The sequence below is a fragment of the Podarcis pityusensis genome, assembly GCF_964106645.2.
Source record: "Podarcis pityusensis genome assembly, chromosome: 8".
Taxonomy (NCBI): domain Eukaryota; kingdom Metazoa; phylum Chordata; class Lepidosauria; order Squamata; family Lacertidae; genus Podarcis; species Podarcis pityusensis.
Window position 1 is genome coordinate 85,862,348 of NC_138033.1, and position 127,481 is coordinate 85,989,828.

Here is a 127,481-nt window from a genome sequence, read left to right on the forward strand (position 1 = left end):
AGGAGTGCAGTCTCCTCTGGCCACCTTGGTGGAGGAGCATAAGGGACTGGGGGTGGGTGCTGATAACAGATCCTTGCCAAGGGCGCTAGAGAGCCTAAGTATGCCTGTGATGCAAAGTCCAACGCCTGTTTTCCTCTGTGTCACATACACACAAACTGCCTTCCTCTTTCTCAAGTCAGGTGATAATTAGGGCTACCCCAGCAATCTCCCTCTGCCTTGGGCTTGGAGAGTGACTCTCTGGGCAGGGGCATAGTGTGGATTGCCAATGCCCAGGACAAGGCAAGCATTGCATCCCCAACCTGTGGACCGTTAGCACTTCCTGAGTCCCTTCCACCAGTCCAGTATTGAACCCCTTCTTACCCCCAAGCATATGCATTGTATTTTAAGAAAATACTGATGTAATTAAAGTAAGATGCATTTAATGATAGTATACTTAAATGTATTTAAAATCGCTTGGTTTAAATTTGTGCAACTTTTTCAATAACAGTCTTGAAATCTACATTGAAAGCTCTCTCCGTGGACAGTATTGCTAGGTTACGCAGTCTTTCTTGGCTCATTGTAGATCTTTTGATTAAAGTATTGCGATCGTCAAGATGGGATGCACTTTTTTCACAGTTGCTGCCATGCACTTGGGTGGCATCTTCACCACCTTGACCCCGAGGTCTTGTTTTGAAGTTGGTGCAGGGGGGAAATCATAGGAGGGTGCAGGGACTGCACAAAGACACAAGAGGGTGCTGTAGCCTAACAAATGAGGACCAAGGAAGCCTTAAAAGCAAAGCTAACATTCTCCTGTTGCCTCGATCAGCCAGGATGCCCGTTCCCTAAATGAAATAGGAAAATTTGGAGACTTCGCACATATACGGACACAAACTACCTAATGCATGCAGACTGCTGTGGGCTTGTGTTCTCAGGGCACAACAGCTCTCCCAGGATTTCATTCTGAACTTGGAAGAAATTGATCTTTTAGTGTTGCAGCAACCAGAGTTTGTTTATTTCACAAAATGTATACACTGGTTTATTTGGTTTTTTTAAATGGTTAAAGCAGTTTTGCTAAAAAGATACAAGAAAAATGATCAATAAGAAAGAATAATAACCATAATTTAAGACTTCAAAAAGTTTTAAACAACTGTAAATTGAAAACATTAAAACACGCACCAACTTTCCAAGCATCTGGGTAAAAAGGTAAAGGGACCCCTGACCATTGGGTCCAGTTGCGGACGACTCTGGGGTTGTGTTGCTCATCTCGCTTTACTGGCCAAGGGAGCTGGCGTACAGCTTCCGGGTCATGTGGCCAGCATGATTAAGCCGCTTCTGGCGAACCAGAGCAGCACACGGAAACGCCATTTACCTTCCTGCCGGAGTGGTACCTATTTATCTACTTGCACTTGGACGTACTTTCGAACTGCTAGGTGGGCAGGAGCAGGGACCGAGCAATGGGAGCTCACCCTGTCGCGGGGATTCGAACCACCGACCTTCTGATCTGCAAGTCCTAGGCTCTGTGGTTTAACCCCCAGCGCCACCCGCGTCCCAAGCATCTGGGTAGGCTTCTCTAAACAAAAATGTTTTTTAGCAGGCTCTGGCAAGCACCCTGTGAAGGCATCTGCCTGATGTCAAGAGGCGGGGAGTTCCAAAGTGCAGGTGTTGCCGCCCTCCAAGGTGGAGGTCCCACGTGGCACCAGCGGCAGAGCCAGTGCCGCCGACTGAGTAGATGGAGTAGGACCGCCTGGAAGGTGGTGGCCTCTCCTTCGGCGGAGGGGAGAGAACCTTCTGCTCCGAGCTTTCCCCTGTTAACTCTATGCTCTTGGGAGAGCCGGAAGAATGGGCGGCATTGCGACTCTGCACGTTTCCTAACTCTGTGCTCTTGAGAAGAGCCGAGAGGAGCAACCCGGCTGCACGGCGCACGCGCGGAACGTCATCTTCCAGCGCCTCCAAGGCGCGCTCCCCTCTGACGCAACGGCGCGATGGCTGCCGCCGTAGCGAGGATGGCCGCTTGTCGGGGGAAGGTCGGTGATCTGTGGGCGGAGAGCTGCGGCCTCCTTGGCGGCGCTCTTGGCCGGAGGCCCTGGAGCGGGGAGGCCCCGGGAAGCGCCGCCCAAGCCCGCTCCTCTGCCCCAGGCGCAGCCCCCGCGGTGTGGGGCCCCCGGCGCCCCCGGCTCTGGAGCAGCGCCGTCGCCCCAAGGACGAGGAGAGCGCCTCCTTTGCCTTCCCGCCCCCGGGCAATAAGGCGAGGCGCTCGGGGAGGCTGCTGCCTGACGCTGCGCATGGGTCCCCCCTTCCCCGCCCCCCGAGTTTCTGGTTTATTCTGCCTCGAGTTTCTGGTTTATTCTTGGTAGGGATCATAGCTGTCAACTTTCCACCTTTTTAAAGGGAAATTACATTATTCTGAAAAGGATTCCTCGCAAGAAAAGGGGAAAGTTGACAGCTATGGTAGAGATCCCAGTGCGGAATACTGTAACTTGTGGGAGAGCGAGAGCCAGGCATTTTATTTTATTGCGTGGGCCATTGTGATTTAGGGGATTGTCAGTGGTGGAGCATGCCCTTAGCATGCAGAAGGTCCCAGGTTTAGGCCCCAGCATTTCTAGGTAAGGTTGGGAAAGATTTGGGGCTGAAACGCTGGAGAACCACTGCCAGTCAGTGTGGGCAATACCGAGCCATGTGCAGTGTGACTCAGGTGGTGGCAGCTTTCCATGTTCCCATAGGGACGTTTGCATCCTTTGCCATTATTATAGTTGGCTTTATTCTGATGATATCCCAACTAACACAAACTCTTTCCATTTCTCATCAGATCCATTTTCTTCTGCGCAATATAGTGCGAACCTTTGCTTCACAGACGGAGGGAGAAATCAGGGTGGCACAAGTGCTTAAAGAAAAGTTCCCTCAGGCTGCTGCTATCAAAGTAGTAGATATATCAGGTAATTAGCAAAGCCTCAGGCTCTGTCTGAACAGTTGCCATTCTGCAGGCTTTCCTGTGATCTGAATCATTTCTGTAGATAAGATTTGGAGAAAGGCATTGCTTTGTGGTTACCGTATTTTTCGCTCTATAGGACGCACTTTTTCCCCTTCAAAAATGAAGAGGAAATGTGTGTGCGTCCTATGGAGCGAAGATGCCATAGCTAAAGCAGCCCCCCGCGACCCTCTCCCGGCTGGAGAGGTGACGCGCGGCTATGGCAGGAGCCTCTACAGCCCCGCGTCACCTCTGCAGCCGGGAGAGTGCGCGCGGGGCTAAAGAAGCCATAGCCCTGCGACCCTCTCCCGGCTGGAGAGGTGACGCGCGGCTATGGCAGGAGCCTCTCCACTGCGCCTTTCCGCTGCTCCCTGACCTGCTCTTTGGGGCTGGTGGTGGGCTTCCCCCCGCCAGCCCCAAAGAGCAGGTCGAAAGGAACCTGAAGCCTGGAGAGCGAGAGGGGTCAGTGCACACTGACCCCTCTCGCTCTCCAGGCTTCCAAGGTAGTCGCCTGAACGCACCTTAAACGGCACCTTGTTTTAGAGCGGGAAAACAAGAGGGGGAAAGTTCTCCCCCTCTCTGTGCAGCGCCTCCTGCTGCTTCACTGAAGGGGCGCTGGGCAGAGAGGGGGAATTTTTTTTTTTCTTGTTCTCCCCCCTCTAAAACAAAGTGCGTCCTATTGTCCGGTGTGTCCTATGGTGCGAAAAATACGGTAATTGTAATTTTGGGTTAAGATTAAGAGTTGGCATTGTGTGCCCCTTAGTCTACCTTGTGGGTTTACATTAGCCTAATGAGAAATACTGTTTTTCTCATTTTGCTCTTAGGATGCCTTTAATAAAGGTACTGTATATTGAAAAATGCAGTGGCAGTACTCTTAGAGAATCAACATGTAGAGAGAAATGAAAAGGCTAGATGAATTTCCCCCCAAATCTTGTAAATTCTAAGTCCAGCGAACAGGCAGTTGGTTGCCTTAGGTTTCCCATGTTGTTATTGTTGTTCTTTGGTGATCACTCGTAGCCAAATAAGATTGTTTTCCATGAATATGGTCTTAACAGTGTGTCCGTAAGTGACTGTGGAGGCCAATTCTGGAGCTGCAAATCTTTCCACAGTGAGGACATAGGTTTCTGGGCAGGAGTTGATCACGGTGAGGATTTGCCAAACGTGCCTTCCTCTTAGCTCATGCAGAATACAATGCAGTTTTCATTTGGTATCCACTGCAGTCATGAACATTTCATTTCATTATTTAATACTTTATACCATTGTCTTGGCTGCCAAAGTACAGCACAGAACACAAAATAAAAATCACCTCTGCAAAATTATAATCAATAATGAAATTGAATGAATCCTAAAACTTAAAAATAAAGTTAAATGTTAGAATGAAATAAATTTTATAAGCCAGGTTTGGGCCATCTATTAAAACAGGAAGAGCAAAGTGGCCCAGATATGCTCCTTACTGAAGTATATTCCAAAGTTCAGGCAACACCACAGAGAAGGGTTGACTTTGTTCTCCCACAAATCGCACTAGTGTGAAATCTGGGGCACAGAGCATTGCTTCCCTTGAGAGTGGGGTAGAACATATGGGAGGATCCTGAAAGTAGAGAGGACCTGCACTATGAAGGTAGTTGTCAGGATGTTGTATTGGGCCCTGGAGCACATTAGAGCAGAATAAGAGAGATATTGCACTGTGACATTCCATAGCTCCCAAACATGGTGAGCAGCACCTTCTGTTATCACCAGCTGAGAAACTTAACAGGAAAGTAGCACCAAAGAGAACCCCACTGTGTTCTGAAGAGCTGGAGAGCCAGCATGGTGTAGTGATTAAGAGCGGTGGACTCATAATCTGGTGAACCAGGTTTGCTTCCCCGCTCCTCCACATGCAGCTGCTGGGTGACCTTGGGCCAGTCACACTTCTCTGAAGTCTCTCAGCCTCACTCACCTCACAGAGTGTTTGTTGTGGGGGTGGAAGGGAAAGGAGATTGTTAGCCACTTTGAGACTCCTTAAGGGGAGTGAAAGGCAGGATATCAATTCCAAACTCTTCTTTGTCTTCGTCTTCTTCTGAAGGAAGTGTAACCTTATGCATAATGCCAAAACCGACAAGCTTCCCAACCTAGGCTCTGCCACCATCATGATCTTTGTCATTGAGTAAACAGCTTGCTTGCCCTCAACCATTCATCATCATAGGCTTATAGAACTGTAAAGTTGGAAGGGATCCCAAGCATCATCTAGTCCAACCCCTGCAGTGTAGCAGTCTCCACTAGATCATACATGACAGAAAGGCACAAATGATATATTGTAGAGTTAGTTATTATAAATTGTCATGTGGTTTCTGTTACCATGTAGATTTCTTTCCCTGGTTGATCGTGTGATGCCCCCCGCCAAAAGCCCCTATTTAAAAGTGATATCAAGTTAAAAGAGCATAGGGGATTGTTAAAATAAAATAGCTGAAAATATGGTAAAATGAAATCCATTTTGTCAAGGTGGCTGTGGAGCAATGTATGAAATCCATATAGAGTCTGAAGAGTTTAAGGAAAAGAGAATGGTACAGCAACACCAAATGGTCAATCAGGTAAGCAGGTTAACATATTCTGGGTGGTCTATCTCTGTGTGGGAAATTATATTACATTTTCAGTTTCATGGATGCTTTGGATCTTGAGTTTTTGAGTTTCAAGCATTTTGCAGGATAATCTGCTCTTTTCTGTTCAAGCTCCCCCAGACTGTTCCCTATTCCATTTTCTTTGAATTAACTTAATTGTTCAAGTCTTTGACCTTAGTTGGGATGAGCTAATACAAGCAGTAGAATAAATTTTTGTATGGCCAGATGTTTAGAGCATGCTTATAAGTTGTTTTGGGTTGCCTTGGACAAGATAAACTGACCAACAGTTATAATAAATAATAACAACAACAACAACAACAGAGATGGAATACTCTGAAGGTCGGTAACAATTCACCTGCTGCTCAGTGCATTGCAGTAAACATCATCCATACCTTGACACAAATAGCATCATTTTTTAACTAGTTGGGTTTTAAAATTCCACAAGCAGATGGCCAGAAGCACCTTTCCCCACTTTGAAAGCAAAATACATTGGATCAAATAGAAACTGCTATTTTGAAATCTGTCTGTGCTTGGGGGGGTGTCTTGAACCATGCTTGGGTGTTGCCTTCTGGTCTTTGAGGTTGTTTCACCCCACTTTTTGTGTAGCTGCTTGCAATGCTTTCTTCCTCCAGGCTTTAAGTGATGAAATTAAATCAATGCATGGACTACGGATATTTACTTCTGTTCCCAAGCATGGAAGCTAGGAGTGGCTGACAACGTGCAAGATTTTCATATTCCAGAAACTGGTGAGGCTCTGAGAGAATGCTGCCTAGCACATGATACAGCCAGATGCCTTTATTTCCACCCTCCCATGCTTCTCCATCTCCCTCTGATCTACAAACTACAAATAAAATCACTGTGCTGATGTGCTGTAAAATAAGGGTACCTAAGGCTCGTTTCAAAAGCAGTATTTATTTTAGATGCAGAGGTCAGGTCTCTTAATTGCATTGATTAACCTCTTTCCCCCAAGAAGACTCGTGTCAGAATATCGTGTGAGTCTCTTGCCAACAGCTCTAGAGAAAGAATGAAGAATATTGTAGACAGGAAGAAGTACTCCTTGATATCCACCTCTCTTTATGCAAAAGTATGCCAAAGTTCAAGGGAAAATTATAGATGAAATGTGCTGCACTTGTTTCTGGGGTTTATGGCAATTGAGGAGCTGAAAAGGAATTTCAGAACAACAACTTTAGAGAGATTACTGAAAGAAGAATGCAGATGCCTTGTACACAGAGTGCCTTCCTTGTAATAAGGTTGCTTTAAACCAGCTGTTACAAACAGCGCAGTTTTCTAGGGTTAAATGATCCTAGCAACATTGTTTTATTAGCTGTGATGAGCAGGGCTGCCTGTCATGACCTTTCTAGGAATGTTACTGCAGTTAGTTTCTTGAAATGTTAAATGAGGTGTGATCTTTGGTGAAGAGTCATTTGCCATTTTAGCATGAGCAGCAGTGTTGAATTCTGAAAATCTAAAATAAAAATGCTACTTAAGTTTTCTTCCAGTCTAACTGCAAAGCGCTCTGTACTCTAATAGTATTGTATAGTGGCTGCACTGGAATACAAAAGGGACTTGTTGGACTGCAACTACAATTAGCCATATATCACACTGTGGTCTCTGGAAACTGCCAGTACCATTGCAATGCAACCTACTGTAATATTGGTATAGGATCCTTTGCACGCCCTGCAGCAAAGTTGAAAGGGCAACAGCATCACTTCAAGCCACAGAGAATGCAGCAACAGCATTAGATAAACCTCAGCAACCATGGCAATGTTGCTGGCATCCACCAATTACACTGCAGCATTAGGATGTCTTCACGTTAACCTTGCGTGCCAGGAACCACGCCATGCATAGTGACAGGGTACCCCTGTAACGCCATACTGCTCATCACACAGATGAGACAAACTGGCAGATACTACAGCACTTTCACCATTGTTTGAACCACTGTGGTGTCCTCAACACAAGGCAAGTTTTTTTTTAATTACCACTTTAATAGGTTATCTTCCTGTGTGTTTAGTTCTCTGTAAATCTCACTGGAATCAAGAACTGAAGGGAAGATATATGCATGTTTTCATTACATAAACAGTCCAGCACTCACTGCAGCTGGGGGATTGAATCCCCTTTTTCCACATACAGAGCTTGCCAACAACTGCCTGTGTTGAAAGGGAAGCAGAATAAGGTGCAGAGGAGAAGGAAGATGGAAGCCCCTAAGAGCCGCCATTCATACTCAACAGTTCTGAGCACTTAGCCTGGCAGAACACAGTATGGAATGTGAGCATTGGATACCACCTGCTAAGTGATTAATGTTACAAAATGGCTGTGGAACGTGATGGAGCAGATCGTACATCTGTGCCTCAACACACTTTTGTCTGTTTTTTAGTCATGTTAATAGAGAGAATCGTATCACCTTATCGTCTCTTGGCACTATAAAACACCCACTGTGATCCTAAAACATAGCTTGTGCTACAACCTTTATCACAGAAATGAGAGTGTTTCTTCAAATAAAACATAACCTCACTGTATCGCTGAAGTCTCAAGACTTGTTTTGGAGCTGTTTCACCAGAGTTCTAGTCAATTATTAATTCATTTTCTTGACTGCTTTCCACAAGAGTCTTAAAGCAACTTACAAACACTATAAAAATAAGAGTATTTAAAATTGGCAATTAACACACTAAAATCCACTAATATAATCCCCTAATATTTAATAAACAAATGAAACGATGGATAAACTTGGTCACCATAAAAGAATGCCTGCGGGAGCCGTAATGACCCATTCAAAAGCTTGGGAGAAGAGAAACTTTCATTTTGCACCAGAAAGATGTTAATGTCCCTGTTCACTTGCACAACAGAAACTATGGATGGACTTGGGGGACTGGCCTGCAAACAGACTGGCTTCACATTGTAATGAGAACTGAAAATATTGGTGTAAAACCAGTCTCCACAAGGGGGAGAGTGGAGCCGTCCTTGCTTCGTGGTGCAAGCAGGAAGAAAGCAAGATGAGCTTACCTGCCTCTTATTATTTCTCCTCCTCCTCAGCACATTACAAACGTTTGAGGCTAGCTTGAAACTTGCAGGGGTCTTACTGGCAGATGAGATGGTCCTGCTGTCACCTCCCATCTCTGGGAGTGGCCCTCTGGCAAAAAACGTGTGTGTGAAATACCAGGTGTTAGACCTGCTTTTCACATTTAGTGGGCAGTATTTGACTCACTACTAGAGATGTATGTTTTTGTGGCAAGAATAAGGCAATGAGTGGTTGTGTTGTGGGGGTGGAGAGTATTGAGAAATACAAAGCACATATCTTTCTAATCACACCTTAGCACACTTTGCTGATTAAGAGCATGGTAATTTGTTTTGCAAACAGGCATGTTCAGCAAATATAATCTCTGCATGGCATAGAGCACCCTTCCCCAAATTTGTGCCCTCAGGCTGGTTGGGCCTGATTGAAGTTGTAGTCCAAACCATCTGAAGATCACCAGGTTAGGGAAGGTTTGCATAGAAGTCCATGCTAAAGAAAGTAGAACCCAGCACAAATTTCTCACATCTCCGTCGCTGACCTTATTTAACACCAGCTACTGTGTGGGAAAAGCCACTGGGAATTGTGTTACATATTATAGTGGGCTCTTTGCCAAACCTTCCAGAGATTTTTTTCTCCCTGCTTGCCTGGGAGACTAAAAGCAGCAGGGGAGCTTCCATCAAGCAGGTCGTCTGAGGCTAAGCATCCATATGCACACTGAGTACAGTTGCCTAGCAGGCTTTGATAAAATCAAAGAATTGTAGAGTTGGAAGGGATTCCAACCCCTGCAAAGCAGGAGTCTTATCTAAGGCATTCATGATGGCTGGCCGTCCAATCTTCAAACCTCCAAGGAAGGAGAGTCCACCACCTTCTAAGGAAGTGCATTCCTGATGTTTAGTTGGAATTTCCTTTCTTGTAACTTGAAGCCATTGGTTTGAGTCCTACCCTCCAGAGCAGGAGAAAACAAGCTTGCTCTATATTCCATGCGACAGCCATTGAGATATTTGAAGATGGCTATCATATCTCTTCTCAGTCTCTCTTCCAGGCTAAACATACTCAGGTCCTTCAACCATTCCTCATAAGGCTTGGAATTGTTATAAAATGTAGAGTCCACACACATAGCAGACACATACTTCACAGAAAACCAATCCTTCACCCTTCAAAATATAGGAAATATTTTCTGAGAAAATTACACATTAGTTTAGCACACAGAACAATCCCCAAAAGCCATCCTGACTCTCCTAAATATTTCCTCTGCAGAAGAGAAACCTTTCCCAATAGTTCTTTCACTTTCAAATCCTGTCTTAAGGGCATATTTTGTGTATGAATAGCGTGGGCCTGGCACCTGGATGAGAACCAAAGTATTTTCCATCTCAAAAGAATGGCCAGACTGCCCAGGTAAAGCTATCAGTAAAACCTTATCAGATATCCTGGCAGAAAGAGAAGCCACACAATCAAATTTCTGTTGTAGACTGCCTCTTTCTGTGATTTATATTTGATGCTTTTAGTGCATAGTCTTTGGCTAATGGGTTGGGCAAAGTCTATAAAGGGGCTTGCACTCCTTTGTTCTGGGTCTCTCGCCTCCCTGCAAGGAGGTGGGGAACCCTGTTGCAATAGAAAAATAAAATATGCCTTGCTTTCAGTAGATCCTGCCTCCAAACATCCTTGTCTGACCGATCATGGACTTATGGGACTCAAGAGTCCCTTGGGGAATTGGGCAGCAAAAGCCAACCCCCCATTTTTCTACAACAGTTTCCAGACCCTTGATTATATTGGTTGCTCTCCTCTGCACATGTTCCAGCTTGTCAATATCCTTACTAAATTGTGGTGCCCAGAATTGGACACAGTACATGCTAGCAAGGTTATGCTTAAAATTCTACACGGTAGGCTTAAGCAGTATGTGGACGGAGAACTCCCAGAAGTGCAAGCTGGATTCAGAAGAGGCAGAGGAACCAGAGACCAAATTGCAAACATGTGCTGGATTATGGAGAAAGCTAGAGAGTTCCAGAAAAACATCTGCTTCTGCTTCATTGACTACGCAAAAGCATTTGACTGTGTAGACCACAGCAAACCGGCAAGTTCTTAAAGAAATGGGAGTGCCTGATCACGTCATCTGTCTCCTGAGAAATCTATGTGGGACAAGAAGCTACAGTTAGAACTGGATATGGAATAACTGATTGATTCAAAATTGGGAAAGGAGTACGACAAGGCTGTATATTGTCTCCTTGCTTTTTAAACTTATATTTAATTCATCATGCGAAAGGCTGAACTGGATGAATCCCAAACTGGAATTAAGATTGCCGGAAGAAATATCAACAACCTCAGATATGCAGATGACACAACCTTGATGGCAGGAAGTGAGGAGGAATTAACCTTTTAATGAGGGTGAAAGAGAGCACAAAATATGGTCTGAAGCTCAACATCAAAAAAACTAAAATCATGGCCACTGGTCTCATCACTTCCTGGCAAATAGAAGGGGAAGAAATGGAGGCAGTGAGAGATTCTACTTTCTTGGGCTCCACGATCACTGCAGATGGGGACAGCATCCACGGAATTAAAAGACGCCTGCTTCTTGGGAGAAAAGCAATGACCAACCTAGATAGCATCTTAAAAAGCAGAGACATCACCTTGCCAACAAAGGTCCGTCCAGTTAAAGCTATGGTTTTCCCAGTAGTGATGTATGGAAGTGAGAGCTGGACCATAAAGAAGGCTGATCGCCGAAGAATTGATGCTTTTGAATTATGGTGCTGGAGGAGACTCTTGAGAGTCCCATGGACTGCAAGAAGATCAAACCGATCCATTCTTCAGGAAATCAGCCCTGAGTGCTCCCTGGAAGGACAGATCCTGAAGCTGAGGCTCCAAGACTTTGGCCACCTCATGAGAAGAGAAGACTCCCTGGAAAAGACCCTGATGTTGGGAAAGATGGAGGGCACAAGGAGAAGGGGACGACAGAGGACGAGATGGTTGGACAGTGTTCTCGAAGCTACAAACATGAGTCTGACCAAACTGCGGGAGGCAGTGGAAGACAGGAGTGCCTGGCGTGCTCTGGTCCAGGGGGTCACGAGGAGGCGGACACGACTAAACGACAAATGCCTTTCCTTGACCTGGACCCTCGACTTCTGTTGAGGCAGCTTAGAATACCGGTAGCATTAGCTATTTTTGTACCGAGAACTAAACACACAGGAAGATACGCTACTAAAGCCGTGATAAAAAACCCGTCCCGTGTCTTGGACCCCGCAGTGGAAACTTCCCCCTTTCAGAGCAAAAGAAAAGAGAAGGAAGCGCCGCCCGCGGGGTTTCCTGCCTGCACAAGCCACGGCCACGCCCCTTCCCTCAGATTGCTTTATTTCAGGACCTGTAAACTCGCTCTTTTTCCTGCGGTTGACCAATCAGGACTTTCGATGGGCGTTTCAGCCCGCCCCCCGGGTTGCATCAGCCTTTCCCTCCGCCGCTTACAGTAGAAGCCACGGAGCGCTCCTCGGAAGCCCCCCGCCCTGCATTGGCGTCATTCCCGGCCCTCGCCCAATCGGGACAGCCGCGACTCTCCCCTCGCCGGATCGCGTCATTCCCCCTTGCGGCCAATGGCGGCGAGGCCGGCTTGGGAAAGGGGGCGGGGCGGAGCCTTTATAAGGCCTTGCCCTGGCGCCGCGGCCGCTTTCTCGCCCCTCGCTCTTCGCCCGCCTCGCCGAGCCCCGTCGCCATGGCAACCGCCTCCGCGCTCCCGCTCTTCCGGATCCTGGCCCGAGCCGCCTCGGCCGGCCCCGCCGCCCCTTGCTGCTGCCCGCGCCTGCCCGGCCCGCGGGGGACTCGCCGGCTGCACCTCACGGCGCCCAGGTAGGCGGGGGGGGGGTCGTCTGTCGGGCGGTGGAGCCTCCCTGGCCGGGCGCAGACTACCTGAGGAGGAGGAGGAGGGTGATAATGGCCAGTTCGAGGGTCCCCTCTCTTTCGCTGCTCCCCCCCCCCCCCGCTGGCCCTGGCTTCGCCCGGCCGCCGCTTTGGGAGAGGAAAGGGGGCAGGAGGGGCTGGCGGCGACCCCCCCCCCGCGACCCCCGGCCCATCTCTGCCCCGCTGCTTCCCTCGGGGAGCCCCTCCCGGCCGGGCGGGCGGGCGTCGTGGCGCCACTCCCCCTGGCGGCGGCGCGGAGGGCGGCAGGCTGATGAAATCGCCCCGGCCGCTTGCATGGCTCGGCCCCGAGCTGCTGCTGCTGCTGCTGCTGGCGCGGAGTTTCGCGCCGCCAGCCCGGGGTTGCTTCCGCGCCTCTGATGGGACGGGTCCCGGGAATGCTTCAGTATGATGGGCATCGGAGGCGCAGGGGCGCCCCAAGGCTTCCAGGAGCAAAGAGGTGGAGGTGCAGTGTGTGGTGTAATGGTTAGTGTTGGGCCAGCAGCCCCCTCGGAGACCCGAGTTCACTGTCTCTCAGCCCACCCTACCTCGCAGGGTTGTTGTGGGAGATTATACGAGGAGGGGGAGAACCACATGCGCTGCCTTGAGCGCTTTGGAGAAAAAAAGGTGGGCTATTAAATAAATACATAAATAGTCGTTGCTTGAAAAGGAGTACGGAATCCTGTCCCTAGAAACCTGCTGAAGTGGAGGGTGCGGGTCCCAAGACTTTCAAGGGCAAAGTGTGGAGCCGTAATTGGGAAAGGGGCACCTGTCATCTTTCTCTCTCCCTGGTGCTCTTATCGCTTGAGGAAGCCTGGTCTGCTTGCATGCAAGATAATATTCCGCAAAGTGCAGTTGCACCTTCCCCACTTCATGAAAAACAGCTTTGAGAACTTGGTTGGTGTTGGGAAAACAAGTTTCCCAGGCACTTTTTGAGATTCTGTTAGTTTGAAGAGTGTGAAAAAGGAATGTGTGAGAAAGATAATCTCTTTCCACAGCAGATTTGCCCTGTGGGTATCAGTGTACCTGATTCACCAAGACCCATTGCATGCTAGCCAAAACCCCAGCATGGTTGGCTCACAGTAGCGGCAAGGGGGTTTCCTGCCTCACTGCAGCAAGAAGTGAAACTTGCTTCGGAGGCTGCACCAAAATATCCTCCATTGTTTGCACAGAGATAGTAGCTTGATTAAAATGCTTTTGCCTGAATATATTTAAATGTTCTTCCAAATGGGCTCTGTGAAGTCATTCTACTGATACTGCAGTGGCAATTGCATGTAGAATTGGGCATTTTCTATTTTTTAGAGCAAGAGAAGGCCTGATCTTGTTCTGGAGCTCATCCTTCTCTTACTCTTCATAGTGCCTATGAAGTTATGTAATGCCTTTGTGGCAGTTGTTCGTGTGAAGTTTTTAGCTCCCTTGCATTCTTGCTCCATTTTGCCAACTGTTGGCTGTAGAGCGCATGCATTCGGCTGCCCCCCCCCCCATGTCCCTGTCCTTTTGTTAGGCTTCTGCCTCCCATGAGATCTGTGAACCTTTAAGTGTTGGGTCAGATAGCCTGGGAATAAGTGTAAGCTGCTCTGTGGGAAAGTAATGAATTTCCAACAAGACACTACTAAGCTTTTTGGGGATCAAATGCTTTAAAAACTCTCTGCTTGCAGGAATGAAGCAGTTGTCATTTCTGGGAGGAAGCTGGCCCGGCAGATCAGGCAAGAAGCCCGTCATGAAGTGGAGCAGTGGGTTGCAGATGGAAACAAAAGGCCCCATCTCAGTGTGGTTCTAGTTGGTGAAAACCCTGCCAGCCACTCCTATGTCCTGAACAAAACCAAGGCTGCGGCTGATGTAGGTAAGTCTTTCCTGGCCAGCGTCTTCTGCAGTATTAGTCATTGCACTATTGCTGGCAGAAAAAGGGTCTCAGATGAGTGTTGGTCCCCATAACTCAGTTTGGTTTGTCTCTCCTCCTGACCATCTCCTGGAGCCTGTCTCAGCTGCTGCTTCCTCAGCTGCCCTTCGTTTTGAGCAGTGTAACCTCGCCTTACCTCAGGAATACTGGCTGCAAGTGGTTCCTGGCCCTACCTGGACACACCCAAGACTGAACCTGGGATCTTTTGTATGCAAAGCAAGTGCTCAGCTGCTGAGCTACAGGCCTCCTCTAAATTTTGGGCAGTGAAGGGGCTGGGGTGCAGACGGGTGTGCCTTTCAGCTATATGGCAGACTGCAGCAGGGTTTGGCCAATACACTCTCTCCCCCACCACAGTCCACTTAATTTTGTTTTCTCTGGTTTCTGCCATCTCATCCCTAATGCTGCTGCTCTAATAATCCTACTTCACTTTTGTGTCAGTAATTGTTTCAAAGCTTGAGGTGGGAAATTGAAATAGGACTTGAAAAGTTTCAAGCAGAAAAATGCAGCAGGTGTTGCCTCTAGTACTTCCTGCTACTATGGTGGTATTAGTAGCAACAGCAGAGATCTAAACGCTTTAAAACAATATTTTGGGTTGCTGAGCTTTGTCAGAACTCTGTCTAGGCAGCAGTTGCTTTTGGGGCTTTACTCTAGATGTGACTTTTGAGTGGAAAATGTAAAAGGAGAAAGACCCCAGGGCTTGGCAGCCACTTGAGGTTTTTATTTCACTGGTCAGATTGCAGTTACTGGATCTTCACTGCCTCATCCACTCTTGCACTCCTGCTGTAGTTTGACATGAGGACAGTGGGCCTCATGTATCCTAAAGAATGTACACAACATTTTTGCACTGTTAAGCAACTCTGGTATTCATAGCTTCGTTTAGCTGGCTCCAGCAGTTCCCTTGCATAGTTTGCAAGCCTGCTAAGTGTTTTGGGAGGGGAAATGCTAACCAGGGGCAAAAGGCACAGGCTCACTGTCCAGATGTAGGATCATATATAAAGACACTTGTGCTTCACCAACTCATGGACAATGTCACAATTAAAAGCCCTTCCCCATAGTCCAGGACACTTTTCACTAGAAAAGCCGAAATGGGGTGTTGCTCACTGCATCTATTATTTCTTTTGCTTCTTCAGAATACTTTTCTAACAAACACTGCAAAATCTATTGTATTCTGCATTTCCATCTGGATCTGTTCTGTATCTTAATTTTGTGTGTGCTGCTGTTTGCCTATTGTGTTCCTTCTCTCCTGTATTTTTCCTCCATAATGACTTTTTAAAAAATTGTAAATGGCTTTGGACCAGGATTCTATTTGATTTCTCCCCTCCTGCCCCCCAAATAAAACAGAATAAAGTTTACACTGGAGCCATTCCTTGACTTATACTCATGAAGTATGGTTTACCAACTTCAATCGTCTTTTGACCCTCTTTCATCACTTTTGGTACTTGTAGGAATCAGCAGCGAAACGATCCTGAAGCCAGCCTCCATCACTGAAGAGGAGTTGCTTGATTTAATCAGCAAGCTAAACAATGACAGAAATGTAGATGGCCTCCTGGTTCAGCTCCCTTTGCCTGGTGAGTGCCGTGCTTTAGGAGAAGCTCTTCATCCAGCATCCCTAGACACAGACCCATAAGTGTCAGCTTCTGATTTCCCCCTCTGCTCATCCTGTTCCTGGGATTACATGCATCTGACTCCTTGCACTAAAATCTCTCTCTCTCTCCCCCCCCCCCCACTTTCCCCTCCAGAGCATATCGATGAGAGGAAGGTCTGCAATGCTGTGAACCCCGAGAAAGATGTGGATGGCTTCCATGTGGTGAATGTGGGCCGGATGTGCCTTGACCAATACTCCATGCTGCCAGCGACACCTTGGGGCGTGTGGGAAATCATCAAGAGAACGGGTAGGTGTTGGTGTGCAAATACTGCTGACCTTGAGTCGCTTGAAAGAAGGCAGAGCCTGACTTGGGTGTGCTGTGTTGCAGGGATTCCGACCCTTGGCAAGAATGTGGTTGTGGCTGGACGGTCAAAGAACGTGGGGATGCCCATTGCCATGCTGCTTCATACGGATGGGCGGCACGAGCGCCCTGGAGGTGAGGGTCTGGGGGGCCTTCAAGTGGGAGCTGCTTTTCCCAGGGATTCTTTTCCTCTTGGTCCACTTTCCTGGTGAGACGAAGGCTTTTATGATCTTTGCAGGAGGCAGCAAGTCATGTTTGCTGCGAGTTCTTGTCGCTGTGTGGCCCCAGACTGACAGGTCCACTGCGATACTGCCTCTTGCTTGCCTGGATAGAAAAGGGTGGAGGGTGTTGCAGGGGTGGGGGCTGCATGTGCAAAACTGGCTTTTACAGTACAAAGTTAAGAACCACACTGGTCGCTCCACCCACTGCCTGCCTGTTGCCCATATAACCCTTGCGTTATATGGAAGGTGTGCCTGCCCCACATTTTCCCCTCAGCTGAAGCCTTTAACTCCGAATCGTTAAACTGTTGTTGTTTTTAATGCGCTTTTTCTTGAGGTGCTGGGAGGTCTTAGTGGGAGTATACAAAGTAATCAAACCCAAACTGTTTCATGAGGTGGGTGCGAGGAGTGCAGACTCTGTGGGTGGTAGGAGCATATGGCGAATTGCCAGATGAGACGCAGCCCCATTCCACCTCCCTAGCTGCCACTTGCCCTTCCGAAGGCCGTTGGAGGCTTCTGCCAGGAGGTCCAGTGTGTCCTGTTCTCACTGTAACTTTTCTTTTCAGGGGATGCAACAGTAACCATCTCTCACCGCTACACTCCAAAGGAACAGCTCAAGCAGCACACGATTCTTGCTGACATTGTGGTTGCAGCTGCAGGTAAGATTCTGGGTGTCTTCTTTAAGAAAAAGAGCCTGAAAGCAGAAGCCCTTGAAGAACACGGCTGCCATTCCTGTAGTGGCCATGCTAAGAATAACTAGGAAGGATTCCGCTAGGAGTCTGAATGCCGACGCTTCTGCCTGTGGAATTTCACATGCTGCTTCAAGCAGGTGGCTGTTGGCTTGCAATGGCTGCCCTATGTTATGATTGATGACAGGCACCCTTTGTCAAGCTCTTGGGCTTTGTCCTGTGGACGTCTGCCTGTGGCCGCATTAAATGAAGATCGGTAGCTGCCTTAGACGTTACATGCCGAAATGAAAGTGAATGAATTAAAATGTTAACCCCTGAAATGTTGCATTGCAGGCATCCCTAATCTGATTACAGCCGATATGATCAAAGAGGGAGCTGCGGTTATTGACGTTGGCATAAACCGAGTCCGGGACCCTGTTACTGCAAAACCAAAACTTGTTGGAGATGTGGATTTTGAAGGTAAGCAGGGTGCTTTGTATTTGGACCTCCAGTCCTCACAGTGTCTGATCTTGCCTTGCCTTAGGCCACCTGAGGCCATGCAGCTGTTTTGGTGTACGCCTCTGATCCATCTTGTTCTGACTGGGGCTGATAGGAATTGTAGTTCAAAACATATTGAGAGCGGCGGGTTGGGGAAGGCTGGGTTAGGCAGATAGGCTCCTGCTGTCTCAGCTATCCTTGGGAGGGTTGCAGTTTTGAACGAGCTGCATAGCTTCTCCTATAAGGCAGTGGGCTAGCATGATGCAGAATATATCCGGTTACTTGATATCTTACATAAAAAAAGATTGTAATTCTTCCTTGTAACTTCATCCTGCAACTTCTGGATGGAGCAGCTGGTGGGCTGCGAATTTTGAATCTGGTGCGTGCTCTTGGCAGCACGGAGTGGACTCTTGCGTGTGACCTTGTTTCAGCGAGTAATGGCAGGAGTTCAAATTTCTGAAAGCTTTAGCACATGCAGCTCTTGATACTGTAAATATCAGCTTAGCTAACGTATTAAGACAGTTTGCCCGGCAGAGAAACACCTAGATCTGGCCAGTTTTGTTGTAATGTAAGGATGGGCAGCTGCCCAGAACTCCTGCTGAATGTACACCACTGTGTGGTTTGGGGCTTCTGGCAAAAGGGCCTGACTCCCTTTCCACTGTTGCCCTCGCAGGACTTCTCCTACCAGTTACTCTGGCTGATAATATGGAAATACTCTTAACTATGGAAGGCATATAGAATGGAGAATATGAGGGGTGCAGGCAGTGGACTTTGAAGGACACTGTAGCTCCTTAGGGTGTTTTTTTTTTTTTGTTTTTTTTTTGTAAAGGTTAATAAGGATTCTGAACCTCTTATAGGACAAGGATACAAATTATGGGTATGTTATCTCACAATGCTAAGTTTTAGATATTTTGTTTTTGTTTTATTTGGCAACTAGCATGGAGACAAAAGCTCAGAGGTCTCTGAATCTGGGAGAGGTCTATGGTGGCTTTCCAGTGGTCAGGGGAAGTGGCAGTAGTGCTGTCAGCAGCACCTGTGGCTCTTACTTTGCCCTGCTTGGTCCCCCTGCCTCAACATTCACACTGTTGTTGTCACCACAGCCTTTCCCAGCCCAGATTTCAGGATTAGCTTCTTTGGGGCAGCCTCCCTCTGCACCCCCCATCTTCTGTGATGGCTCTCTGCCTGTGGAATACTCTCCCCATGGAGACTTGCCTGATGCCTTTGTTACATATCTTTAAGAGCCAGGCGAAAGCATTCCTCTTCTCCCAGGCCTTTGGCTAATTAAACAATCTATGGCCTTTTAAACTGTGTGTGTGGGATTGTTTTTGTTTGTTACTATGGTATACATTTTTATGTTATATTGTAAACTGCCCTTTGATCCTTGGGTGAAGGGCAGTATAGAAATACAGCAACAATTTTGTCCTTGATTCGCCTCTGTCCTGCTTGCAGCCTCCTCCTCGGGCTTTTGACACTTGTTTTCCTTCTGTGCTCCATCATCTCCTTTCCTCCTTTTCTCCAGGTGTGAAGCAGAAAGCCAGCTACATCACTCCAGTCCCTGGTGGGGTTGGGCCCATGACAGTTGCCATGCTGATGAAGAACACCATCATTGCTGCAAAAAAATTGTGGCGGCCTCAGGAGCTGGAAGCCCTAAGTGCCTAATGCTGGACTTCCTAGGGGCAAGCAGCAGCAGCATTCCAAATCTCTTCCCAAACACAGCCTAAGGGACAATGCAATATTTATTTATTGGCTGAAAGGGCATCAGAGAGTCTCGCTCTGGAGTATTTATTCTAAAGCAATTTTTTTCCAAGGCAAAAGGGTCCAACATGATACATGATTCCGATCATTTAAGCGTCTGCGTTTATGTGCAGGAACCAAGCTTGAGGTTAGGATAGAGGGGAGTGATTGTGCTATCTCTCAAACCCAGTAGGAAGCTGTAACTGAGGGCCAAGTGTGTGTGTTCATTGTACAAAATGTCTTAGTGTGTACAGTGGTACCTCGCAAGACGAATGCCTCGCAAGACGAAAGAGTTTTCCATTTTTTGAGTCGTTCCGCAAGACGAATTTCCCTATGGGATTGCTTCGCAAGACGAAACGTCTTGCGAGTTCTTGCGAATTTGTTTCCTTTTTCTTAAAGCCGCTAAGCCGCTAATAGCCGTGCTTCGCAAGACGAAAAAACCGCAAGACGAAGAGACTCGTGGAACGGATTAATTTCGTCTTGCGAGGCACCACTGTACATGGTGCAATTTCAATTCACCAACCTCTGCTGAACCCAGGAGATACTATGTTATCTGCTAGGATTATACCACAGCTATTCTGGAGTCAGATGTTGCTATTTTCTACAAAGCCTTATTTGTATGACCTTTCGAAGCTCTTGTAACAAAAGTTCTCAGTTCCTAAACATTTTTTTTGAAGATGGAATGGACCCAAAAGCTAGACAGTATTTTGAGATATAGTGTTGTGTTAGCCTGCAAAAACTTGGGTGAAGTTCGCTGTGCCTGTTCAAGCTTGCTTGCTATTTACATGGGCTGTTACTGGAGCTTGGAGGTTGCATCTGAATAAAAGCGATTCACATAGCACATTCAAACGTTTGCATTCCAATGTGTGCACTGACAAGGGGGATCTTAATTGTGCAGCAGCCGAAGAAGAATAGTAACTCGGTGGTAAAGCGTATGTGTTGTGTGCCAAAGGTCCCAAGTAGTATCCCTGGTATTTGTGTCCCCAGGTTTTTTTGAATACCAAATCTCCGTGTGACCCATGTGGTTTTTTTGCAGTCTGGTAAGAGTCCCATTTTTTGTGACACTTGACATTTCCAATATGTGACTACATCTGATAACACACTATTACTCTCTCTCTCCAACCTGGTGCCTTCTAGATATGTGGTCAACAGTGCCCATCAACCCCAGCATCATCCAGCTATGCTGGCCATGAGTCATGGGAATTGTAGTCTAAAGCATCTACAGGGGCACCATGGTGTGGAATCCTGACTTACAGCACCCAAGTCATTTTAGATGGTATAAATCTGAGAATCCTTAGCAAAATACTGAATTGCCTCTTGAAGATGAACATGATTTTCATGAGCACAACACAAATGGAAGAGGTTCAAAAATTTATTAGACTATAAATGTTACTATAGTAGCAATGTAATAGCTCTGGGGCTGAAAATCTTTTGCTTTTGAAATTGTGTGTGTGTGTGTGTTTGTAGTGGCACTGAGCACTGCGGTGCTAAGTAGCTGATGGTGGGAGTAATAGATTTCACAAGCACAGGTGCATGAAACACTTGGCTTCCACAAACAGCCTTTTGATTTACAAATCCTGCTAAAACTTTATAACAGTATTGTTAAAGCAGCCTCTACTAAGCAGTACACAGTAGTGGTACAAAATAAGTAAGGAAAATATACAAGGCTATGTTCAAGTTCAAGTTGTTCTTGCAGCCTTCACTGGCTTGGCACCTTCCAATGGTTTAGGAATCCAAATCCTACAAACCTCCGCTAGCCTGGCCTCGCTACAACGGACTGATGGGGCACAAGTTTCAGGGAGGCTAAGTTAATTCTATTTAGAAGTTGTTGCCCAGGCATAAAACACTGTTTTGTTGAATTTTGTCCAACAGTTAATGGGTACTTGATTGACATAATATGATAAATAGGATGCTAAATTCAAGTTTTTCTTTTGTTTTGACTTCAATATTTACAAAGTTACAAGGAAATCACCATTAAGTTCACACAGGTTCAAACCAGGTGCAATATTTAGCAGGCCAGAATATTCTGTACATAAGAGTCCTGCTTTAGAAGTAAAGTATCCTTTCCAAAGAAAATATCAAGTCTTTGAAACTGCACAATAGGGAAGAAATGGTAACTGAATTTTTTTTGATTCCAAGATGTTTTTTTCTGACAAGTAGAAGGAATGATCTTTAAGCCAGTTAAGGCCAACAGCAATCAGCAAACTATCAGATAGCTTGACAGCCAGGTGACAAGCCACACACTCACATTTCTGTTGTAGATCACCTTTTTCTGTGACACGTGTGTGATGCTGTTTGGGTGGTCCTTGGCTAAGGGACAATTTCTAAAGCCTTTAAAAGTTCTTGTGCTCCTTTTATCTGGGTCCTCACCTCCTACTGAGCAGAGTGGGGGGGGGGACTTCTGTTGCAACAGAATAATAAAGATCTGCCTTGCTTTCACTGGATCCAGCCTCAGCTCATTCTTCTCTTGACCAATAATAGCTCAGTTGGTTAGAGCAATAGTGCAGATAATGCAAAGATTGCAGGTTCAGTCCCTGTATGGAGCAGCTGCATATTCCTACACTGCAGGGGGTTGGTCCATTCCAACTCTATGATAACAAACCTGGGGGACTTAAGTCCCTTAAAAGGGATGTTAGGCTGTTAAAGCCCACCCTCCAATTTCTTGGGGACAGTGGTATTGGCACACACTGAAGGAGGTATCTCATGGCACTATGGTTGGCCAGGGATGCCATGCTGGGAACCCCCAGCTCTTAACAGAAAACACTCATTCACTAAGGGCTTACCCACATTTCCTCATGTTCAGATGGCGAAGGTGACCATTCTCTTGGAACCAGCTTGGGGCCTTCATGGTAAATGCACAAACAACCAGCATTTCTCATGAAGGAATTCCACAGGAGGTGTCTCCTTGGGCAAATTGTTGAGAGTCATCAGAAGTCCAAATCTGCTTTGCTGCAACTGGATTCTGTTGCTCCTCCGCCTTCGTCAACAAGCATGTGCAGCATTCAGATAAATGATACGTCATTTGAAGATGGCAGTAATCCGGCTCCTCCTGCCTCTGCAATACTATGGTTGATAGTGAGAGAGAGGCTTTTTCTACAGGAGTGGAAGGTTTTATATGCTTAGCTACCAAGTGAATAAAAAAGCTACTGGCTCCACTGAGAGATGTCCTACTGAAATCCATGAGCCTTCAGAGGAAAAGACCAGCAGGTCCAATTGGAAGGAACTGCTGCAGACCACAGGGAAGAGCTGACTGAAGACATCCAAGTCCAAAAATGATACTGTTCCTCCAGCCAAGGAGCTCAAGTTCCTTTGTTCCCACAGACTTTTAAAGTCCTATTTCCATGTTGCTTGGATGGATCTTAAGCTGGAGATCTAGGGTCATCATGGCACGTGACCAAGCAGGATGGAATGTCACAAACTCTCTAATTTTCTGGTGCTAAATGTGTGTATATATATATCTACATACAAAGGACCCCCCATTCCTGGGACTATAGAGTGGTCTCGCTGCCCATGTCCCGGGGGTGCTTCTCTGTGTCAGTGTCTTCATAATCTGACTCCATCTCTATCTTCACCTGGGGCACAGCACAGATGGGATTTCGAGAGTAATTAAATGCAGGAGAAGACGGGCAGGAAATCTTCAGGTGAAGTGTAATACTGGAAGAAAAGCAGAAAAGGGGGTTAGTTGGTCAGACCATTGCAGCCAAGGAATTCTATTCTATTCTACTCAGGCCTTGCTGTCCCTCTGCCTGTCAGCTCATCATGCGGCACATCTGAACAAACCCCCTTTCCACCCCTCTCTTGTGGACCCTGAAGGCTCATGAAGCAGCTGCAACCCGGTGCCCTCTTGGCTCCCTGGCCCACAGTTCCAATCCTTTCTCATCTTGCCACTTCCTCCTAGGCTGACCATGGTGGTGGTGGTGGTGGCAGAGTTGGGTCCAGCCCTGCTTTTTGGCTTGGCCAAAGCTGCCCTTTGTTTCACTGGGTGCTGCTCTTCAGTCCATTGCTTGCTTTGCTCCACTTCCTCCGGCCATCCTGTGCCTTGGCCAGTCTCTCTGCATCTCTCTCTGACTTGTTGCACAGGCTCTCTCCTGACTCTGAGGACAGTGGGCTTCCTTCCAGTTGCCTCACTGTCATTGTCCTTTTCCTCATTCCTTCTCCTTCACTTAACATTCCTCATACCTCCGTTGGCTTGACCTCAGCTGCCTTGCCAATTATTTAATTTATTTACTTATTTACAGCCCACCTTTTCCTTCAAGGAGCTCAAGGTGGTATACATGGTTCTCCTCCCCCCTTTTCATTTAATCCCCACAACAACTGTGAGGGAGGTTAGGCCGAGAGGCAGTGACTGGCCCAAGGTCACAAGCAGTGAGCTTAATGGCCAAGTGGCAATTTGAACCCTGGTCTCCAGGTCCTAGTCCAACACTCTAACCTGCACTGCAATAGCCCTCCCTCCCTCCCTCCCAAGATGTCTTCCCAGCTGTCAGTTGGTGCAGTAACACCATTTGTGCCCTTGATTTGACTCAGAGCTAAATGGACCAGTTTTTATGTCATGTCACTGAACTTGACTTGAAAACATTAGTTGTTACATGAAATGCTCACATTCCATATTTTTATTATGCCAATCTGTGCTGCAAGACTAGAAGATAGAGGGTTGGGGGCCCTCAGGAAATCTCCACTTGGACATGTTCACCTGGATGAGTTGCTCTCCAATTTGTGTGCTGTTTCAAAGTGCCAAATAAACATTTCATTGTGTAAATCAGTGCCATGACTGCTTAACATTGTAGGGCGTAGAAGTAAGAGATGAAAGAACCCTTTGCAAATTGAAAAGGGATATAGCAATGAGGCATTTAATTGCTAACCCCTTTATAATTGTTAATAATCTTCCTATTCTTAATTCTCCTTTATCAGGACTTCCCCCCCACCAGAACTCAGCCACTGCCATTATAAGAGAACAAGGGTGGTGTTCATACTGAGTTACAGCACCTCTTTTTCTAGAAAAATAGCACTGCCCCTTATAAACCCAGATTCTTCTGCTTTCTGCCCCCCAGATCTGGAGGATTCTCTATTTGCATTTCTTTACGTTAAAGTAGGAAGGCTGTCAGCTGACCAGGTGTGTTGTTTACCTGCGATCCAGGTCTGACCCGTTAGGAGATGCATCAGAACGCAAAGCTGCAGCTGGAAGACCTCTTTCCTGCAGAGAAACAGAGATGGCTATGAAACTGTTTCAAGGCAGGGGAGGAGGAAAGCATGAAATGAATAAGAGAGAGGAAGAGCTGCAGAAGGAAAGGCCCAGCTTGTTTCCAACCAAGTTCTCATCACCCATTCCCAAGGTGCCTCCATCCATCACTGACCACTTTCTTGGAAGGAACTGTTTAGTGAAAAAGGATTTTGGATTTAATGAAATTTGCATGCCCTGCCCTTCCCTGCCCTCAACCAATTTTAGTAGAACTACGTTCTTCCAATAGTCTTTTAAAAGCAATGGCTTGAAGCCCCCCCCCCCCCAAATGCAAAAGCCCCACCCCACCCCACCCCTCTGGACCTGGGAGTGCTTTAGGGCGGGGAGTGTCGGCTCAGTGAGAACATGGCACACCATGAGATTTCTGGGAGCTCATGACCTCTGGTCCCCTGTTGGCACCCCCACTTCCAGAAATTAACATGGGGCACAAGCAATCCATCTGTGCAAGCCCAACTGAAGTGAGTGTCACCCCTGCTGCTCTGCCCCAGCTCCCACCCCTCTCAACAGGACTCCTGGCAGCTGGTGAACTGTTGGGCAGACTTTGCCCTCAAAGCACCACACTGGTTTGACTCCCACTCTGCTGCCACCGGTAACAGCATCCAAAATCTGCTGCCTCTCACCTTGCTCATGGTAGGGCGGCCTCTGATGACTCCACTGAACTGGAGCCTTCTTGCAGGAAAAAAGTGAAGTGTGTATATCAGACATAGGCATAGTACGGAAGACAGGCATTTACGAGTCCTGAATAACCCAGAACACTGTTCACCTTGGCTCTTCTGAATGCTCTTCAGCTCATCTCAGAGAGGCAGCACGTCGGTTTTTGCATTGGGTTTATCAACTTGCCCTTTCCAGAAAGGTTCACAGGGCGGCTGGTGGGTGATTACTGGCCACAGCTCAGGATCCTTCCCCAAATCCTTTCAAGTGCATAAGGGCCTAACACTATGCATTCCACCCAAGAGCAGGATGAGAGCAGGAAAGGCTGTTCCGCGCGGAGTGCAGAGGCGTGATTAACCCTTTCTCCACCACCCACTGCATCTCCCACCCCCATGCTTTCCCTCCCACTGGGTTTCAAACACCTCTTTGCCTCCCCAGGAGAAATACAACTCTGCCCAGGTGATGGATTTACTGCTGAGGAACTGGACAATGGTCTTCTGAGAAGTGTTTTAGTGCAGAACTTCATTTCCTGCAACTAGAAACAAAGGACTCGGCCATCAGTATTACCCAGGATATGCTGCAAAATGCACCTATGAAGTCCTCGTGAGATAAGGCCACAAAACTCATTTGCATTACAGCCCACACAGGAGTTTAGTGTGCGATTGGTGCTGCTCATCCATACAAGCAGCCTACAGGTTCCACATTACATTGCTGGCATCATAATGTCACAGCCTGTATTTCATATGAATTTACTCTTTTCATGGAAAATCTGATAGGTTTTTACCCTTCTAATTTTAAACTGTTCCTAAGTACCCATTTGTGATATTCAAATGACCTCATTTGCAATATCCTCTGCCTGGAGGCAGCCCAGGATAGTTTTGCGGCAAGTGTCAGCAGCAGAAGAGATCTAAGGTTGTTCTTGAAATCCTGAACATCCCTAGGATCACTGTGAGCCAGCTAAATGCTCATGATATCTCCAAACTGCAAGCTCTAAATGGCAACCTGGAGTATCACTGGGTGTGCCAGAGGCCTTAAAGTGGTGCCTCTGCAGAACCCTGCTGCACCATCATGTGAGCTGGGTATGTTTAGCCTGGAGAAGAGGAGACTGAGAGATGAAAGGACAGCCATCTTCAGATAACAAAAGGAAGATGGAACAAACTTGTTTTCTGCTGCTCCAGAGTGCAAACCTCAAACCAAAGGATTTGAGTGACAAGAAAGGAGATTCTGACTAAACATTAGGAAAGACTTTGTGATGGCAAGAGCTGTTTGACAGTGGAATTTATCTGAAGAACTGGAGGCAGAGAATATCCTAAAAGCACCCAAATGCTCTGTCTGTCTCCTTATCCCCACCCTGCAAACCTGTACACATCACTTCATGCTGCAACGTGAAGTCAAGTTATGTCTCATTCTCTCCATGGGTTAGTGTGATTAGTAACCAACAAAAGATAAAGCCCCACTGAAATGAAGGGGAAATATGCAAGAAGGCATGCCCCCTCCTCTTCTTGGCCAGTTCCAGTTCAGTTCAGTGGCTCTTGTGTTTCTGGTCAAGCATGTCCAAAGGTTTTAAAGTTGCTGAGTTAGCTGTTAATTAAACATCTGACAGCGCGTGAGCATGTTACTTACTGGAAATGCAATGCATACTGTTTTGGGGTTCAGATGGGACAGGGTCCAGTGGGATGGTTATGACAGAGGGAGTGGGGAGCTTGGGCTGGGAGAAAAGGGGAAAGAGAGACAGTGAACAACTCCAGTGGTGCCAATGGGTTCAGGTTTATCATGGCAGGGCAGACGCAACACTCAACCCAAAGGAAAACACATACAATCTGAGTATTTGGAATACATCGCACCCTCAGATTCATATTAGAAGCTGGGCAGAAAATCAGCCAAGTTACCATGACTTTTCCAAAGCACTTCTCATAATAAATTAAAACTCTTTCACAGGGACTGTAGTAATGTTGTTTCAGTTTGAAAATTTTGGTCACTCAAAAACAAAGTAAAAAACCCCTCAGTTTCACCACCAAAGGAACACAAGTGAACAACACAAGCAACGCTGACACCAAACTCTACATACATTAAACATAATAGAAACACCGCCACCCAACCCCACCCCCATCCATCTTCCCTCTCTCCACCCCCCTTTCTTTTTTCTTTTTTTTTTCTTCTCCCCCTAATGCCTCAACAAATGAAACGGATTTGTAAAAATGTTCCATGAAAAAAAAAATACGAGGCACTACACTTCTGTAAAACAAGAAAATCCTTAATAAAATATTAAAAAAAAAAAAACCCTCAATTTAAAAATAAGAACAAACTTGATAAGAAATTCATTGCTGGGGCACTGAATTGTCATAATGTGTATTATGTTGTTGAATTGTTTATATTGTTGAATTGTTTATATATTTAAATAAACAAACCATTATTTTTGAGAGAAAGGCATTTTCATGAATGCAACGGGCTGGTGAATTATTCTTTCTTTAAAAAAAAGTTAAATTGCATACATTGAAACATACTAGATCTACATCAGGTCTTTGACCTTCCATTGCTTTGGTTTCTGGTGCTTAAGAGCATAAGGAGAGCCGGCTGGATCAGGCCAAACTGGGCCCATCTAGTCCAGCATCCTGTTCTCACAGCAGCCAGCCACATACTTGTGGGAAACCCGGAAGCAGGACCTGAGCACAAGAGCAACTCTCCCCTAATGTGGTTTCCTGCAACTGCCGCCAGTTGTGGAGGCAGAGCAGAGCCATCCTGGCTAGTAACCACTGATAGCCCTTTCCTCCTCCAGGAATTTGTCTAATCTTCTTTTAAAGCCATCCAAGTCGGTGGCCATCCCTGCCTCCTGTAGGAGCAAGTTCCATGATTTAGCTCTGCACTGAGTGAAGAAGCACTTTCTTATGTGGAAACACTATATATGTGGCAATGGATCTCAAATGGTCCAAAGAGGTAGGCGCTCCGTAATGCTTCTTTTCAGAGAAGAACTGCTCCTTGCGTTGACTCTAATGAGTGCCAATGCAGACCATTTAATGCAGGGGTCAGCAACCTTTTTCAGCCGTGGGCCGGTCCACTGTCCCTCAGACCTTGTGGGGGACTACATTTTGAAGAAAAATATGAATGAATTCCTATGCCCCACAAATAACCCAGAGAAGCATTTTAAATAAAAGCACACATTCTACTCATGTAAAAACATGCTGATTCCTGGACCGTCTGCGGGCCGGATTTAGAAGGCAGTTGGGCCAGATCCAACCCCCAGGCCTTAGTTTGCCTACCCATGATTTAATGGGTCTGGCTGGCAAGAAAGAAACACGTGTCCCACCACACTGCCCCCAAGCGTCACGGACACACCTCGTCACTGCTATCATCCTCCCCTTTGTTGCCTTTCTTCTTTTTCTTCTTCTTGTCATCCTCCTTCTTCTTATCCTTTTCAGGGATGATGTTATCAATCCATGCGAGGTCATGTTGGGAAAAGACAATGTCTAGCATCTTCCGGACTAAAATCAAGGCTAAAATCTAAAAAGGAGAGGGAGAAAGAGAAAGAGAGAGAAAGGAAAACAAAAACCCACCAAGACAAGGCTCAAATAATCTAGCATGAAGACTATGAGTTGTTTAGAATTCAAGTGCCCAAAGTGCAATGAATGAGATCAAATTTCAGTGGGTTACAGGTTGATTCCTTGCGGGGGCTGATTCTGTGGCAGACCTGGGTTGGTGTAGAAGCAGCAGCAAGAGGAGAACTCCTGGCCATGATACTGGCAGGCCAAATTCTTAGGAGGGGATGCAATTTGGAGTGGGAGTTCATTCATGTTTCTTACTCCTTGCCCAAAATTTCACATGCGGAAGGCACAGAAAGGCTGGTTTTGGGCCTGGCACTTTCCAACTCTTAGGTGGAACTGTTTTTCTTTTGCACCCTGACTCAGACAAAGAGATGGTCTACAGATTAACTGCTTCCCATCCCACAGAAACAGAGATATATTTCTCTCTCTGGACAGAAGCTGGCATTCACTGCTTAATTTCATCCAACAACCTGGAGCCCTGCTTTGGTCTACAACTCCCACCAGTGATGGCTGGGGCTGCTGGGAGTTGTAGTCCAAAACATCTGAAGGGCAATAATTTTTATTGGTTTTATAAATGAACACAAACTGTAATAAAACAAATCTATATAAAGAGATTCTCCGAATCTCAAGACTTCCCCCCATCCCCTCCATGGGGTCTCATTTTAGACATCTACAACTGCATATTCAGCCGTACTCCAATTTTTATATCAAACCATATTGTCCATAATATTTTTACGCTACAAGTGAGTCAAAATCCTGGGAAAGTTGCTTTCTTTAGTAACAAAAGAACTCTGAATAAGACACATTTTGGGCAACAGATCATTGGCTTTGTGGGTGGATGTGCACTTCTCAGAACCTTCTCCCATTGGGCCCTAGAACAGGAGACAACAGTGACCATAGCTGCCTACCATCACAGGGAAGATTATGGCTGCCACAGTGGATTTCAGGATCCAGAGGACAGCCAGACAGACAATCTGAACCACGGTGAACAGGTGGATTCGCCGCAGAGGGACATGCCTGAGGTAGACGTAGTCAGGCTGGTGTTTGGCTGGCATCAGGAAGAGCTTGCAGCGATCCCAAAACTGTTGGAGGGAAATGGAAGGATTAGTTCTGGGGAGGTGGCCAGTGATGAGGAGTGGCAAAGATATTGAAGCAATCATTGAAGGTTTTGTAAAATGTTAACAATGTACAGTGGAACCTCGGGTTACGTACCATCCTCCTTCAGGTAATGAGCTCCACTAACCCAGAAGTAGATGCCCCTAGTTGCAAACTTTGCCCTGGGATGTGAGCGGAAGTCATGCGCCAGCGGTGTGGCAGCAGTGGGAGGCCCCATTAGCGAAAGTGCGCCTCATGTTAAGAATGGTTTCAGCTTAAGAACGGACCTCCGGAATGAATTAAGTTCGTAATCGGAGGTACCACTGTACAAGGATCTGTGCTACGTACAGAATTTTATAAAGTCCATTTTCTGTGGGCTGCTGTCAGGGCTGGCTCAGATGCAGGCCAGCATTCAAATGCAGAAATGAGCAGGAAGTTTAATTCTTTATTCAAGGAAACAGTAAAGAACGCAGGGAACCCTCAAGGCAAAACCAGCCTCCATAGCACAGTTGCCAGGACTGATGGTTCCTGCTTCCCGCTTCCCCCTAAAACCACTCTTCCTCCAGAGGCCACCAACACAGACGTACGCTATGGTGGGAGGGAACTTTGCCCACTTGGCTTTTTCAGGAATAGGCAGAAGCTGCGCACTGTGATGCTAATCATCTCCATGGCTGGCAACTGCCTTCTTCCTCTCCGCCTCCTTTCCGACATTGTAATATACCACCATATCACAAAGTTTAGCTGGCTGTATATTACTGTGTTGGAAAGCAGATATTGCCCAGCCCTAATGCATAGCTCTTCGTGTTCTTGGAGGTAACAGGGGGTGGGGGGAGCCTAATACAGCAAGACAGGCAAGCTCCTGGGAAGCTTCCTGTGCAGAGTCTGAACCACTGTCTGCCCTTGACTCTTCCCTCTCGCTCACGCCTGTTGCTTCTTCAGCAGCCCACCATCCCTCCCCTCCTTTGTCTTCTGACTGTCCTCAGTGTCCCACCACCATCCCCAGAGCTTGTACCTTTGTCCTCTGAGGCTTCCCTAGGGCATTCGCCAGCTGGTGCCTCCCCCCACTCCTCAGCATCCAGCCGGTCCCTGACAGCTTGGTAGTGGGGCTGGCATCAATAGATGGAGCAACCAGGCACCTGCACCTCAGCAGCAGCCCCACGGACAAGGATCCCCTGGGCTTGGTGCAGTAAGGAGATGGGTTCCCTGAAACAGGTGGGCCTGTGGATGGTGCCTTGCCCATGGGACCTCCAAAAACCCTGCGGAAATGTAGCCTACACTTTTCTGAGCAAACTATTCCATTGCTAAGTAGAAACCTGGCCACTTATGCAATAACCTGAGTGGGTAGATAAAGGTGGTGATTGCCAAAATCATTATGAAGTTGCCAGAACAATTCATGTTCTTACCTGGATGCCATTAAGCGAGGCCACTCCCATGTAGAGGAAGACTCCATACAGCACAGGCATTGGAATGTACTATGGAGAGAGAGAGAGAGAGAGAGAGAGAGAGAGAGAAGGCAGGTGAGGCCTCCTCTTTATCAGACATTTCCACAAATGCTTTTGCAAGGGCTGCTAAGGCATGTTCCCTTGATTAATCTGCCTTTAAAATGATGAATCACTGAAGGCTGAAACAATATGAATGCTCACTTGTGAGTAAGATCTTTTGAACACAGCAGGATTTATATCTGAGTAAATATATATAGGGCTGAACTGAAATTAATCTGATGTAGATGCTGAGATTGGACCAAAGCTTTGGATAAAAATAAGAAACCACATGCTAAACCTATGCTGAAGATGATGACAAAAATCTCTGGAATGTGTTACCTTTAGAATAGGAGCCAGGAAGACAGATATCCCAGTCAGAACAAAGACAATGATTCCCGTGATTCTCTGCTCCCTGAAAAAGAACAGAAGCAGTAAAATTGTGGATTCAACTGTTACCACATTCTCTGTTTGTGGTTCACCATAATCTACAGCACAGCCCCATGAATGTTGATTTGGACAGCATTCAGTGGAGCTTACCTCCAGGTAAGTGTGCACAGGATACAGCCTAAAATTATTGTGATGCTCTACTAGAGGTCATTACTGTGCATGGATTGTTTTCTCCCATGCCTAGCATAAGTACTGTTAAGAGTGTCTGTTGGTGTATGCCTGAGAAATGATCTACAAATTTAGTAACAAACAAACAAACAAACAAACAAACAAACAAACAAACAAACATTGTTGTACTGTTGACTCGAATGGCAGAACTGCATAGGATTCTGATTACATTATGCTGATGGCAGGCCAGTTTTAGTGGACCACTGCATAACAGGACCACTGAACTAAGATCTAAGCAAGGTGAACAGGAGGCAGCCAGAAACACAGTCTGGTGAACTGCAAGATGTGTAACAGGCCTGCTATAATAATATGCCCCCCAAAACCCTCATGGTCAAGGAGGAACTAATGTAGAGCACTGTTACATTGCGCTTCTATTCACAACTGCCCTTTACAGGTGAGTTCAAGGAACCCTCACCTCACTCCCAGGAACTGAGGCTGCTCTCCTGGTGCACTGGTCTCTGTCTCCATCTTTAAGCTGTCAATATGTGCGATGGAAATGACTGTGGCGGCTACATACCATGGTAGCCCCATGAATGAACAGACCGCCATAAGGATGCCCACCCAAAAGAGGTCCAGATGATAGCCTGCAGCTTTCTGAAACAAAAGGACACACTGTTTTCATAGAAGGAAATGGATTCTACCCCTTTAGCCAAATAAGCTCTCAATATACCCAACACATTAAAACTAGGATTTGTGGGGGATGCTGGGACCCTAAGGCTAAGCATTAGTAACAACTTATCTGTTTGAAAAACTAGAGAAATCGAAGATTAAGGCACAGCCAGAAGTATGGTCAGGTATAACAATGGGCCGGTGGAAAAAAGAGCTGTGATAACTCCTGTCTGCTTCAAAGGGGCAGAGAATCTGTTTTGAATACAGAAGGTTTAATCTCCAGCATCTCCAGGTAAAGCTGAGAACAATACACAGGACACATAAAAGGGAATGCCAGACCCAACCTCTAAAGGGTCAACTATGCCACAAAATTGGGCTGGAGCAAAAGAAAATGTATGGATTGCTATTAAAATTTATATAAAACAGAATTCAAGTTTAATCTTCCCCAAAATTTAAAGATACATAAACAATGAATGAAATTTCTAAAATGCAATAATTATAAGGTAAAACATAAAGCTAAAGGACCCTTGGACAGTTAAGTTCAGTCAAAGGCGACTATGGGGTTGAAGCGCTCATCTCGCTTTCAGGCCGAGGGAGCCGGCGTTTGTCCACAGACAGTTTTCCGGGTCATGTGGCCTGCAAGACTAAACCACTTCTGGCGCAACTGAACACCGTGATGGAAACCAGAGCGCATGGAAACGCCATTTACCTTCCCACCACAGCAACATCTACTTGCACTGGCATGCTTTCGAACTGCTAGGTTGGCAGAAGCTGGGACAGAACAACGAGAGCTCACTCTGTCACAGGGATTTGAACCACCGACCTAATTGGCAAGTCCAAGAGGCTCAGTAGTTTAGACCACAGCGCCACCCATGTCCCTAATAATTATAAACACAGCAATGATAAAATGAATGCTGCTGGCCACGGGCACTTCAACCCACAAGGGGTCTTCCTCAGCAGCCAATAAATAAAGAAATTACAGAGTTGTTGCCAGAAGTAAACATTTGACTGATCTAAACAGATACGGTGAGCTGACCAATTGTTCCACCAAATAATTCTGCATGCATGGGAAGCCTGGAGATGAATGGATTGATAGAGAACAGGAGTTTTTCTATTGCCCAATCATGTATATTTCGAGGGTATTCTCCAGGGTTCTAAATATCAATTGTCACCCACCCACAAGTATTCATCATGGGTTGTATTTTAGAAATTTCATTCATTTTTTAAATGTATGTTTATATTTTCAGATTAACTTTCAGATTAAAGTTGAATTCTATGCTATATAAATCTTAGCAGCATTCCATACACATCCCTTTGCTCACACCCAGTTTTCTGTCAGATTGTTGTTGTTGTTCCTGTGTCAAACCTGGGGAGCATGGAATGTTTATGCAAACTTGTGGATAAATGATCAAAGAGATTAATAGAAGGGGAAATGTTTCCCTGGGGCCAATGGGATTATTGAGAGGGGCGTTAAGAGCCAAGGGGTGCTGGAGGTCTAATGACTATCAGACTTTGAAAAATTGGAATCACTGGATCAATCCATCAATGTTGTTGCATAGTTTTAATTGGATTTTGCATAACTTCACAATTAATTGTAATGGAAGATTATTCATTGCATTTATATCTCACCTTTTCTCCAATGAGCTCAAGGTGGTACACATGGTTTTGTTAGGAGCGTCCTACTCACGTGTAGGACCCTGGCAGAGACACATGCCCAACTGGCATGTTCTCTCTCTCCTGGTCGATCATTTGGGAGCTTCAAAAGCTTCTTCCAACCTGAACATCACAGCGACTGATGCCAAAAGGCATTAGCACACTTAGGGATCCACAGAGTATTCACAGTTTGCATAACAGAACCAATAGCACAGCATTTTGGCTAATCTACTTTATTTACATATAATACACTTGGAGCATTCTGCTTTAGCTCCTTCCTCTTTCTCATCAGCAAAGAGAGAAAGAACAAAGGACAATAGTCCCACTTCAGGGAACACAGTGATACCAAAACATCCTGCCTCTGTCACTTCCCACACTGTGGAATGAAAACATACACCGTCATGTGATAGACAACAATCCCATGACTGCAGACATGGGGAATGTATCTCCAACAGGTTTCCCCCCCGCCCATTTAGTCCCCCTGACAACCCTGTGAGGTAGGTTAGGCTGAGAGGCAGTGACTGGCCTCGAAGGTTACCCAGTGATTTATAGGATGGCCGAGTGGGAATTCAAACCCTGGTCTGGCACTCTTAACACCACACTGACAACTTCTACTTCTAGACTCCACAAAGATTCCTGGGATAGTGAGACTCTTAATCCCAGGGCCAGAGGTTCAAGGCTCACATTGGGCAAAAGAATCCTGCATTGCAGGGGGTTGGACAAGATGACCCTTTGGGTCCCTTCCAGCTCTACAGTTCTTTGAATCTATGAATTGTATTATCTTTCTTAGTTGGTTGTGCAAACTGCTGTTCTGAATAATGCTTTTTATAGGGAAGGAGGGAGTGGAGATGAGTTTATGGAACCAAGGGGGTAGTGGCCCCCCAATATTTGAGAGCCACTGGTATAGACAACACTGAGCCAGATGGAGAAATGGTCTGACTTTGGATAAGGCAAAGTTCTATGTTCCTGGCGTTGTATACTGATCCTATCCCTTTCCTTTTCCAAATGAGTGGGCCTTTGAACTCCATGCCCACCAGGGCTCCATCATCAACGCCTTCTTCCAGGTTTCACAGAAGACAGTTTTCTCTCTCTCAGTGGGTTCAGTACTGGTGAACACCCAAGTTGCAAGGCAGGGAAAGGAAAGCATACCCGGAGCTTGTGCTCCTTCCTGTTCACTATGACGGCCGTAATTTGCTGGTCCATGAAGATCAGGATGGTGACCAAGAGAGCGGGGAGCGCGCTGGCCAAGTAGATCCACCAGGGATTCTTGCCAAATGGGAACACAAACCATCCACGGTCTAAGCGAGTGGGCTGTAAATGCAGTTCAAGGGTAGAAGGTTACCTATTACATTATGAGTATGGAACACAAGACTGGCGCCAGGAGCCCTACACTTCTTGTATGCTGCCTCACAGCACAGGTCTGCCTTGTGTGGGAGGGCGATTTCTCTCTCACTTCGGATTTCAGCATCAAAAGTGCTCAAATGGAAAGCAGAAATGAAGCTGGACAGGGGAAGCCATACAGCCTGGGAGCCCAAGAGCAGTACACATGATATGGTGGTGGGATGGAGGGGCTGTTAGATGGCCCATGCAGGCCTATACAGTATCTTAAGACATATTGAAACAAACAATAAGAAAGGTTGAAATGAATAGATTACTTCAGAGCAAATTTATCAGGGGTAAGGTGGAGGCACCGGGGCTATGGGCGTGGGCAAGAAAATACTTGATTTGCACAAATTAAGTGAACCAAAAACACAGCTACCCCTGGAAATTATTCTTTTTCTGAATTCACCCGTGCAGTTCTCCAACCAAATAACATGCACAGAAATATACATATTAGGGGAAAGTGTGGACAGAAAGGCAGGCAGCCGAGAAAACAGAATAAAGGTATGTATTATGCTAGGGGAATGTGTATACTGGGCAAGATTGCATTAAAATGTGCGTATGAAATGAAATAGGAATGCAGACAATTTTTAATGAGGACTTCTTCAAAAATGGAAATTGATGTGGAAATGTGAAGAACTAAATTTAACATTAGAAAAATGGAACCACAAAGAAACAAAATTGACTAATTCATCCAGTTCTAGTTGGGGCAAGTTGGCGTTTTGATCCAATCTACCTCTATGATGGTCTCATTCATTGATTTTACCTTAAAATCTGTAGGCACTTGTAGTTTTGGAGTATTCAGTCCAAAAAGACAATCAAGACCAACAAACATTAGTATGGACATGAAGATAGAGAAATCACTAATAAGCTTTCGGAGCTAGAAAAGGAGCAAAGGGAGAGAACACATACCAGAAAGAAAGCAGAAAGTGGCCATGTTAGAACATTCAATAAGAGAGAAAGAAAAGATTTCAGTTAAGAAATTGTTTTAAAGCAAACAAAAAAATTCTTATTCTACTTTGAAGGGAGAGAGAACCATCATTTATGGATATTCGTTACAATACATTTTTCAGCATACTGGGGTCCAGATCATTCTGCCCTCCCCCATCCCTTTCAAGCACAACTTGCTTTGCAGGCTCCGAGTTCAGCATTCTCTGAGACACTGAAAATCCTACATGCAACTCTCAGTCCTTGATCTTTTAAATCTGACACCGCTGCCCTCTTGCCTTCTGTTCTGCATGTACACTATCATCATGGTTGTGGCGCCCAGTGGTGTCCCTCTTGGCTTGGTGCCATGTGTGTGGAACTGGTCGCGTTGCCCTTAATCTGCCTCTGGCTTGAGGTTACCCCATTCCTGAGATATACCAGTTCACTTTGACCGTTGGTTGTTGTTCAAGTAACTGGGCCGGCCAACCACAAAGCAGTAACGAAACCTTGAGGCTACACAGAGAAGTTTTTGGAAGCAAGCAAGCAAGCAAAGAGGTGGAGCATTAGGAGATAAGAGCACATTAAAACCCACAAGGGAATCCTAACCTTAATTATACTGGGCACATGCAATTTGGGAGTATCCAGTCCCAGACAGGCATCTATTCCACAGAAGAACAGGATGGAGAAGACAATGGAAAAATCAGCAACCAGGGCCCTGACCTAAAAAAAGAGGAGACAGGGTTTGGAAGGAAAAGGCAAATGAAGTGGGGTGATGACACAGAGGGACCCTTGGCATCATTTTTGCTGCCACGCAGGTAAGCAGGAAGGGGAGCCATCTGAAGGTTTGCAGCTTCTGAGAGCTAGATGAGCAGACACACAGAGGTTTCAAGCTCAGGCTGGTTAAAGCAACTGGTTCACACCTCATTTTATTTCAGTTTCACACCCCATTGGCTCAGAAGAAATCATTGCCTTTTTTTCTGTATAAATGTGCCTTCTCTTAGAGTTGGAAGTGCTTTTTCTTACTAAATTTGTGCAACTGTTTTAAACTGTAACCCTGCTTAGGGTCAAGGGCAGGCAAATAAAAATAAAAATAAAAAAAAATAAAAATAAAAATAAAAATAAAAATGCAATTGTACCCACCTTGATCTAGTTGGGGGGAGTGTTGGATAGAACTGATTAACATGTAGCCTATAGATCTTTGGGGGACCCAAAATGTTTTCTTCCTAACGAGACTCTTAATCTCTGGGTCATGGGTTTGAGCCCCATGTTGGGCAAAAGGATTCCTGCACTAGACCCTCGGGATCCCTTCCAACTCTACATTTCTATAATCAATTGCCCCCCCCCCCGTCTGTGCCCCCTTGCAGAGCTCACTGCTGGATTCAGGCTTGGATGCATGTCACTTTTCTGATAGTACTTCCAGCGGATCAACTTGTATTTTGTGATTGAAAAGTTTTGCTTTTGGAGTATAGAGCTGTCTTCACCAACTTGTTGCCCTCCAGATGTTTTGGGTTACTATTCCCATCAGCCTCCAGCCATCTTATCAGTGCTAGCTGGGGCTGATGGAAGTTGTAGTCCAATACACTGGAGGGCACCAGGTTGGGGAAGGCTACTTGAGAGGATTTGTGGTTTTACTTACCTTTGTAGGAAAGTAGCGACTGAACTTGAATTTTTTCAGAGTCAATGTCATGGAATAAGTCCCAAAGAAGAGAATGAAAGACATGAGGGCCAGGTCAGGGACGAATTTGCAGGACTTCCCCACCAGACTTCCTCCATATTTCAGACATTCCTTTTTGCTCAGCTGGGTCCAGTCCAGAGCTGTTACATTAATAGGATTGTACTTGAAAGAGGGAAGAAAACAAACCACAGTATTTTTAGGATGCTAAACAATAATTTGTTTTCATTGTCAAGTAAAATGCTGTTGGTCTTAAAAGCCACAAATTTCTTGAATTCAGAAGATTAACAATGTTCCTAATCACTGTCCTGTCTGAAAAGCATCAGAGGGAAGTGTAGAGTATATACTAGAAAATGAAATATTAGTAGTAGCAGAATCGACTGGTAATGCAGTTTTTCAAGGTTGCACAAAGTTCTTTTGAAACTTTTGTTTTGCTTTGTACAGTGTTTAAATTCTTATTTATTTTATTTTACATTTCTTACTGGATTATTTTAACTTCATAATAAAGTCTTGAAAATTGAAGAAAAGTTATTTTGAAGATTATCACAATTAACATTCACACCCTCTTCAACAAGTTTAACCTATCTAAAAACATTTTGGATTGCTCTGATTTATATGAGCAATCATACTCCACTCCTTTGCCATTTGTAATCAATGAAATAACACTACCAAATCCCATGGAAAAAAGCAGCTGCAGGGTTTGAAGGCAGATAAAGAGTGAAGAATCCGCTCAACAATGCAAAATACCCACTGGGTGGCAGCAGTCATCGTTGTTCAACTAGGTACCTGGAAATGTTGGTTGATTCATAGCACAGTTCTATGATTTAAACAACTTCTCAGGTGTGCTCAAGGGAGTTTGCTCCTGTGCTTGCCTCTGGCTACCTGATGTGTTTGTAGTTGGTAGGAAATTTTAATTTTGCCATCCTAGCTGGGGCTGATGAGCATTGTAGTCTAAAACATCTGGGGAGTGGGGACTTTATCAAATCTTTTTTCCTCAGCTTAATCTACATGCTTTGTAGATTCACCTTGATATAAAAAAGGTAAAGGATCCCTGACAGTTAAGTCCAGTTGCAGACGACTCTGGGGTTGTGGAGCTCATCTCACTTTACAGGCCGAAGGAGCTGGCGTTTGTCCACAGACAGTTTTTCCTGGTCATGTGGCCAGCATGACTAAGCCGCTTCTGGCGCAACGGAATGCCAAAATCAGAGCAGCGCACAGAAACACCGTTTACCTTACCCTTCCCTATTTATCTACTTGCACTTTGATGTGCTTTCAAAATGCTAGGTTGGCAGGAGCCGGGATAGAACAACGGGAGCTCACCTCGTCGCAGGGATTCGAACTGCTGACCTTCTGATCGGCAAACCCAAGAGGCTCAGTGGTTTAGACCACAGCGCCACTCACATCCCTCACCCTGATATAGGGAGCATTTAATCTGATATAGAATATGCATGTTTGTTTTGCTGTGTCAGGGCTGTTCCCAATGTCTTGCTTGTCCTTTGAAAACACTGGTCAGAAAGTGAAAAAGAAATGGCTGAATTCTCCCTTCTTTTATTCGTTTACTTCTTAATAGATTTCTTTACTGCCCTTCACCAAAAATGGCTGCAGGGGCCATAAATAAGATTTTTTTAAAAAGACAATAAGCAAAACATTAACATGGTTCTCATAAATTAATTAAAATGTAATTAGCATCATCATTCAAATGACAAACCATCAGCCTCTGAAAGCCTGACTAAAAAAGGTATGTCTTCACTTGGCCTTCAGAAGAATTATAGAATCATAGTATCGTAAAGTTGGAAGGGACCTGAAGGGTCATCTAGTCCAACCCCCTGCAATCTCAGCTAAAGCATCCATGGCAGAATATAAACATGAGAGGGAGGCCATTCAATGGGCACAGAGCCACCACGGAAAAGGCTCTTCTGCTCCACCCCGCACTAGAGCACCTCCTTTGACACAGAGACCACCGGAGAGCCTGCTCCTCTGATCTTAGTGCCTGAGCAGTTCAATGCAAGACTTGAATGTCAACAGAAACACGCTGAACTTGGCCTGGTTATTGTTGAGATGTCAGAAAATAAAGTTTTATAAATGCAAGCTATCTTCTATCTTCATGGAAGTAGCCCTGATTACACTGGCTTTATCTAATTTTGCCTACTCTATGGAGTTAGGTAAAACATGTAAACAAATATGCAAGCAGCAGTTGGGAGGGGAGGCAGAGTAGAAAATAAATCCCAGCTACTTACCACAGAAATGTTAGTGTTGTTTGGGGCCAGTGGAACTGAAGCATTGAACAATGTTGTATTCACTGCAGAAAAGGAGTTAGTTAAGATTTTAAAAATATATATATTAAAGAAAAAGTCTCACTCCAGATATGAAATCTTGCTTAACAAGCCACTGTTCTCTCCACTGGCTTGAACTGTTTCGAATAATCACTATTTTATAGGCAAAGCAGAAGCACAATCCGTATTCAGTTACAAATTCCAGGGTGGGATCCAGAATCTCCAGTCAGTTGCATGATGAGGCATGAAGCTTGAAACATTGACAAAACTCTGACCAAATTTGGGGATGCAATTACAGATTCTTGTTGGTGGGTTAACAAGGAAATGCCTTTCTGCCTGAATGAGGTTTGGCAAGTTGGAGGACAAATGCCCTGGTTCTAACTCCAGCAGAAACTTCTCCCTGATTAACATAATGTGTGGCCTTCCAATTTGGCTTCAGGGGTGACTTCAAAAAGCCAAATTAGATGCCTCCCAGATACCCAAGGTGTCTTTTGGCGCATATTGAAACAGTTGACCTTATATAATAGCTACAGGGTATGAAGGCTGCTCAAGAGACTGCATGGCTGAGATGTAATGGTCCAATTCAGATCAACCCGGAGGATAGGATCTACAACTGCACGGAAAACTCTCCATCTTGGAAGAGGCAGTGACTGATCCTTATTTGATCCCATATTTGTTTCCAGACATCCTGGCTGTCAAGCAAGGCTGGCTACAAAAACGCAACTATCTCAAAAATAAAGAGCCATTTACAAGAGAGAGCCAGTGTAATGTGATGGTGATATTGCTGAGCCTTCATCTACCTGGTGCCATGCTAGCTGCAGCTGCTGGGAATTATAGCCTAAAACATCTGGAGGGAACCAGACTGTTTAGTTCAAATCCCAACTCAACCAAGATGATCACTGGATAATCTTGGGCCAGTCTTGATTTCCCAGTAAGCTACTAAGTCGAGGTGTGGGGTGCCACGCATGTTGGCAAACTATTTGAAGCCTAGCCCATTAGAACACACACAATCACATTTTGAGAAGTTGTAGTTCAAAACAGACAAGATACTCACCTGTTATGAGAAGGGAGAAAGTGGCAGGAAGAACTGACCAGATGACTTGCTCATAATCAAGACTTACAACTTTTTTAAAAAATTTAAAAAACCCCCACATAAATATGACTTTTGTACTTTGCTAGGTTGCGTTCTTTGGTACAAACCTTTTATATTCTGCAATTATTGTCCCAAGACAAGAGATGGAGTAGAAATTTGTTTTTGTTTACATTCTGACGCAAACTCACCTAACTCACACTCCCCAAACTAGCTTGCGAACTGAAACAGTTCACAATGCAAATTTTGGAATGCAGCTTGCAAAAAAAAAAAAAAAAAAGGGCATAAAAAGCTTATGTTAACAGAAGGTGCATGTACACATTAGTGAAAGGAACAAAAGAAAAAGAAAAAAAATTGGGCAAAATTGTGTACAAAAATGTCTATGTTTAGGAGAAAAGTGCATGAAAATGCATATAACTTTCCTCTGTAGTTTTTTATTGTAAAATGATGCAGAAATAGGAACTGAAGTTAAGACTGGAAAGCAGGAGAAACTGAATTTAACAGATCCCTCAATCCCTACTGAAGGCCACCACTGTGGCAAATACAAATAGAAAACACCCCCCCCTCCAAAATTTGTGGTCAGTGGGTAGCAGCTTCTTCAGGAAGCGTTCTTCATCTGCCATCCTGGATTCTCACTGCAAGAAAGAGGATTCTCTGGATCCTTTCCCACCCACCTTTTCCAGAAGAAAACAGAGAAAAAGCAGGCCACCTTTCAGGGAAAATATGAAGAGAAATTCCAAATAAGCAGCACTGAAACCAAAACAATCTTTATAATACTACTCCAGAATTTCATACTAAGGGATCTCAAAAGATGTGCTTTTGCAAATAGTAGCGAAGTCCAGAACAAGTCAGCATCATCCTTACAGATTTACAGATGTGGTGTATCTGCTTCAGCTTGGTCAGGTAAATGGGTGGCTTGAAGGAGCTGCGTGGCCAATAAAGGCAGCAGGTTGACTCACCTACGTCTCCTTCATTGGACTCTCTCACCCCCACTGAGCTTATAGAGATCAGACCTCAAGCAGCCAGGATCTCTTCTTGGAAAGCCTCCTTGCTTTGGGGATTCATCTCTGCTCAGGATTCCAGAATGATAATAGTGGGGGAAAGGAAAACATGTGGCTGAAAATAAGGCTCTTATCAGCCTGAACGAGCCCCAACATGAGCAATTTTGTGCAGAAATGTGTGTTTGGTTTTGATCACTGGGTCACAAAGCCAAGCTGTGGTACTGCATTATCTCAGTGATAATGAATCTTCCCAGTGGAGGACAACATTAAAGGAGTTAATGAAGGAGAAGTGATTGCTGGGTTAGAATCAGAGTTTTTGGTACTATTGGGTCATAACACTCCACTGCTGAAGAAAAGCAAAATAAGACCAAGCAGAGAACAGAGAAAATCACTGTTATTCATTCCAGATTCCTTTATGGGGTTACAACAAAGTTTCTCTCCACAACTGTCAGTTTTTTCCAGGACCAGACATATTTTGTGATTTCCAGTAGCTTAAAAAGTGATTGTTTCATTACCCAACTTAAAAGAATTCTGTAGCATTGGCTGTATTATTCTAATTCTTATTTAAATGGTTTGGATGAGAAGGCTTTATGTAAGCTGTGTATATTCAGAACTAGTGATGAAAGTAATAATTAAAAACAAAAAAGGAACGAGTATCAAATATTAAATAATTTTAATATTTATAAAATGATACTCACTTGAGATTGAAAGCAGCCAAATAGATGTGTGCAGCAGAGACAAATATGGTACAAATCAGTTACAGTAATAAAAAATCATAACTAATGAAAAGAGAAAACAAAAAAAAAAGCACCAGAGGGCGATTATAGCAAGCACTCTCAGTATAAAGAGGAGAGAGATGTTTAATTCTGATACCATTTATGTAAAAACATAAAATAACAAAATTAAGCTGATCTGTGGAAGGACCATCAACAACATGCAAAATGCTAAAAAGAGAATGTACCAAATTATCCTACGGTGCAGACAAGACAATGTCAGGGACCAAAAAGCTGGTCTCAACACGGTTCAGCATCCATTTCTGGTTTGCCCACAAGCTAACACAGAACTGAATCCCATCCATGGTTTCTGAATGACTGGAAATGGATCTGGGCTTCCCACAGCTACTCTGTTGTTGCTGTTGTTGTTATGTTTACGGATAACAGTACTACCCAGTTATCTGCAAACATCACCCCCGTTGTTGTTGTTGTTATGTTTGCAGATAACATTATTACCCAGTTATCTGCAAACATCATCCTGTGTCCAATTCTGGGCACTACAATTTAAGAAGGATGTTGACAAGCTAGAACATGTGCAGAGGAATCTGGAAACTAAGCCTTACGAGGACCTTTTGAAGGAGCTGGGTGTGTTTAGCCTAGAAAAGAGGCGACTGAGAGGAGATATGATAGCCATCTTCAAATATCTTAAGGGCTGTCACATGGAGGAGGGAGCATGCTTGTTTTCTCCTGCTATGGAGGGGAGGAATTGATCCAGTGGCTTCAAGTTACAAGAAAGGAGATTCCAACTAAACATTCGGAAAAACTTTCTGACAGCAAGAGTTGTTTGACAGTGGAATGGTCTCCCTCGGGAGGCTGTGGACTCTCCTTCCTTGGAGGTTTTTAAGTAGGGGTTGGGTGGCCATCTGTCATGGATGCTTTGGTGTGATTACTACATTGCAGGGGGTTGGAGTAATTGGCCCTTGGAGTCCCTTCCAACTGCATGATTCTATTTGGTACCTGGTAATGCAGTCTGCATCAGGTTGCTTTGGCTCAGAAAAAAGCTTAGCTCTGCTCTGGTGCACACACAAACCTCTCGTGGATGTGGACTGCCCAACTCACCTCAATGGAAAAAGCAACAGTGCGCACACAGAGGAACACCCATTAAGACCTGCTTCCCCCAACGGAAATGTTTGGGGAAGTCCCTGGGCTCAGGTCAGAGCAGTCTCTGCCCACATCAGAAGCCCCTCTCCTAAGGAAACACTGAACTTACTGGAGACCTTGGCAGTAAAGTGGGAATTTTACCTTCACCTTCAGTCAGGCATGGAAAGGAGACTGGCCAGTGTAGCTTTGGGTTTGTTTGTGGGAGAAGCAGGTCCAAATCTTAGTCATGAAGCTGACAAGGGAACCTCAGACAAGCTCTCAGTTGGTTGCAGTAAGGGGAAATTGCAATAAGAATGAATAATAAAGTGCTTTGTGCACTGTTAATGCAACCTTCCCCAACCCAGTGCCCTCCAGATGCTTTGAACTGCATCAGCCTCAGCATCCAATGGCTGTCCTGGTTGGAGCTAAGGGGCACAGGAGTCAACTCCTAGGGGCTGAAGTCCCTTTGCCGCCATAAAATATCTGAGCCCCCCCCCCCCCAGTTGATGGACATTGCCATTCAAATGGTATGTGTGCACCACTTTATGTGACTGATTATGCAGGATGGGGCTTCCTTGCCCCCCCCCCATTTTATTCATGTTGACATCCCTGCTAAGGGTAGTTGTAATCCATATCATCTGGAGGCCACCAGGGTAAGGAAGGCTGGCTTAGTGATACACAGAGGAAGTAGTTGAGGTTGCTTCTGTGTATGGGGCTTAGGATCAGTAATACCTCTAGTGGCCAGAATGAACCTTGAGCATAAGGCTCTCTCCTTAGATGCTCAGGAGATGTTGACTGCCAGGAGCAGCTTTGATCAGCTGCCGTTGATTCACCAGCCACAGGTCCTGCTCAGAGTAATGGATCTAAGCTCCTGTGCTGGTGACATCCAGACTGTATTGCTCTCTGTGTGGGGCTACCCTGAAAGGGTGACAGTTGGGAAACTTCGATAGCTGCAAAAAGCAGTCGCTAGAGTACTAGTAGGACAAAGTCAAGCTCACAGTACACCTACCCTACAGCAGTTAACACTGGTTGACCATTTGTTCCTGGGTTCAATTTAAGGTGCAACCATTGACCTGTAAAGCCCTAAGCACCCTGCGACCCAGATACGTGGAGGTCCCCCTTCACCCTTAAGAATCCAGGTGAGTCGCTTTAAGATGATAATCTCAGCAGAGCAGAATTATGCTAAGTGCTAAGGGATAGGCTTCCTCCGAGAACATGCTCAGCCCAAGGATTTTTGATGAGTAGCAGAACCAAGCTCACAAGTCCTTCAGTACAAAAATCCATGCCTGGTTTCCCCCACACGCAGTATTTTTCAGCAATCTAAAGTGGGAAAGCTTTTAAATAATTGCTATAGACAACTGACAGTCAGAAATCCTTTTCTCATCTATGACAGATCACCAAGAGATCTGCCAGTAGCTCCCAGTCTTCCTGATTTAGAGAGCAATCATAGGTACGGTTACTCAGTCAGAATCAAGTCACACTGAATTCAACAAGCCTTACTTCCTTCCTCCCAAGTAAGTGTGTATTGGATTGCAGTTTTACTGAACCCTGGGGTAATATCGATAGATTTCACAGCCACCCAAGAGCCACCACAAACAGTTCCAACAACAAAGTAAAGTTTGTATCTAAAGTTCAAAAAAATAACACAGATGGTGGGGGTAGCTGCGTTGCCCATGACCTATGATGGCTCAGTTAAGTGTCCATAATATCTGAACACATTCTATAGAGAATTTAGAACAGCAATGAACACTATCAGGCTAGGGAATGCGGAGGCCATGTGTCCTTCAGTGGGGGGTGAAGGAAAGGAGATAAACCAGCAGCAGAAGAGTGACCCCAACAGAATAGGAGTAACTAACTGCAAACTCATTGCATGAAAATAATGTAGAGAGGAGAGTGTGACCTGACACCCCCCCCCCCAATGAATGTCTTTTCCTCCAGCTCAGGATGGAGACAAGTAACCGAGAAGTCCAAGTTGGAGCTAGAGAACATATGAGGAAGCAATAACTTCAACAGTTTTTTTTTAAACTGCAGAATTTCCATGTATTTTGTTCCAAATACCACTTCTTCTGAGAGTTAACGTTTTCTGCTGATTTATTATTATGCAGAGAACTCTGTTGCCCTTCAATATAATGAAGGTAAGTTTTGCACTTTTTGAGCAAATATATACTTGAGAAATGGCAAGTTTTGGTGTGGCTCAAATGGGCAGGTGCCCCCCAGGAGTGGGGATGAGGGAAAAACTCAATTCAGCTGAATCTATCAAATTTGCACTTTCCAAAACAATATGAGAACTGAAACATAGCTGTCCGTCAAAATTCACACTTACATGAATTTTGCAAGACAGGTCTCCAACTAGACAGTGTTTACAAAAATGCACATAACAGGGGGATATGTGGATAAAAATGAATATATTAGTGAGAATTACAAAAGTGCATTTTATCAGGAGAAGCTGTTTGCAAAAAATGTGTTTGTTAGTCAAAAGTGCAGACAAAAGTGTGTTTATTAGGAGAAAAGTTACACTAAAATGCTGAAGAATTTCCATGCTGTTTTTTAAATCTGCATCCTGGGAGTTCATGCTGATGGTCTGTTAACAAATTGACTGACTAGATAGATAGATAGGTAGATAGATAAATAAATAAATAAATAAATAAATAAATAAGCCTTCTACAATACAGCCACTGTCAGAGAAGAGTACATCATGGCTCTGGAAAAAAAGAATTTGGTTTCTTTTCCCCTGATGAGATATTAAATTGTCTTGTAAGTCCGCTCACCCCTCTTGGTGTGGTGGCATTGCAGGACAGTGGAGGCTTCACTGGGGCCCCAACGAGGGAACTGGAACCTGCAGTGCCCTTCCTGATAGGCGGTGGGGGCATAAGCCCCCGCCACCTATCAAGGACAGGGTCCTAGCTCCAGACGGCAGTCCCTGCGGGGGTCACCCTATTTGATGTAAATCTTAGGAACCCCCGCCTGGATTGACCACACATCACTTCCAGCAGGTGGGCCAGAAGTATTTAGATTGCCCCGTGCCCAAGCCAAACCTCTTTCATCTGTATTCAATAAGGTTGTGGCCTGTTTTGACCTAAAGCCAGTCTTATTGGTCTCTTATTTGCATGGGTTGGGGTATGGGGAGCCCGACGCCTGGTCCTGCAACTAAGATGCTCTCTTCTTGCAGTTGTAGTATCAAATACTTTATAGACGTTCAGGAAAACTTTTCAAATGTCAATATTATAAGTGGAGATATATCTAGATCATGGGTGCCACATCAAATTTTTAAATTTCAGTAGAACCCCAAGACCAACCAATGAGAGACTGGTGGTGTTCTTTTAAGAGGAATGGTTTGGGGTGGACACAGGGTGGGACCTAAGGGGATTTCTTCTTCTGTAACTCTCACTGAGTATTACAAAATGAAAGTAACTGGGTTTTCATCTTTTATTCATCATTTGTAGAAGTGGAGTTCTTTGGTCATTAGTTAAGTTTGTCAGTTTAAAATAAAAGTAATCAGTGTTAAAGAAGCGCATGAATTCATCTACCACATAAATCAGAGATGGGTTACAATAACATGAACTCAATTTTTGTTTTGTTTCAATCTGCTTATATAAAAAATAAGAGCTCTTCTCCTTGGGAGTATCTTAGAGAGAGCTTGCTAACTGAATGTGCAAATAAACCCAGACTAAACTCTGTGTGAAGGTATCTCAAATTCAGCACCAAAGAAACAACAACTTATGCATCTCAGATGAATTAGGCAAATTTGCTGATATTTTCCTATTTTTTGTAATATCTTTTGCTGGGGTATACTTTTACTGAGGGGCAACTACTCTGCTGGATGTCACTGCTCTTTCCCTTTCTGGAACTTCACACATTTTGAAGCTCAACTTCACAGCCATAAGGACTCCAAGCTTACATTACAAAAACCCAGAAAGCTGGAAAAACCCCAGGAATTTGAATTCTTATACAACACCATATACCATGCATGTGCCTTGCTCTTTCAGTATGCATGCAAGCCTCTTTGTGATCCATCAGCTTTAAAATCTCACATGGAAGAAACATTGATAATGTTGAAGTAAGATTCAGTTGCCAGTCCAGTCAGCTTCTGTGCATGGCCTCTGCCTCAGGCAGCAAAATGACTTGGGCTGGCCTTGACTATGACTGACAGACCCCGGGGTCATTGGCTCTTAAATAGCATTTTGTTAAAATGCTGGTGAAATTATTTAGTACACCAACCACCGATTTAACTTGAACACATGGAGACTTCTTGCATGCCAGTTTTCACCCGCTTGCCTCAACATACGATGCCTCCCACACGGTGCACCCTGATGCCACCTCTATGCACAATGCTCCTGGTCACTGGCCTGAGCACATTAACAACATCATGCAGAACAAGCCCCAATGAAGAGGGGCAGCCAGAGATGCCTCTGCTATCTCAAACCAGTCTTTGCAAGGATACATCAGAAACCTTTTGCAGGTCTCATTTCCTTCAGGCACAGGGTATCAACACAGAACTGTGGTTCAAACAATGGATGGCAGCAAGGAACGCACACCAGGATTGCATCAGGAGGATGCAAGACTTGTACTCACCTGGGTCTGGAGCAATGCACTCGCACTTATACATTGTCACGTAGTCTGGCTTGAAGCCTGCATTGATGGGGTAGTACTTGAAGGCTCCAATCATCTTCTTGATGGCGTCGTAGATGAAGATGAAGCTAATGAGAGTGGAGAACCCTTCCTCAGTGAACCGTGTGATGTATTTTATAATGAAGCTGGCATCTGTAGCCACCAGGATAAGGCACTGGAGAGCAGAGTGCAAGCCGATCCAGAGGCGAAACTCCATGTAGTCAATGCCATTGCCTCTGAAATTGGAAATGAAATGAAGTCATGGGTTGTTTTAAGTAATACTCATAAGACATTTGATCCTTATAAGGAAATGCAAGAAGAACACGTGAATGATGTTGCCAGAATTCATCTAGTATTTTATTTATTTAGGGTCCTGCGAGGCTGCTCGTCCACTAGCCCAGGAGGCTCCCACTGGTACAATGGAGCCTTCCTTCCTCTCTGCAGCCCCCTCAACTGCTGATGCAAAGAAACATATAGAAAGGAGAATTCCTGCATGACAAGACCCAAGTCTGGGGCAGTACTCTTTGGTGAGGCAACCCCAGCAGAGATTTAATAAAATCACAAAATCTGCAGCAAAGCAAAATGCAGAAATATAGGCTGTTAGACCTTTAAAATATGTGCCCCTCCAAGTGAGTTCCAAAATGTCCCCTTAAAAAGTTTCTTTCAAAATGTTTTCTTAAAAGGTTTATTTCTTTCCCTCTCTGCCCAGTACACAGTTGGGAAGTTAAAAATTGTTTTACTTACAAACTCTCCAATGGTCAGGTTTATGTGCTTTTCCATACATCAGTCAGAAGAGATGCACAGGAAAACTTATTTACAAAGTGGTAAAAGTCCCTAAACTATCTATACAGGAAGTCAAGAGAGGCTTGTGAAAACTGTGCAACAGCTCAGACCTCTTCACATGCTGAGCTTCTTAGGTGGACTGGGGGAGAACAAAGGCTTACTCTATGGTATCAAACCCTTCGTGCATTAATTAGACTGAAGCATGTTGGATATATGAGGCTGGTTATCCCACAAACACCCTGAGGGAGTTCGATGAACATCTGGAGCAGATTTTGAGAGTGCCCAGGGAGTGAAACTCTGCATCTGTCATGTTGGATGCAACCCTTGTTTATTCATACATTTTGCAGAGCCCTTTTCACTGCAGTCATTTCCAACACAAATCAAAACACAGCACTTAAAACAAAATGACAGTTAAAACATAAATTAGCAGCAGAACAGAATCGAACAATCCTAAACTCCAGAGTAGGGTTAGCCAAATGCAATAGAACGAAGCAAGCTTACTTCTGTAAATTAATCCTGTTAGGAATGATTCCACTTACTTGCTGAAATCGTAGAGAAGTTTTTCAAAGATCAGGATGGGCCCTGTGCTGCTCAGGATAATGAGGGGCTGCCCAGCAAAGAAGCAGAACACGGCCCCTGCCATTGCTGTGCCAAGAAAGCTCTCCATGACTCCCTGGTGGGAGGAAAACAGCTAAACGTCAATAGGTGCCATTTTAAGTGCTGTCAAAAATGACACTCTTTGGGTGCAAAACAACATCACAACAATCATTGCCACATGTTCAAGAGTGCCTGGGTTCCAGGTACCTGCGGATAACAGGGTGGGGCTCTGGGACCACGGGCAGCATGCAGACTCATGTCTGTGCTGATGGTTCTTCACTCACCTGCAATGCTTTGTTCTACATGCCCACATTTGGAGATGGAAGATGAGCCCAGGTGCACTCAGAAGCACACCCACCTAAATATGGACAGCTTCGGTCCCACAAATATGCATTTAAGCATTTGTTTATGTATTTTCGTACAGGATGGAATGGTTTCTAAGAACAAACACATTCATAACTAGCCTGGACCATGAATCGGCTTATCTGCCCATTCCTAGGGAGCACTGCCTGTTCCTGAAGCCTCCGTTTTGGCCCAGACTTGCCTGGTAGTTTTCTGTCGCATCCCCCAGCAGCCCGCCAAACGTGATGGCATTTGTGATGCAGCCAAGGTAGATGAAAAGGATGGCAGAGATGGACTGGATGTGAAAGCCCTCATAGAAGTCACTGGGAAACCAGGGCAGCTTCCTCTTGATATCCAAAAATAGGCCACCACAGAACCTGGAAAGGGAACAGGAGAAGCTGGGCGCACTCTGCACCAGAGGAAAGCACACAAGAGCCACTGAGGGAGAGCGGGGTTGGAATCCCCCCTCAGCCATGAAGCTCACTGGGTGCGACCTTGGGCCAGTCACGCCCTCTCAGCCTAGCCTACCTCACAGGGGTGTTGTGGGGATTTGATAAGGAAGGGGAAAACAATATACGCCACCTTGAGCTCCTTGGAGGAAAAGTGGGCTACAAATACTACTACTACTACTACTACTACTACTACTAATAACAACTGAATAAATAAATAAACAATAAATAATTTTTTTAAAAAATACGTTTCCACAAAAGTCAACTTCTGTGACTAGAACATATTCTGCAAATCAAATAACTCTGGCTAGATTTTCGGTGTTGCCCTGTGTATTCTACTACTGCTGGCCATAGGGGGAAGACACTAGCCAGCACAACACTGTGACTGCCTTCACACAACAGTTCATTCTGTTTCCCCAACGGTTAATTTCCACATTATATTTGAGCTTTCACACGACGTAAAAGCCATTTCCAGAAATCTAGCAGAATACTGTGGAAGTTTAGTGCTCTTTTTCATGTTAATTGCTTCCAGAAAAAACAAAACAAAAACAAAGCTGTTTATAACTCCATTAACTCTGAAAATCGAGGGAGTAAAGTGATGAAATTTGGGGTGGTATCCTGCCATACAGTTTTCAGGGGGGAATTTAGTGCAACTTGTCAGTACATCGGTCCAAAAGCTACAGGTATAAAACACAACAGGTACTGCAGTGTGAAAGGAATATTAGAAAATGGAAAAGCTAGCATTATAATCAGGAAAACTAACATAACATTCCCCCTGTTGGAATGCCCTCTATCATGATCCCTACCCATCCCCTGGGAGTCCTGCTGTGCTCGTTCTCCATCAGCAGGGCAGTTTGCCTTTTGCATGCTTCTCCCACGTACACAAATCCCAGGTGATGCAAAAGAACAAGAGGCTAGCTTCACATGGCTGTTAGAATTTTTGAGTGTAGGTTATGCAGCATTGAAACATAAGGTGTTTTCTGGAGCAACACAAGGCCTGACTAGACATAATAGCTACAGGAGTGGTTGGTGGGGCACGAATGATGACCTGGCTTCCCAATGCTGTGATTCGCTGCTTGTACCAGAGAGGCACAGGCCAGGCAACCAATCTGAAGCTCCCGCCACTGCGCTTGGGTTGAGCTTCCTATTCTCTTGCCTTTCCCCCTCTTGGTACCAAATAGCTCCACACCGTCACACAACCCTTGCCGCACCACCACCCCACCAGCCGCTACTGGATGGCAGTGAGTTCATACATTTAAACCTCTATCTATCTATCTATCTATCTATCATCTATCTATCTATCTATCTATCTATCTATCTATCTATCTCTATCAATCATCTATCATCTATCATCTATCATCTATCTATCATCTATCTATCTATCTATATCTATCTATCTATCATCTATCTATCTATCTATCATCTATCTATCTATCTATCTATCTATCTATCTATATATATATATATATCATCTATCTATCTATCATCTATCTATCTATCATCTATCTATCATCTATCTATCTATCTATCATCATCTATCATCTATCTATCTATCATCGTCATCATCACAGAGTGGTTCACAACATAAAAGTACAAAATGAGAACACAAAATACTTAAAAAACAAAAACAAACAAGTAGCCCTTATGGAGAGAGGTGGTCCTTGAGGTATTGTGGTCTTGAGCTGTTTGAGGTTTTATAAGTCAAAGCCAGCACTTTGAATTGGGCCCAAAATGTATTTGGCAGCCAGTGCTGTCAGGCCAGGACTGGTGTAATATATTCAAACCGTCTTGTCCCAGTCAGCAACCTAGATGAAGTTTCTGAACCATCTTCAGAAGCAGCCTCATGTAGAACGCATTGCAATAATCTAACCTTGAGGTTACCAGAGCACAGACAACAGAAGTTAGGCTATCCCTGTCCAGACACGGGTGCAGCTGGGCCTCCAGCTGAAGCCCAATCATATAGAAAGCAGGGGGTTGGAGGGCAGCCTGCTCCTGAAGGCTCCTACTCTGGTTAGGCTGTGATGATGGAGGTGAACCTGGCTAGGGACTAAGAGTTGAGAGCCCAGCTTAGATGGCAGATTGCAGAAAGGACTATTATTATTTTTTTTGGGGGGGGGGGAAACACCCTGTTCTACACATTTGCAGTAGGTCTGGGTTTAAATACATATATTTGCTGCCACATTATCTAGTTTGGTCCATGATCTCAGGAGCTCTGTACCACGGGTGAAAATATCTCCAGCTTTATGATTGTGTTTAGCGCTTTCCCTCAGTCCCTAAACAGATTCTCTTTCTGCTCACGGAGTCCAGAATGTTTTGCTTACCTTCCAGTCCAGATAAGCTCCTCCCCAATCTCATGCACAGCTGGCATCTCGTCATCTTCACTGCCTCCCCCACCACCGCCCCCTCCGCCCCCTCCGCCTCCGGCTCCTCCGGCCGTGCCATTCATTTGTCCAGCCTCACTCAGGGAAAACACAGATTTTCTGGTGGAAGAGAGAAATAGCAAAGTGTTAGGAAACCTGGTGCCTGAAGCGCAACACCGCTTAGCCCAGCCTGCAAGCCTTTGTTCCTCTGAGGTTCTTCTGCTGAAAAGAGTCCTCCCTTTACCTCTTCTCGGCAGATGGCACTTTCTTGGGTGGCTCTATTCTAATGTTTGGGTCCCACTCTCCAGGTGGCAGAACGATGACCTCGTCCAGAAACTCATCTATTCCAGCTATCAGGTCATCTCTGTCTCTAGCTTTGTAGGCGACATCGCTGAACAGCTGGAAGTAAAAGTGAAAACAGGAATTATCTGGACAAGTCACTACCCGAGAAAATGCAGTGGAATACAATGGAGAGTGTTAAGTTGTGGGTGAACATATCAGACGACACAGCAATTCTTCAAACAGCTCTTGTTTATTCACAGGCCAGAACAGAACTGAACTGAAGGGTTCAGCCAGCCTGCTCATATAGAGCTCCAGTACCACATAACTGTAACAACTTTCTGTAACTATCCAATCACTGAACGTCACTTTCGATCCCTTATTTGCATATGCGGACCTGAGTAAAAACTATCTACAGTATCCCCCTGCTGGACCAGGGTGAGAACTTCAGTACATAACACTGAGCCTCATTTCTTATGTGTTAACCAGTCTCCACTTGCGTAAGGGAACTCTCCCCCCCTCTACCTGTGTGCTCTCCAGATCTGTGCTGGGGTTCCCCCCCAACCTTCTGGAGCAGATCTGGGAAGGGCACTGGAGGAGGGAGGTGTCATGCAAGCAGAAATCCTTCACTGACTTAGTTGAACCCTTTGGTTCAGTTCCATTGCAGAGTTGGCTACGTGTTTACCACCTTTCTGCACAAGGTACAGAATATGCCTTTTGTAATGCTGACCCCGGGTTATGCCATTGCATGACATCCTCAATAAAATATCAGAGCAGCATGGGTGTAGCCAGGATTTTGTTACGGGGGCAGGCTTAATGTTTCTTTCTAGGGGGGCAGAACCTCAGTTAGTTAAGTATTTTTATTGATTTACTTGATGAGGGGGCAGCTGCCCCCCTTGGCTCTGCCCATGTAGGGGAGGCATCTACGAAGACATTGAAAACGCACTTACATCATCTACCATGAGGGTGGCGATGGCTCTGCCAATTTCATTGTAGGATTTTGCCTTTCCAGTGGGACCCAGGAGGATAAAGAGGAATCTGGTTTAAAGAGGGGGAAAAGAAGCAAACTCATGAAGCATGAATGATGATACGCAAGCCATCTCACTGTGCTGCTCCCAGCTTAAATGACAGTTAGGCTACTTCAGTGTCTCCCAACATGCTGTTTAGGACTGGGGCTGATCAGCTGCGGCTGATGAGAATTGGAGGGCACCAAATCAGGGAAGGCTGTACTAGGCAAAACAGTTTCTATCTATTGCTCCCTTTTGAGGCTTCTATCCCAGACTTCTCCTAATGAATTAAAACATCTTGAACTCCTTGGGTGTTATTTTCCTTTCAATAGTTAACATGCAAGTTGTATTGTTCAGACAGATTTGCTCTGCCAAAATGGGACTATAATGCCTGCTAATTTCACTATTGCTGTCTAGATGTACTTAGAAACATTACCTTGATGTTTTGTACATACAATGGGCCAGTTACAGTCACATCATGCAGAAATTACGATTGCTTGTAGCTGCATCAATTACCTGAGATTTAATTCAATAGCACAGAAAAAATTATCTGTGCCTATAGTTTTGGGAAATAAAACCAGTAGCTCCTGATGGGTCGTTTTTCTGCTAAATGCAAATATTTGGCAGGTCTGGGCTTGGTCAGTGTACAGTTGGATGGCTGCCTGCAAACTGTGTATTTGCTGCTTTGGGTGCAGTGATGACAGAAAGCGGAGATAAATATACATGTAGCAAAATAAAATTAAGAAAAATGGAAGCAGAGTTGAGAATGCTCATCAAAACGAATCCCAGCAAAAGGGTGTACTTTCATGGGATGGTGTCCAAATGGCAGACATATTCAGGGGCAGAAGGCGTTCCTTCTGAAGGCCTTGCTTTCAGCCACCCTCTCCCCCAGCCTTTGATTTTTTGTAGGGCTGGGCGGGGGCAGGGCCACAATCCTCCTTTTAATCATCTACCTACCTCGTTGGGACAGGCACTTCTGTCACTCCACCCAGCATGGTCGACTGAATGAGCCGGACAAACGCTACAAACGGCTTGTCCAGGAAGTCCACTTCTCCCACAAGGACATTGGAGGCCTCAGCATCTTTGGGGATCTTCTTAATGAATTTGTTTTTGAGCTGGGAGAAAAACAAAAGCATTTCTCTAAAGATCAGTGTTAAGTTGTGGGCGAACATATTAGACGACACAGCGATTCTTCCAAAGCAGCTCTTTATTTGTAAGCTGGAACAGAACTAACTGAGGAGCTCAGGCAGCCTGCTTATATAGAGCTCCAGAACAATTGTAACTGTTGCAACTTTCTAAAACTAGCCAATCACAGAACGTCACTTTTCGATCCTTCATTTGCATACAAACTATCCATTCACTGAATGTCACTTTCGATCCTTCATTTGCATAACTATCTACAGTATCTCCCTGCTGGCCCAGGGTGAGAACATCAGTACATAACAATCAGTGATGCCCTTCTTTCGGTTTGTCTCTTTCTGCCTGAGTCAAAGCAAGAGCAAACTCCTTGCCAGCTGGGGAAACACGTCACTTAGAATCTGCCTGGGACTCTTAACACTCACAATGTGGCTGCAGTTGGATCTGTGGTAATTTCCATTTGAGTGGACAGGCGGAGACCCCCCTGACCCTGGGCGACACATGCGTGGAATAATGACTCAAGGCAACGTGTTATGGGATTAAAATTTGGCCACTTAATTAAAACTTCAGATGTAGGGGGACCTTAGCTCAGGCATTGGGCGTTTATCCCTCCCAGTCCCCGGCCAGGGATCTGGGGAACATCAGGGTTATTCAGAATGTGTGGGGATTGGGTTGGCTCTGGAGAACGTCTGTTCAAGCAGAGAGCCCACCCCTCATGACAACTTAACAGCGTATGGCCAATGCCTCCCCTCAAAACAACCCCTTTAATGGGGAACTCTGAGATCACCGCCATCCCCAATTTAGGGAAGATAGACTAAAGGATTCTGCCCAAGGCCTGAAACCGCCAAAGTTGTGAGGTTTTGCTATGGGGAAGGCAAAACCTGTCAATGCAGGAAAATTCATTTCTGGCCCTTCAACAGCAACCGTAACGTAGCAGCGCCTGCGCACCTGTGGAGAAGAGGTCAACCTGCAAAAGAAGGCTTAACTGAGGGAGGGCAGGGTGGGAGAAGCTCTGAAGCCGACTGAGAACTCCCAGGTAAGTTTCGCCCACTGTTGTGTGGGCTCGTCGATCTCTCCCCTTACCTGGCCAACTCTCTCCTGGCTACGCCCCCCCCCCCAGCTGGGACTGGGTAACTGGCAGAGGTAGGCGGCTACCTCCAGGTTTACCCAGTTCCATATTATTCACCCCTCAGATTCTACAGCAGTAAATGCTGCCCTCAACAAATGCTAAAGTCGCTCAGTGATGTGGTTAGTACATCCTCTATTGAGAGTATTTTTATTTATTAGCCATTATGCCAATTTACTTAATTTTAATCTGTTTGGTAGCTGTACCTCTTGAAAGCCTAGCTTTGTACTTATTTAATGTTGCTGGAGACTGGGTTCCAGCCATCTTAGTTTTGATTCTTGGTAGTTTTACCGAATGTTGGGGATGGAGAAGAAATTTGATTCAGCATGAATTTAAAGCTGAACCTATCAAATCCACACCTTCTGAAACAATGTGTAAACTGAAAAACAGCTGTCATTTGAAATTCACACTTATCAAAACTGTGCAATTCAGTTCTCCAACCAAAAAATGTTTACAAAAATGCACATATTTTGATTTTGCATGTTAAATTGGCTTAACACCAAATTGGTTACTGTGTATGTACTATGTTACTACTATGGGAAATCCAGTTTTGGTGTTTACAGTTTCTGTTTGTTGTTCTTATTGTTAAAATTGTTAATAAAAATATTTTTTTTAAAGGAAAACAAAAAAGAAACTATAAATATTGTCAAATGAAATCATATTTAACAGAGACAAATGCACATATTATGGGAAAGTATGCACAAACATGGATATCGTGAAAATAACATACAAAAATGCGTTATATTAGGAAAATTGCTTGCAAAAATGCATATTTTAGTCAAAACTGCATATGAAACTGTTTATTAGAAGACATTTGCAGTAAAATGCTGATCAATTGTCATGAGTGTTTAAAAATAAATAAATTCACAAATTGCTGCAAAATGTGGAGAACTGAATTTAAGATTGGAAAACTGGGAAACAGAACAGTGACACTGACAGATCCATCCTTACTGAAGGTAGACCGTGTGGCTGTAGTGTCATTGCAATAATTATCCTAAATTGGCCTGACCTGACTACAACTCCCATCAGCCCCAGCCAGCAAAATCATAAGATGTGGGTGCTTAGGGGAGCACAGCTGTACTGGCTAGGGCTGATGGGAGTTGTAGTTCAAAATTCTGGAGGCTGCCATATTGGTACAGTGGTGCCTCGCAAGATGAAATTAATCCGTTCCGTGAGTCTCTTCGTCTAGCAGTTTTTTCGTCTTGCGAAGCAACCCTATTAGCGGCTTAGCGGATTAGCGCTATTAGCGGTTTAGCGGCTATTAAAGGCTTAGCGGCTTAGCTGCTAAAAGGCTATTAGCGTCTTAGCAGCTTAGAAAAAGGGGGGGGGAGCGAAAAAAAATCTCAAGACTCGCAAGACATTTTCGTCTTGCGAAGCAAGCCCATAGGGAAATTCGTCCTGCGAAGCGCATCGAAAAACGGAAAACCCTTTCGTCTAGCGGGTTTTCCGTCTTGCGAGGCATTCGTCTTGCGGGGCACCACTGTATAGGCAGACTTAAATCAATTTTAGTGGTTCATTGGGAAGTTCTACTGTGCTGTCATTAAATCCAGTGGGGCTTCAGTGGTAGAACATCCCTGTGGACTGTGCCTGAAGAGTATGAAATTAATCCAGAGTGCCAGAACTTGACAGTATAAGCACCCACCACTTCCCTTGCTAAGTCCTCCCCATATGCCCACCACAGAACATCACAGTATATTCATGTTTTAGGAACAAGGAAACGGCCTTATATTGATCCATCTAACTCAGCACTGCCAACACTGACTGACAGCAGCTCACCAGGATTCCAGACAAGGGTCTCTTCCAGCCAGCAGCGGGTGGTGTGTTGGGGACATCCATTCAAACAGATGAGTCACTGCTGCTTACTAAGAACAAGAGGAGGAAGTGCAAAGGCATTGGCAGGAGTGCTGGATTGACTCTGATGGTGCCAGCCTCCCAGCCATCTCCCACTTCCTCTTCTCCTTCCCTGTAAGCAGCAGCAACTCACAGTCAGGAGGTCAGATGTGATAAGTGAGAACTGGCATCTTAAGTAGGGCTACTAAGTGAGCTCATAGCTGAGTAACATGATTCAGTGTCTTACAAGTTCTCATAGCTCGTACTCTAAACCGCAATGCTATGCTAAGTTCATCATCTTGATCACATATCCCAGAAGTAAACATAAAATTTGTGGGATAAGCAGCATCATATAACCAACATGCTTAAGTCTAATTAATGCCTGAAGGGGTTAATACCATAGAGTAAGCTGTCCTGCCAGGCTTAGCTATGTCCACTTCCCCTTATCTTGGGAGGAACTAGGTAATCAAGCCTTTGTTCTCACAGTATACATGTGAACTTTGGTGTGTGAGGAGTTCTGAGCTGCTCCTGCTAGCTACATGGCTTTAACCAGCCTCTCTTGAGTTCCTATACCAATTGTTTAAGAACTTTTACCACTTTCTAAGCAAGCTAAGTTTTACTGCCTGTGCAACTTTTTCTGAATGCTGTATGGAAAAGCACATAAACCTGACCTTTGGAGAGTTAGTAAGTAAACCATTTTAAATTTACCATACATGTGATCTTTTTCATATGCTGGGGAAACAGGGAAACTTTGGTAGGAACTTGAAGGAGCATATTTTAAAGGTCTAACAGCCTAGATTTCCACACTTGGATGCATATTTTGTGATTTTAAAGCTCCACTGGGGTTCTCTCCCAGCTTGGATCTTGCTCCCAACTTGGATCTTGGGATCCAGGAATTCCCCCCCCCCCCCCAATGAAGGGTGCTGAGATACAAAGAAGGAGAGCACTTCTTTGATCTTATTACTTCTGTAGGAAGGAGAATTCAGCTTTTGATAAAACACCTTTGTGGAATTCTTTCTTCTTTGCAAACATTGAAGCCATTGAGGCAGAAGAGTGAGATATGGATGTAGTGGAGGATAGAAACCTCATTTAACAGATCCATGCCCAAGACTCTTCTTGTCCTTTTCTGGCTGTTTCATTATTATTAACCGAGAAAGGCTCAATAAACTTCAGGCTGAGGTTTATTATAATCTATATGCTGGCATGAGGAGAGGCATGTGAGTAAGGCAGAAAGCTCTCCCTCCTACCCACTGCTGCCACCCCCCTTTTTACTAATCTTTTAAATCCATAATGGAAAAAAAGCCAACAAAGCTTTTGGAATAAGCAGAGAGCAGGAGTTAGGAGCAACCTCTAAGCTTCATGTAAAACTTCATGTAAAAGTCCCTTTGTAGTGGCCCTACTAGGCTGATTAAGACCAGTGTTCTTTTGGGAGCAAAATACTTTGCATGCCTTCAGGTTAACCCTCCCCACACCCACTTTTCAAGCAGGAGACATGAACTTGCATTCAGAAGCTGCCAGATACCAAGTCAGATCAATCGTCTGGAGTTCACTGGAAGAGGCTCTCCAGGATTTCTGATGGATCTCTCTCAGCCATACCTAGAGATGCCATGGACGGAATTTAGGACCTTCTGCATCATGCAAAACAGGTGCTCTGCTACAGCCCTTCCCTTTGTATCAAAACAACTCCTTACTATGGAGAACTATGGAGGTGACCCCAAAGCAGTACTTCTAGGGCTGCCACAATTCTGCCCCCTGCCACCAGTGCCAGTGCCTTTGACAGAATTTGGCATTAGTTGTGTGGGATAGCTCAGTTGGTAGAACATGAGACTCTTAATTCATGGTTGTGGGTTCAAGCCCCATGTTGGGCAAACATAATCCGGCATTGCAGGGTGTTGGAGTAGATGACCCTCGTGGTCCCTTCCAATTCTAAAATTCTATGATTCTCAGGCAAAGCTTTTTCATGCTGCCCCTATTGTTGTTTATGTCAACACTTCCCAGAACCCTTGGGGGGGAAGCCTTGACTGTTTAAAACGTTGTGATATTGCTTTAAATATGTACTGCAGATGGGACCTAACTGATTGAAAAGCCCTCAGAGCATCACCTATATGTGTAGGCCAGAATCATAAACTGGCCAAGTGTCCCTATTTTCCAGGGATGTCCATGATTTACAGAAGCCGTCCTGGTTTCTGATTTGATCCTGGAATGTCCCACTTTTCCTTAGGACACCCCTATTTTCATTGGAGAAATGCTGGAGGGTATGGAGTCATCCAACCTCCGAGACTTGTGAAGGCAGTCCTGTGTAGGGAGGTGTTTTAACGCTTAGTTTTTTAAAATGTTTTTATATATGTTGGAAGCTGCCCAGAGTGGCTGGAGGAACCCAATCAGAAGGGTTGGGTATTATAATAATAATAATAATAATAATAATAATAATAATAGAACAAGACGTCCCTATTTTCATCGGAGAAATGTTGGAGGTAGCTTCTGAAAGAAATGTCATTTGAATTTACATTCCTCAGAACATCCATTCCTTTCACGAACTCCTGTCACTAGCCCTTCCTACTGAATGCTCCAGCTGCCACCGCCACCACTCCCAATGCAATGGACATGGCTGCTCAAAAGGGGACTCCAAATCCCCCCTCCCCATTAGGATGGAAAGGGATGGGGGGGGGATCGGTCAATTCTGGTTCTCTCAGTTCCTATTTTTCCAAATCATAAATTAAGTTCTCCAGATTTCTGCAGCAACTTGTGATTATTATTATTATTATTATTATTATTATTTAATTTTTCATGAAAATTCACTAGCATTTTGGTGCACATTTATCCCCCAAAATTTTTTTTGGGCAGTTTTGACTACTATGCATTTTTGCAAGCAATTTTCTTAATATGATGCATTTTTGTAAATTATTTTTGCTAATATTTTAACTTTCATGCACACATTCCCCTAATATATTCATTTATGAATAGACCGATTGATTGGAGAATTGCACTGCAAATTTTGAAGGATGACTGCGTTTTGGTTTTCACAGCATTTCAGAAAGTGCAAATTTCACAGATTCATCTTTAAATTCGAACTTGTTTTGTTGCACCTTTCAGAAAGCAGTTCCTGCTTTAATCTTTTCCCTCCTCCTGCCATCCTTCTGATGCTGCTGAAAGCAGGCCACTTGACCCTGCTGCTGCTGCTGCACGGTGGAGCCGGTCCTTACCATGGACAACAAGACACCTCTACTTTGGAAACAAATGGATTCACATATTTTAAGACATGTGAAGACCACTGTAATGAATCCTTCACAAGAGGTACATCCTGCACAGCAATGAGAAGTTCTGAAAACAATTTCAAGTTTGTTTTATTGTGACAAAGAACACACATGCAGGAAAACTGCAACTGGTTCTCGTTTTGGGAAGCCAATGACTACATTTGTGGCTGACATTTGGTCCTGGGGGTTGGAAACCTAAAAGAAAAGATTTTAGTGTTTGGGATTTCTTACCTGATCTGTGCTTGGTGTATCTGTGATGTCGTTCATGCTTCTGCTTTGTGCATGGCCTAAAGGAGTAAACACATTATGCACCCATATATGATGAAATATCATTTATTTATTTTTTAAAAAATTGAGAGCTGAGATTCTGGAAATTCTGTCTAGAGATCCAGGATTTTATGTTGTCTGTCCTTGATGTGATTTCTTCACCGAGAAGCCGCTACAACCCAACCCTGAGTATACCACCACATAGTTTCTCAAACTAGATAGAATCGGGGCAGGCTACAAATGAAGATTTGGGGAGCTGAGTATATTCATACAATTCCTTCATAGCCCAAGAAGACCTCCAACCACATTTTCTGCAACACATTCATTGTTACCACCAATTTGCATATGTGGCAGAAAATGTATATATAGATAGCTTACAATATACAGGCATTAAAAAGAAAGTGTGGGGAGGGGATATTGAAAGAAAGAGGAAAAGGAGCCAAGTGGTCTTTGAAGATGTGTGAAGGAATTTGCTGATGAGTTTTATGGTCCTGCTCTTCCTCTCTGCACCTGAGATACTACTTTTGCTCTGCCTGATAAGGCCTAGTTATCTAACTGTAACCTCTGCTAGTTACGTGACTTAATTTCTATGTACTAGTAAAGCTCAGTCAAGGAAATGCCTCCATATAAGCCTGTGCAATTTACTAGCCTGTGGACTCCTCTTTTGTGGTTCCCCAGCAGCTGCTGTTATTCTGACCAAGTGAAAGGTGTTTCAAACATCACAACAGGTGTGGTTAATTGAAGGAAATTCACTGCACCTGGTATCATGCTCAGCACCAGAAATCATGGCTTTCCTCCATCATCCCGCTATCCTGGTACCACAGTGACATGCACCTGTGCAGAAGTGTATCAGGACAAGGATGCCAGGGCCTTCCTCCAAGTGCCAGGACATGGGGTTGCCACAGTAACTTGTTCCCTGCCTGCTGAGTTCTCTCCCGCCATTCTGTGACAGGAAGAACTGGAAAGAAACTCACGTAATCGCCCATAACTTGCGCTCTGCCTCATTCTGAGATCTTCTGACGAACGATGAAAGCTGGCCCCTGCAGCTGGACTCCGGACAGGGCTACGATCTGCAAACACGAAGAAAGAAGATTGGAAATGAGAGGATCAGCTTGACACCTTGGAAAGGTTACACTTTGCATTTTTCTTTTTGAGATAATGAACAAAACAAATTGCTCATCACTGCCTCAATGCCTCTGTTTTCGGATGGGCATGCAACTCCATGAAAACCATTTTCCTGGCTGAGGTGAAGGACAAGATGGCACCTCTCCCTATTCCATAGACCAAAAAGCTGATTGGACGGGCACCATTGACAGGGCAGTGTCCTCCCCCGAGTGCAGCAGGCTTGCTTAAGGGAGCGTAGGGTGGTTGGGCATTTGGCATGGACATCTCTGTCTTCTGACACCTCATGGCCACCCCCCAGCATCTGCCACCTGAGGCAGCTGCCTCACTCTACCTAATTTGTGGCATGTTTCTATACATTGCCTACATTATGATTCTGGATATGAAGCAGCCAGTGTGGAGCAGTGGTTAGAGTGTCAGAATCGAACCTGGGAGGGCAGGGTTCAAATCCCCACTCGGCCACGGGGCTCACTGGGTGACCTTGGGCCAGTTACTTCCTCTCAGCCCAACCTCCCTCATAGGATGGACATAACCTGGGGTCCTTTACCTTTACCTGTGGAGATTAAATGAGGAGAAAGGAGAACCATGTATGCCACCTTGGGGGGAAAGGTGGGATACAAATGCAACAACAACAACAGAACTATGTGTGGGAATGCACCCAGGGTGAACCTCTGTCTATACTACCACTGCAAATGTGTCTCTTCCACCTTGCCTGGGCAGAATGGCAAGCTGGGCAACCTGCACTCACTTGTGTTTGAGACGGATTTGCCAATATCTGCCAGGGATCGGTGGATGGGTTTCTTGGTCTGATGACGGTGTTTTCTCAGGAGCACATAGCTTATTTTCTCGCGCAGTTCTGGTTTCAGCAGGCCGTCTTCTATCTGCTTCTCAATGACATCATCTGGGAGGGAGACATCATACATGTTACTGGTCTGCAGGGCCACCCCACCCCAGGTCGTGCACTTAACGGTGACAATCCTTGATGCCGCAGGAGGAGGGGGAAAGTCACTGCCATAAGCCTCGTTAGTGCCAAATAAGGCTCTATCCATCCATCTAGCCATCTATATCTATATCATCTATCTATCTATCTATCTATCTATCTATCTATCTATCTGTCTATCTATCTATCTATCTATCATCATCTATCATCATCTATCTATCTATCTATCTATCTATCTATCTATCTATCTATCATCTATCTATCTATCATCTATCTCTATCTATCATCTATCATCTATCATCTATCATCTCTATCTATCTATCTATCTATCTATCTATCTATCATCTAGCTAAAGGTAAAGGGACCCCTGACCATTAGGTCCAGTTGTGGCCGACTCTGGGGTTGTGGCGCTCATCTCGCTTTATTGGCCGAGGGAGCAGGCATACAGCTTCCGGGTCATGTTGCCAGCATGACTAAGCCGCTTCTGGCGAACCAGAGCAGTGCACGGAAACGCCGTTTACCTTCCCGCTGGAGCAGTACCTATTTATCTACTTGCACTCTGAGGTGCTTTCGAACTGCTAGGTTGGCAGGAGCTGGGACCGAACCACAGGAGCTCACGGGGATTGCGGGGATTTGAACCGGCGACCTTCTGATCAGGAAGCCCTAGGCTCTGTGGTTTAACCCACAGCACCACCTGCGTCCCTTATCATTCAGCTAGCTATCAGCTATTTGGGATGAACAGCATGTCAAGAGACTAAGAAATGTGTGTGTGTTTTTGTACTTTCACAGTCACACTTAGAATGGATTCCTGAGTGCTAGTATGGTTGGTAAAGATATTTGACCACGCAGTTCCTAGAAATACAGGCTGATAACTCAGGATTTTGCTACTTTGATAGTGATTTCACTAACCCACTGACCCGTGACAGGGACTTATTTGCGGCAGTGGTGGTTCCCCATCTGTGGAGTATCCTGGTTGAGGTGTGCTTGCCCGCCTCACTATTAACATGCAGGAGGGATATAAAAACATTCCCATTCACCCAGAAATCTGATGACTGAAAAACGCCTAGCAACCTAGAAATTATTAGCTGTGACAGTATGTGACTGGTTTGAGTTTGTTTTTTTAACTTAGATGTTCCTAACGTTTTAATTTTTAAAAGTATATTCTTTGTTATTTTAAATTTTTTAAAGTAGTTTTTGTTTTATTTTTAATTGCACTGTTTTATTACTTTGTTGTTTGCTGCCCATGGCTGCTTCCGGAGGACAAAGGGTTGCAGCCATGCAAACAATAAAATCCTCTTTTCAGAAAAAATAAAATACTCAGTGCCCCCCTCGAAATCTCCTTTAAGCAAACAAAGTGATAAATTAGTGTTCTTTTATGTATCTCTAGTTTCTCCCTATGTCCTACAACATAGTAAAGAAAGATGTTGTTGTAAATAAGGCACCTTGAAGCTTGAAATTATAAAATTATTTATTAAAACCCATGGGGCAGACTGGAGTGAAGCCTGCCGGCTCAGTCCAATCCGCCTGCCATTGGCCAAATAGGCAGGCAAGCTGCAATCCACTTCCCAGGCCTGAGGGAAGCCAAAAAGGGTTCCCCCAAGCCTGGCCAAACCCCACGCCTCCAACAGGACCGATGGATCCAGGAGAGGCGTTTTTTGCCATCCTGCAACAGCACCCGATCTGGTGGTAAGCGTCATTACACAATAGATGAAACATGTATGAACGGTTTTTCAAAATTTTCTTCTCTTGTTTCTTTATGCTTCCTCCCCCTCTGTATTTTTATTCAGTGCCCCCCAGTTGCACCCAGGCTACTAGCCCCTTGGATTGTCCCAGCACCCCCAGGGGGAAGTATTGCCCACTTCGGGAAGCACTGGACTAGTCATGGCATTGGTCACCAACCTGGATAGCTTTAAAAGAGGATTAGACAAATTAAATGGATGATAAAGCTATCAATAGCTACTGCTTGTTGTGAGTCACTTTGAGTTGCTTTTGTAAAAATAGAGACGAGTAAGCTTAATAAATAATAATAGCCACAATTATGTTCTAGCTCCACTGTCTGAGTCAGAATGTCTCTGAAAATCAGCTGCTGGGAATGACAAGTGGGGAGAGGACCACTGTTCTCAGGCCCCACCTGCAGGATTCCCATTGGCGCACCTGGTTGGCCACGGTGAGAATAGGATGGTTCTGACACCACCCCTCATTATTGGCTGAATCACAGAATCATAGAGTTGGAAGGCACCCAGGGTCATCTAGTCAAACCTCCTGCTATGCAGGAACCTCAGCAGTAACTTCCTAATGCCTCATTGATTTGCTCAGCAGCTTCTGAGTGGATTGTGCTTATAGTTGCATGTTTGAGGTTCATACCTATTATTTGCGGCAAGGAGTAGCCATCTAGATCGAGCATCACGGTACCCGTCTGCAGGCAAGTGCGTAGCTCAAAGAGGCTATGCAAAGATAAGGTTGACACGTGTGGTTTGCTCCATCTCTCCCCTCCTTCTTCTACCTTCTCTTCAAACTTAATCCACCTGAAACAAAGATGAAGGAGATGAGACATGACTAGTGCTCAGCATAAATGATACACATGTGGTATGACCAACATGTCTTATTAATGCATGAAGGGGTTAATGCCATAGAGAATGCCAGGCATAGCTAGGGCACTCCCTCTCCCCTTGGGAGTAAGCTAATCAAGCCTATTGTTGTATTTCAGTCTACCAGATAAGCTCAGTGTGTGAGGTCTGAGCTGGTTGCCATCAACAATATAGATGTCTGCAATCTGTGTGTGCAATCACACAGTAAGTGTCTCTTGGAACAGCATGCTTAAGTTCTGTTAAGAGGCAAGGCAGCTGTTGGGGAAATTTTCACTTTTGGCAGCATTCAGGATAAAACTGCAAAAACATACAGTGTATTTTAAGAGTATTTGCTATAGTTGTTGTTGTTGCCAATAGTAATAACCAAATAATCAATGCAAGGCAGTCATCTTTTTGTTAAACAAAATGAAATGTCTGTTGCATTGCTGGTACTAGTGCCATTTAACGATTTATGGCCACTTCCAGACTGTCACTAATTTGCAGATACGTATAATTAAATTGTACACCAGCCAATTTAGGCTGTGCAATTAAAGTGGATTTGGAGCCCCTGTGCAACAAGTCCACTCTCAAAAATGAAACAACTCCCCAATGCTTTTATGTTATGAAAAGTAACAGGAAAATGCACCAGAACGTCTGGGATGATGGTGAAACTGGGCGATGAATATAACCTCCATGCAAACAAATCCAAGTAATCCAAGTTTATTGAGTGCTGCTCAATAAACAGCCACGTCATATAACTATACATAACCACGTTGGGCTATATATAAGGATGAACACTTAATAAACAGGTCATGTGGAAGAGCCCCATACAACTGTCATTCAGTTATAAACTACTGCTTTAAAGAAGTCATTACAAGTGATCCTACATAAGGGAGGGGGTACTTTTAAAAACAGTATGTTCAAAAGTCTGGACTAAAGTTTTATTTATTTCTAGATTGCCTATTGACCAAAATCTTCAGGGTGGTGTACAAGAATCAATAAAACAGCAGAAGAGCTCCATTTTGGTAGGCCCAAAATTTTACTTTCAAACTCCTTCTTGCTTAAGGGTGTGTGCATTTAGTCACTTAGCTCCCTGTGTAAATTGAGAATCTGACATCTTTCCATCTTTAGTGAGCATTCATTCTGATTTCTTTGTGGGGAAGTGATATGGTATGATTTGATCCTGACCCTCATGCCACTTGGCCACAGCCATGGCTTTCCTCAAAGAATCAAGGGAACTGTCATTTGTTAAGGGTTCTGAGAGTTGATAGGAGACCCCTATTCACCTCAAGAGATGCACTTCCCTGAGTTCTCTGGGAAGAGGGGTTGATCGTTAAACCTTCTGGACATTGGGGGGTGGGATATGGGTCTCCTAAAAGCCCTCACCACCCTGGACAGATTACAGTTCCCATGATTCTTTGGGGGAAGCCATGACAGTTCAAAGTGGTACATATGACCCTGCTTTAAATGTATACGGCAGAGGGGGCCATAGGCTGTAACCACCTTGTAGCAGGGACCTTCCTTTTCATAATTTGTAAAGGATCATGAACACAGATTGTGCTATACAACCAATTAACATCAAGTCTTCCTTTGCAAATTCTCCTCAGAACACACGAGCCAGGCGTGTGCACAGAAATGGGGAAATCAGAATGACTGCACAACAAAGGCTGAATAACTTCCCTGCAAACTTTGTACAAACAGTGCAGGATGAATGCCCAAAAAACAGTTTGTCTGGAAGTGACCAGTGTCACAGAAGTACATAATGAGTTGTGATCCAAAGCATCTGTGGAAGAAGGCACCGCAAGTCAAAGGCAACACATTTTAAACATGGCTGTTATTATCTTTCTGTGTGCAATACAAGTATAACAATTAAAAGTGGGATGTGTAGACATGAATATTCTCTTTTTACTCCCCCACCCCTACCCCCTTAGCATTGCAGTACTGTATATAACCAGGAAAGTAGGACCATTACAGTGAGCTGTAATGTTTCTTGCCTGTTGATGTGCCATTTTTAGGCAAAGGAGGGCAGAGAAGTCATTCCCTCTTCCCCCCCCCCAGCACACACATTTCAAAGCACATGTACTTCAGGAATGCTTTGATATGTGGCCAACTCACTGGTTCTACGCTCCTCTGTACCAGGTATGCATGCCAAAGGTGCAAATCCCTTTATTCAAAGAGGCAAATGTTTAGCCTATCTTGATAATATTGCTTCAGAATTATTAGAGCAAAACAAAATAACCCTAATAAATGCTCATAAAATACTCTCCTGCTTTGCAATTTAATCCAGAACAAAGAGCAGGCTGTGAAAGTTTCTCAGCTTTCAACTAGCTGGAGAACTACAGAGTTCAATGGCTGCCTTGCCTGTGGGCAAGTGGTGGCTGGGACCACCAGCAGGTGGAGTCAGAACCAATGACAGGTAGAGTCGCTCGGCTGCACTGGATATAAGGAAACAGGCAGGTGGGTAGGGGCTGGCTGAAATTTGGTGGCCAGTGCCTCATTTGTCCTAATGGACCAGCCTCCATGACTGTGGGTCCTAACACAGCTGACAGAAATATCTTTAGGTGCCATTTACCATCTCTCTGAAGCCACTGGGAGCTGTTCTCAAGTGTGATGAAGCAGCAAAAAAGGCTAATGCTATTCTAGGCTGCATCAACAGAAGTCTAGTGTCCACATCGAGGGAAGTCATAGTCCCACTCTATTCTGCCTTGGTCAGATGCCACCTGGAGTCCTGTGTCTAGTTCTGGGCATCACAATTTATGAAGGATACTGACAAACTGGAACGTGTGCAGAGGAGGGCGACCAAGATGATCAATGGTCTGGAAACCAAGCCTTATTTGGGCTTTCCATAGAATGCTGTTTGCTCCAATTCAGTTTTAAATAGTGGGTTTTTGCAGGGAAAGCTCCAGAGCAAAAAAAGACACTCAGACACGGAGCTTTAAAACACAGAACATGCCTGAAAAGTGCAGAGGGAAGTGTGGCAGGCCTTGGCACCCCAAATTTCAGTGGCTCCTAGATCTGCCTTTGGTATAGCTAAGCCCCAAGTTATGTTGTCTAGGATGGGAGCTTTCTATTTAAAGCAACTGTGCCATTTTGATTGGTGCCGGGCTCTGAGGATGAAAATTCCTATTTTGACTTGCCAAAGGTTCATTTGCAAAGTACCAGCCTTTTACTATGTGAAGCGAAGCCTAGGCACCCTGCAGCTAAATTCCTGATCTGGATTCCTAAGTCAAGGAGAGCGGAAATCCTGAGCTGGCAATGCTAAAATGCTGACAAAAAGAGGCAAGCAGATATCCTCGTGGACTGTGGCAGCAGTACAGAAATTCAAACAGTTTCAGCCACTGGCATTTTGTTTGTAGAACAGGAAATGCACAGTGCTCTCACCCTGGAAACAGTAACGTATGAGTGTTTGATGGGTTAATCTCCACATGTTAAATGGACAGTATCCTGCCCTGTCATGATAGATCCATGATAGGGGACATGTGATTTTAAAGAACGTAATAATGTAAGAAGAGTCTCACTGCAGTAACAAGCCAAGGACTCATCCAGTGTTGCATCCTGTTCTCATATTCTCCAGGAAGTCTGTGAGTGGAACTTGAATGCAAAGAGGGTTTGGGGCTAGCACAACCTTCTGGGACTCACTGAAATCTAGCACGGCTGTGACAGGACGGCCCTGCCTTCTGGAGATCACCTCAAGCAGCGTTACGCTGGGAGGCCGCAGTAACAGGCCCTTAGCTTCTCTCCCACAATATTCTCCTCTGTTAGAACAGAGCTATGTCTCTCTCTCTCAAGAATATAGGGAGAGCGTGCTGGATCAAGCCAAGAGCCCACCTGGTCCAGCACTCTGTTCTCAAAGCGGCCACCCAAGTGTCTATATAGGAAAGCCCCCCAAGAAGCACAACAATGTTCTCTTGCCTTTTGCCTAACTCAGCAAATTTTCTTGGACGGGCTCTGCTTAGAAACCAGGGATTAAGATGTTTCTGTTATGTAGGGCTCACTCAAGCTGTGCTTATCCAGAGGATGGCTGTTGCCTTTTCTGGGGGCTTTTCAGTATCGCCCAACAGAGTCTCTGCATTGTTAACCCATGTGCTAGGAAAAAAACTCCATGCTTTTGAAAATCTCCTCCTCCTCCTTGATAACCATACTGGACATTCTTCTTAACCAATCATTATCACAGCTACCTAGAATGCGGACGGTCACCCTTTGCACTCTCAGGGACCACCCCTCTTCTCGGTTCTCTGGAGCAGCCTTTTCCCCTTCCGATATATTGGCTGCATTCGTATGGCAGTTTGTTCTGTTTTTCTGACATTTCCCTAGTTTTAATTTCTGCATTATATTTCTTGCTTTCACACAACAGGGAAGCAGCTTTTGGCAGCTCTGATATACAGTATGAAGGTTCTGCCTGCCCCGTCTCTCCTGGCACTGAGGGAGCACATTAGACAAGGTCATTATGTGGCGCAAGCTTGGAGCCACTGCGGGGCATGTGGGGCAGAGGGAGACAGAGTTAATCAAAATCTATCTTATTAACTGCCTGACCTCACGGCATTGATCCCATTTAAACATGGCATAAACACCCACAAATCCCTTTGTTCTTCACCACTGAGAGACTCAGCGAGGCTCAAACCTGCTATTCGAGTCCCCGACTCTTCCCCTCCCTGCTGCTCAAACTCAGGATGTGAAATTTAGTAAATAATAATAATAATAATGAAAAAACGACTGGTTATAAAGCCTCAGCTGGAAAGGAAATTCCATGTGGATTTCGTTTGTGTGAAAAAGTTAGTAAGCTGGTAATTCAATAAAGTAAGGACATCTTGCATTCTCTTTAATACTTTGATAAAAGTTATGGGGCTTTTAAAAGGTTTACTTTATTGGTTTGCAATAAAAGAGCAAAGTTAACTCTTTAACTGCTGGCTGCAAATAAGGCTCATAGCAAGGTGGCTTTTTCTTGTGACTTATTCACATAGTTCAGATTTATGCTACCAGTTCAGCATGGGGCTGGCCTAAGGGAACTGACTTGCACACTGCCAAGATAATGTTTAATTCAGACTCAACAGCCTATTTCCTTGAAAGCAAACCCCACTGTGGCTTGCTTCTTAGTAAATGTGCTTAGGATCTCACTCTGAGAGCTCTAAGTTTGCGGGGGCGGGAGATGGCCAGAGGAGATTGGGTGCCAACTGGGGAAACTGGAGGAAACAGTGTGTGTATGTAGTGGCAGGGGAAAGTCACTGAAGTTGGCTGCAGCCTCCATGCAGGAGCAGGAATGCAGGGAGGAAATGGTAAAGGAAACTCTTGATCGGAGTTGGCCAATCTGCAGCCCTCAAAATCAGCTCCAAGCCTGAGCCCAGTAGCAGCAGAATGGATTTAAGAACATAAGAAGAGCCTTCTAGATCAGGCCAATGGCCCATCGAGTTCAGTAGCATGATCTTACAGTGGATGACCAGATGCCTTTGGGAAACCAGCAGGCAGGACCCGCCCCCCCGCCCCCCCCCAGTCTCCAGCAGTTGGTCTTCAGAAGCATTGCTGCCTCCAGCTGTGAAGGCAGAGCAGGACCGTCCTGGCTGGTAGCCTTCAATAGCCCTCCCCTCCATGAAGGATCCATGCTGGTCCAACAAAATCTGACCATGGCTTCCTGTTACGCGTGAACCAGCTTTCGGGGTGTTAATTTCTGTTCTGGTTGCAAAACAGAAAGCAATGAGCATATGAAACAGGCTAGGACTGAAGGCTTTCAATAGCTTTCTCCACCCCCCCCCCAAACACTCACTTTGGATCACTGGACAAGGTAATAATCCTTTTACCCCTGATAAATAATATTTTGCAGCTTTTAGTTTGCCCAGAAGTGACAGCGTGGCAAAGATGATTGTGAATCAAGGCATCTCTCAAACCAGGTTCTACTCTCTTAAAAATTATGGTCTGCCTCCAGCAAAGGCCTTCTTCCTTCAAGAGCACATACCTCAGGAGGAAAATGTGTGAGTCACCCAAGAGAAGCAGCTGCTTACAACCCTCCCGCTTTTTCCATACCTGGCTGATTCCTTCCACTCCATTTCTTCTCCATCATGCTGGAGCGTGTCCATCTCAGTGAACAGGGTGGGGTTGGGGGGATCGTCATCTTCACCCAGGATATACCGGAGGCGTTCAGCAGCTGGAGACACTGAGGTTGGAAGATTGGAAAAGATAATCAGTGACAGGCAGGTGCTATTCACATGTTCCAAACTTTCAGTTCAGTTGCTCTAGAAAACCATCTAGAAGAGATGGTGATGATATTTTATTTATACCCTGCCCATCTGGCTGGGTTGCCCCAGTCACTCTGGGCAGCTTCCAACACACATAAAAATAATAAAAATAAAATCAAACATTAATAGTAACAATCTGATCCAATATAAAAAGTCACAATAACTTTAAAATAAACAACTTATATCAAATAAAGCCATATTCAGTATTATTATTATTATTATTATTATTATTATTAATTCAACTTATACGCTGCCCTATACCCGGAGGTCTCAGGGCGGTTCCAACAAGACTACAACATATAATGTTGTATATGAAAACAAATTTTAAACAATTAAAAACACTAGCAGGATAGACATAAACATGAGCAGTAAGAAATAACTTAAGGGAGCAAAAATGTTACATTTGTAAATAGGTTTGAACTGGTTATGCAATAAGATTACAATATAAAATGAGGAACCACACAGAGGGGAGGAGGGAAGTAAAAGAAAAAGCAGGTTCAATTTGTTTATATTTATATTTTGTTGTTAAAATATTGTAGAATGGAAAAATAAAATATTATAAAAAAGCAATATTCAATAATCCATTAGAATCCAATAGAAACAGTAAAATTAAACATCAGCAAATACCAGTAATAATTAATCAGTTTACACTTATCAATTACAATAAAGAATTACTAATCTATAATCAATAAAAACCACAGCAAATCACAATGCATAAAATACCACAAAACATATAAAACCATTTAAAAGGATCAAAATGAGAAACAAGGACACACAACTTATAATTTATTTATTTTCAACTATCCCTGAGCTACTCTCTTTCCAGTTGCTTCTGCTATTCTCAAAGTCATGGTCTGGGAAAGGCTCCTAGGGCTGGAGGGCCGGGCAAGGCAGGTGCCTGATGTCCAGCAGAAAGTCTTCAATTAAAGATCAAGTAAGAGAGTAGGGTTTGTTGCAAGGAATGTAGCTATGGTGAAATGCTAATATACGCTTTGGAGGTCCCACCTTGAACCTTGTCAGTGGGGCTGAGCTAACCCAAACCTAATCTGCTTTTGGTGGTAGTGAGAGCCTTTCCTAGCTTGGTGCCTCCAGCTGTTTTTGACTACAACTCCCATATTTAAGGCAGGATTGACTGCAATACCTTCCCTCCAATTACAGTACAGTCATACCTCGGGTTACAGATGCTTTGGGTTGCACAATTTTGGGTTGTGCACCGCGCTGAACCTGAAAGTACCGGAATGGGTTACTTCTGGGTTTCGGCGCTTGTGCAGAAGCGCTGAATCGCAACCCGTGTGTGCGCAGACGTGGGTCTGCAGGTTGCAAGCGTGCTTCCTGCACAGATCACGTTCGCAACCCGAGCGTCCACTGTAATCTTTGTAAGTTGTGGTGTAGGTTTAACTGTTATACTGTCCTTCCAACAATAGGTGGTACTGTGTCCAGCTGAGGCCATGAGCCATACTGTTGTTCTGGACCAGAGCTTTCCAAACTGTGTGTCATGATACATTAGTGTATCGGCTGCAGTGTGTAGGTGCGCCACACAAATGCTCTCCATGTCCCACCCAGGACTGGAAAGGGAGTGGGCAGCCCGCCGGTTTACTAGTAAAACTGAATTAGTGTGTCGCGAAATGATGCATAAAAGGTGTGTCACCAACATGAAAAGTTTGGAAAGTTCTGTTCTAGACTGTTCTTTTTGCAATAAGGCTGTTACATGACCAACAAAGTGCATCACATAATCCCATACATCCTGGAAGACGAAATGAAACAATGGGTGCACATGAAGATAGATAAAACTGGAAACACCCACCCTCTACAGTGAATCCATTCCTCCAAAACAAACTAAGGAAAATTCCCACAACGCTAAACAGATCCACACAATAAATGCTTAAAGCATGGAAGGAAAAAGCAAGAAAACTGGTGCCATTCCCATCGCCACTAATTCCCCTGGCCCAATACCCACTATTCCACCAAGAATCCCAAAGCAGCCAAATAAAAACCTGTCAAACTAAAGGCCTATATTGCCCACCGACTTTTACAAATATCACAACCCCATATCAACATGGGAAATACAAGATAAACTAGGGGACACTCCAATACTCTGGCTGACCCTAGCACCAACTACAAGCCTTCCTAAACAACCCAGCTACAAAAACAGCAGCCACCAGGCCACTGACTAGCTTTGAGAAGCTCCTCCTAACAATGGAGGGACAGAGTAAAGGGGTGGCCTCTACAATATATAAAATACTACTCCAAGACTCTACAAACCTCCTTACCACGATTAAAAACCAAGGAAGCATGACATAGGATATGAATTAAACCCTACCCAATGGTCTATAGACCACCATTTAAATCCATCTCAGCCAATAGTAGCAGTAGTAGTAAAGGGAGATGGGAAAAGGTTTCTCTCAATATTTTCTGTGCTTAGAACTCTGTACCTAAGAAAGGTTGCTCTCAAATACTATCTGCAGTAAATTCCTGTGCTAATCCTGTGCTAATCTTACTTCTGCAAATTTTGGCCAGACAGTTAGCACACCGCCAGTGACTGCTTGCAAAATTTGGCTGACAGGTCAAAAGTTCGTTTCCTGCCTAGCCAGCTAGCAAGAAACCGCTGCTGTTAGCAATAACTAACCAGACCTACTAAATTTGGCTGGCGGGTCAAAAGTGCAGATTTAACCAGGCCTGCTAAAGAGGCCCCTTTTCCTGTCTTATGCTTACTAATGCAAAGATGAGAAAAGACACGTGTACAAAGGAGAGGGGAGGAATGTTTAGCAAGCAATAAAATGTGTTTAGCAAGCAAAATAGAAAGACAGGAATGTTTAGCAAGCAATAAAATGTGTTTAGCAAGCAATATAGATGTGCCACGTAAGGGAATAATTTGAGAAGGTATGGGAGGGGGGGAGAGTGCTCAGAGAGTATAAGAAAGTTTGCTGAAGTGTCTTGCTTTACAGCCAGTATATTTTCAGGAGCTATCCAGCTGGTTGTCTCTGTGTACAGATATTGTCTCTGTGCACAGATTTCAATAAACTTTTTCTCCAAAGAAGATTTTGCTTTCCTGGTACTTTTGTTCCCTCCAAGGTCCGGGGATGGCGTGGCTGATGGATCCCTAGGTAAATAAGGCTTCATTTCTTTGGGGGCTCGTCCGGGATAAGCCCTCTCCCCAATACGGACCGGAGGGCCAGGCTCAACCAAGGTGAACAGCTCAGCAGCGTTTGCAGGCTCCCGTGCGCACCCCACCTGTTTCGTGGGGGGAGCCAGCCACACTGTCCTGCAGTGGAGACATCTTGTTGAGGGAGAAAAACAAAGAGGACGGCGCCGAGGGGACAGGTCCGCAGCGGAAAAAGGTAAGCCCAAGGGAAAGGGCGTGGGCCCCCAAGGAAAAGGGGGGCGAGGTCTGATCAGCCTCACCTGGTTGGGCAGTAGAGTGCCAGCCACCAGGAATAAGGGGATTGGTTGCGCAGTAGAGTGCCAGCCACCAGGAATAAGGGGATTGGTTGTGCAGGAGAGTGCCACCAGCAAAAATTTGGAACAGAAGAAGGAGGGAAAATTATTTTGGTGTGTTTTGTGTATTGCATGCTGAAATTATTTTGGTGTGTTTAGTGTGTTACATGTTGAAATTATATTGATGTGTTTTGTATGTTGTATGTTGCATGTCAAGATACTCTAGTGGCTGAATTGTCAAGTGTGGGCCAGGGCTTAGTGTCCCCTTGGCCGAGCGATTGTAGGTCTGTTGTGTGTGAAGTATCTGGAAGAAATGGGTTCTGGCCAAAGTAAAAGTACCCCTTTGAAATGCTTTTGGGGATTCAAGCTGATGAGAGGGGAGGATGAGGACATTGTGTAAATTAGATTGGCCCACCCCAAAATAACAAATTGGCCGTCCATCAGGACCCTTGATTTGCAACTCATTAATCCATTATATCAGAACATTTTGAATGTCCACCCTGATCAAATCCCCTACATTTCCACATGGAAGACCAATGTGGAACAGAACCCCCCCCCCTCCTGGCTGAAGTCATGCTGCCAAAAAGTCTCAGGCAGCCGTATCTGCTCAGTCAGGAAGACAGGAGGACAACCCCCCAGTCCTCCAGGATTCAGAGAGGGAAGAAGATAAAAGTTTTGATGCCCCACCACCTCATGCCCCGGCAACAGCCCTGGCACCACCCCCGCCACAGGGAACAGATGGCCCAGCCCCCAATCCCGTGGACAATGCATTGGTAGACCTGGGCGAGGATGGAGAAAGGGAGGAACGAGAAGAGGATGGTGAGGATGAGGAATTTGTAAAAAGATTAGTTAAGTTGATAGGTGATAATAAGAACAGGCAGAACGTTTGAGAAAGTATGTGGAACCTTATGCAGGAGAAGTGGACGTCAGTCCCCATATGTTAAAAACAGCGGGATGTGTAGGGGAACAGAGAAGAAAGTGGCAGAAAGAGTGGGGAAGGCAGTGAAAAGAGTGACCCTCCATAGGGCACATAAAACACAGGAGGAGGGCGCGGCCAGAGTGATGCCTCTCCATAGAGTGTATGACCCTCCGGCCCCCACGGGACCTAACGGGGTGGTGCCCAATAGAACTTATACAGTTCAACATGTCCCCTTCTCTAGTGCAGATGTTTGTAATTGGAAGAACCAAAACCCTTCATTTGAAGAAAACCCTGCCAAAATCATTAAGCTGTTTGAGGGAATTTTTTAAAACATACAACCCCACTTTTTATGATGTGCAATATTTGATGGATGCCCTGCTAGCTACAGAGGAGGATAGGCGAATTCATGCTGAAGCCCGAGCACACATGAGAGCGCAGGGGGCAGGAGATCAAGCTGTTGCAACAGGATATCCTGAAACTACACTGAATTGGGATTATCAGACCATTGAAGGGCAAAATACCCTCACCACTTATCGCCAGAATGTCTTAAGTGGCATGAGGAGGGCAGCCAGAAAACTCACCAACTTTGTGGAGGCCAGAGAAATAGTGCAAGGAACAGAGGAGGCCCCTGGAGCCTACTTAAAGAAGCTGAAGGAAGCCTACCGCCAGTATATCCATGCCCCTATCATAAAAACTGCCTTTGTAGCCCAAGCAGCGCCCGATATTTGCCGAAAAATCCAGATGGGCCACACCCTGAAATGGATGTTAGAAAATAGCCCAAACCACTTATAATCAGAGAGAGGAAGAGGCCCAGAAGAAAAAAGGAGAAGTACCAGGCAAAGAAGTTGATGGCCCTGAAGACGGGAGGTCCACCGTTAGAAGAAGAAGAGGAGGGCGAGGCTGCTTAGGAAAGAGTCAGCGTGCCATCTGCCGAAAGGCACCTATTTCCTCTCCCAGGCTAAAATGAGGAAATGTCAGATGCTACTACATCCGCGTTAGAAATTCCAAGTCACCACAACCCTCAACCCAGCTGCCCTATTACCGGTAGGAGAAGGTGAGGAGCCCACGCATGATTGCATTGAAGTAATGGATGAGGTGTATTCTAGCAGGCCTGACCTTAAAGATGAAGCAGACCCCCAGTGGCCATCATGGTTTATGGATGGAAGCAGCTTCATTGAGGCTGGACACTGGAAGGCAGGTTATGCAGTGGTAGCCCTGGAAGACCAGGTGATCGAAGCAAAGTCACTCCCGCCTGGAACATCGGCCCAGCTGGCAGAGCTAACTGCGCTTACCAGAGCCCTGAGCCTGGCAAAGGGACAGAAGATAAACATTTATACAGATTCTAAGTATGCATTCCTGACTTTACATGCCCATGGAGCCTTATGGAAAGAAAGAGGTTTGCTTACCTCCAGAGGAAGCCAGGTGGCCCACCCACAAGCCTTGTTGAACCTTCTGGATGCTGTATGGGAGCCCGAGGCAGTGGCAGTTATCCATTGTTATGGACACAAGACTGGACCAGGAGAAGTGGCCAGAGGAAACCGATTGGCAGACAGAGTGGCCAAGGAAGCAGCCCAAGAACTGGCCCCCGCCTCGGTTATTGGAGCACTGGTCCCAGAAGAGATTTTAAGCACCACTGACAAGCCAGCTTATACGAAGCAGGAAAGGGACACTGCAGACGCTCAGGAGCTGACATTGTCCAAAGAAGGATGGTACCTTACCCCTGATGACAGGATATGGATTCCAGAGTCCCTTTCTCGGCAGGTTACTCAGAGATACCATGATTCAACCCACATAGGACCAGATGCTACAACCAAGTAGCTGGAGAAATGCTTCTATATAGCCCACCTCTACCAACTGGCAGCCCAGATTTCCAGGAAATGCCTGCTGTGTCAAAAGAATAATCCCAGAGCCGGACCACTGGCTCCCCCAGGGATTCAGCATAGTGGAACTGCACCTATGGAAGATCTTGTCGTGGACTTTACTGAATTACCCCATTGTGGACTACACCGCTACCTGCTGGTGGCAGTGTGCACCTACACCGGATGGGCCGAAGCATGGCCAACAAAGACTGAAAAGGCATTTGAAGTAACCAGGTGCCTGCTTAGGGAAATCATCCCTCGCTATGGATTGCCAAGGTCCATAGGATCTGACAATGGACCAGCATTTGTTCATGCAGTCCTACAGGGACTGGCAAAAGCGCTCCAGATCAACTGGAAGCTGCATACTGCTTATAGACCCCAGAGTTCTGGAAAGGTAGAGAGAATGAACAGGACTCTAAAGAATCAGCTGTCCAAGCTGACACAGGAAACCGGGTCTAATTGGGTGACCATGTTGCCCTTGGCATTACTCAGGGTCCGCAGTCTCCCGTCAAAGCGAACCCACCTGTCACCCTTTGAAATTGTGCTTGGGAGACCGGTCCCATATGTCAGAATGTTGTCCCCACATGCTGGTCAGGATATGCAATTGAATAATTAAGTCCAGATATTCTTCCGAGTTTTCTTTTGTCTCGACAGGTGGACCCAGGCTCGCAACCCCTGTGTGTTGGCTGCATCAGTTCGAGCCAGGTGATGAAGTGTGGGTAAACGATTGGGCACGGACGCAGCTACGACCGTGCTGGAACCTTATACCGTCCTGCTCTCCACACCCACCGCCGTGAAATTCGCCGGCATCACCCCTTGGGTCCACCACACCAGAGTGACCACTATAGATTGAACTGTGCAGTTAAATCCTGATTAACCCCTTCGGCTGACCATCTCCAGACCCTCCGCTGATGACCGCTCTGCTGATATATCTCAACGCACAGCTGAAGAAATGGATGGGAGGGACGCCCGCGGGCAGCGTCCCCAACGTGAAAACCCGTGCCGGGACTGATCCAGGAAGTCCACCAGGACATTTAATACTTTCATAAGGACTTTCTCTTTTCCTTTTTTCTCTGTTATATTCTGTATTGATTTGCTCTATGCCCCACAGCCCTGACCCTACCGAGCCATACCGCCCTTACTGGCCTGCTGGCCTCTGCTACGACTGGTTCGTCTTGCCGGTGGTAAGAGATGGCGTGCTCATTGACTACTGGAAACAGGGGTTTGATGAGGTTACTATACCAACCTCATCTGATGGACCAGGTTCTAATCTTAATCCAGGCGTTAGATGGGATGGAACCTATCTTAATGCAAGTATTGCAGGGGTGGGAGCCTTAACCAGGTGTGCATTGAAATTGCTAAACAAGTGCCAGTAAGAATTGCCACCCCAGGATTTCAGCTTCCATATGCTCTGGTCAGTAGGGAGGCAGCACGAGAGTTCAATCCACCCAACAGGGTTAGTATGGTGATAGGCCCAATAATGCTTCTATTGCTTTTTTGCTTTTGTATTCCCTGCTTGATGCAATGCTTGCAGAATATGATGGGAAAGATGATGTCTCGCATGATGGGACCTCGCGTGATTGCTGTAATGAGAGAATATAGACCCCTACCCCAGAACGAATCTAAGTAATAGATTGTTCAAAAGAAGAGGAGGGAGTAAAGGGAGATGGGAAAAGGTTTCTCTCAATATTTTCTGTGCTTAGAACTCTGTACCTAAGAAAGGTTGCTCTCAAATACTATCTGCAGTAAATTCCTGTGCTAATCCTGTGCTAATCTTACTTCTGCAAATTTTGGCCAGACAGTTAGCACACCGCCAGTGACTGCTTGCAAAATTTGGCTGACAGGTCAAAAGTTCGTTTCCTGCCTAGCCAGCTAGCAAGAAACCGCTGCTGTTAGCAATAACTAACCAGACCTACTAAATTTGGCTGGCGGGTCAAAAGTGCAGATTTAACCAGGCCTGCTAAAGAGGCCCCTTTTCCTGTCTTATGCTTACTAATGCAAAGATGAGAAAAGACACGTGTACAAAGGAGAGGGGAGGAATGTTTAGCAAGCAATAAAATGTGTTTAGCAAGCAAAATAGAAAGACAGGAATGTTTAGCAAGCAATAAAATGTGTTTAGCAAGCAATATAGATGTGCCACGTAAGGGAATAATTTGAGAAGGTATGGGAGGGGGGGAGAGTGCTCAGAGAGTATAAGAAAGTTTGCTGAAGTGTCTTGCTTTACAGCCAGTATATTTTCAGGAGCTATCCAGCTGGTTGTCTCTGTGTACAGATATTGTCTCTGTGCACAGATTTCAATAAACTTTTTCTCCAAAGAAGATTTTGCTTTCCTGGTACTTTTGTTCCCTCCAAGGTCCGGGGATGGCGTGGCTGATGGATCCCTAGGTAAATAAGGCTTCAGTAGTAGTAGTAGTAGTAATAATAATAATAATAATAATAATAATAATAATAATTTATTACTTACATTACTTAGGGAGAGAACTCACCCTAAAACTTATACATAGATGGTACATAGCAACATGGAAGATGGCACTCATACACCCAGGAACCTCCTCTAAATGTTGGAGAGACTGCACTTCCATAGACACACACGTCCACATGTGGTGGAAATGCCACAAAGTTCAATCTTTCTGGATATCAGGGCTGCAGGAAATTTCCAAAATAACAAAACAGGTAATAGAAGCAACTCCAGGACAGCACACATACACACACACACACACACACACACACACACGACAAGGAACTCATAAGTTACTTGCAGCAGCTAGAAATATCATAACTAGACACTGGAAGGAGCTATGAGGAGTGAACATAGACCACTGGTACCAAAATGTATGGAAAACCGCCCTGCTAGAGAAGTAAACCAACAAACACAAAATACCATGGGGATAAGCAAAGGAGGACACCTTCATCTCAGTATGGCTTCCCTTTATCGCATACACCACACAAAAAGACAGCACGACCTCTCCTCCCCAACAGCATATGACTCAGTATGGCTAACTTCATCCAACAACCCCCCCCCCACGCACACAAACAAGCCACACTGCAATCAACAGAGCACAACCAAACAAATCTGGGACCCCCAACCTCTTGCAGTATCAATGAAAAGAAATAAAGACAGTCATACCTCGGGTTGCAAATGTGATCCATGCGCGAGGCACGTTTGCAACCCGCAGTGCCGTGTTTGTGTCTGCGCGTGACGTGATTCGGCACTTCTGTGCATGCGCGTGACATCATTTTGCACTTCTGCACATGTGCAAGCACCAAAACCCGGAAGTAACCCGTTCCAGTACTGTGCAACCCACAGCGTTCGCAACCCAAGGTATGACTGTACATAAACGAAGGACTACCCATGTGATGCTGACACAAATCCCAACACTAGCAACAGACAATAGAACAATACTCTCTCTTTCCTCCTCCCTTTTCCCTCATGCAAGATGTATACGACAAAATAGATAAATGTAAATCACTAAATGCAATCAAACTCTGAAAAGCATACAAACTGAAAGTGGAGACAACAAATGTACCTTTCCGTGTTTATCTATTTTTATTGTAACAAAACAAAACAAAAAACAAAACAAAACAAAACAAAACTTTAATAAAAACTAAAAAGAAGAAGCTGTTCCTTGGCTAAGCAACCAATTTGGCTTGGCACCGTCTCTGAAATAACCTGACAGAGCCTTGTGTGACTGCTGAAAGGCAGGTTCCCAGCACCTTTATTAAATAAACAACAGTCCCCAGATTTCCTTGAGAGTTTGGTGGATTAAACCACTTGTAAACTGCCCTGAGATCTTTTTATGAAGGGCATATATAAATTTCAACAACAACAACAACAACAACTTGCTCTAAGATTTTACTGTTGATAGGCCCTCAGTTTTTTCTCTCCTCGGCACCCCCATCTCCCTCCGCTCTCTCTCTCCTTTCCTTCTTCAATTTCCTTGTAACAAGTGACAAAGAGAAATGAGTACCTGAGAAGTTTTTAATACTTGGGCTGTTTGTACACCATGCCTTTAAAGCTCATTCAAAACACATTCCTTTCCCTCCAATAATTTCTGGGCATGATAGCTTAGCCCTCATAGAGTTGCAGTTCCCCCAAACCCTTAACAAACCATCGGGCTCAGAACTCTCTGAGGAAAAGAATGTGCTTTAAAGGTATATTGCAGGTGTGGAGAAACTTTGGCCCCCTTGATGTTGCTAAATTACAATTCCAAACTAGAACAATCAGGGATGGAGGAAGTTAGAAGCACAGAATTGCAGAGTTGGAAGGGACCTCAAGAGTCACCTAGTCCAACCCCCAGCCTCCATTCCAGCTTGTCAACATCCTTCTTAAACTGTGGCACCTAGAACTGGACACAGTATTCCAGGTGGGCTCTGATAGGGCAGAAGAGAGCAGGACTATTACTTCCGTTGATCAGGACACTACTTCTGTTCATGCAACCTAGAATTGCATTAGCCTTTTTTGCTGCTGTCTCATGTTGTTGACTCACATTAAGTCGTAGCATATCCCGCAACATTTTGGAAGAACAAATGAGGGTATACCCCCACCCCCAACCCGCTGCCTCTGTTGCTCACCCCCTCATCACAACCACCACCCCCTCACACATTTGCTGCCCACCCCCTCACCCTCTCCCTCCCGGCTCATAGCTTTTCCACGGCCTCCACCTCCTCCTTCGTCGCAGCCTGAGCCATTTTTTGGTCCTGCGCTCTGGTGTGAGCCAATTGACTCGCAGCACAGGGCAGGATGGGAAAATGCTTGCCTTTTGGTCCTGCATTCTGGCGCAGTCAGAGCATGGGAGGCAAAAGGGAACATGCAGGATGGGATCAGAAGTCGAACCGGCTTCTATGAATCCAGATGTCCCGCTTTAAATGGAACAGTTGGGTGGTATATCTTAGTTCAGCAGCTTCTGGAGGGCCAAAGGTTCCCCACATCATATATAGTCCAAGCAGCAAACAGAGCCAAGCACTGGGGGTGGTTTAAAGGCCTTCCAGCCCAGCCCCTCTCCTCCACGCTCTGGTGCAAGGCAGACTATCAGCCCCCACAGATCACCCTATTGCAATCCAGGCCAGAGGCTGCCACGCGCAGGGAGCAAACATCAAGTGCCTTGGGCAGATTCCCTGCAGAGAAATCATATGGCAAAAATAACCCCTGAACCAGAGGTGCCAGCTTGTGAGGGCCGACATTGTGTGCAGGACATCAGGAGGTCAGGAGGAGCCACGGCAGAACCAAATGCAGTAGCAGCGCGGCTTCAATGGCTGGTAGCTCCTCCTGCTGCCGCATTTTGGCCGAAAGGGCTGGGCCCCAGGAGTTGGTGCCCCTGCCCTGAATTGCACACAGTTACAGTGGTACAGTGGTTCGCCAGAAGCGGCTTAGTCCTGCTGGCCACATGACCCGGAAGCTGTACGCCGGCTCCCTCAGCCAGTAAAGTGAGATAAGCGCCGCAACCCCAGAGTCGGCCATGACTGGACCTAATGGTCAGGGGTCCCTTTACCTTTACAGTGGTACCTCGGGTTACAAATGCTTTAGGTTACAAACGCTTCAGGTTACAGACTCCGCTAACCCGGAAGTAGTACCTCAGGTTAAGAACTTTACCTCAGGATGAGAACAGAAATCGTGCGGCGGCAGTGGGAGGCCCCATTAGCTAAAGTGGTACCTCAGGTTAAGAACAGTTTCAGGTTAAGAACGGACCTCCAGAATGAATTAAGTTCTTAACCGGAGGTACCATTGTACTAACTAATGTGGAGATTGGCCGGATGCAGGCAGAGACCACCTGCCAAACCACTTGTACTTAAGTGAATCTCTCCACTCATTAATGGCAGAAAAAGTGACTTCGGAATCTTCAAATATCAAACGGGTGTCAAATGGAAGATGGAGGCAGCTTGTTTTCTGCTGCTCTGGAGGGTAGGATTCAAATAGCAAGAAAAGAGATTCTGACTAAACGTTAGGAAGAACTTTCTGACAGTAAAAACTGTTTGACAGCAGAATGGACTCCTCAGAAGGTTGTGGACTCTCCTTCATTGGAGTTTTTTTTTAAAAAAACAGGTTGGATGACCATCTGCCATGGATTCTTTAGTTTTGTCCTGGATCTTAGACAAGTCAACCAAAGAACTGCAAACCTAGATTATTATTCTATTAAGCCAGAAAACCCTTTGGCACAACAAAATCCTTGCGCATTTTTCAGTGGCCCAGGCCCCTCAGATTCACAATTTCAGAATTTGGCAAATAGCCGTCAGTAGTCCCAGCACCTCAGATGAAAAGACCGTTTGAATAATAATAATAAGCTGTTTGAGGTAACAACTCATTAAAAAACAATATGCCCATTCAGGACCCATCAGTATGAAGATAATTAGCAATTCATGCCTAACTCCTTTCACAAAGAGGGCTTGAAATATGGAACGATTGGCAAAATAGAAAACAATGGTGAAACAGAGCACTGTTGGCTTGAAGAGATCATTTTTATTTGGAGCTTGATGAGATTGGGACCTGATAGTCCAAGCAAACTGTGAAGCTGAGCTGGCTCTTGGGTTTCTGTGCTGCCCTCCTAAATGTTGGGATGGGAGAGGGGTTTGTTTGGTGTGTGCTTTAAACTGAATTGACCCAGGGTTGTCTCCAACTAAGCTCTACTCAGAGTAGACCCAACTGAAATTAATGAACCTTAGTCATGTCCATTAACTTCAGTGGGTCTACTCTGAGTAGGGCTATGCATTGGATACAAGCATTTATTAACACTTCTTGGATTAATAAAATGATTGGAAAGTAGTAACCTTTCAGATTTCACACTTCTCCAAATTATTCAATATTATTCTTAATTTAGAAATTGTACCAAAATGCATAAAAATTATATATTTTAGGATAAAGTAAAAATCCACACATTATGATAAAATACATATGTAAACACATAATTATGATGAAAAGTGTTTTAAAGTACATATCTAAATAGGAATATTTTGTACAGATATTTTAAAATTGCAGACTGATGCAAAAATGGGACAGAAAAGACATATATTTACATTATATTTGCCATTAATTGATATGTTTCAATTATTAGTTTGTTTTACAATGACTTTAAAATGTTATAAAGTTCACATATTCTAACCAATCTGTTTGTTGGACTGTCATGTTACGTTTCAAAATGATTTAGTATTCGTTTGTTCTTGTATTGCTTGTATTTTTTGTTGTTGTGATTTGCTTCGAGCATACCTGTATGGAAAAGCAGCACACAAATTTAAATAATGAATAAATTTAAATGACAAACGCATGCAAAACAGGTAGACCTGTGAGGGTTGAAGGGCAGTTCCCAGGACTCTTTGTGCTTTAAATGCATGGTGTGCAATTGGCCTCCCTGTGAAGGAACTGGAAGGGTGAAGGAAGCTCCTGGCTGCTCGACTGCCCCACTCAGCGCTGCTTGCGGAGAACAAGCTTGGCAGATTTTCTTCTAAATCTCCACGCTCACATGGTTTTTAGATCTTTGGCAGCATGCAAGGCAGCAGGCAGGACGGCCTTATCCCATTAGCTAGTGTGTGTTCATAGACTGCATGTGTGTATGGGCATAAAAACAAATTCAGAAAATAAAGGAACTGCGAATATTGATGTTGGAAGACAGGCTTGAGTTCTAACATCACCAGCATTTCAAGTGGGAGGCTAATGCACCCATTACCCACAAGTTTCTTCAGCAAACCATGAGTTGTCCCACAGACAAGCAAAGATGATGTGGATTATTTCTCCAAAGCTCATTCCCCCACACCCCCAGCTGCTCTTGTGACTAGGCAGTAGTTGTTACAAACCCCAGGGTCCAGGGGTGGGGGCTTTTTTCCGGAGTGGGTGCATTACTGCCTTTTTAAGGGAAGCAGGTGCTGTTCCATTGCAGTGGGTGCCGATCACCACACCCTGGACCCACCTGGTCAACCTGCTCAGACTGGGTTTCACCAGGCAGGATGGACAAGGATCAAGTGAGAAAGCTGGTTACATCATTGCAGGTGTCTTCTTGGCACCATCAGGCTATATATACTGAAACAGACCCCATAAAATATGGGAAGGCACAGTACTGGAACCTTGACTGAATTTGCAAGTTTTGCAAGGCACTATGGAGCTGAGCAACTTTTTAATCCACTGAGTGCCATGCAAACTGGTGCTGAGTGCTCCAGAAGGTCACTCATCACTTCTGCTATGGCTAGCCTTTGGACCACCTGGAACAACTCTACTGGATTGCTCATCGAGGATGCAATACAGGTGGACTCTCAGGAGAGAGTGGGTCAATAGCTCTCCTCACCTCACCTCCCCACAGCGAAACAGAGTCTCTCTGGAACACCCCCGCCCCGCCCCGAGTATTCAGAGATGTAACATGAGACTCCAGGGGCAGACCAACTGACTCAGTTCCCCATCACAGCAAGGTGGGTCTGCTGCACACAGTCCAAACTTCACCAGGAAGTGGCCTGATCGTGCCTGAATGCCGTGGTGCCATGTGGTGGATCTCAGGTGAGCACTATCTGCTTACAATAAAGTTAGCTTTAATGTGTTAGAAGTTAATCTGGTTATAAAAATGTCTGTGCTCAAAATCCTCCAGCTTGTTCTTTCACACTGGGTACAAACAGCGAGCATTTTTGTGTTTCAGCGTGTATATATGTATATATATGTGTGTGTGGTCATAAGATGAAATCCTAATGCGGCAAATGTGTGCTAAGTGCAACTTGCTTTCCCTCCTGGAGAATGTTCCTATTTTTCTGCCAAAAGAATCACAATGGCCCCAAAAGAATAGGATGTTCGCTATTACTATAGATTAGCCTGATTTACTTGCTAAGAACCTTGAAGCCAAACTACTGGAATGAAGGTGATATCGTCAAGTGCTTAGTGGACTTCAAAGCCTTGGCAAATTTATTTCTGGTTTAGGGTTTCCATCACAAAAGCACCCAAGGGTCTTTGGGGTTAAGATGTTGATGTTAACAAAACAACCCAAAGCTTGGTGTTAGGAGAAGAGTTGCTTGTGGCACCCGCTTGGCATGCAAAGGTCGCAGGTTCAATCAGCAGCGTCTCTCAGTAGAGCTGGGAGAGGTCCTTAGAAGCCGTGTTGATAAAGCCAAGCTAGGTGAATCAAGGGTCTGCCTTATAAGGCAGCTTCCTTCCTCTGCAGCAACAATTCTGGGTCTGAGTTTGCTCAGTTCACAGCTTGCTAATGATCTGGAAATGTCACTACAAATGTTACCACTGTAAGAACATGAAAAGGTCCCACATAGTTTTTAAAGTTGGAGAGCCTGTCTGCTTCACGTGGGCGGTAGTGCCCACGGCAGTCTCAAGTGGCTGCCCCAGATTATGCAAGCAATTCTGCAATTATGCAGAGGCTGGTGGGGCAAAACTCTGGGAGTGCAAGCAGTTGAGGAGTTATACCTTGGCATCTCCAGCGATATGGCAAGGGGTCCTGAATGGAAACCTCTTGGGATGTGCACTTTCCCAATAGTACCTGATATTACCTGTGGAACTCACTCCCACAGGAGGCAGTGATGGCCACCAACTCGGATGGCTATAGAAGAAGATTAGACAAATTCATGGAGAAGAGGGGTACGTTTCCAAGCACAATTTAAAGTGTTGGTGCTGACCTTTAAAGCCCTAAACGGCCTCAGTCCAGTATACCTGAAGGAGCATCTTCACCCCCATCATTCAGCCAAGACACTAAGGTCCAACACCGGGGGCCTTCTGGCGGTTCCCTCACTGCGAGAAGTGAGGTTGCAGGGAACCAGGCAGAGGGCCTTCTCGCTAGTCGTGCCCGCCCTGTGGAACGCCCTCCCATCAGATGTGAAGGAAATAAGCAGCTATCTTATCTTTAAAAGACATCTGAAGGCAATCCCTGTTTAGGGAAGTTTTTAATATTTAATGCTGTATTGCTTTTAACACTCAATTGGGAGCCGCCCAGAGTGGCTGGGGAAACTGAGACAGATGGGCAGGGTATAAATAATAAATTATTATTATTATTATTATTATTATTATTATTATTATTATTATCTACTAGCCATAACAGTTATGCTGTGCCTCCACAGCATCAATTGCTGGAAACCACAGGAAGGGAGAATGCACTTGAGCACAGATCCTGTTTACTGGCTCCCCATAAGAGGCATCTCGTTGGCCACAAGTGGTTAGTCCAGAACAGGATGCTGGACGAGATGGGCCATGGGCATGATCCAGGAGGCTCCTTCTTATGCACTTTCGAGTTATGAGTGTGCCAATCGGGGGGGGGGGGGAGACTATAGTCATTAATCATAAATGTTTAGATAAATTAAACCTATATAATATAAGTGTGAATATGAATCAAACCATAGTTTGGGAGAAAAGCACTGGTTTCCGATTCTGTATGCCAGTATTACACTGCAAGAGAAGGGAATGCCTGCAATTTTTAGCTTTTGTGAGTTCTTGTATTACAAGAAAGAAGATTCCACCTAAACATTAGGAAGAACTTCCTGACAGTGAGAGCTGTTCGACAGTGGAATTTGCTGCCAAGGAGTGTGGTGGAGTCTCCTTCTTTGGAGGTCTTTAAGCAGAGGCTTGACAACCATATGTCAGGAGTGCTCTGATGGTGTTTCCTGCTTGGCAGGGAGTTGGACTCGATGGCCCTTGTGGTCTCTTCCAACTCTATGATTCTATGATTCTAACTGATGACTTAAAAAAAAGAAGTGATGGAAATATATTTAAGCAAAAGCAATTGATTCATCAAACTGATTATCATAGAACCACAGAGCCGGAAGCAACTTCAAAGTTCATCTAGTTCAGGGGTTTACAAGCTAGGGGGCCTAATTTTTTGCCATCACCGATTTTGATGACAGTGGCAAACGGTGGTGGGGGGTGGGGGGATAATTTGAAGAAGACACATGTTGCTGTGGGTAACAAATCATCTCCTAGTCACTCATCAGATTGAACATTTGATGAGCAGAAAGAGGGGGTGATACAGCCCCGTGCTCATTCAATCTGCATGGATCATCAGACGAGAGGGTGCCTGGGTGTGTGGTAGTGTTTGGGGGAGAGTGTGGGATGATCACGCCCACTTGTTACCTCCGTACAGTAGACTAGTTTGCACACACACTTGCTATTCAGGAAACAAAGAGGAATTAATAGAGTTCTATCCAGGCAAAAACACTCAAGAAGGATGTGAAGCAGGGCAGGTGAGGGGCGTGGCCTGAGGAGCGGGGATAAGGTTGTGGAGGGCGGATGGTTTGGGGATAGTCCAATGAGCTGGACAGAGAGGCTTGGAAGGCTGCATTTGGCCTATAGCAGCATCACAGGGCTTGCCCACACTTCCACTTGTACTGCTGCTTTCCCACTTCATCCTCGAATCGGTGCAAATGCCCATTGTGTTTTCCACAGACTGATGTTTGCTCCAAGTCAGCAGTAAAGAGCAGGTTTTCCCAGGGAAAGGAGTGGAGCAAACAGAAAACCATTTGAATCCATGACTAGAAAGCATGAGACAAGTGGAAAACCTCTCTAGCACAGGAAAGCAGAAGTGTGGATGAGCCCACAGTGAATAAAAACAGTGAAAATATTACCGTCTGTTCCACAGGCATGCTGGCAAGAGGTTTTGGTGCAGGACTTAAAGTTCCCAATAGCAGAAAATGTGTGGAATGCTATATGGAGTGAAGCTCCTTTAAGAAACATATATTCCCAAACTAGAGAAGTGGTGCTGAAATTAACCTACCAATGGCACTTTAACCAACTAAGGGCTCACCCACAGTTCTGTTTGTCCCATGTCTAGAAAGCACGGGGCTGAGTCGTTTTCCCTTGATGCTGCCTCTTTCCCAGGGAAAACCTGCTCTTTATCTCTAAATCAGAGCAAACACCAGTCCTGCCCAAACTCGAATGGCTGTTTGCTCTGACTGAGCGCTAAAGAGCAGTTTCCCCTGGGAGAAAGGAGTGGGGGAAAGGAGCCCCTGGGAGAAAGGGCACCGTCACAGAGGAGCCCCATCCCACTTGAGAAGGATCTCTCCTGCAGAATGTGAGGCCCAAGCCGGCATATATAGGTGGAGGGGCTCCTTCAAGAATCTGGCTCCTAAACTGTTCAGGGCTTTCCATGGAAAGGAAAACCCATTGAATTGATTTCAGTATTGAATTGGCAGCCAGAACAGTTCATACCAGATAGGGATTATATGATCTGTCTATAGTATACTGTTCCCCTCAAATCTGTTGCAGCTGCATTCTGCACATTTTTAAAACGTGTATCCCATTTTAGAGTATGTGACAATAATCACTTATGGAGAATTGCGATTCTGATTCTTTGCATCCAAGACTTCCTCCAAACCTTCCTGTGCAGAATTTTACTTATTGGATTCCCTTCCAAAGGAGAGCCACATGACTGGCTCATGGAGAACAGCCATGCAAATGTCCATGTCAAATGTTTGGTGGCACATTCATTTTTGATTAAGGTGTTCTCATTTAAAGTGATGCTTTCTTGAGGTGAGAGAAAGAGAAAGAGAAAGAGAAAGAGAAAGAGAAAGGGAGAAAGAGTAAAGGCTGGATATAAAAGTAATCAGTCAATCAATCTGAATGTTTCTGGTACAGCACAAGCAAATGATAATAAAAAAGTTTTCCCTTTTTAATGGTTCATTAAGATATCCCAGGAGACCAGCAGATCTTTCCTGGGAATGAGAGATTCTTGGATTTGCAAAATTATCTCCCTGTACAATTGATTTCTTATTCATTTATTCATTTATTTAAAATTTAGAAATCATGTTTCCATGGTGCCAAAGGGTGCACAATAAGCAGCCATTATTAAATACTAAAACAACGAGGCTGTGGGGATGGGAGGGGGATTAAGATCCCAAGGACAGCTCTGCCCCCCCATCTGGCTTCCCACAGTGGCCCCCTGGGAGCCACAGAGCAGGAGCGCATGAGGGCAGCAGCTCTTTCCTGCTACTGTTCCCCAGCAACTGGCATTCAAAGGGTTACTGTTTCTGACTCTGGAGGAAGCACAGAGTCACCAGGACCTAGAACCTTCCAACTCTACAATTCTATGTGTCTGCTTTAAAAAAAGAAAAAAATGAAGGCCCCCCCCCCCCCCACTTTGCATCCGCTCCAGAAGCTTAACCAGTTAACTGGCCTATTAGCTGCTTGTTCATTTCAACTGTGTGCTACTGCATTAGAAAAACAAAACCCAAAATAATAATTAAAAAACATCACAGCAAAACTACCAGTCACAGAAACAAACAGAAAACAAAGGAGGACATTTAAATAGAAAATAAGGGTTTTTTTCTTTCCTTTCCCATTTCCCCAGCTTAAGGCCTAAGCCGATCTGTCTATGGGCAACACGTAACCTCGGCTGCATTCAGCTTTTGCTGGGATCCATGAGGCATTCTATCCGCCTGGAGGAAACTCCATCATTCAATATTGTGTGAATGGATGATCTTAGGGTCGTTTTACAGGTCTTTCCTCTCTCTAAACCTGCTTGTGTTGGGTTTCTGATTGGGGTCACTGGTGCAGACAAAGAGTCATTTGCGAAAGCGGAGAGAGTGGCTGTGGAGGGCAGGAAACAGAACAGCCAGGGCAAATTCTTAGTGCTCATTCACCTACGAGACCTTTCTTTCTTTGCAGTCAAACCAACAAAGGCACTGAAGCCTAGCTGTGTTTGCCAAGTATAAAACACACCTGGAAGACGGCGGGGGGGGGGGAGGGAGAAGCTTTAAACTCTATCACTGAAGGAACCAGAAGGTCTGCAAAACACAATCCATTTTTGATTGCTCCAGTTGGGCGATGGGGGTGTCTTCCATCTTAAAAGGAGGATTCCAAAAGAAGCAGGTTAAATCTTTTGAAGCTCTGATTCAATAGAACAACTATGGATTGGTGGGTTAAAAAAAAAAACCTTAAACATTGATTATGCTTATATCTAAAGACATTATATTTCAAAAGTGCCTCAGATGCTCACATATTTAAGGCAGCGGGGGCTAGTATTTTGGGGCCTAAGGGTTACATTCTTCTCTGGGGGCCACAATCTCTCATGTGCACTCTCACATGTACATGGGACATGTACGCACAGAGGCAGATACCTACACACAGACCCCCCTCTCACTCCTCTGCTGATCCGTGGAGGTGTCCCCCCCCCTTTCTGCTCATCAGGTGCTCAATCTGAGGAATGAGGAGGGGTGATTTGCTCACCTCAGCACTGTGGTGTTTTTCAATATTTCTCCTCATATTGCCATTGCCAGAAAAACTGGTGGGGGCTCTGTGGGCCAGTGAAATTGTCCCAGAGGGCTAGGAGCTAGTAGTCACCCCTGCTTTACAGCTACAGTGGTGCCTCGGGCTACATACGCTTCAGGTTACAGACTCCGCTAACCCAGAAATATTACCTTGGGTTAAGAACTTTGCTTCAGGATGAGAACAGAAATCGTGTAGCGGCGGCGCGGCAGCAGCAGGAGGCCCCATTAGCTAAAGTGGTGCTTCAGGTTAAGAACAATTTCAGGTTAAGAACAGACCTCCAGAATGAATTAAGTTCTTAACCCGAGGTACCTCTGTACTCTCTTGCATGATTAAGAAGATACCGTATATTTGTTGGAGTGGCACACGGGTACTCACGCCCCAAGACAGCCTGGTATGAGCAGCAAGCAGTACCTCAGTCTCAGATACAGACCCCACAGTGATTTGGATGCATATTTTGGGGAGGATGGAAGTTATAGGAAGGCTGTATGCATTACCATTGCTTCTGCAAATGGAGAGATCTTGTAACTGCTATGTTCATTTAGACTTTATGTTAGGGAAGGCTGGTTGAAAGAAAGAGAGCATGCAGAAAGCAGTCTGGTCTACTGGGAGACTCTGAGGGCCTTTGATACTTCAACACAAAAGATGCCAGGGGAATTTGGGAGGGAGATGCTTTGGTCCTGGAATTCAGTAACACTCTATTTCATGGTGCAAATGTACAAGGCTCACACTACACCCCCCCCAGTTGTCCTTCATTTGATGTTATCAGAACTGCTTCTTGGGTATTTTGAAGTTCCAGCACACATGCATGGCTTACATGTCTCATACCTCTAGTATCAGATCACAGTTTATTTATTTTTTACTTGCTTTTCCTTACCCTGTATCTCAGCTCATGCATTTATATAGCCACTACCTTTTCTGCCAGCTTCATGCATCTGATAAAACAGGCTTCTGCCTACTAAATCTCAGACCCAAATGTATTAGCTACCCCTCAGGACTAGCTAATTATATCACATAAATCTTTGCATAAGAAGAAACAGGTATGTATGGCAGATGAAGGCTGCACAGCAAATTGTACCATAGAATCAAAAAATTTCAGCTGTAGCTAAACCACAAGAGAGGATATAGACACAAAATATCTCAATCTCCCTCCTCATTAACAGCTGATGACATGTTCTAGCAGTATAACTGCTTTCCATCACTCATAAAGACAGACACCTGGTTTCCTTTGCTTCAAATCAAACTAGACACAGAATTTTTGCACTTCTTTTTTTTTTTAAAAAAAAGATTCCTAGACTCTTTTGAAGAAGAACATATGGGGGCTATCAGATAGAGGGGAAGAAAAGACAGCAGCAAATCCAAATGCCAAAGGCAAGAAATGCACACCTGAAATCACAGTATGAATAGAAATGATGATTTAAAACACCAGTCCTTCTACCTCTGACCTTTATGCACAACACTTGCTTAGGCATCCATGTAGCTTTACATGGAGTAGTTGTCTATCACATTCTTTTCGGTGCCTCTCCTCTGAGTGGACAGTGCACCATTTCAGCCACCACAGTTTCCAAAATGCTCTTTCATCTTACATTTAGACACCTGTCTAAGGGGAAAGAATTTGGTTGCGCCACAGCCCCTGGGGGTTGCCATCCACAATCCAAATTTGTTCCTTTGGGAGTGTCAGATCCAGTACCCAACCTCCCCTTGGGCTGTAAAGAGATGAAAAGGCAAATCAAGACTCCTACGCAGGTGTCCCTTAGATGGTAACAAAACCTTCAACAAGACCACAAGGCAGACTACAAAAAACTCTCAAGTGAAAGCCAAAGGGCTTTCCAGACCCCAAGATATTGAAAATATGTGAAATGATTTCCTACCTGGAAATGTTTGGAATCTGTCCCCCATTTTTTTCCTGGCTGAAGAAATATTCACAGCACTACACACAACCCTCCCCCCCACCCAAAAAAACCCCAACCAAAATGCAGCAGCAGCAAAAAACAAGACCCTCAGACTTATTTTATCCACCCTGTTTAGTTAAACTCCACAGCTTACTGAGCAGATTACAGGGCATAGGAAGCCCTTTCCTTTGCCCTCAGCTCTCATGACGTGAACTTACCAAATAAACGCGATGCCTCAGAAGAGGTGGGCCTGTTGGTGCCGGGGGGGGGGGGGGTGTGTGTAGTGAGAGGAGTGAGGTAGAGAAGATGGAAAACAACAGGTCCTTTTAAAAGTATATGTAATCCCTTCACAGCCAGAAATGTTAAACATGACAACGCCTGCTGCAAACTATTCTGAGGAAGCGCCTTTGACAATGCCACAAGAAAAACAGGTGCTTTGATAAAATAATTTTATTCTGATATGCCCGTCGATCTGGGGAATTTAAAATTGGCTGAATCAGCTGGCCTATTTGTTTCACATATGTGAGAAATTGCTTCTGTTCAGCATGGGTTGGGTCAGCCTTCACTAACTTGGTGTCCTCCCAGCCAACAAGCTGATGGGAGCTGTAGTCTATAGCATCTGGGGGGCACCAGGTTGGGGAAGGAGGGATTGGTTACTACATTACCAGAGGCAGAGAGGGTGGAAAGCTCCAATGCCTTGTGCTTCTCCATCTCTGTGCTGCTCTGCAACATCTTCAGTGAGATGTGCAAGCTCTCTCTGTGCTCCACTTCAGGAATTGCGGAGAAAACAGGAAGTAAAGAACACTAGAAGAGAGGCAAAGGGGGCCCATCTAGTCCACCATCCTGTCCCCAGTGGCCAACCAGGTGACTCAGCGGGAAGCCTAAAAGTAGGGTTTGAGCACAACAGCACTCCCCCCCCCCCGGTTTCCCACCGGTGATATTCAAAGGTGTTAGGGGACACATCATGCTCCTTCTAGGGTAGTTTGTCCACCTTTGGTCCCCACCCTGCACTCAGTTTTCACCTGTGGCTCTAGAAGCTGTCTGCATGTGACAGCAGCCACACCTGGGAACAGCCTCGACTGGCCAGCTAAGCAGGTGAGGGGAGCAGATTGGTCTGAAACCCTCAGTGAGTTAGGGATTTGCCCTGCGTGTGGAGACAGACTCCGGCGGATTGAGTGGACGAGGCCAAGAATGGGTCCAACATTCAAAAAGGCGGTTTCTGCATGTGCTGTAGAGGGAAGTGAGGGGAGATGGGACTCATCCACCTGGGGAGGTAGCCCATCTAAGGAAAAGGAAAACTCCGATCCTAAACCTTGCAGGGTATCTTCAGGAAAAGAAAAGGCTAAGGAGTAAACTCTACACAAATGTGGAATGGAGTCACAAAGGCAATTGGATGGCACCTTGTACACGTCCTTCTGGCAACTCCTGCAGCCAAGCTGGTGCCAAATGTATTGCTCTGCCTTTCCTTTGGACCATATTAGTGAGACGGAGGAGGGGTCCTGTCGTTTGGGCAGCCCAGGACCTCTATCTATACACACCGCCCAGGTTTGTGCCCCGGGGAGGTCACTTTGATGCGGCTAACACAGCGGTTTTTCACCCCTGGAAGTGTACTCCATTGTCTCTTGAGACCAGGGGTGCCAACTTGAATAAAATATTGTGGGGGCCCAGGCAAACCCAGCCCTGCATAATTGACTGCATGACGCAGTGCGCGCACACCATTTGAATGGGAATGCCCATCAACTTTGTGGGGGCCCGGTCCCCTCAGATATTTTATTGTGGGGGCTAAATCCCCCATGGCCCCTAGGAGTTGGCTGCTATGCTTGAGACAGACGGATGCCAACAAGAACTTTCTCCAACAGTGCAGGGAAACATAGCCATCAATATCCCTCTCCTGCATGAATTTATCTAATCCTCTATTACAGCCATCTCTGTTGGTGGCCATCCCACTGACCCTAGTGGGAGACATTTCCATAGTTTAACTATGTGTTGTGTCAAGAAGCACTTTCTTTTATCAGTCCTGAATCTTCCGGCATTCATTTTCACTGGATACCCACAAATTCTAATATAATTGGAGAGGAAGAAAAATACCTCTCTGTCCACTTTCCACATGGAATCCATATCTTAATGCCCTTCTATCGTGTCCCTTTATTCTCTCCTCCCTCGTGTCCCTTTATACCTCTCCTTCCTCGACCAAACAGCCCCAAATGTTGCTCCTTCGTCTTGATCATTTTGATCGGTCTTTTCTGAACCTATTCCAGCTCCACCATGTCCCTTTTGAGGTGAGGCAACCAGAACTGTACACAGTATTCCAAGTGTGATCACACCATAGATTATTATATCAACAATTTCAATCCAATTCTAACCACTATGGAGGGAGCTGCGCCTGAAATTACAGGAACATAAGATTTGGATCTCAATCCTTAGTAGAAACCAATAGCTCGTCCTTTCGTTAATTCTGACAAACAAAATAGGTAAAGCATCAGTCTCAGGGAATCAGAACCTGCTGGATGAGGCCTATTGTCCATATAGTCCAGCACTCTGTTCTCACAGTGGCCAATCAGATACCCCAAAGGAAAACCCACAAACAGGATCTAAGGTCAAGAGCCCTTTTCCCTCCTGTGGGTTCCAGTAACTGGTATATAGAAGCATCGCTGCCTCCAATTGTGGATCTTGGATTTACAACAGTAAAAAGCAGTTGTCTAACACAAGAGGACAACAAGAGCAGATGACTGGTTTTATCTTTGCCCCTTAATTAATATCCATCATTACTTCACTCCTATGAAAACATCATGCAGTGTTTTATTGGGCCTTTGCCCCAAACATTGAGTGGCTGAACTAGCCATGGAGAAGGGCCTCACCAGAGAGTTGAGATGGGCAGTGCAGTGTGTCTCTGTGTGCAGAACAAAGAGGCACACTGGTCTCCCCCTCCCGGGATCCTTGCAACTTCTTGGCCTCTGGCCGCCCCTGCCCACCCTAATGACGGACATTGTGCTAATGATTTTGTAAAACCCAAGCAAAGTTCCTTACTGAGTGCACCATGGAAAGCAGACAACTATTTTGGTATGCAAAATGCTAAGCTTTCCTAAGGAGCTTACAGACTAGGCTGCATGGAATAGACGGGAGTGAACAATTCCATGTTGGCCTCCAAAGCAAAGTCTGCAGACTCTGCCATTCGCAATGGAGGATATTAAAATGGTAAACCGTGTGTGTGTGTGTTCTCTTCACTTCTGTGTTTCCCACAGCAAACAGATACTTTATCCCAAACATCTCTCTCTCCCTTTTAATTTTAAGCTTTCAAGCAACAATGGAGTTCTGGCTCCCAGGGCCATAGCTAGAGGGTGGCCAGGTGGGCCCCTGCCAGGGGCACAGGTGAGAGGGGGGCGCAAAATTGGCTAAAAATATGTCCGTAAATAAGAATATTGATTATTGCCTTATAAGAAAAGGTTTTAAATAGAGGGTGAATTGAATGGGGGCGGGGGAGGTTTGGAGGAGGGGCAGAAAGAAGAGCTAATTTGTCAGTGGCCAGGGGGCGCAATCTGGACAGTTCTGCTAGGGGCGCAAGATCACCTAGCTAGGGCTCTGCTAGCTCCTTAGTCAAAGAGAGCATGCAACCTTCCTTTTTTTGGTAGCATAACGTGATCTGTCTTGCAAACGTTAATCTACAAAAAACAAACGAACCCCACCCTCAAGTGCAGGTAGGGAGTGGGACTGGATGATCTTGGCAAGAAAGATCTGATTGCATATGCAGAGTCACCAATTTAGTTCTTGTAGAGATGTGTTTTCAACTTCTTTCTGATTCTGCAGCGTCTACCTCACTCCCCATATAATGCATGATGAGCTGTGTGGAAATCAGGCATTGTTCCTTCTTCATGCAGACTGCAAGGAATTGTGATCGCTTGCCCTCCCTCTCCGCTGTCAAAATTTAGCTTGTGGGCTCCCAGAGGCAGCAAGTGGTCTTTCACTTAGGCAGGGTTGGCAGCAAGGGTTGGCATGGTTGGGCATTTGCTGGGGACCCAGCGACAAGAGCCCCCAGGACCTGCTGCAGGACGGGCACACCTCCTCCAAAACCTGGAGCCAATACTGTGTTTACGGTACCATGTATACTGAGAGCAGTGATGCTGAGATAATCATGATGATCCTAAGGAATTCTTAGCCTTATGTCTCCCCCTTTCCCTACTCACTAGTCCTGCTGGCATTGTCGTTTCCATTCTCATAGCTGATCCTGCCCCCGTCGTCTGTGTCTGAGCGGTCCTGGCGCTCATAATGCCTCTCACTGTCACCGTTCTTGTCCCGACTGGACGACGATCTCCTCCTGCGCCTCTTTCTCCTGTAGCCACGTGGCACTGGCACCCCAATGTAGATGGAATGGTAATCTGCTAGGAAGAGGAAGAGACAGAGGCGAAGAGAGAGTGCAAGGGAGGGAGGATCAGAGGGTGAAGAAAGAGAAAGGCCCACAGGGCAAAGCTCCAAAATCATTCCCAACAAATCTCTTGAGCTCTCTTTCATTCTGTCCCTGGCTCTGTTGGAGGGTATGGAGTTATGTGACGCCCGAAATACCACCATTAGAAAAAATCTGAAGGCAGCCCTGTATGGGGAAGGTTTTTTTTAAAAAAAGTTTAAGGTTTTATTACAGTGGTACCTTGGTTTTAGAACAGTTTAGTTTATGAACAACTTGGAAATAGAACGCTGCAAACCCAGATGTGGGTGTTCCGGTTTGTGAACTTTGCCTTGGAAGATGAACATGTTCCGCATCCTGTCAAGTGTGTTCCATTTGTCGTTTGTAAAAAAAAAAGAGCCTTCCTGTTGAGTCTGTTGGCTGTTGAGTCCTGAGAACCCACGCAACACAGAGGTGATATTTGGAGCTTTTGTTTTTGCTTTTTTGCGTTTTTGTTTGTGTGGCTTTTTCAATTTTTTTTGGACTGTGACTTGTTCTTTGTTTTATGGGACTGACTTGTGACTGTGGCTTGTGACTTTATTTTTTGTGACTTGTTTTTGTGACTGTGTGGAACCCAGTTCAGCTACTGATTGATTGATTGATTGATTGATTGTGTGACTGCAGAAATGGATAAAAGCCCCCCATCCAAACAATGACTATCATCAGTGCGCCTAAGAAAAAACAATAATTTAAATTTTTCATTATCTACATTACTGTCTTATTTATTTTATAGTACAGTACATTGATTATTGCTTTCATTTTATGGATCAGTGGTCTCATTAGATAGTACAATTCACGTTAAATTGCTGTTTTAGGGGTTGTTTTTAAAAGTCTGGGACGGATTAATCCGTTTTGCATTACTTTCTATGGGAAAGCATGCCTTGGTTTTAGAACGCTTTGGTTTTGGAACAGACTTCCGGAACGGATTAAGTTTGGGAACCAAGATACTACTGTATGTCATTTCAACAAGTGAATTAATTAATTAATTATAATAATTATTATTAATAATAGTAGAAGCTGAACAGGGAAAACATGCAAGGGCGATATTTTCCTCATGCTTATGTTCAGATGCCCCATAAAAAGGGATGCTTGGGGGGTCTGTAATTGTACCCTGCCCATCTGATGGTTCTGCTTTGCCTCTGCAGTTAGAGAAAGCAATGTTTCTGAATCCCACTTGCGGGAAACCATTGGAGGGGAGAGTGCCGTTGTACTTCAGTCCTGCTTGCAGGTTTCCCACAGGCGTATTGTTGGCCAATTTGAGAACAGGATGCTGGACTGGATATGCCAATGACCTGACCCAGCAGGCTCTTCTGAAGTTCAGATTTTCCGAGCTTTGTGCCCATAAAGGTTTTGGTTGATTGTGTTTATTACGATTAGTTTAGTATTTCTGGTGTGTTTCTAAGTCACTTTGGGTCATTTTAACAAGTGAATTAAAATTAATAATAATAATAATAATAATAATAATAATAATAATAATAATAGAAGCTGAACAGGGAAAACATGCAAGGACAATACAGTCGTACCTTGGTTTTCAAACATCTTAGTTCTCGAACGTTTTAGCTCCCAAACGCCACAAACATGGAAGTGAGTGTTCCGGTTTGTGAACAATTTTTGGAAGCTGAACAGGGCTTCTGCGGCTTCCAATTGGCTGCAGGAGCTTCCTGAAGCTAATCAAAAGCCGTGCTTTGGTTTTGGAAGTCAAAGGGACTTCCAGAATGGATTCCGTTTGACATCCAAGGTACGACTGTATTTTCTTCATGCTGATGTTCAGTTGCCCCATAAAAAGGGAGTGTACAAGGGTGCAAGCCTTCGCTAGTGGCCACAATGGAAGGCAGACAGATCAAACTGTGACATGTGGAGTCAACTTACCATCTTCATCATCATATCGCATCCTGGAGGTGCTGAGGCCTCTCTCGCTCATTGCGTCTTCATCATCCATCATGGCCAATCAGGGGATGCTTAGAGTACAAAGAGTATAAGGAACAATTAAAGCCTTCTGGGTTTGGTTTTGTAAGAAAATCATTTTTATTGTTATTTCTCATCAACTCAGGACCTACACAACATAAGAGAGAGCTCCTCCACATCCCTGTCTTAGACATCCATGAAAACAAAGGCAGTGTCGTCAACACAGTGTAGTCAAGCGTGACCAGGGAGAAGAGTCGGTGGAAGAAGATTGGAAGAAATTTAAAGATTATTTACAGAAACATTGTAAATTATTGAATGTTAGAGTGATGTTGGATTGAAGTTAAGTGGCTTCTAGCTGTACAGGTTTTAAAGTTATAAATATATCAAGACTAAGGATTAGGATTAAAAAGGTTAAAAGAATGGAAAAATTGGTTTTAAATAGGTAAAAATCTAATGTCATAATATATTAAGATTAAGGATTGGGATTAAAAAGGAGAGAAAGAAATTGCTGGTCTAACAAACTGAATTGGAATACAAAAGAGGGAGGTATGAGGAAGTCCGGGAAACAAGTAAATGTAAAAGAAGTTATGAAAAGACGGAATTGTTTTTAACTGTTTTTTTCTCTTTTTATCTTTTTGTATTTTGTATTCTGTATTTTGTATTGTGTATTTTTCTTTTTTCTTTTAAAATTTTCCTAGCTTATTAATGTGTTTTTATTTTTCTTCTGAAACTTTAATAAATATTAATTAAAAAAGAAAAAAAGAAAACAAAGGCAGTGTCGTCAACACAGTGTAGTCAAGCGGGCACATTTTCACCCCATCTTTCTTCTTCCTTCTCCTGTAAGGAACTTCCCAACAGAGCAATCCTGTCTCTTTAGAAAATTGGATGTCCTTTTATCCAGATCTCTATATCAGATTTTGCTAAGCCTCAGTGCAGTAGGCAAATTAGAGTCCTGTATGACATTAGCACCATTGTGCACCACCACCTCCATTTTATCTGTATGCTGCCTTTCTACAAAAAATGATGCCCAAAGCGGCTTACAATAACAATGAGAACAATAAATCACAAAACAAGGGTTGCCATATTTCAAAAAGTGAAAATCCAGACACAAAAGTTGTTGCAAAGTTGCTGAGCTGGTTGGGGCGGGTGTGTGTGTGTGTGTGTGTGTGTGTAACTCAAAAAAAGAGAGTTTTTAACCTATTTTTTTCAGGAAATTCGCCAAAAAATCAACACTTCCTATATGCCAATATGGGCTGCCGGACATTTTAACCGAGTTCCAAAAAATTCCACCCAGACACAATTTCTGACAGACGAATCCCAGCTATGTCCAGGAAATTCCAGACGTATGGCAGCCCAAACAAAACCCACTGTCTCAATAGCAATTTCACTATAACAGCAATAACAAAACTGGAACATATATCAATATCAACATAACTTTATAACACAAAGCTTATAAACTATGGTGTTACGGGCAGCAGAAGTTGCTGAAATAAATAAATCAAAAATATTATTTGGTGGGGAGGGGAGACAGGGACAAAGCCACCCCCCCCCCTTACAGCAATTCTGGATCCTGGGACTACTCAACTAGTTCTCCATAGCTGTTGCAGGGTGGGTTGGTAAGGTTGCTTCACAGTTAAGTTTTCCACAATAGTTTAAATGTTTAAATTGTTATGCTTTTTAACTAGCTTCTGGTTTTTTTGTATATTTTAATTACAATTTTTTAAAATGCTCTCATAGCATTGTCTTATTGTGTGTGCCTTTTAATAATTGATGGATTTTGTAATTGATTTTACACTTGCAAACCGCTTAGAAGCCATTTGGGCATGTGAGCAGTAAATAGTAGTAAATAGCAGTAAATTCATAAATAGTAAATAGGTAATCAAATCTCCTCCACGTAGCATTGGCTGTTAACCTTTTACCTGTGAAACCCAGCGGGGGAGAAGAAAACAGAAATTTCTGATCCAGTGGGTAACTGGCCAAGAAATAAGAGAAGATGGAGAATTGAGTGATTGCTGATGTGCTGATGGTGTTTTGCACTTCTAAAAATGGCATCAGCAAGCCAGTGATTAGTCACCACCAATGTAAGTGTTAGCAAGGGGCTCTGCCTCACCATCATTTTAAGGCTTACCCTAACAGCTTCTTCATGCTGGTGAACTCCATTTTGCCAGGGAAGGCGAACTAAGCAGAGGCTTAGGGAACTGGCACAAGAGCATCCTTTACCTTCAGGAGTGATGCTTACCAACTAGACAAAGGGATGTGAGGGAATGCAGGCGCCTTCCTCTCTGCCTAGTCTCAAACTCAATCAAGTCACCCAAGGCATGCCGACTCTTGGGCCTTTCAAAGAGCCCCAGTAAAGGCAGACCCATGCCTAAAGCACTGGGGAACCCACTGGCACACTCACTCCAGATACCTGGCCAGCCATCAACACCCATTAACATTTGTCACATATAGGAACCCCATCATAGGAAGCTGCCTTTTACTGCCCCAGACCACCTAGCTTAGCATTGTCTACAATGGTCATAGGCACCAGCTCTCCAAGGTTTCAGGTAGCAGTCTCTCCCAGCCCTGCCTGGAGATGCCATGGCTTGGGACCAGGATAACCAGAAAGATCACCTCACTCCTTATATACCCAGCTGAGGTGAGGGCCTCTTGCAGGTGCTTTCTTATCAGGAGGCCTGTTCCACACAGTGTAGGAACCAGGCCTTTTGTGTAGTGGCCCCTGCCCTTTCAAATCCACTCCCCTGGAATGTTAGGCAGGCACAACCTCCTAGGCTGTTTTTTAATTGCCTGCTGAAGACCTTCCTTCAACACATTTAAAAGTTGAGGTCTGCATCTGTACTGGAATTGTTGTAAAGATGTTTTTATAGTGTTTTTGCTTGCGGTTTACCATCCTGGGCTCCTTTCGGAGGAAGGGCAGGATATAAATAAAATGAATAAATAATCGAACAAGGAGGCAAATAGAGGTGGGGACTCATGTGACTGAATGACACTCCCCCATACTTCTTTTTTGAATGCCCTGAACCTAGAAAACATGAATGGCACTGGGAAATCTAAGCTAGCACCCTTCCCCTTTGTGTCTAGTTTTACGGGGGGTGGGGTGGGGAGTTATGGAGGATCATTCAACCAGCTGCCACCTGCAATCTAAAGTGGCCCAGGCACACACAAGTTTATCACCTCATCTGCTGCTTGTGAGATGTAGGTCACACAGTCTACTTATTAAGGCAGAATCATTGAACAGCATCATATTCTTCCACAAAGAGTGTTTCTTCCAAGGCTCAGCTTAAGCCATAGTGTCAAATTTCTATTCTGTGGCATCTTTCCCTGTATAGCACCTGCAGAGTATCTGAGTCTTTTTAAAAAAAATAAAATTAAAAAAAATCATGAATGCATATTAGTTTGCTAATTATTTCATGTGCCCTGATTGCCCTTCATGGGTGCCTGAAAATGAAAGGGTGATTGCTCATGGCAGGAAAATCAATCCCCTCCAAAGTCACTTTGAGACTGAACCAGCAGCCAACACCCATTCAGGGCTTCCACCCACTGCAAACGAAGAGCTGGAATCCATTCATTTCATTACTGCAACACCCTGACCAACAACTAAGAGAAAATATTGTTGCATTGCAGCTGATTAAGGAATATAAATACTTATTTAAATATTTATTATGACTGCTGCCAGCCAACTGACAAATTTTTAGTTGATTAATCACCTGAGTTTTTTAAAACAAAAAAATTCCTTCCAGTAGCACCTTAAAGACCAACTAAGTTAGTTCTTGGTATGAGCTTTCGTGTGCAAGCACACTTCTTCACACTGTGTATCTGAAGAAGTGTGCTTGCACACGAAAGCTCATACCAAGAACTAACTTAGTTGGTCTTTAAGGTGCTACTGGAAGGAATTTTTTTGTTTTGACTATGGCAGACCAACATGGCTACCTATCTGTAACTGAGTTTTTTAATCAGCCTATTGCAGTGACTTTACAAGTAGTCCCACCACACTGCAAGACTTAAAAGATAAGTTGCAATATCCCAAATAGGCTTACTATGGAGTAAGTATCACTGAAGTCAATAGGCCTTTTCTTTGGTTAAACATGCACAAGGTCAAGCTGTTAGTTGATTAAAGCACCCATGAGAGCTTTTTGCCTCTTTGATATCCCACTTTCCTTTTTTGTTGAATGAAAATCCTAAGCTAGGAGAAACCACCGGGCTCAGTGTTAATGCAAGCTGCCCACCTCTCCCTTTTCTGAACAATTCCAGCACCTGACAGGACTACAAAAGTTGAATAAATATTGTACTACTCACACTTGAAACGTCCCAGGAAATACTCCAAACTGAGTTCAGGGGATCTGCAGCCAGTCTGGGGCTCTATCAGGTCTCGGGTGGCTGAAGAATGAGCATAGAAGTCATGGATGCAAGGGCACTATTGACTCCCAGTGCCCAAGGCTGGACAGCCTCCCAAATGAGGCCACCAGGATTGATTCTTTCAGAGCACAGTGACATCACATCATGGGACACAGATAGATCCCCACAGACGCTGCACCAGCAAATACTGCTTCGCTCAGATAAATGCAATCAGCTTAAAGTAGCCAGTCTTCAGGTGGTCCACAAGTCAAGATGGATTTTCGTTTAGGGCTCTGATCTGTTGGAACTCACGGGTGGAGGGACTGCAAGGCCACAGTGGATAAAGTTAGGTGAATTGTTTGGATGGGCAAAAGTGATGGAGTTTCTGAATGATACAGAGGGCATGGACTCTACCACTGAGTACCAGATAGGAACAGCAACATATCCTGTCGGGAGGGCCATATCTGCCAATTTCACTTTCTCTTTTAAAATCAGTTCTCTGCTTTTTAGCACCAATGTCTGTTTTTTAAAACAAAACAAAACAAAACAAAACAAAACAACAAAACAAAACAAAACAAAGTCCTCATGAAAATTCAGCAGCATTTTAAATGCAATTTTGTCTTAATGCATTCTTGCCTAATATACACATTTTTGCAAAGCAATTCTCCCTAATATAATACATTTTTATATTAGTGAATACATTTTTTGTATGCATTTCTAGGCACACTTAACCCCACTGTATGCATTTTGTAGACATTACTTGGCAGGAGAAGAACCGACTTTCCAGATTCAGAGAACGGTAAATTTTGGAGGCTTTTGGTGTTTCTGCTTGCTTATTGTTCTTGAAGGTGCAAAAGTAGGTAGCTTCACTTTTAAATGTGTGCTGAATCAATTATGTGCCCCATGCCTCCTACCAGCTATGATAAAAGCATCTGGAGAGGCCGGTCCTCAAAATTTGAGCCTCAAATGCAAGTTGCACCATTTCAATAACCTCTCATATTTGCTTTAACCCACTATGCTGATTGCCGTAACCTACATTGCAAAAAATGAAAGGAACCCCTATTTGAATAACCCTAGAAATCGTTCTTTGTTTGACAAGTGTTGTTCTATGACATCCCATATAAGAAGTTCAAGGGATCAGAGGGAACCTGTACCCTGAGCTGATGCAGAAGTCATGCACTGAATTCTTTAATAAAAGCTCTGGGATTTCCTGAGCCAAGAGTTTGAGGCTTTCATCCAAGGGTGGGAATGAGGATAGCTGTATGTGTCATGTATGTATCATGTGCTCTGAGCTGTGCCCCCTGTGCTAGCTTAACCATCTCAGAGATGCCTCACCGGACCCTCTAGAGACCCCACCCTGAGCCCTGCCTTGATCCCCAATTCTCCCCCATCACCCCCTGCACCTCAGGTACAATGGTAACGGTGGACTAGGCAGGAAGCCCAACATCATTAGGCTGGCATACAGTTTTAGTAGCAGGGGTCTTCAGGGCAGAAGACTCAACTTGGGAGGAGCAAGCAGGCCCAGCTGAAGCCATCGCTCATCAGAGGACCAGGAAGAAGCAGGGACTATTTCAGTCTGTCTCCTCTGGACCTCTACTAGATTATCAGCAGCTCCCTTTGGAGCGCAGTACCCCACCAGCACCTGCTATGACTAGGTTGCTGAATCTGGCAAATGCAAGCCCATAGTGCTCCCGGCCCCAGTGATTAGGCTGTCGATGGCTACTAGCCACATGGCTATGCTCTGCCTCCACAGTTGGAGGCAGCAATGTTTTTAAATACCAATTGCTGAAAACCACAGGAGGAGAGAGTGATCTTGTCCTTGAGTCCCGCTTGCTAGTTTCCCACAAACATCTGGTCAGCCACTGTGAGAACAGGTTGCTGGACTAGGTGGGCCATTGGCCAGATCCAGCAGGTTCTTCCTATGTTCTTAAGTTCTCATTGTGCAAGGGAGAAAAGGGCACCAGGAACAGATACTTGCCATGACTAGCTCCAGATCTCTCTTCTAATTGGAGTGTGACCCCTCTGGCAGCTCATACAACAACTGCAGCAAGGCTTCATTCGCCAGGCAAACAAACAGGACCAGACATGAAAGGGCTGCCATTCCTATCACACCTGGCAACTCACTCCCGGTTGTGTAGCTATTGATAGGATGACCCAGAAACTGGGTTTAAGTCTCTACCGGACATATGCTAATCAGAATCCACTATAGTTGTTATGGTTTGCAATGGACAATTGAGTCAAATTACAATTACCGGTGAATTAGGTGAGGTGCATACATCTCCAACTGTGATTAACAACCAGTTCCTAAAATTCTATTCGGACCTGTATAGTAAACCGGAAGAGGTTATGGAATTTTTAATTTTTTTTAACTACCGGGACTAGAAAACACATGAAAACAACTATTGATGTCTCCAATATCAGAAGTTGAGATTAGGGAAACAATCTGAAATATGGCAGTTGGTAAAGCACCTGGGCTAGAGGGCTTTCCAGTGGAATGGTATAAAAAATATATTGATCTCCTGTCACCTAGATTATATCAGTTATATGATAAGATATTTAGAGAAGGAATCGGCTTAACACTATTCAACCAGGCTTATATTACTGTTATTCCAAAGCCCAGCAAGGACCTCACACAATCTGCCAACTAGCTCCCAATTTGTTTGATAAACATTGATACTGTACAAAAATATTAACAGTGATATTGACAAATAGACTCCAAGGAGTAATACCAACTATTATTAAAAATTACCAAACAGGGTTTATAAAGATGAGACAAGCTGCAGATAACATCAGGCTGGTAGTGGCTTTGATAAATTTAAAGAGAAATAGTGAAGATTTAGCTATACTATCTCTAGATGCGGAAAAAGCTTTCGATAAGGTCCACAGACAATATATGGAAAAAGTACTACAAAAAATGGTTTTCTATTTGACTTTATAAAATGGATAAACATATTATATAGCTCCCCTACACCTAAAGTTAAGACAAACATCATAATGTCTGCACCTTTCGCATTATCTGGAGGTACCAGGCAAGGCTGCCCACTTTTGCCTTTGCTTGGAGCCCCTGGCATATATTATTATTAGACAGCATAAGGAAATCTTTGGTGTAATTCAAAACTCACTTGAATACAAATTGGTAATGTTTGAAGATGATATTCTTCTGTTTATCACGAAACCTCACAGTACTGTTCCAATATTAATGCAAAATATAGATACTTTGGCAATTTCTCTGGATATACTATAAACTGGTCCAAATCAGAGTTGATGGTAATGGGAAATAACTTTTCGGTTAAACCGTTTAAACAATACCAATTTCATATTTGCATAGACAACATTAAATATCAAGGCATATTAATACAGCAAGACTTATCTAAATTAGCATCATTAAACATCAACAGAATACATCATGAGGTATCAATAGACATCAACAGATGGGAGTCATTGAACCTGACCGTGTGAAGAAAAGTCATTGCTCTTAAAATGAACATAATACAGTGGTACCTCGGGTTAAGTACTTAATTCGTTCCGGAGGTCCGTTCTTAACCTGAAACTGTTCTTAACCTGAAGACCACTTTAGCTAATGGGGCCTGCCACTGCTGCCGTGCCGCTGGAGCACGATTTCTCTTCTCATCCTGAAGCAAAGTTCTTAACCCGAGGTAATATTTCTGGGTTAGCAGAGTCTGTAACCTGAAGTGTATGTAACCCGAGGTACCACTGTACCTAGCCTAGTTTATATCTTAAGAGGAATTCCAGTTCATATACTGAGCAAATACTTTCACAAAATTAAATCTTTGTTTAGAAAATGCCTTTGGGACTCTTCCGTTCCAAGAATATCTATGCAAAAAACGCAAATACCAATAAAAGGAGGAGGATTTGGGATCCCAGACTTAGAATTATATCACCAAATGTATTTATTGTCAGGTACACAATTCTGGGGACCCACAACTGAAAACAACTGTCCAAACTGGGCTACTTTGGAATATTCCTATGTAGCTCTGCTAGAAAGATGGGTGGCACTTGGGTCTCAAATACATTAATACTCAAGATGCTATTGAAACAATAACATCAGTTCAAACGATATGGCACCACATGTCCCAAAAATATAAATTGTACCTTTTCTCTCACAGCAAAATGACTTTGTGGGGAAACCCACCCTTAAAAATAGGGAAAGAAATGGTTGTATGGAAGGGGTAGATGAATTCGTGTATATTAACGTTAGACCAGCTGATAAACAAAGAGGATGAATTTTATACATATTCAGTTTTAAGAGACAAATACAAATTACCTACAAATGCTCAATGGCAATATATCCAGAAAAAACACTTGCTAACCATCATCTATGGACCAGCAGCTTTTACAGCCTCAGAGACCCCAGAGATATTGAAGTTGATTAATTCTGACGCAACAAAAAACATACTGTATATAAATCTTTGTTACCAGCAAACCAATTTGACATACAGGTATTGAGGGAGGAATATAAGAAAGAATTAGAGACCTCAATTTTGACCACACAGTGAGAAATTGTTTAAACAAGGGTGTCCCTGGACCTTAAATTGAGGTTCATACAAGAAAAAATAACATTTGGAAAATACTGGACCCCATTACGTTTGTTTTAAAAAAGGCCATCTAAGGTATCTAACTGTTGGAGATGAAATAGGGATGATGCTTCTCTAAAAGATATGTTTTTTCATTGTCCTATATTGAAAGATTTTTGGCAGAAGGTAACTGAAACTATCAACAGAACTGTATGGAACAACCTTACATTTACAGAGCAATATATCCTTTTGAATTACTGTATTTTTCGCTCTATAACACGCACCCAACCATAACACGCACGTAATTTTTAGAGGAGGAAAATCCGTAGGCATGCCACCCATAGGCATTCCCTCCATAACACGCACAGACATTTCCCCTTACTTTCTAGGAGGAAAAAAGTGAGTGTTATGGTGCAAAAAATACGGTATATGCCCAGCACATGGAACCTTACAAAAGGACAATACAAGTGGACTCTCCATGCCCTGACCATGGCAAAAAGACTGATATTGATAAATTGGAAAAATAAAAATGTTGCTCCCTTCTATAACTGGATTGAAGACTTATACAAACTTGCAACATGTGAACAACTTGTATATAAATGCAGACTTGCCATGGACAAATTCAATGATATTTAGAATCCATTCTTACAAATACTGTGATAGGTTAAGATCTGGTGAAGTACAATAACAGCTTTGTAAAGTATACAGTTTTGGGGTTTTCTCCCTCCCCCCTTTACTTTCCCTTCAACACGGGTAATAATAATATTTATTACGGCCATAGGCCCATACAGATAAAAACAAGACATAAATAACAGCTTGTGCACGTGGGTAAAAACAGCCGCTAAAACACCACTGTAACAATAAAATACTATGAGGTGGAATGACATACTGCGCCTTAATTAGCTTGTAGTGCTCCTTGGCAACGCTTTTGGGTAAGGACAGCGACCAGAAACCTAGCCACTTTCAGGGTCGTATGGGTATCCTTATCCTGCAAGATTTGGGCAAGGTGGAATTTTGGTGGGGTACCCTCTAGTTTCTGCATGATTGATCCCAACAAATTTGCCCGTGGCACGTTGAACAAGGGGCAAGTGAACATAATGTGCTGAAGCGACTCCGGCGTCTCCTTATCACATTCGCACATGGCGGAGGCTTGGCCCTTTGAGAATCTATGTCTCAGGACATTGGAGGGAAAAACGTTAAACCTCGCTTTGGTGAAGGCCAGCCTATGGGCAACAGTCGAAAGGGAGGAGAGGTATGATGGAACGCAGTAAGTTAAAGTAATACCAATGTTCTGGGGCGAACAAACACCTCCCCCCAGCGTATAATTTCGCTGTAAATCGATGTCATCCAGTCTTTGGCGGATCAGTCTTTGCAACACGGGTAATGTTTCTCTGTTTCTATTTCTTTCTTTTATTTACATCTCACCATGTTGGGACGCGGGTGGCGCTGTGGGTTAAACCACAGAGCCTAGGACTTGCTGATCGAAAGGTCGGTGGTTCGAATCCCCGCGGCGGGGTGAACTCCCGTCGTTCGGTCCCAGCTCCTGCCCACCTAGCAGTTTGAAAGCACATCATAGTGCAAGTAGATAAATAGGGACTGCTTTCTAGCGGGAAGGTAAACGGCGTTTCCGTGTGCTGTGCTGGCTCGCCAGATGCAGCTTCGTCATGCTGGCCACGTGACCTGGAAGTGTCTTCGGACGGCGCCGGCTCCCGGCCTCTTGAGCGAGATGAGCGCGCAACCCTAGAGTCGGTCACAACTGGCCCTGACGGGCAGGGGTACCTTTACCTTTTTATGTTTAGTGCACATATAATTATGTACGTTTAAACTTTTAATAAAGATGTCTGGTAAAAAATAAAATAAGCTACAAGAAAGGAGATTTGAATTAAACATCAGGAAGAACTTTCTTGTACAAAACTGGGTCAAATACATGTTGTAAATGTAGAGAAGGGACTTTTTATCATATGTGGTGGGAATGTAAAGAAGTTAATTTGGGGGGGGGGAAATGATATATAATGAGTTGAAGAAAATGTTTAAAATGACATTTGTTAAAAAACCCAAAGCATTTTTGTTAGGGATTGAAGGACAAGACCTGCCAAGGAAAATAAAGAATTTATTCATGTATGCAACAACAGTGGCAAGAGTCTGGATAGCACAAGTTGGAAGAATGAGGAAATCCTGACAAAAGAACAGTGGCAAGAGAAATTGATGAATTATGCAGAACTGGCTAAATTGACATACAAACTGAGAGATAAGGACAACTGTGACTTTAAAGAAGAATGGGAACTTTTCACAAATTATTTAAAAAGACAACAAAATGAGCTGGACTCCTTGGCAGGTTTTGAATGAACATACACAAATTTACTGATTGATAACATGGTAGACAGATAATGTAAGGATTCGTATAGTTTTATAACATGCAGAGAATAATACGTGTGGAGAAATCAGAGAGAGGAGCTGAGGGAAGTCTTTGAGGGAGGGGAGGGTGGGTTTGAGGGGGTGGGGGGAGAAAAAAGGGGGGAAATAATGAAAATGATATGTTTTGATATGCTGTTGTGTGGAAATCGTTAATATTTTTTTTTTAAAAAGGAAGAACTTTCTGACAGTAAGAACTGTTCAGCAGTGCGATGGACCCCCGGGGGGCGGCTGTGGACTCTCCTTCCTTGGGGGTTTTTAAGCAGAGCATGGATCATGGATGCTTTAGGTGAGATTTCTGCATTTCAGGGGGTTGGACTAGAAGACCCTTGGAGCCCCTTCCAACTCCACAATGATATGATTATATGATTCTACACAACCCCAAAGCAGGATCTGAGCACAGGAGCCCTCTCCCCTCATGTGGTTTCCAGCAACTGGTGTTCAAAAGCATCGCTGCCTCTGACAGTGGAGGCAGAGCAGAGCCAGCTTGAGAGGTTTTGCTGCTATAGGCCAAACCCCCAATGCCTGACCTGCCCCTGTGATGATGCCCCACTGAAGATCTGGGCCCCTGCCCCTCCCCCACCACCATGCCCGCACTGCCACCCGCACCACCACTGTCCCCTTGCCAGGGGCTGTGGTGAGGGTGCAGTGGCAGCAGTGATGGTAACAGCATTGTGGTGGGGCTGGCAATGGTGCAACGGCAGGGGTGGGAGTCAGATCTGCTGCCCGAGGCAAGTGGCCTCACCTTGCCTCATTGACAGACCACCCCTGAGGCAGAGCAAAGCCTTCTCCTTCTCCATGGATTTGTCCAATCCTCTTTTAAAGCCATCCAAGCTGGTCATTCTGCTCTCCCCCTTCACCAACAGCTACAGATGACACACAGCTCTCTGCTTCTGCTCTGCATCTGCATGTCTGGCAGTAGATGAGCCGGACTGGTGTCCAGCTTCAGTAATGGACTGGATGGGAGCAAATAAACTGAAGCTCAGTCCAGATGATTGAGTGAAACAGCTGAGTAGAGACAAAAAGGGGTCAGGCCATCCAGTGATAGTCTGAATCCATTTTACAATCCTGGCAAAGTTGCCAGCCACTTTTCTATGGCTACCAAAACCATGAAACATGTATTCCAAGAAAGTTTCTGGCACATGGCCAGGAGAAATCTAATGATCAGCTGGAAGTCCCAACCACACCCCCTCAATGGACACTGGAGAAATAGTCTCTTGGCAGGAAACAAATGGCACCTTCAGCAACCTCAGTTTGAGAGAGAGAGAAATAGATCCATTTGGGCTTCTATCTCATTTTCCAATCTTAATTTCAGTTTGCCTCATTTCTGGCACACCACAGGGATGTGTGCTAAGTCCCTACCTGTATTCGTTGTATACATACGAATGTGTATCATCTGACCCGTCTACTGCAATTATTAAGTTTGCAGGAGACAAATCAGCGTATAGAGGGGAGGTCCAAAAAATATCTACATGGTGCCTAGGGAACAACTTACACCTTAATATCAGCAAGGCAAAGGAGATGGTGTTGGACTTTCGGAGGAAGAGATGAGAACTAGCCCCGCTGTACATCGGGGAGGGCTGTGTGGAGAGAGTCTCTTCCTTTAAATTCCTAGGAGTTTATCTCAGTGAAGTCCTTACCTGGAAAATCAATACAACCCAGGTGGTTAAGAAAGCCCAACAGAGACTCCATCTCCTCAGAGCATTGCGGAAGAACAATGTCAATCAACATTTGATGATCTCCTTTCATACTGCATCACGGTGTGGTATGCTGGTTTGACATCAACTGATAGGAAGTGCCTACAGAGGGTGGTGAATACAGCACAAGATATTATGGGCTGTCCCGTGAATCTGCTGGATGACATTGCGGAAGAATGTTGCATCAGGAGAGTGAGGAAAATTCTCAGGGATGATTCACACCCTGGCCGGCACTTTCTTGATCTCCTGCCCTTAGGCAGAAGATATAGAAGCATGATTAGTCACACTAACAGGGTAAAGAACAGCTTCTATCCGTGGGCTGTTAGGCTGCTGAATGAAAAGATAACAACGGGGCAACTGACTTTTGGGTTTGGTGGGTGTGCGTCAGTAAATGAGGGGAATTAAGACAAAGATAGCTGAGTGGGGGGAGCTCGTGTAATCTCACTGTATACAAGTTGTACAGGTGACAATAAAGTATTTCAATATTTCAATATTTCTGCTTCAGAGTGGATTTTTAAAAATTTAAATAAAATCTGAGTGAACATTTGCATGCATTTTCCTGCACATTCCTCTAACAGACACATTTTTCTCTGATACTTGGCCCAATATACTCTTTTTTGCAAACGGATGTCCCCAGTACAATGCATTTTTCTTCGTATGTTTACGATATACAACTTGGTGCACACTTTTCCCTTTTGGTTTTTCTTTTTTGGTATGCATTTTTTTGTCGAGGAACCACACTGCAATGTTTGAAGAAGTGTGAATTTTGAAAGACAGCTGTGTCTTAGTCTTTGTACTGGCTCCATCAGGACAAATCAGAAAATGCAGAATCTGAACAAATTAAGGTAAAGGTAAAGGGACCCCCGACCATTAGGTCCAGTCGTGGCCGACTCTGGGGTTGCGGCACTCATCTCGCTTTACTGGCCAAGGGAGCTTCCGGGTCATGCGGCCAGCATGACCAAGCCGCTTCTGGCGAACCAGAGCAGCGCACAGAAACGCTGTTTACCTGTTTATCTACTTGCACTTTGACGTGCTTTCGAACTGCTAGGTTGGCAGGAGCAGGGACCGAGCGACGGGAGCTCACCCTGTCATGGGGATTCGAACTACCGACCTTCTGATCAGCAAGCCCTAGGCTCTGTGGTTTAACCCACAGCACCACCCGCATCCCTCTGAACAAATAACTCCCTTGTGAATTTCAAAGCACACACACAGAGACGCCAAACAACGAAAAAGAAGCCCAATCAACTCTTTCCCAAACCTATCACAGTGCCTTTTGGTCCACAAGGTGGTGCTGTACAACCATACTCTTTACTCTGCCGGAGGAAAGTGGGCAAAGGGAGAGTCAAGCCATTTCTTACTGTTGGATTTTTAGGGATTTTATTTGTCAACACCTGAAATGCCTGATATGGAGGAAAAGCCAAGAACCTTCTCTGTTGTTATGCAGGCCTATCCATGCAGCCTCCCTCCCTCCTCAAGCGTGCTCAAAAGGGGCTGAGCAAAACAAAAGTGAAATCCAGAACAAGGCCGAAGTGTTGATGGTTGGCAGTCCATGCGTTATGGAGGGAGGAACATCAGTTTTTCTACATGGGATCATACCCTTCCCAGACTAATCCTGAACCCTGTGTTGGGGAAGGGACATAGCTCAGTGGCAGGACACCTGCTTTGCATGTAGAAGGTCCCAGGTTCAATCCACGTGGGGCTGGGAGAGACCCTTGCCTGAAACCCCAGAGAGCCACGGCCAGTCAGTGTAGACAACAGTGAGATAGATGGGCCAGTGGTCCGAGTCAGAAAAAGGCAGCTTCCTGTGTTCCTGCATGGATGCAAGTGCAAAATCAGCTACATCTGACCCACTGAGTGACAGGAAGTTGCCCATTGCCGTACAATTATGGTCTAGCTCTACCCTGAATGACTGTAATGGACTTTGCATGGATCTGTCCTTGATGGTGGTGTGGAACGTTCAGCTTGATGGTTGGGGTGGGATGGACATGTTCCTCACTGCTGAATCACATCAAAAAATGATAAGAGGGGAGGGTTTCTAGGTCAGAGGGGGTCTTCCCAGAGAAAACTGAGCCATGGCATCTGTTTCTAGAACTCCCGCTCTGGGGTTGCCTCACATTCTCCCAGAATCCCATTTGGCTGGGGAAGCTCTTATCTGGGTTTAATGCACTTGTGAGCATGATGGTTCTCAGAGCAGGGTTCCTTCATGCGTGAGTTGACCAGCACCACCTTTTGATTCAGTCACTGAAACAGAAATTATCAAGCCAAAGAAAGCAGGAAGAAAAGCTGAAGAATGAAGGGGCAGCGCCAGCAGCAACAGAAACAAAAGCTTGCATGAAATGGAATGTTCTCCATTGTTGGCAGGACACAAATATAGAGGAATGCCATTCATTCATTCATTTCCCACCCTTCACCCTAAGGTCCCAGGGCAGCTTGTAACATTAAAACAGATTAAGAACAATTTAAAACAACTTGCATACATAAAATGAAGCCAAGTTCTAAACACAGGCATCAAAAGTGTCAAAAAGCCAAAGTGAAGAAATGTACCACCACATCACCATCCTAATTATTATAATATTTATAATATAATTATATTATAAATTATAAATTTATATTATAAATTATTATTATTTAAATTTGCATACTGCCCGATATTCGCAGGTCTCAGGGAAGTTTACAAGGTAAAATCGCAGTATAAAAATACAAAATACTTAATCAAAATAGAAACAAAACCAACCCAATAACCCGCCTCCAGCACATTTGCAAAGGGCATTGGATGTGAATGAGCCAAATGCCTGGTTAAAGAGGAACGTTTTTGCCTGGCACCTAAAGGTGTAAAATGAAGGCACCAGCTGAATCTCCTATTCCAAATGGGTGGCTGAAAACTTTTTGTTCAGACAAGCATTTGTTGTTTGTGTTTATTGTGTTTATTGAGATTGTGCGTTCTCCACCGCTATTACTTGTTGTTATTACCAAGATTTTGCATTATTACATGGTTTGTATCACTGCAAACACAAAGCAGCTTTTCCAAGGGCACAGTCCCAAGGGCAACACTAGAGATTCAGCAGGCACTTTCTGCGCCAACTTTTAAGTGCCTTCTGAAAACTATGCTATTCCATCAGTCTTATGCTGGCGATTAACAAGAAACCATTCCACAGTAGTTCTCCAGTTTCCAATTTTAACTTTTTCATATGGTTTTCATTGTTTGGTTTTGCATACAGTTGTTGTGAACCACTTTGGATGGTTTCTTTATGAATTCATGGTATATACCATATTTTTTGCTCTATAAGACTCACTTTTTCCCTCCTAAAAAGTAAGGGGAAATGTGTGTGCATCTTATGGAGCAAATGCGTCTTATGGAGCGAATGCAGGCTGCGCAGCTATCCCAGAAGCCAGAACAGCAAGAGGGATCGCTGCTTTTGCTGCGCAGCGATCCCTCTTGTTGTTCTGGCTTCTGAAATTCAGAATATTTTTTTCTTGTTTTCCTCCTCCAAAAACTAGGTGCATCTTATGGTCTGGTACGTCTTAGAGAGCGAAAAATACGGTAAATACCCTTATTATGCATTTATTGGAGTTATATCCCACCTTTTCCTTCAGTGAGTTCTAGGTGGCATACAAAGTAATCCCACAGCAGCCCTGTGAGGTAGGTTAGGCAGGGAGCAAGTGGCTGGCCCAAGGTCACCCAGTAACCTTTGTGGCTGCGTAGGGATTTTTAAAATTAATAACAAACAAGCAAAACTATCCACCAAATAGAGGGAAGAGGAGCTTTCATTAGGGTGCATTTACCTGGTTGTGGCAGTTCCAAATACCCAACAAAAAGTAAAGAGTCCAAACCAGCCCCCGCTTAGAAACTGTGCACTACTCAAAAGCAATGCATCTAACTCTTCCTGTTTAAGGAGTTCGGCCCCTCTGCAGCAGCTACAGCTTCCCCTTGACCTGCTCCTTGACCTCCTTGCTGCCCCAGCCAGGCTAAATGCAGCAGAAAAAAGCCACACCAAGAGGAGTCCAGTGGGGGATCGTACAGGCTCAAATTCCAGCGGCGCCCTGCACAACACGAAAATTCAGGGCCCCTCTGCCTCTAGCGCTCCACTATAAATCATAGTTGCAGTGTTCCCAGCAACATCCCCCAGGCACTGCGCCCAGTGCCACTGAACCGGTTGGGCTCCTTGAAATCCGTCTCTGTGTACAGGCAGCACTCCTGGCCAGCTCACTTCATTTTGATGCCTGGAGTTACAGTTATTTTGGGTACTTATTTCTCTGTAGAAGCGGGCTCTCCAGAAATCTACTGCCTTTATTAGTCATCATTCAGCCGTCATGCCCAGTCCACAGTGGGCTAATTTGTGAAAGGCCCAGTGATGTATAATCTAACCTTTCATGAACTTTTCCAACCAAAATTCTATTATTATTTCCCCAAGGCCCTTTCATGCTTGCTGGGGTGCATTTGTGTTTGCTGTTTTTCCTTCTTCATTCACTCTCCCTGTTTCTGAAGCTATTTCTTCTTGTGGCGATTGTGTAAGGGCATCTTGACCATCAGCATCTTATACCCATTCCTGCCCCAGTTCCAACCCCAAATCCTGTCTTAAAGACCTGATTCATGCAAGAACATAAGAAGATCCTGCTGGATCAGGCCAATGACTTGCCTCGTCCAGCATCCTGTTCTCACAGTGGCCAGTCAGATGCCCCCATGGGAGGCCTGCAAGCAGGAACTGAGCACAAGGAATGCTTCCCGTCACACTTGGGGGCATTTCCAAGTGTGCAGAGTCTTGACTTCCCATCAGGATGGGTTATGCAAATGAAGTTCGGTCTGCCCCCCAGGTGGAAATTAGTCTCCTGCCATGCCCCCTCCACGCACCACCATAGTGCTATGCATGTCCACAAATTCCAAATTACAGCGTTTGTACAGTTAAACCTGGGTTGGGGGGGGGGGCTGTTTCAGCATTTGGCCTCATTTCATGCAGCCCTAAGCACCATCCAGCTTTCTAGGCCCACTCCTGCTCCTCTGGGCATCACTTCCCCTGTGTGGGGTGCTTGGAATGCTGTAGACGTCCACCCAACATGGGCTCTACTGTCCCTCGACTCTGGGCTCTGCGCCATCTATTATGCTACCACCACTTGATTGTGGGTCAATGGCTCTTCTAAGGGAAAACATTCCCCACTCCTGAATTAAATAAAGATCTGACTTCTAATCGGGTAATCAGCCACAGAAAGAAAACTCTAGAGACTGAGAATATATTAACCCTGATTATAGAACAACTTTAGATTGCAGTCCTATATAGTTACTCATGAAAGTCTGCCCCGCTGAATTCCTTGGGGCTTACTTTTGATTATTTGGACATGCAAGGTATTTTATTCCATGTAACTGGATCAGAGTCAGGAGCTGTTTAGTCTCTAGTCAACCACCGTCTGCCACCCCAAGCCTCTCACCATCTCTTCATCCAACCAGTCCTTCAAAATACCTCAAGGGCTGCCTCTCCCCCATATGAACTGACCCAGACCCTGTGACAAGCATCTGAGGCCCTTCTTCGTGGGTTTCCTCTGCCAGAGGCCCAGAGGGTGGCAAGACAAGAACGGGCCTTTTCTGCGGTGCCTCCCCACTTGTGGAATGCTCTCCTCAGGGAGGCCTGCCTGGCTCCTTCATTACATATCTTTAGGCACCAGGAAAAAACACTTCTCTTCTCCCAGGCCTTTGGCTAATTAAGCAACCTATCTGTTATGAACTGGCAGGACTTTGGAGAGGAGGAAGAGGATCCTGGCGAGGGGTGAAGCTGGGATGGGGAAGGAGAGGTTGTGGTAGACAATATTCACGGGGTGACAGAGGATGATGAGGGGCCAGAGGCCAGTGTACAGGAAGCTGAGCAGCGGGACCCTTTGCCAGAGCCAGAGAGGCTCCCATCCCCACAAACACGGCGGGTCCTGAGGTGTAGGGAACAGCAGGTGGGGCACTCCGGGAAGCAGAGGCAGGCCAGGGCCTGCAGCCTAGTTCACTAGCTGGCCAGGTGGGGAAGAAGGCAAGTGATTCCCTTAGCTGGGGCAAGCTGAGAGCAGGTGAGGGTCAGAGACCTCATCAAGCCCAGATGCTGCAATCAGCAGGCACAGTGTCAGAAGGCAGCAGAGCTGAGGTGCTGTGTCTGCTCAACTGCCCATGTCAAGGGACCTGGTCTTTTTTTTTTTTTTTTTAATAAATATTTATTAGGGTTTCAAATAAAAATAGATATAATAAACAATATAACGTATGTCTTAACATATTTTCACATTTTCTTTGGACTTCCTCACATCTCCCGCTCCCACTTTCATCGTTGTAACTTTTTGCCAGCAGTTTATTATCTTATTTACATTCTTATGTCCCATCTGTGTATTTATAATCTTGTAATTCTCAAAAAAGTTTATATTTTCTCAATCTCACTTATTATCTTAAATCATCCAATTTAGTGGTGCTCAATTATTTATGATCTAGCATCCTGCTTAACATTCACTCAAATTACAATGTTTTTGTAAATAAATCTTGAATTTCTTCCAGTCCTCCTCCATCTTCTCCTCTCCCAGGTCACGGATTCTGCCGGTCATCTCGGCCAGTTCCATATAGTCTATCAGTTGCATCTGCTATTCTTCCAGTGTGGGTAGATCTTGAGCTTTCCAGTACTTTGCAAGAAGTATCCTTGCTGCTGTTGTTGCGTACATAAAAAATGTCAAGTCCTTCTTTACCACCCCTTGGCCGACAATACCCCAAAGAAAGGCCTCTGGTTTCTTTGTGAAGGTATACTTAAATACCTTTTTCAGTTCATTATAAATCATTTCCCAGAACGCCTTCACTTTAGGGCAGGTCCACCAGAGGTGGAAGAATGTTCCTTCACTCTCTTTACATTTCCAACACTTATTATCAGACAGGTGGTATATTTTTGCAAGTTTGACTGGGGTCATATACCATCTATATATCATTTTCATTACATTTTCTTTCAAAGCATTACATGCAGTAAAGTTCAACCCAGTGCTCCACAACCTTTCCCAGTCTTCAAACATGATATTGTACCCAATGTCCTGCGCCCACCTTATCATAGCCGATTTAACCATTTCATCTTGTGTATTCCATTTTAACAGCAAGTTATACATCCTTGAAAGTACCTTAGACTTTGGTTCTAACAGTTCTGTTTCTAGTTTCGATTTCTCCACCTGGAACCCTAGTTTCTTATCATTTTTAAAAACTTCTTTAATCTGAGCGTAATGTAACCAGTCTCGCACTTTATCCTTCATTTTCTCCAAACTCTGCAATTTCCAATTGTCTCCATCTTTTTCTAGTATTTCCCAATATTTTGGCCATTTAGCCTCCATATTGGGTCTTTTTCGGGCCTTAGCTTCCAAAGGTGAAAGCCACCTTGGAGTTTTATTTTCCAACAAGTCTTTGTATTTTGTCCAGACATTAAACAGTGATTTTCTGACAATATGGTTCTTAAAGGCCTTATTAGCTTTAACCTTGTCGTACCATAAGTATGCATGCCATCCAAAGGTATTGTTAAACCCTTCCAAATCCAACACGTCAGTGTCTTCAAGAAGTAGCCAGTCTTTTAGCCAGCAGAACGCTGCGGCCTCATAATACAACTTTAAATCTGGCAGGGCAAAGCCCCCTCTTTCTTTCGCATCAGTTAATATCTTAAACTTAATTCTGGGCTTTTTGCCCTGCCGGACAAACTTAGAAATATCTCTCTGCCACTTCTGAAAGCACTCCGTCTTATCCAAAACCTGAAGTGTTTGAAACAAAAACAACATCTTTGGCAATACATTCATCTTGATAGCAGCAATTCGGCCTAACAAAGAAAGTTTCAATTTTGTCCAGCTGTCTAAATCTCTCTTAATTTCTGCCCAACACTTTTCATAGTTATCCTTAAATAGGCTTAGATTTTTTGCTGTTATGTTTACCCCTAGGTACTTTACTTTTTTAACCACATTTAGTTCTGTCTCTTTCTGAAACCGTTCTGACTCTGTGTCTGTCAAATTTTTCCCCAAAACCTTAGTTTTCTGTTTATTTAATTTGAATCCCGCCACCCGACCAAAGTCAAGAATCAGTTGTAGTACTCTTTTCGTACTAGACTCTGGCTCCTGCAGGGTCAAAACCAGGTCATCTGTGAAAGCTTTTAGTTTATATTGTTTCTGTCCGACCTGAATTCCTTCCACCAACCGGTCCCCTCTGATCATATTCAATAGCACTTCCAGAACCGAAATAAATAACAAAGGGGAAATAGGGCAGCCTTGTCGTGTTCCTTTTTCAATTTTAAACTCTTCTGTAACCACATTGTTAACTATCAGTTTAGCTTTCTGCTCTGAATATATCGCCTCAATCCCGTTCTCAAAACCCCGTCCCACTCCCATTTCTTTTAAATTTCCCTTCATAAATTTCCAGGGAATGTTGTCAAAGGCCTTCTCCGCGTCTATAAAAATTAAGACTGCTTTTGTGTTTATATCTGTTTGCAAAAGTTCCAGAATATCAATAATGTTCCTTGTATTAGCAAACAAGTGTCTGCCTGGGAGAATGCCTGCCTGGTCCTTGTGAATTACTTCATTTAAAACTTTTTAAAGTCTACTTGCCAAAATATCTGCAAATATTTTGTAATCCACATTTAGAAGAGAGATGGGACGATAGTTCTTAAGTTGTGTCTTTTCAGCTTCCGACTTTGGTATCAATGTGATAAACGCTTCCTTCCACGACTCCGGCGCCCTCTTCCCCTCCATAATTTCGTTGCTGACCTCCATCAAAGGTTGTATCAAGTAATCTTTTAGTGTCTTATAGTACTTGGAGGTCAGCCCATCTGGCCCTGGAGATTTGCCCAATTGCATATTCTGAATGGCCTGTTCAATCTCTTGTCGTGTTATTTTACGATTCAGGATTGTCCTATTTTCTTGTGACAATTTTGGTAATCCATTTTTTGCCAAAAATTGTTTAATCTCAGCCTCGTCTTGCGGCCCTTGAGTGTATAACTTTTTAAAATATCTCTGGAAACACTTTCTAATGTCCACAGGATTCTGGATATTTCTTCCTTCAATCTCTAAATTTGTAACCGTATTTAATCTTTGTCTTCTCTTCAACTGCCAAGCTAGCAGTTTTCCACATTTATTCGCCGACTCAAACGTTTTTTGTTTCATTAATTTGACCTTCCACTCTATTTCCTGGTTTATCAATTTAGAATATTGTGCTTGATAGAGTTTGATTTCTCTCAGAGTTGGCTGTGACTTCGGGTTTAATCTTAACTTCTTCTCTAATTCTTTTATTTTGTCCAGAATCTTGTCTTTTTTCTCGTTTTGAGTCCTTTTCTTTACTGCATTCTGTTGTATCAAGAATCCCCTCATAACGGCTTTGCTTGCGTCCCAGACGATTCTTTTTTCCACCATGGTGTTCATATTTATCTCAAAATAGTCCTTCAAAGCTTTTTGGGCCTTCTTGGTAATTTCCTGATCTCTAAGCAAGTTGTCATTCATCTTCCATCTAAAAGAGCCGGTTGGTAACAGTGTCATATCCATCTTTACTGCATTATGGTCGGAGCAGGTCTTTGGGCAGATTTCCACTTTTCTAGCCTTAGGTGCCAGGCCTCTAGATATCCATATTTGGTCGATTCTTGTCCAGGTCAGTTGGGCTTCAGAAAAAAATGTTCCTTCTCTTCCCAGGGGGTTCTTTGTCCTCCAGATGTCAATCAAATCCATATTGTCTGTCATTTCAAAAAAAGTTTTAGGTAGTCTGCCGTCTTTTGTAACATTTTGACTTTGTGACTTGTCCATGTTGGTTGATACGACCCCATTCATGTCTCCCATCATAATGATGTTGTTATAGTCCAGATAATCCAGCATAGTCTCATGCAACTTCTTGTAGAATTCCGATTTCCCTTCGTTTGGTGCGTAAATTCCTAATATCAAAAGTTTCTCTCCTTGGTGTTGTATCTCAATTGCCAAAATTCTTCCATGTTCATCTTTAAATAAGAATTTGGGTGACAGGCTCTCTTTCGCATATATCACCACACCTCTCTTCTTTACTCTGTCCGAAGATATAAATTCCTGGCCCAATCTTTTGTTTATTAACACTTTTCTGTGGAGCCTTGTCACATGTGTTTCCTGTAAGCAAATAATGTCCAATTGTTCTTTTTTTAATATATGAAATATTTTCTTCCTTTTTTCCGGAATGTTACAGCCATTTATATTCCAGCTCAAAAGTTGCAGAGACATCCTGAATAAATCTGATTATTTTTCTAGGGGTGGTATCTTATTCACAGGATCTTCAGGTTCCACAGGTGCCGGTGCTGCCGGTGCTCCAGGCCCAGGGGGTAGTTCAATTCCTTTTTGGAGGTCCTCTCCGTATGTAGACAGAAATTTGTCTCTATCTTCCGGTGTTCTAATTTTGACCTTCTTCCCTCTAAAGGTAAAGGATATTCCTTGGGGGAATTCCCACCTGAAAGCAATTAAGTTACTCCTTAATAATTTGACAAGTTCAAAATAGGCGGATCTGAGGTCCAGCAGTTGTCTAGGAATATCTTTGTAGATTTCAATTCTTCTGTCCAGAATGTCCAGTGACTTTCCGTAGTGTAGGCCCAAAATCTTATCCCTTTCCTCCTTTGATCTCAATGTTATCAGGCAATCTCTGGGCCTCTCCTTCTTTGTGAATCTTCCAAGCCTGAAAGCTGACACAATTTTAAAGTCCTTTTCCTCTAAATTCCAAAACTTGGAGAATTCTTTAGTTAAAAACTCAGCTAGGTTGCCTCCTTCTGCTTCTTGTACCGACCTAATCCTTAGATTATTCTCACGGTTTCGCAGTTCTGTCATAGAAAGATAAATCTGATGTTCCCCTACTTGTTTGCAGAGTGGTCTTACCTCTTGTTCTAAATTTTCAAGTTTTTGACTAGTGTCCTCAGCCAATTTCCGATTTTCTGCTGTGGCCTCCGTCAACTGTCCAATTGCCTGTGTGTTCTGTGCAACTTGTCCAGTTAATTTATTTAAGCATTCTGTATTTTGATCAATCTTAGCTGTTTGCTCATCTGCTTTCTTATCCAAAGCTTCCACTTTCTTATCCAAAGATTCCAATTTTTCATAGATTTTCTCTAGAATAGAAGCAGATGATCCTGAGGCCATATCTTCCAATTGTAGCTGCTCTGTTTCTCCCTCCCTTGCCTGTGGCAGAACGGCTTCTTCTACTTCTGAGGGCAGAGTAGGTACAGATGATCTACGTATCTGCGAGGCTGAGGTTAGGGTTGTCAAAGTTGTTTGTCTAGTTCTTCCTCTTCTTCTTGTGCCACTCATTCCAACGTTATCTAACAGTCAAGGTCACGCTGAGTTATTCCCATGGGAAAAGAGAGGCCCAGAGAGAACAGGCGGCCGGGAAATAGAAAGTAAATGTAAAGTCACTGTTGTAAATCTCAAATCCTCTAGAGGGAGCTTAAGATGTCTTTAGGGAAGAATTCTAATGTAAATAGAGTCTAATTCAGTGTCCAAGAACCTTTAAATACAAATATTTAGCAGAGTTGATGTTAACAGTCACTTTGTTTCAACCAGTGCTTACTGGTCTTTCAAAAGATGTTTCAAAATAGCAGGTCCAAATACCCTCAGATTGTTACAAGTTCTGATACACAATAGCCAAATCTGCAAAACTGACAGCTCAGTCTCTCAAAGAGCTCAGGCAGCTCCGGACCCTGGGTTTCTCATTCCAATTGTAATTCCAATAGAAGAAAGGTAGATCAATGCAAATAAATGGTACCAAATCATAAACTTAAAGTCTTTACTTTGTATAGCAGATTCAGTGGGTGCTCAGATCAATAAGGTTGAAAGTTCTTTTTAAGCCTCCACTCCTCCAGCTCTTTGCTTTTTAAAGTTCAATGGCAGCGGAAGACGGACTTCCTGTTTCCACGTCTCTCCGCTTTCAGCCAAGTTCAATATTTTGATTTCAGCTTTTAGTCTCAAATTTAAGGTATTCAGTCTTTACTCACAAGTAGGTTGTTGCTTTCTTCCGAATCAAGAATTTGCAGGAAAAGGGATCAGCGCTCACCGGCAGCAGCAGCGCGGCTTCGCTCCGCAGATCGCGAAACGGCTCACAGCGCCGCAACCCCCCTCCACGTTCTGGAGCCCCTTACGGGGTTCCTTTACCGCTTAGGAGGTCGCTTCTGGCGCCCACTGAGCCTCAAGACCACAGGCTCTTGCTGCCTGTGGGTTTCCGGAGTGGGTCTCCGCTTCGCCGTAGCGGACGACCCTTTTCTGCGGAGCCTCCTCCTCGCTAGTGGAAGAGGACCGCCATTGCCGTTCGCGCCGCCCCCGGAAGTCCTCAAGGGACCTGGTCTTGGATACTCCTGGACCTCCACCTTCAGGCCTGATGCTGGACTGCATCCTGACTTCAGACTTGGATTGACCCTGAACCTCATTTCTTGACCTTCAGCTTTGGATCTTGGACTGTGGACTTTGCAGATGCCGATTGAGTCTCGGCTTTTGGACTTGGTCTTGGCCCACTGTCTGTCTGGCCACAGGATCAGCACACTATGGCCTTCGAAATCGTGTGTGTGTTGAGGGGGATTGCTGT

At 44.6% G+C, this 127,481-nt stretch overlaps 3 protein-coding genes and 1 long non-coding RNA gene across 11 annotated transcripts; 3 read left to right on the forward strand and 1 right to left on the reverse strand.

Annotated features, from left to right (window-relative positions):
* The first annotated feature begins 1,875 nt into the window (after positions 1-1,875).
* BOLA3 (bolA family member 3) lies at positions 1,876-8,054 on the forward strand. 4 transcript variants are annotated; one of them, XM_081017643.1, is made up of 5 exons: positions 1,876-2,003; positions 2,786-2,912; positions 5,423-5,511; positions 6,171-6,284; positions 6,550-8,054. In XM_081017643.1, exons 1-4 carry the CDS (start codon positions 1,962-1,964, stop codon positions 6,240-6,242), a joined length of 330 nt encoding a protein of 109 aa, XP_080873769.1. In that variant the 5' UTR covers positions 1,876-1,961; the 3' UTR covers positions 6,243-6,284; positions 6,550-8,054. The 4 variants fall into 4 exon arrangements, with proteins under 4 accessions (XP_080873769.1, XP_080873770.1, XP_080873768.1 ...); XM_081017644.1 differs by having other exon boundaries at positions 7,669-8,054; XM_081017642.1 differs by having other exon boundaries at positions 6,171-8,054.
* A 3,876-nt stretch (positions 8,055-11,930) lies between these two features.
* MTHFD2 (methylenetetrahydrofolate dehydrogenase (NADP+ dependent) 2, methenyltetrahydrofolate cyclohydrolase) lies at positions 11,931-20,234 on the forward strand. Of its 2 annotated transcripts, none has more exons than XM_081017533.1 (8): positions 11,931-12,379; positions 14,086-14,270; positions 15,773-15,895; positions 16,067-16,219; positions 16,301-16,408; positions 17,058-17,150; positions 17,514-17,639; positions 19,177-20,234. In XM_081017533.1, exons 1-8 carry the CDS (start codon positions 12,246-12,248, stop codon positions 19,314-19,316), a joined length of 1,062 nt encoding a protein of 353 aa, XP_080873659.1. In that variant the 5' UTR covers positions 11,931-12,245; the 3' UTR covers positions 19,317-20,234. The 2 variants fall into 2 exon arrangements, with proteins under 2 accessions (XP_080873659.1, XP_080873658.1); XM_081017532.1 differs by lacking the exon at positions 11,931-12,379 and adding an exon at positions 12,800-12,893.
* On the reverse strand, positions 20,146-106,334 carry SLC4A5 (solute carrier family 4 member 5). Of its 3 annotated transcripts, XM_081017315.1 has the most exons (26): positions 106,264-106,334; positions 101,932-102,020; positions 99,809-100,003; positions 73,150-73,279; positions 66,932-67,092; positions 64,376-64,528; positions 63,480-63,575; positions 62,470-62,525; positions 55,849-56,006; positions 54,835-54,922; positions 53,850-54,004; positions 53,567-53,725; positions 50,999-51,173; positions 50,397-50,530; positions 49,039-49,310; positions 40,487-40,548; positions 38,214-38,414; positions 37,184-37,297; positions 35,420-35,581; positions 32,424-32,602; positions 31,733-31,805; positions 31,316-31,384; positions 29,726-29,899; positions 28,612-28,776; positions 24,515-24,582; positions 20,146-23,045 (listed from the first exon to the last, which is right to left on the reverse strand). In XM_081017315.1, the coding sequence occupies exons 2-26, from the start codon at positions 102,002-102,004 to the stop codon at positions 22,880-22,882; spliced, it is 3,438 nt and encodes a 1,145-aa protein (XP_080873441.1). In that variant the 5' UTR covers positions 102,005-102,020; positions 106,264-106,334; the 3' UTR covers positions 20,146-22,879. The 3 variants fall into 3 exon arrangements, with proteins under 3 accessions (XP_080873441.1, XP_080873443.1, XP_080873442.1); XM_081017317.1 differs by lacking the exons at positions 99,809-100,003; positions 101,932-102,020; positions 106,264-106,334 and adding an exon at positions 95,846-95,883; XM_081017316.1 differs by lacking the exons at positions 99,809-100,003; positions 101,932-102,020; positions 106,264-106,334 and adding an exon at positions 95,607-95,756.
* On the forward strand, positions 59,529-62,439 carry LOC308483594. Of its 2 annotated transcripts, none has more exons than XR_013989714.1 (3): positions 59,529-59,668; positions 60,469-60,630; positions 62,078-62,439. It is a non-coding gene; the product is annotated as an uncharacterized lncRNA (long non-coding RNA). The 2 variants fall into 2 exon arrangements; XR_013989715.1 differs by having other exon boundaries at positions 60,472-60,630.
* Positions 106,335-127,481: the final 21,147 nt, after the last annotated feature.

Excerpts from the sequence above, each read along its gene's own strand:
- BOLA3 (XM_081017642.1), top strand. The coding sequence starts at position 1,962 with ATGGCTGCCGCCGTAGCGAGGATGGCCGCTTGTCGGGGGAAG. Across the intron at positions 2,913-5,422 it reads CAAAGTAGTAGATATATCAG|GTGGCTGTGGAGCAATGTAT; the intron begins GTAATTAGCAAA and ends CATTTTGTCAAG. Across the intron at positions 5,512-6,170 it reads AACACCAAATGGTCAATCAG|GCTTTAAGTGATGAAATTAA; the intron begins GTAAGCAGGTTA and ends TTCTTCCTCCAG.
- MTHFD2 (XM_081017533.1), top strand. The coding sequence starts at position 12,246 with ATGGCAACCGCCTCCGCGCTCCCGCTCTTCCGGATCCTGGCCCGAGCC. Across the intron at positions 12,380-14,085 it reads CTGCACCTCACGGCGCCCAG|GAATGAAGCAGTTGTCATTT; the intron begins GTAGGCGGGGGG and ends CTCTGCTTGCAG. Across the intron at positions 15,896-16,066 it reads GGTTCAGCTCCCTTTGCCTG|AGCATATCGATGAGAGGAAG; the intron begins GTGAGTGCCGTG and ends TTTCCCCTCCAG.
- SLC4A5 (XM_081017315.1), bottom strand. The coding sequence starts at position 102,004 with ATGATGGATGATGAAGACGCAATGAGCGAGAGAGGCCTCAGCACCTCC. Across the intron at positions 63,576-64,375 it reads CAAATCCGTCTCAAACACAA|ATCGTAGCCCTGTCCGGAGT; the intron begins GTGAGTGCAGGT and ends TCGTGTTTGCAG. Across the intron at positions 40,549-49,038 it reads GTGCATTGCTCCAGACCCAG|TGAATACAACATTGTTCAAT; the intron begins GTGAGTACAAGT and ends CCTTTTCTGCAG.